This window comes from Rhinolophus sinicus, chromosome 13 (assembly GCF_057876585.1).
Source record: "Rhinolophus sinicus isolate RSI-liver-muscle chromosome 13, RSI-T2T, whole genome shotgun sequence".
Taxonomy (NCBI): Eukaryota; Metazoa; Chordata; class Mammalia; order Chiroptera; family Rhinolophidae; genus Rhinolophus; species Rhinolophus sinicus.
Genome location: NC_142513.1, coordinates 4217220 through 4343211, shown reverse-complemented (window position 1 = coordinate 4343211; position 125992 = coordinate 4217220). Strand labels below are relative to the sequence as shown.

Sequence of the window (125992 nt, the reverse complement as noted above, 5' to 3'; positions counted from 1 at the left end):
GCAGCCTCTGGGACAGGCCTTGAGGCCTCAGAAACATCCTCCTGGGGCCTGGGATTGAGGGCTCTGGACGGTGGCAAACCCAGGAGAGAGAGCTTCCAAAGAAACCCTCATTTTATGGAGAGCGTGCTGTTGCCTGCACGTGAGAGGCAGACACTAGTCACGGCAACAGTCATCACAGATGGTGATAATGACCATGAGGCAACATAGCGGTGCTGACCCCGGCAGGCCCTGTGCCAAGCGCTTTTCGGAGATGCTCTCAGTCACCCATGAGGTGAACACTATCCCCATTGACCAGATGGAGAAACAAGACACCGAGGACTGGAGCCACCATTGCCCAGGCCCCCAGGGAGAGTCGGCAGGAGGTGGCCTGATGTGGGGGTGAAGGGCATGGGCAGGCCAGCAGCGTGAGCTCAGCCCGGCCTCCAGCTCCCTGAGCCTCGCAGTGAAAGGGGCCGTGACCGTCCTGCAGGGGCGGAGACGTCATGTCCCTTCTCCACTGTGTCCCTAGCAGCCAGTGCAGTGACAGTGGGCACAGGGAGGGGGCCGAGGGAGCCACCAGCTCCTTCCTCATCTGCTTCCGTCCTGTCGTCTTTGTTCCTGTCTTTGAGCCTTGGTCTCACACACCCAGAGGGCCAGGCACACACACACACACACACGTGCACACACACATTAACGCACACTCTCCTCTCCCCACACACACACAGACACACACATAGATACACGCACACTGACACAGACATGTATGCCCAAACAGACATACACTGTCATGGAGGCACAGAGACACATGGAAACACATGCCCGCATGTATACAGTCAAAGATGCACAGGAACTCACAGATAGGCCTCTACACAGACACACACACTAATCTATCTGCTATACACGGACACTCACACCCATATGTAACAGGAACACACACAGAAACACACCCCAGGCACACAGGCACAGACACACTCAGACACACCACACACTTAATACAGGACACGCACATACACACACAGATGTATTCACCCCTAGACTCACACACACACACACACTCCCATGACACGTGCTAAGTGACAAGCCACCATGGTCTGGGCTCCACGCTACATAAGGGCCTCATGTGTCAGCGGCAGCCATAGTGTTGAAGGGGTCATAGCTCTGACGTGCTGGGGGAAGAAAGGTGGGGTGGGAGCCAGCCTGATGGGTTTAGAGGGTCTGGGTAGGGAGGAGGTGGCAGGGCTGGTGGGTGAGGGTTGGCAGGAACAGAGCTGTGAGGTGTGAAGGAGGCTGCCAGGGGCGGTTCCTGGCCAGCCTGGCCGAGAGAAGGGAGAGGGAGGTTTGCTTTGGGGGCAGAAAAGGAAGGGAGGGGAGTCGTGGGTGCCCCCATGCCTGGTCCCTTTAGCCTGGGCTTGGCCGCAGATGCAGGGCATGGCATGGTGCCTGCCCCTGTCCTCCTGGCGCCCTTGCTGGGGGAGGCACACACGGCCCCAAGGCAAAGCCCAGCAAGCAACTGAGGATAGAGGTGAGAAAACCACCTGAATTCCTGTGAAACCTCCCTGCCAGCCCTGGCTCCTACTTGTGGTTGAAGGACCCACATTTCCTGTCAAAGGAGACAATCACTTCCCGCCACCTTACTTGCTTTAGTCTCTCTCCCACCCTTGGAGCTAAGGTTGTATTCAAAGTCCCAGAACTCATGAAAACTGACATTTACTGGATACTTTCTGTGGCTTTATGTCTATTCTTTCTCTGGACTCTCCCAGCAAACTGTGGGAGGTTGTCCAAGCCCAGTTCACAGATGGGAAAACCAAGGTTGGGGCGATTCAGCTGCTTGCCCAAAGCTGGTATGTGGCAGGGCCAGGATTTGGATCCGAGAACCCTGAATTTGGAAGGCACATGCTACCCTGTCCTGAGCGCTGGGCTCTGGCCTCCCCACCCCCACCCAGTTCTCCTCCACCTCCCCCAAAGCCAGCGGGGCGTGTCCCCCCCACATCCCTAGCCTGGCTGCTGAGTCACACTTGTGTTTGTCCCCCAGAGATGTAAACACTGAATTGGGAACCCCCTGAGGTTGAGGACCATCCAGATACAGCAAGAATAACAAGGCAGCTGCCCAGCCTGCCCTGAGGCTGGGTGTCTGCCCAGGGCTCAGCATGGGTGGGCACCTGCCCCTCCAGATGCTTCCTGGGCTCCTGCTGGGGCCGATAAGTGCCTGGCTCTGCTTATCAACCCCACTCCCCCATCTGCTCTACCCCAAGCCTTGTACACACATTGGGGTGCACAGTGGCCTGGAGATCAAGGGTGGGGCGAATCCCCCCTAGGCCAGCCCATCAGACAGCTGAGCTTGGTGCATCAGGGACAACTCGAGTTCCTGGGGCCTCCTGCTGGCCTCCCTGGTCCCTGACCCTGTGATGGGGACATTTTTAGAGAAATTAAAAATAAAGGTATTTTTTTTACCTAAACGAGAAAATGAGTGTTGGGGGAAAAAATTCCAAAATTAAGGAACTGTATTAAAATAATCTCCATATGTGTATAAAAAACAAAACAATAGGTGGAAATAGAGCAGATATTAATGGTAGGAGGTCTCCAGGAGAGTTTTACTTTTTCTCTTCACACACTTCTATTGTTTTCAGTGGAGCAATACAAACTGGGAAATCACGTTTGGTGCTGGGTTGCTGTCACAGTTGTGTGCATAACCTGCAAACACTAACGGGATGGGTTACCTCTGTCCGTCAGCTTGCTCATACGGGTCTTCTGGACGTCTCCGGTGAGCCGGAGCTGGGTGGGTTCCAGTCTGTCCTTGCCACCTCCGGTCTCTTGCCTACGGTAGCCCACTCGATCTTTTAAAAAGCTAACTCAGAACATGCTGGTCCCTGGCATGGAAGCTTCTGTGGCTCCCCATTGCCCTGGAATAAAATCCCAGGTGTGTGCCGCGGCCTCACGGCTGGTGTGACTGGCTCTGCCACCTTTCCGATGCCTGTCTTCAGAGCAAGCAGTGCATCTGCCTGGTGTGTCCTCCTTGCAGACGTCCATGCCATCTGCCCATCTCCTAGCCCCGTTCCCTCACTCTGCACCCCACTAGCCTGCCTCCTTGGGAGCACCTAGTAGGGTTTGTACTTCTCAGCGAATTTATTTGTTTGCTCATGAACATGTCTCCCTTCCTGGGCCGTGAGCTGGGAGGGGCAGGAGTGTGTCAGACCCATCCTTGACGGTACCCAACTACTATGCCCAGTGCCAGGCACATAGTAGGGGGATTTATAATACTTACAATAGATGAGTTCTAAAGAATTTAAATGAAAAGATCTTCCAAGCTGAGACGTCATCTGAGGCAACGTGGGCGTGTGTCTTCATGAGAGAATGCATGGGGAGGGGGACATGGATACCCTGGCCGTGCGCTCGGGACCTGGCCGGGTGCTGACCTGGGAAAGGCACACAGGATTCCATGCCCGGGCAAAGAAGGGGCCGCCTCAACTGGGAGCGAGGGGGACGAACAGAAGTGGGTGACTGGGTGACCTGCCTCCCCACCCGGACCCTTCTGGGATCATCAGAGACGCCTGTGGGACTGTGGGATGGGCTGCCTCCCGCCGGGCTCCTCTTGGGCAGCCTGGCTCTCCTCTGAGGGCCACAGAGTTCAATTTTGACCGTATTTGTCTCAGAGCCAAGTGGCCACCCTTTGGGGCTGTGGTATAAATATCGGTTTATTTACTCTGTGTCCCAGCAAAGCATACTTCCCTGTTTGTTGGTGCACAAGTTTGGAAACATGGCCCTGGGACAGGCGACAGTCCTACGGGGCTGGGGACGGGGTTGGGGGTGGGGGTGGTTTCCAGAGGTTCTGAGTCGGCATTCTCTGGGGCCATCCTCCACAGTGCTGCACCTTCACAAAGTAAAACGAGGCAAATTCTACGTGAAGCAAGCCATTTTCCGCTGCATGAGCGAATTATGTCCAACCAACCCTTCTCCAGAAGGAAGACAACTCAGTCAAGGGTCTTTCCTTTGCAAATGGCAGAAAAACCCAGTCAGGCCGCTGTGATAGGCAGGATGTTTCTCCACTCAAGACCTTCCGGTTCTCATCTCTGGGACCTGTTGACTATGTTAAATGCCATGGCAAAAGGAGCTGCGGATGATTAAGGTAAGGTCCTTAACGTAGGGGGGGTGTCCTGGATTGGCCCGCTAGGTCAGCATGAGCCAGAGAGCTCCCTCCCCCGGAGACAGAGAGGCAGCCAAAGGGGCAGCTGGCGATTCGGACAGTGAGAGGTACCTGACCCGCTGTTGCTGACAGGGCCCACGTGGGAAACACGACAAGGAATGTGAGCAGCCTCTAGGAGCAGAGCTGCCCACCCTGTCAGTCAGCAGGGAATGGGGGCTGCAGTCCTGCAGCCACATGGAACTGACTTCAGCCAGCAATGTGAACGAGTCTGGGAGCGGATCCTTCCCCAGAGCCTCCAGGAAGGACCACCGCCCTGCACACGGATACCTGGATTTCCTTCCCCCAAGCTGAGGACCCATCTGAGTCACACCGTGTGGAGTCAGCCAATGGCCACAGAAGCCGGGCGCAAGGGGGTGGGTAGGGGGACCCATCCCTCCCCAGGCTCTGTTCTGCTCATAAGAAAAGCTCAGGGCCCTGGCTGGGGACTGTGTATCCTGGCCCACAGCCACTGCCAGCCATTTGCCTCACAAATGAGGCTCAGTGAGCTGTTGGACGCTGGCCAGCCAGCCCGGTGCTGCCCTTCCTTGGTGACTTAAGGACACAAGCCAGTATCCAGCTGTAGCAGACGCCACCCGCTCCCCAGCTGCCTAAACTGTACCCCTGGCAGTGGGTACCTGGTCAGTCCCCAGCCAGCTGGGGATCCCTGACCTGGCCAGCCCTCCCCACCAGCCGGGAAGAACAATCGTGTGGCCAATAGACTCAACTCGGGTCAAGGAGGGCTCATTGAATGTCGGGGTTCTCAGCACTGGCATTCTATCCTTTGGCTCTCACAGCAGCCCACTGTACAGAGGAGGAAACTGAGGCTCAGAGAGGGTGAGTGACATGAGTAAGGCCACTCAGCTAACACCCACAGCGCTGGGACTCGAACATGCGTCCTTCTGCTCTAGAAACTGCTGTGAACATGGGCCATCCCCTTGGGGGTCGTCTGTGTTTCTCCACCATGCAGTGGGCACCAACAGCTGTGAGCTGGATAAATAAACGACCATCTGAGCTTGAGCCTCCCTCCCCTGCAAGGTCGGGGTGAGTGGTGGGGCTGCTTCCCTTTCTAGACTCTGAGCCCTGTGAGGTCAGGGCTCTGCCCATTTCTGTCTGTGATTTGGGCACGCAGCAGGCACTCAATAAATGTTTCTGGAGTAAATAATTGAATAAATCAACACACAAACTTCTTTTGGGCCTGAGTTGTGCTTTTTCCGCTATAGATTCCTTCCCAGGCAGAGCTGGGTTGTGTCCAGCTCAGGGTCCTCAGTGCTGAGCACATGGCCTAGCCCCCCAGTGGGGGAGCTGGAAATTTCTATGAGGCTCAGCCATGACTTAGTCACCACAAGCCTTGCCCTGAGCTGGCTGGGGCGCCTGCCTCAGAGCCTGCAAGCCGGGCCTGGGGAGGCATTCAGGGCGCCCTCTAAGGAAGTCAGGTGTAGGCAGACCTCTGTCTAGCTTCCCATAGCTCCGTGGCTCGGCTCCAGGAATCCCTTCCTGCTCCAGGGCCTTTGCTCTTATTACCTTCCTGCCTGGATGTTTCCTAGTGTCTCTTCCAGGGCTGGCTGCGGGAAGGTTTGGTGTCATTGTCCTCACCTCAGGGAGCTCCCCATGGCTGCCCCATCTAGCTGGAGCCCTCAGATATTCTCTGTCCCCACCCTGTCTGTCTCTGAACCGTGAGTGTGCCTTATCGTTGCTTTTTATTTGTTTCCTTGGGTTTGCCTGTATCCCCTTTAGAACAAAAAAGGGAGAAAAACGCACACACAGGCATAGAGCAAAATCGAATGAGGAGAAAATAAAGGGAGAGTCAGATGGAGCGAGAGAGAGAGAGAGAGAGAGAGAGAGAGAGAGAGAGAGAGAGAGAGAGAGAGAGACAAAAATGCAGAAATAGAAGCCAAATGGGTGAGAAAACAGAGGGACTGAGAGGCAGAGACACAAAGAGAAACTGAAAGAAAAACAGAAATGGAGCCCCAGATCGAGAGATGGGACCCTGCGAAAGAGGGGGAACTAGACAGGATCATGGGGTGAACAGAAGGGAGAAAGGACAGGGGACTTCCTTTGGGGGTGATGGAAATGTCTGGAATTAGATCGTGGGGACGGCTGTACAACTCTGAGTACACTCAAAACTATGGAATTGTACTCTTGGAAAGTTTGCATTTTAAAATACGAGAGGAAGTCAGACAAACCCCAATTGATGTACAATCTACAAAATACCTAAGGGATACTTACAATTATGGCAACACCAGGAAAGGGAGGGACCTCCCCAGGCTGCAGGAGACGAAGGGGACAAGATGACCAAATGCCATGTGGGTCCCAGAACAGAAAAAGGACACTGGGGGGGAAATCCGAATTACGTCTGTATTTCAGTTAATGGTATTGCATCAAAGGAATTTCTTACTTTTGCTAATCGTACTGTTACGTAAAATATTGATGGTAGGGCAAACTGAGTGAAGGGGACATGGGACTCATACTCTCTTTGCACGTTTTCAGTACATCTTAAATTATTTCAAAATAAAATGTTAGACAAACAAAGGAGATGGAAATTACGAGAAAGTAGCTCTGGAGCTGCCCCAACAGCTCGCCCAGCAGGGACCAGTAAGCTCTGGGCTGCGGGGAGACTGGTGTCCTCCCCCCCATTACTGCCAAAGAGGCTGCTGGCTGCCCTGGGGAGGGGGAGAGCTCCTGCTGAGGTGCTGCCATGCCCATGGCCAGCTGCTGACCCCGGGCCTGCCAGCAGAGACTGCTGAAAATTCAGGGTGACACCTCTCATTGTTCATCTAAGGGGCTCCTTGGTGGTTGGGGCAGCCCCGGGGACTCCCCTCCGCCTAGGACTTGCCTGAGTGTACCTGCGGATGCCACCCAGACAAGACAGCCCTTGGTGCTGGCCAGGCGACTCCTGTGAGGCGCGAGCTGTCCTTCTGCAGGAGGGAAAAAAACACCTAAGAGCTGCTTTCCTATGACAATAGCAAAGCAGCAACCCCATGCCAGAGTTGGGGGGTCGCTTCAGGTTAGTCCTGGCACAGGACATGCAGGCCTGTTTTCTGTCCCCTTGCTGGACTCTGGGCTTCTGGAGGGGAACATGCTTATTTTTATTTCCCTGGAACCCAGCCCTGTGCCAGGCACTTAGCAGATGCTCAGTTAACATTGCGTTTCCGGCCCCTTACTCAAAGGACGTGAGTGAAGAACAGCTTTTTTCTAATCCAATGCTTTCAAGCGTTGTAAAGCAGTGACACTACCTTTCTAAAAATAAAAATATAGAGGAAACTTTAGAGAATAAAAGAACCCCTTATGACCACTACCCAGAATTAAGCGAAACATGAATATTTTGTCACCTTTGTTGCTGATCTTTTTTTCTTTAAGAAATAAAATGTGATCCATCCACGTAAATGCTGCTCTACCTTCCACCCAGAGCCAACTCGGTGGGAGAAGTAGTGGGGGCTGCCGTCCCCTCCCTGGTTTGCCCTATGTATTTATGGTGCCGGTCAACTGGCAGCAGTGTTTTCAGTCCCCATTTAAACAATTTGCAAGTGAACAGTCTCCTACCGTGTGCCGTGCTCTGATTGAATGTTTCCATTCGAAGAGGCACAGCCTGCCCACCCCCTCCCTCCCCTGGGCATCCGCTCACGTCACTCACAGTGGCTCGGCCAGGCAGGCACATGGGGCCCAGAAGGGCATTGTGCCAGGTTTGCTGCCCCACTGCCTCTGCGTCAACAAGGGGCCCTGAATTTTCAGTTTGAACTCCCCCACCACATCATGGAACCTTCTGACGGCATGGAACGCCTGCGGAGCCCTCGTCCCAGGCCAGGCCTCTCCGAGGACGGCCATCAACACACACACCTCAGTGAACCCTCCCAAACACTCCGAGAGGCACGCTTTTCTTCAACACGTTCCGCAGGTGGGGAAACTGAGGCTCAGCGAGCTCCAGACTCGGGCGCCCTTGGCCTGAAACAACACGTGATACCCACTTTGAAAATCGAACCTGGTCCAGCTCCCTTCCTTTTAAAACCAAGCCACAGAGAGGTTAAGGCTGGCTCAAGTGGATGTGGCTTGTGTGACCCAGAGCCAGGTTCCGGGCCATCCCCACAGCCAGGAGCCAGAGTCCCCTGTCTTGGCAGGGCCACCTCCCCTGGCAGCTGAATTCATTTTGCCACGTTTCCTCTTCCCACAGGGACTGTCTCAACGAGGGGTGAACAAACCCGAGTGTTAATCAGAGTGCCACTTCCTCCTACCCAGGAGAAGGGCCAGCCCTCTCTCAACCCGTCTTCTATAATTAGCTCCTGGCCTCGCCTTCTGAGCCTCTCGAGCTGGGTCTGCACTGCTTCCGGCCCTGGGGAGGGGTTTCCACACTGGTTCCCAAAGGCCCGGAAGAGCCTCAGGGCTGAGGGTGTGGGGTGCTCTGAGCCTGAGTCCGAGGCCCACTGAAGAGGTCTCCTCCGGCGCCCCGGGAGGCCCCCTCCTCTGCAGCCATGAAGGACAAGACCCATTTCTAGGCCCATTTCTAGGCCCATCATCTCATTTGTTCATTGGTGGAGCTCGGGTTTCCTGAGTGTCTTCCATGAGCCAAGAGGGCAAACAGGACGGACAGGGACAGACCCCTGCCCCAAGGAGCTGAGAAGGAGATAAACACATTAATAAACAAGAGCAGAAACAGGATAACTTATGAAGAGACAATGACAGTGCTAAATCGTGGGGATGGAAGGAAAGGGGGGTGGGGCCCACTCCAGGGGCGTGGTCAGAGGCACCCCTCCCTCTGCCAGCCCCCAAGGGTGTGAAGGGCCTGGAACGTGGGTGCCCACGTTGGAGATGGGGCAAGCTGGAGAGAGGGCTGGGTGAGGTCCTACAGGGCCCCTGGGGGCCACCAAGAAGGGTGTGGATTCCAAAAGTCGGGAGAAACCATGGGACACTGGACACTGGAGAAGCTTTTGCCATAATCTAGAGCAGTCGTTCTCCACTGGGGGAGATTCTGCCCCCCAGGGGACATTGGGTCATGTCTGGAGCTGTTTTTTGTTGTCACAACTGTGGTGGGATGGTCCTGGAGTCTCCAGGGTAGAGGCCAGGGACACCACCGAATGCCCTACAATGCCCAGGACGACCTCACAGCAGAATGACCTGGCCCCAAGGTCAATGGCACTGAGGTTGGAGGAAGTGGTGATGGTGGCCAGGATGAGGGTGGTGGAGAAGCAGAAGGGCTTCGGGTATATTTTAATGGTGACAGGAGCATTGTAGAGAAAGAGCATAATAGGGAACAGCCTCCAGGAGGAGAGGTGGGGGGGGGAAGTCTCTGGAAGGAGGTGACAATGAGCAGAGGCTTGAGTGACGAAGGACAGCCCTGGGCCATTCCAGCGGAGAGCTGTAGAGAGAGGGACACAGGTCCAAAGCCGGGTGGGAAAGGACTTCGAATTTGGGTGAGGAATTGAGATGAAGCTGGGGAGGTAAGTGGGGTCACATCCTACAGGGGCTCCAGTCCCCTCTCTGTCAAAATAGGGGCAATGCTACCATTGGTTCCCTCAGGGGCCTCCGTGCAGGGTCAGTGAGGTGCTGGGTGTTGGGTCCCAGGATGTTTGTAGGATGGGGAAGTGATTTGTCATTCTGCTCTGAGTGTTTAAGAGTGACCCGCGAGAGCTGTAAACTCAAGTCCTCAGTATGGGTGACCTCCAGGACCCAGACAAAGAGTTAACCAGCTTGGGGATCGCTGCGAAGTACACAGGTGTCCACAGGACTGTTTGAGATCCCATGTGGTGGCAAGAGGCCATGACAACAGTGATGTTTGTGGGGAACCCACCCCCACTGGTGGGTTGAGGACGGCTTTGGGGTCCTTGGACATTCAAGGTGAGTTAGGACCAGAGAAGGGGGTTCTGGGTGTCTTGCTAATATTGCACCTGGAAGCCTGTGTGACTCAGGAACACCCCATATTGTAATGTGGTGGAAGGGCCTAGTGTGACTTCATTCATTTGGAAGAAAAGTTTCCTGGCACCCAGGGACTCCTGGGAGAGCCGGGAGGCAGGAGGGGGATAGTCACTAGTGCCTCACTGACTGGCTTACATCTCCAAAACTTTGGTCAGTCCCACCGGTTCCTCTTTTCTTCCTCCCTCTACCTCCGTGCCTGCATTCCAGGCCCCAGGAAAGGATTCCTCAGCTGGGGACGCTCTGCAGACACTCAGGAGAAAGGAAGGCAGGCGATGCAGGGAGGGGCAGAGGCGTTTACCGCCTTCCCAAGCTGCAACCTCTTCCATCTCCCCTTCCTGCTCAGAAGTGTCCAACATGGACCTGCCATGGGACTGTGGCAGATGCCACCTGTGAAACATTCAAAGGAGGTGAACAAACCATGTATCCCTGAGGAAACATAGACAGCTGACTGCTGCATGGAAGAAGGCACAGCCTTGTAGGCAGAAAAACAGAAATGCGAACAAAAGCCCTATTACATACTGATTAAATCAGAAAACAATTACAAAATGATAAAGCCCAGTGCTGGCAGGGATGTGGGCAAAACGGGACATCAGCTTTGCTGTACACAGATTTAGATTTTGAAGCTCCCTCTGCCTGAATGAGACAAGTGCCGTGAAACTGCTCACGCCCTCTGACCCAGCATTTTGTCTTTTGGCAAAACGTTTTTGTCCTTGTCTCCAGGGACAGAAACACCCATAGTGGTGTTATTTGAAAGTGGGAGGTGGGTAAAACAAAAACCCAACAAACCCAGATGCCCTGTGCTAACACTTGTGGAGTGCTGACACTCCGAAATGCCGAACGTGTTTCCCCTCTAATCCTTGCCGTTGCTCTGTGGCGTGTGTGTTTTATGATCCCCCACCTCGCAGATGAGGACCAGGAGGCACACACTCTCCCCTCCTTCCTCCAAAGTCACTCAGGTCGTAAGTGGCCCAACTGAGGTTTGAACCCAGGCTGCCCTACCTGAAACTTAGGGACTCCCCGTTGCATGCTACTGCTCTGTAACATGAAGGCAGAACAGGAGGTGACGTGCAGCTGTGTGGGGGGGTGCTGTCACCAGGATGCGACCTGAAGACAAAAGGGCTTCTTTCTGCTTCTTCCTGGCGGTAAATACAAGCCTGTTATCCGGCAGGCATGCCCTGGCCTGTGGTTCTGGAATGCGGGAGAGCCACCATCTCTGGACACCTGCCATGGATGGCTGGTCTTGGGGCGGACAGGCCCAGCCCACAGACCCAGCTGGCACTCATGCTCTGTGTTTGCCCAAGGAACCGAGCCAACACCCTTCGTGCGGCTTTGATGGCAGTCGAGCGGTGGAATCGATGCCCCAAACCCCAGTGTTTTCTTTGGGCAGAAGTGCTGGTGGCCTCATGGTTGGAGGTGCTAGAAGGCTAGAGGACAGTTCCAGGCACCTGTGGCTTCAAGGAGGTCGTGACATTTTGGAGAGGCTCAGGGCAGGGGGCCGAGCTTGGAGACCCTCTACCTCCCAAGGAGGGCACAGGAGGGGACACGTCTCGGTGACACAGCCGAGTCTGGTGTAACTGTTGATACGCTACAAGCTCTCAGGGCACAGTGGCTCCTGTTCTTGGGGTCCCTGCTCCCCATCTCTAAAGAAGAGGGTTGGTCTACATGAGTGAGTTGGAAATGTGGGACCCAGACCTCCGTGGCCCACAGGGTGTTCTGCCTGGGGCATGCATGGGGCCCAGGGAGAAGGCCTTTCCTTTTAACCAATTTTTTTGTCCCCCGTTCAGCTTGGTACTCATGTGTCTTAATGGCCGCCTTCCCACCCCCTGCTTACCGCCGTTTCTATGAGAGGGAGGGAGGGAGGGAGGGAGGGAGGGAGGGAGGGAGGGAGGGAGGGAGGGAGGGAGGGAGGGAGGGAGGGAGAGAGAGCAGGCTTCAAGCCCAGAGCCGTGGGCAGGCAACGGTACTTAATAACATGATTAGTTGCCACTGAGCCCATTTCCACAGCGATCTTCTGGTAGTGGTGAGTGATGCTGGTTTTCTATTTAAATTGGTGATAGAGAATTTCCTTTTAAAATAAACTTAAGTAACAAAAAAGAAAATACAAGGTCAGTCATTTTAAATAAAAAGATGAAGCAAATGAGAGATCAGATGAAGATGGTCAGCATCATAAAGTTGGCCCCTGAAGGTGAAGCTTGGGACCCACAGACGAGGGCCCTCTTTGGCCCCAGACGGTATGGGTCTCGCCAGCCCCCCTCCTGGCCCCTCCTCAGTTCCCCATGTCTGCCGTGGCTAATTCTTGAGTCTCTGAGACCTTTGACCTCCCCTCCCCTTCCTACTCTCTCCCTCCTCCCATGTCAAGCGCAGGAAGTGTCCTCACAGGTCCTGTACACACCCCTGCCATCGCCATCTTGATTGGAGGGTTTCCTTATGGGCAGGGGTGGCTGTGCTGGGTGTTGGTTCTCACTTCCTCAACTCTTCCTCTTCCGCGGTTGGCCAATACACAAGTTCTTACTTTGGTTGCTCATTCGTCACTGAGAGCCTTTCACAAGATGCCCGGGTCTGATCCTGCCCCAACCAATTAAGCCAGCATTCCTGGGCCGGGTGGGGGCAATAGCGGATTTGAAAGCTCCCTGGGTGGTTCCAAGGAGCAGTGAAGTGGGAACCTGGCCTGCAGCTTCTTCCCTCAACCAATTCCCTCTGCCCAACAACTTGGCCACCCCCAATCTGCCCAGAACAGTGCCTGGCATACTTGTTGAGTTAATGACCATCCTTAAAAGGTGGGCACCATTGTTGTCCCCACTTCATAGGTGCAAAACAGGCCCAGAAATGTCCAGCAACTTGCCCGGGGTCACAGGGGTCTCCAGGTGAGGGAGCCTAGAGCTGAACCCTGGGGGGCTGGCCCCAGAGCCCTTGCACTCCACCCCTGCAGAGTCCTACCTCCCACACTGAGTGTGGGTCTGAAACAGAGGGTTCTAGACTCAAATCCTTGCTCCACAACTACTAACTGTGTGACCTGGGATGACTGTCTTACCCTCTCTGGGCTTTGCCCCTTATTTGCACGAGTAACGGCTGTGGGGGCAGAGCCCCAGAAAGTAGTTTCCAGGCTCTCGGCCTCACATAGACAGGTGCTGGCTCAGGTAGTAAATGGCCAACTGTGATTGCATGGCCATCAGCTGTGGCTAGTTGGCCGTCAGCTGTAACCAGTGAGCCATTGGCCACTAATATAATTGCTGTGGCTACGCTAGCAGAGAATGGGGGCTCGCAAGAAGATGGTGGCTGGGCTGGCAAGCGTGGATGGCGGTTTGCGGACAGTGTGGATCCAGCCTCCAGTGAGAGTATAGTGCTGCCAGAGAGAATATAGTGGTATGACTCCCCTACTTATGGCTCCGTGGGTGTTCCTTTTTGGCCTCACCATATCCTGCGTTCTTGTATGGGGAGCGGGAGCAGAGACCCCGCAGGCCTCCCTGCATGACACGGCTCTTCCTTGCATGGGTGCCCTGAGCATTCCAGAGGGAGGTGGTTGGCACAGCCCTTAACACAGAGCCTGGCATCCAGGAAACCCTTGCCTGTTGCCCGCTGTTGTTGCTCTCCCATTTTATAGATGGACAACTGAGGCCCAGAAGATGCTGCAGGTCACAGATCCTCTGGACTCAAAGGCAGGCCTGTGTGACTCTGAGTCTGCACTTGGGGACCGAGCCCTTCCCACTTGGCCAGTTTCCCGAGTTTGCTTCCCTGGCGGGCAGCCGCCATCCTCCCTTTGTTCTGCTTTTGCTGGCTGTCCAGGGGCCAGTGGCGTTGCCCTGGTGCAGAGGGAGGCTGAGGCGGGCCGTGCATAGGTTGCTATTTGCTTTCCTCTGCATAAATCCTTCCCGGCCTGGGTGGAGGTGGGCGTGGGGCCAGGTGTGCAGGTGGGGAGGATTTGGCAAGGAAGGGCACCTGGATGTCCACTCCTCTCTCCTAGCTCCTGGTGGTGCCTGGAGCCTCTGGCTGGGCCACCTGCAGTACAAGTAACCAACTGTCTTGGTCCGCCCAGGACTGGGGGTTTCCTGGGAAGCAGGAATTTCAGTGCTCAAACTGGAATGTCCCAGACACACCAGGGCCAGCTGCTCACCCACCTTGTAGGAGACTGTGTGGGTGAGCAGTGGGAGGGAGGGAGGGCAGGTGAGAAAGGGACAGGACCAGCCACCCCCAGGACGCTGAGCTGCTCCCCTCCGGCCCTGCTGCCTGTGGGGTTCTGTCCCAGGCTGGCTTTGACATCGGGCAGTGCGGGGTGACGAACCCCTGTCCTGTCCCATAGTAATGACTCAAGCAAGTCATTTCAGCTCTTGGAGCCTCAGTTTCCTCGTCTGTAAAATGGGGATAAGCTCCCACTCCCCTCCCAGGGACACTGAGGAATCACCTCAGTGATTCCTCCAGGGACACCTAGCAGAGTGTCGACGTCTGATCCAGGAGAGCATATATGACTCTATGATTAGAGCTCCCCTTAAACCCCAGCTTCCCACTGCGTTTAGAATAACTGCCCTCCACTGTGGACCCTCCCAGCTCCTGTAATCTGCCCCTGTGAGCTCGGACGGCAATTCCTCTGCTCACTGCGCTCCAGCCATGCTGGCCTCCTGCTTGGCCGAGACCCAACCAAGCCTCTCCCTGCCTCGGGGCCTTTGCATGTGCTGTTTCCTCTGCCTGCAGCACAACCCCCACCCCTCTTTCCCGGGGAAGCCTCCTTCACATCTTTGGGCCTTAGTTTAAAAGTCATCTGGACAGAGAGGCCCTCCCTGTCGCCCTAGTTTGAAGGGATGTTTGTCTTCTCGGAGAAAGGTCATTTCTTAGCTGGTTCCCTGTGGTTGCCCCAGGGCCTAGGACGATGCCTGGCCCTGAACAGAGCTCAGGACACATTGGGCAGTGGATGAATGAACAAAGCTTGGCCTACGGAGGCCCCCATTGGGTTGGAGAAAGTTCGGAGTCTTAAATCCCCTCTCTGAGCCTCAGTTTCCTCATTTGTCAGCAGGAATAAGAGGAACACGTCACTCCGTGGTGTTTGCAAGGCCTGGATGAGGTGACGAAGACTGATGAGTTCTTTCCCCACAACTGCACGTAGTAGGGCTCAGGGGCTGGTGGTGTGCCAACGGTGCACACCCGTACCCCACCCCGTGTCCTCAGGACCCCCTGCACACACTACATGCAGATCAGGACACGGGGGCCCAGAAGGGGTCATCCTGCCCGCTCACTCCGAGTGGGACAGCCCTGAGCCTGCGACCTTCTCCTGAGCATGGTTGCCCAGTGCTCCTTCCAGAAGGGGCCTGGCTGCAGATCTCCGCGGGCCAGGCAGGCAGCTGACGTGTCACATGCCCTCGGCCCCCAGGGGCGGGCTCCCCTGCAGACTCCAGCACATTGTCAAGGCTGTCAAACAATTTCCCTGCCAGGGTTTTACAAGAATCCAAGAATCACTGCCCGATGCCAAACACCCTCTTAAAACAATACCTCTGGCCCGGCCCAGTGCTGCCGCCTCTTCTCGGCCATATATAGGCAAAAGCTGGGGAATCCCTCGCCATCCCTGGGCTGGGCTCCCAGGGACGCCCTCATAGCCTCAGCCTGACCCCTGGGATCTCGCGTCTCCAAATCTGTCACTGTACAGCCAAGGGGCTGGGTGAGGAGGCAGGTGAGCCGGAGCGGGCTGCCCAGCCAGCGGGCGCTTGGCCTGTGCAGGGCCTCCTGGTGGCCCATCAGTGGCAGCCCGAGTGACAGGGCCAGCGCTGGCTCTGACCAAATAAGGCCCCTGCAGCGGGGCTGCACAGGCTCAGAGCTGCAGTCACGGCTGCCGCAGGCCTGCCATTCCACCCTTTCCTCCTCCTGCTCGGTCCTGCACCCTGAGCCAGCTGGCCCTACAAACTGTGTCCCCGCACCTCTGGGGACAGCCCACCCTAGGAAGCCCAGAGGACTGTTGAGCATCCCGGGGGAGGACCCTCCCTGTAGAACCTCTGGAATGTTCCATGTGGAGCCTTCGGAGAGCTCCACTTAGAACCTGAGAGAAGGGGTGGTGGGGAAGGGTTCCTGGATCCCCTGCTGCACACGGGAGCCCCTCCCCACAGTGCACACTCCGACACCTGCTCCCAGGCCCCCAGGGGTGTCCTGCTGCTGGCCATTATCTGTGGGTCACCGTTCACACCAGTCAGGTGGGGTGAAAGGGAAGGCTGGCCATAGGGCTAGGTAGAAAGCCAGAGGCTCCAGAGAAAACTGAGGTCCCTGGGCAGTGACTTTGTCCCCTCACTTGTGCCTGAGGTGAGGGGGTATGAGCACTGACTAAACTTGGAGGAACCCCCCCCCCCAACCAGCTGGAGCAGCACTGGGTGCGATGGCGCTGGGGGGTTGTCACGTCTTGGAGGAACCCCCCCCCAACCAGCTGGAGCAGCACTGGGTGCGATGGCGCTGGGGGGTTGTCACGTCTTGGAGGAACCCCCCCCCCAACCAGCTGGAGCAGCACTGGGTGCGATGGCGCTGGGGGGTTGTCACGTCTCAGGAGCTGCTGCGGGGCAGGGGCCTCCCAAGTCTGCCGGCCTTGGTTCCTGCAAGCAACTTCGCTTGTTAGAGCCTCAGTTTTACCACCCTGAAAAAGGGTATAATACAAACCTTACCTCAGGGAATTCAGTGGGATAAGGTGTGTGGAGAGCTGGCTGTGCAGAGAGCTATCTGAGGATTAAGTGGGATCCTGGGTAATAAACCAAGCTGGGGTCACTTCTGAGTGTGGGTGCCCGTGTGACTACCTAGGGCCTGTCCGCTCCTCTCCCTGGCAGCTTGGGTGTGTGTGACCTGGGCCAGGCCCACTGGACACTCCAGCCCGGCAGTGGTGGTAGGTTCAGCAGGAAGGGTCTGTGCAGTCTATGAAAGTGACCCCCCAATCTGAGAAGCAGCCAGAAGCCCCACGTCAGGACAAGCAGGCCCTATAAAAAGTGCTCTTCCAGCCTTTCTATTTACGCCCGGGAGAGGTTGGTTCCCACGGACCAGAGGCCAGTGATTTTGTGCGGCTCCTGTTTTAGCCAGCCTGGCAGGACACTGTGGGAGGCCGTCTGTGAGTGGACACCTACTGGGTGGCCCGATGGCTCTGCAGGCTGGACAGGCAGCCTGGGCAGAGCTGGTGAGCCCTGGAGGTGGGGGGCAGGGTGGGGGCAGGATGTCCTGAGAGCCCAGCACCTCTCCTGGCACAAGAAGAGAAGGCTGCCCCTGGGGGCTCCTGTGAGGGGCTTGGGGCTCCTCTGATGGTTGCCACCTTTGATGCTGGCCTTAGGGGTACACTCTGCTGGAAAAGTATGTTCCCCCACTTCTCCAGAAAGTTCCCTAGGCTGTGCACACACCATCCACCCAGGCACTGGAACGTGCCCATTGGGGACTCGTGGTAGTTCTGCTGGAGCCTCGGGGACTTGGCTCACGACCTTTCAGATTGGCCCCCACGGCTGAGCTCTGAGCTCCTTCAGGGAAGGAACTGGGCTTGGCTTGTTCACTGGGGTCTCCCAGAGCCTGGCACAGCGCTGGCACAGAAGGGACGAGTGGCCAGCTTCCGGTGGAGGTGGAGAAAGGCAGGGCATGTCCCAGACACTTCGATTGCAACAGGAGCTGGTGTTTGTCACAATCCTGCGCTGAGGCTGGACCATAACCGGCGTCATTCTCATCCTTCGAAATTTTATTGTAATGGAAAGCCTGGTGACTCACATTCACCCACCTATGTTATGATGCTGGGAGAAAGGTCTTCTTTCCAAGGGTCTGGGGGCTCCCCCTCACCTTTTTTGCATTTTCTGCCTTTTGCAATTTCTCCTTCTTTAAAGTGAAGAGAGAAGAAATATGTTCTCAGGGACAACCAACCAGAGAGCTTCTGGGCAGACCTCAATGCTCTAAAGTAAACTAATGAATCAGCAAAGATTTATTTGTATGGACTGCCAGCCAGAGCTGGTGTTAGATGCCGAGAGACAAGAGGGAAAATGAACTGAGGGAAATTCTGCCTGAGTGCAGCTAGGTCGATTTTCTGTTATACAAATGCAGAAACGAGGTTCAGAGAGCTGGTGTGAGTTACCTAAAGCCACACAGCGCATGCCTGACACGCTTTGGCGTGCAAGGATGCTGACTGCAGAGGTTGGCTAGACAAGATGGGAGAACGAAGTATCCTTTGGTGGTTAAGACTCGGGCTTTGGTGAAGTGAAAGTGGGTGCAAATTCCACCTCTGGGACCTTGGGTGGTAGCTTTCACCATCCTAAGCCTGGGTTCCCTCAGCCCCCGAGGGTTGTACTCTGTGACACGCCAGCCGCCCTTTTGTAGCCTCAGTTTCTCATCTGTAAAGTGAGAGCAATAAGAGTACCGCTTATTCTTTCAGTCCCTCATCGAGTATTTGTTGGGCATCTACTGTGTGCCATGGGCCATTCTAGGTATACAGCCGTGAACCAAGCAGCCCCCACGGCTTGTTGGGACAGCTGACATGGTATGTGGGCAGCGCCTGGCCCAGGCTCCCTCTGCGGGCCAGCTGTGGGGCCAGTCAGGGTAAGAGGCCTGCACTGCGCTGGAATTCGGCACAACAGGTCCCAGTGCCAAGACTGTCTCTTCTGTCCACAGCCTGCAGGGGGCCAGGGCAGAGGCCTGCAGGGAGCAGAGGGAGGATGGCGGAGGAGGGAAGGAAGGAAGGAAAGGGGGAGGAGCCTCTGCTCAGCTCTTCTGTTGCACTGTCTTGTGGGCACAGGATCACCCAGCAAGGCAGGGGCCCCATTTGACAGATGAGGAAACTGAGATTCCCGGGGTGAAGCCAGTTGCTTAAGATCACACAGCTCGTGAGGGTGGAATCCTCCACAGCCCAGTCTTTTCATTGTAGAGGTGATGGGAGAGGAGAGAAGAGGAGAGAGATGGGGAGAAGAGGGGAGAAGAGAAAGAGACTTGACCAGGGGAAGAGGAAGCCTTCTTCTGGAGGCCTTTCTGGACCCCACCTCATCTTCCTCTCCGTCCATGCCTCTCTGAGGGGCTTCGATCCTGCGACTCAGGCTCGGCTGAGCTGTCAGGCAAGCCTGTGGGCCTGGCTCTTGGGCATGTAATGGTTGTTATTCTTCCCTGAAGATGGTGCCCCCACCTTAGGGCTGGATTCTCTCCTCAGCCAGGGACCTGGCACCTCTGGCAGCCTGGAGAGGCTATTTTTAAACCTTACAGCTGGTTTTTATCGTGGCTGCTGCTATGTACATGCAGAAACTGTGGGTTCATTCTGCCAACACTCGGAATGAACTTTGCAAATAAGCAGGGTGGTACTGATCAAAGTGGAAACTCAGGGCAAGTCCAAGGCTACAGCCAGTGCTCTGTCCCCACCTGGGCCCTGGGAAGAGAACGGGGTGAACAAGCCAGAACGAGGCAGGAGTTCCCAGGTCGGAGACAGCAGGGTGTAGACGTAGACTGCAGTTCAGAGGGGAGAGCAGGAATTGTGGCAGTGCTGGGCTCTGTTATACTCATTTTCCTTCTGGGAGGTGGCAGAATATAGGGGTTGAGATCGTGGATTCTGGAGTCAAACAAACCTGCATTTGAGTCCTGACTCTTCCTTTAACAGTTGCACGATTGTGGGTGTATCAGTTAGCTACTACTGTGTAACAAATCACCCCCAAATTTAGTTGCTTAAAACAACATGATTTGGCAAGTCAACACTTTAGCCTGAATCATCAGCTAGTTGGTTCTTCTGCTCTGAGCTGCAGTGCCCCCAAGCAACTTGTGGTCATCTGCTGGGTCAGCTGGAGGCTGTTTCTGAGGAGTGACTATCATCTAGGGTGATGGACACAACTGGCGTGCAAGGCTGTTTGAGCCACAGGCTGAGATTTGGCACAACATCACTCCTAGCAATTCTGTTGGCCAAAGCAAGGCGCAAGAACAACGCAGATTCTAGAGGTGGGGAAATACACATGGCCTGTGGATTCTTGCAGCTGCAAACTCACTTTGCAAAGGGTTTTGAATACAGGGAGGGATGGAATATTGGGGGTCTTTTTTTTTTAAATCAGTGTAGCTTATACTTAGGTACCTCCCTGAGCCTCAGTTTCCTCATTTGTAACATATGAATAATATGGGTATTGTGACAATTAAATAAGGTGATGTGTGTGAAGTCACTAGCATAGGGCCGTACAGAGTAAGTGCTCAAGACTGGAGCTGTCGCGGTCCTTCGAGGGGAAGGATTACATCCTGCTCCTCCCCCACCATTTCTGTGAAACATTCCCCACAGGCTGAGCTGCTGTCTAGAGAAACACTGTTGAAAACGAGAACCTATAGTTGCAAGAAACACACCAGAGCCTTTTGGTAAATAAATCTTCCACCTCCCTGCTTCAGGGGTGGGACCCAAAAGGTCCCAGTTCAGCACAACTGAAGCTGATGAAGCATAAGGACTCACTGGTACTGTGTCTGTCCTCCAGGCCATGTAGGTGTCTTCACTCTTTCATTCAATGACTCCACCAAGCACCTACTGTGTGTCAGGTGCCATATTAGGTGTGGGGGATACAGTGCCAGCAAGTCTCTATGTGACCGTAAGCATGTTCCTTTCCACCTCTGAGTCTCAGCCTCCCAGCAACAATGACAGCCTGACACGCTCTTATCTAAGACTGGTACATGGGGGAGACCGTGACCCAGAGGAGGGAAGTAGCCTGCCAAGGTCACCCAGGCTGTAGCCAGAAGACCTGGGGTTTGAACCCAGGTCTCATCTGACTGTAAAGCCCATCCTCCTTGCTACTTTGCTACACGGCTCCCCAACCCACTTCACCTTCACAACAAGGGCACACTATCATAATCCCATTTCACAGGTGAGGAAACTGAGGCTGGGGGGAGTTCAGTAATGTCCCCAGGGCTCTGCCCTCCAGTCACACTGGTCTTCTTTCCTCCTGCCTCAGTGTCCTTGCACCTTCTGTTCCCTCGGCCTCCTGCCCTCTGCAAGTTGATGCCTGTTCATCCTGTGGGTCTCACCTCAAACTCCACTCCTTCAGGAAGCCTCTTCTGGCCCCCAAACTAGACTATACTCCCCTTTTGGTACTTTCTGTATAGCTTTTCCATTTGCTGTCATAACACATTACCACAAGTGGAGTGACCTGAACCAACACCCCGTTTTTAGCTCGCCATGTCCATGGGTCAGAAGCGTGGTGGGCTCAACTGGCTTTCTGCTCAGGGTCTCAGAAAGCCAAATACAAGAGTTTGGCTGGCCACACTTTTCCTGAAGCTCTGCGAGCCCCCCTTTTCTGCTACTTAGGCTGTTGGCAGAATTCAGTGCGTTGGCCTGTGGCCTCTCCTCCATCTTTGAGCCAGCAGTGTCCGGCCAAGGCCTCACTCTGCCATCTCTCCACATCTCTCTTCCACCTGTGTGTGTGTGTGTGTGTGTGTGTGTGTGTGTGTGTGCACGCGCGCACGCCGTATAATGGACATATAGCATTAAATATGTTATCTTCCACTTTTAAGGATCTTTGTGGTTATATTGGGCCTACTTGGATAACCCAGGATAATTTCTTCATCTCAAGGTCAGCTGTTTAGCTAATAAGCCATGGGGGTGTGAGGTGCAGCATGGGGACTACAGAACCATACTGTGGTGCATATTTGAAAGGTGCTAAAAGAGTGGATCTTAAAGTTCTCACACAAGCAAAAAAAAAAGAAAGAAAAAACTTTTGTAACTATTTAGGGTGACGGATGCTAACTAGACTTATCGTTGTGATCACGTCCAAATGTATACAGATATTAAATCATTATATTGTACACCTGAAACTACTATAATGCTATATGTCAATTATACCTTACTTGACATATAAAAAATAAAGTAAAAACTTTAAAAAAATAAAAAAATTCAAGACTTCCTCAATATAAACTGAAATGTAAAATAAAATAAGGAGTAGAAATTTAAAATTAAAAAAAAATTTTTTTAACTTGTTCCCTTAAAAGTGGGCCATTGTAATTTGCCTAGATGTTTTCACTCTATAATTTCTCAGGAATTTCTTTATCCTATTTTCTGCCACAGCTTTCAGACCTTCCAATCTATGCATATGAAATCATCACATATCCTAACTGTACCTAACATTTAAATTAAGAAAAAAACATCTAGTTTGCTATATGAAAAGAAAAGTTCAGCTGTTTAGTAACCTTGATTCTATCTGCAGCCTTAATTCCCTGTGCCATAGAACCTAAGCTGTTGACAGGTTCTGGGAGTCTTTTCCATCACACGCACTTATCGAATTTGTCATTATATATTCATTTGTGAGAGTCTCTGCTTTCTGTCTGTCTCCTTCCCAACACCATCAGCTCCGCAACTGGGGGTGGGAGGAACGGAGTAGACATTCCTGAAGAAACAGCAGGCTCAGGGTTTGAATCTGCACCTCTGAGTTGTTGTTTATCAACAAAGGGGGTTGGATGCTCAGCCTTCCCCTGCTCCCACCAGGGCTGCTGTGTCCAGTTGCACAGGTTGTGGAGCTCACAACTCCAGTGCTCCGCTCACACCTCAGGCTCTGATCCTTATACTTGGGGAGGTCCGGCCGTTAGGCTCGTGGGCCATGGCTTTGCTCCTGAACCTGGAGCCTGTGTTCTCAACCTTGGCTGCTGTTGGAGTCATCCGAAGGGCTTGTAAAATCCTGATGCCCAGCCATGACCAAGACCACTTGCCTTAGACTCTCTGGGATGGGCATGGACAGCTGCATTTTTAAGGCTCCCCAAGTGACTCCAAGGCTGGACTGAGGTGCAAGCCTCCCTCCGGCAGGTCAGAGAGACAGTTACACAACTCAGAGGGAGGGGATCCCACTCGGCTAACTTGTGTAACCCAGGCCCTGCAGCTGCCGGTGCCACACGCGCCTTCCTCCCCCACGGGCCCCCATTTCTTCACTCTGTGCGGCTGCGGCCGGCTCTCAGGTTTCCTGTGGTTCTCAGCCTCATCAGCTGGCCTGCATCGGGCAGCTGCCCTTTGGCCTTACGGCTGATTTACGACCAGCCAACATCTGGCTGTCAGTGGACGTGGATGTGGGCTGCTCTTGTCCACCAGCCCTGCTCCATCGAGGGTGGCAATTGTCTCTCCTGGATGACAAACTAGCTGCAGAGAGAGTCAGGGAGGGCTCGGGGGGCCAGGGAGAGGAAAGTGGGTTCCCGGGAGGAGTGCGTCCTCACGGCCCTTGCTTGGGAATCACTTGCCGGATCTGAGTTGTACTTGGCCGTGGTTGATTTGCTGGCACATTACTTGGTCATTTTTTTTTCTCTGAAAGCACTGAATACAGCTTCCGAGGTCTGGGCAGCTCACTTATGGGGGCAGGTGATGAAATGCACCGGGTGTGGGGCCTGGCAGCTGGGGTGAGAGTAGGCCACGTAGGCTCTCTGGGGCAATGTGCTGTCGACAGTCCTTCCAGGACACTTCCACTCTGCCCTGCGCTGGGGGAGGAAGGAGGAGGTGGCATGGAGGAGCCTGGGGGTGGAAGCCAGCAAGAGATGGGATTGCAGCTTGCACGTTTCATCATTTGTGAGAAATACTCCTGGCCTGGTCTCTGTCCTGATGTGAGGTTGTGGTCCCTTAGATATGCCCTACCCCTGAAAGGGGTGACCCCGCTGGGATGCAAGCCCAGAGATGGGCCTGGCAGATGATTCCATTTCCCCAGGGCATACCCATAGCATCCTCAGGCCTGATACCCCTCTCCTCTTGGCACTCATCTCTTCCCTCCCCAAAGGGTGTGTTTCTTTGCCTCTTGGATGGGGGCCAGGACATTCAGTCTTTGTGTTTCCTCCTCGGCGAAGCTAGTGTGGGTGTGGGGAGACTCATGGTCTGCTCAGGGCAGGAAATGGGGGGAACCATGGCTCCTCTCAGGCAACCCCCCCACCAAAGGTGACGCATCAACCTAGCAAAGCAGCTCCCTTGACAACTAACACAATCCCTCTGCCCATGGCCCTGTGACGTCATTGTGCAGAGGGTCTGTTGTGTCCCCTGGTCTGGCTTGGCTGTGTCCCAGGTGGGGCTCATCACACATGACAGCTTGCCCCAAGAGTGGGGTGCAGGGTGTTGATGGAAGACCCCCCTTCCCCATAGAACTTCTTTCCATGATAATACCTGCTAATGCTTGCTGAGTTCTTGCTGGAACCATTCTCAGCCTGGACATGCATGAGTTCATCTACCCCTCACACAGCCCTGAGAGCCAGGTCAGCTCTTGTCATACCCATTTTGTAGATAAGAAGACCAAGGCATGGGGAGGCCAGTGAACAAGTGCAGGGCTGCACAGCCTGTGGGGTCAGCGTGGGTGCTGGGACACAGCTTGACCTCCCCCGCCTCTGTGCAGAAGTCCTGCTGAGTCCTCTCTGCAGGCTCTGTGAGACAGGGTGTCACAGCCTGGCCACCGAGGTCACGGGAGTGTTTCGGCTGCTTGAGAGGAAGCGAAACTCTGGAAACCACATTCTTATCTGCTCCCCACAAGAGTTGCGACTAGGCAGCACTCATGCGCCTTTATAGTTAGATGGCTCTTCATCGCTTGCTTCATTCATTCATTCACTCACTCATTCATTTGTTCAGCCAATGTTTATGGAGTCCTTCTCATGCGCCAGGTTCTGGGCCCAGGGGCACCCACAGCCAGACAGACCAAGGCCCCTCTCCTGGAGTTCCAGGTCCAAAGCGGGGATTGGTAATGGCTCGGCAAGCACGTGGTGTATATGCTATGGCAGGTGGAAGGGCCACAAAGACCATTACAGTGGGTAAGAGATGGGAGGGTGATGGGACAGGAGCTCCAAAAAGGAAAGAAAAGAGATGGGGGTCCAGAGAAGGCCTTTGCCGCGGTGACATTTGAGCAGAGACCTCAGAGAAGAGAGGGAGTGAGCCAGGCAAACGAAAGATGCATTCATTTTTAATATTGCATAACAAGTGACGACCAATTTAGTGGCTTAAACAACACCCATTTATCATCTCAGGGTGTCCACAGGGCAGGAGTCAGAGTGTTTTAGCTGAGTCTCTGCTCAGGGTCTGACAAAACTGCAGTCAAGGTGTTGGCTGGGCTGCATTCTAATCTAGAGGTTCATCCAGGGACAGACCCCCCCCTCCTTGCTCCCTCAAATTGTTGGCGAATTCAGAGCTTGACCCCTTTGTCCCTCTAGCTGTGGGCTTGGGACTGCTCTCAGCTTTTAGAGGCCACTTGCAGGTCCTTACCACGTGACCCCCTTCTTAGACCCTCTCACACTTCCAATCTTTGATTACAGTAGGACCTTGTCCCGGCTAAGAGCTCACCTGATTTGCTCAGGCCCACCCAGGCTCATTTCTCTTTCGATGAACTCCCAGCCAACTAATAATTCACTTATGGGAGAGAGACATCACATGCAGTCCCGCCCTCGGTCAAGGGGAGGGGTTATTAGGGTGCCTGCGCCAGAGGGCAGGGCTGTGCCTCCCGGAGGGACACTGGCTCTCCTGGGCTGCAAGGGAAGATGAGACCGCTCTTCGGAAGGACACCTGGCCAAACTGGCTTAGAAAGAAAAGTCAGCGAGAGGCACAGGCCCCTTGCAAAGCCTTCCCTTGGCCAGCTTTGGGAATTTCTTCACATCCTGGGCACTGTGTTTGAGAGCCAAGTGTGGATTCTGCCCTGTGGAGCTACAACCTTCACAACAGAAGGAGACAGTCTATTGTTCTGGGCTCTTTCTATCTTAAGTGACACCAAACCTGACTCAACTGACTTAAGAAAAACAATTTGTATGTAACTGAAATGATCTGGGTCTGACTTCAGGCACAGCTGGATCCAGGGGCTCCTATGCTATCTTCAGGATTCGGTTTCTCGCCATCTCTGGCTGTCTTTCTCTCCAGTTGGCCCCTCGCAGCTCAAGGTTTACATCCTTCCACATTCCCTTCCAACAGAACGTCAGATTCTTTCTTCCCAACTCTTTCATAAAATTAACTCAGATTGTATCGATTTGGCTCATGTTCTCATCGCTGAACCAACTGCTGAGTCCTAGAGGGTGGAATACGCTGATTGGCCAGGCCTGAGTCACATGTCCACCCTTCGATTCTGGGAGTGGGCTCTCCCCACCCAAACCACTGGGATTCACGTAGCATAGGGGGTCCTGTAAGGAACTTCTAAGTGCTTTTCCAGAAGATGTGGGAATGCAGACTGGAGAGTGGGGGTGGGTGTGTGTGTGTGGCAGAGAGTGGTGGCAAAAATGACAGTTGTCTGCACATTTGGTGAGACAAAATGGTGCGGTGCAAACACCTCCCCAACCCACACCACCCAGGGGCAGGAGCCGAGCCCAGGGCAAAGTGAAAATGCAGGCCTTTGTTCAAACACTAGTAAGAATTTCAAGATGGTGACAGCAGAGCATTAAACCAAGTGCAGGCCCTTCTGAGCACGGGTTGAGTGACTACCCAGGCCACCCACCTGTGAAGCCCGCCCTGCACAGGGGAGGTCGCCCAGCAATTCCCTCCAAAATTCAAATTTCATTTGGCTTAGAAGAATCCAGTCAAGAGTACCACTGCAATGCTTATGGCCTCAACTATGATTTTAAATGAGGAAGAAAATTTGTAACTTACAATAATTTCATTTCACCCTCTATGTCTGTCTCCGTTTAGTCATCATTCCTCCAGGAAGCGTTCCTTTATCCCCCAAGAAGGGAATTGCGACCTGTACAAAAAGAAAAGAGAAAAGAGAAGAGAAGAGAAGAGAAGAGAAGAGAAGAGAAGAGAAGAGAAGAGAAGAGAAGAGAAGAGAAGAGAAGAGAAGAGAAAAAATAAAAAGATAAAATCCACACACTCTGCTCACCTGTGACAGCAGGAGACAAGCTTCTGAGCCCAAAACCTCATTTCCAAGATGGAGGAACCCGACTGTAACTCAAATCTGGGTTAAAGACGGCTTTTGCCAGGGACCCGCTGTGTGACCCCAGGGCGGTGGTTCCTCTCTCTGCAGGATGTAGCTGTTGATAGTGGCACGTCACAGAGCTGTTGCCAGGTTAGTTGAGCCCAAGTGGAGCAGCATCGGGGGTGGATGTGTGGCTGGGCTCCGTGGTTGGTCATCATGTCTGTTAGGGGGACTTCTGCTTGGCGTGGGACGTTGGTGGAGGGCACTGTCCTGTGGAATGATCCCAGAGTCTGGACACCCCGAGAATGGGGCCTGGTCTCTGTCTGGAGCCACCTCTGTGAGCCCAGTTCACCCCTCCACCATGCTCTGACACTGCTCCTGCCACCTGGCCTCCCAGCCCCCGGGGCCCTGGCTACTTCTGCGGTGTAGCCCATGCCAGGGTGCCTTCGTTTTGTTCTGAGGGGCCCATCTCCTTCCCCTCCCCTGTGTGCCCCCATCTGAAGGCCCTAGTGGTCCCTTGTTCTCGGCAGGAGCTTTCCCCAGTGTATATTCCTGAGTCTGCAGGCTCAGGGCCCGTTCTCCTGGATGCCATTGACCGAGGCGTCACAGGACATCCTAGGAAGGTGTCCCAATGCCAGGCTCCATCCTGCACTGTGCCTCGGGCGAGTGTAGAAAGCTCAAAGTGCCCGCCCACTGCCTGGAGCAGAGCAGATGTCTCCTGTGTGTGAGCTGATTTTCTTCCAGGACCCCGGGAACCAGAGAAGTGCCATTTCTGGTATCATGGCAAATGCTGGCAGCTTGCTGGCTGTCGGCCATTGATTGGCTTATCTCCTACAGCTGCCTGGTGACAATTTGACTGTTCCCAGAGCCCCCTCACCTCCTCCCACTGCCCAACTCAATAATAGTGTAGGCCACTCTGACCTCTAAATCGATTTGCACTTTGACCAACAGGGAGCCATTGGGGGAGGTTGGAGGGGCCAGGCTGCTTGGGTGAAGGCATCTTTTAATAGTGGTCTCTGATTTCAGTCTGTGAAGGCAGAGAGGCCTCTGAGCAAGGCTGGCATATGGCCCTGAACTCTATAGGACCCCATGCTTGGTTTAATAGCCTGCTGTCACTGTCTTGAAATTCTCAATACTTTTTGAACAAGAACCCCACATTTTCATTTCTCACTGGGCCCTTGGATTATGGATACGGCCCCAGGCCTAATATTGTTGCTGCTGTGGCAAGAGTACTTGTTTTCCACAAACATTCAGGAATGTCTGCTTTCTCCTGAGTGGTGTCTCCATGATGTGGCCCCTTGGGGACAGTTCATTCATTCTGGTTCAGGGGCTCCCTCAGAGCTGCCTTTCAACGCATCTCGGGGCTCTGCCACGCCCCGTTTTTGGTCCTCCAGCTTTTTCCTCAGTTTTCGACCTTTCTCTGGCTAGCACTCACTGAGTCTGAGCAGGGAGCCAGGCTGACCTGCCACTGTAGCATATCACTTAGTGTTCATGCTACCTCACGCAGAAAGAATAGGGCCGCGGGGAGGAAAGGAAGAAGGTGTGAGAGGAGAGAGAGGAGGTGAGATCATTCTTAAGGAAAGGTGCAGCGATAGCCGATTGTAATGGATTATAATCCTATCAGCATTGCGGGCAGAGAAAATCTCCGCCCCTGTGTCATTGTGTCACCATGACAGTTCCCACAAGGGCCAAGTAAGAACGAGGGAATCCCACCTCCTGATGGGAAGGAGTAGTCCGTGAGGAAAGCATACTGCCCTGGGAACGCCTATATCCCACCCCTACATCTTGACTATTTCGTGATCTCATTCGAATAAAACCCTAAGCTTCTTTGTTCTTCCAAGCCATTACCCACCTCCTGGCCTGCCCACTCCCACTATTGGGGGAGTGTATTCTCTTCCTGTCCTTTAATAAATCACTGCTTGCTTGGCTTTATTTGCGTGGCTTACGTCGGTGCGCCCTTGAATTCCTTCCTGTACCGATACCGATACCTTTCTCCAGTAACACTCCGGACACCCCTGTGCAGTGGACGTCATGGTGAGCGCCATGTCACAGCTGGGGAGGTTGAGGCTGGCAGACAGGTGCAGCCGCTCACCAGGGCCACACAGGCTGTGGGTGGCTCGGATGGTCCGGAATCGAGATCCTTACCAGAAGCTTCCTGACCGAAAGGGGCAGGGGTGATGCCGTAGATGTGGGAGGAGAGAAGAGCGTGTCCTGCGTCCACATCTTCCTCCTGTGTGCAGTCTCCCTTCCCCAGCGCCTGCTCTGTGCGGGAGACGGTGGAAGTCTCCGAACTGCTTGGGGTCTGTGGCTGCATCCCTGGGGTCAGGGGTCGGGGACTCACAGGACCCCTTGGTGGGGACACAGTGGAAACACGTGTGGTTAGTCCCTGAAGCCAGCCTCTGCATACATCCTCTCCTGGCCTCGCTTGGGCTGCCAGAGTGGCCTCCCTGGGGACATGAGGAACTTGCTGTGCCACGGTTCCCAGGGCTGGTTCTAAGGAAGTTTTTAAAAGCCATTTTCTGGGCTCCAAAGAGGAAGATGCCAGTTAAGTGGCTGGCAGAAGCGTGAGACCCAAATGTCCTTGAGCCCAGCCATGGAGCCTCCTCTAGTTCCTGTCCTGGCACAGGGACCTGTCATCGGTGTCCCTTTTCTCATGGCTAGGGGAGCGGTCTAAGCAGACTTCTCAGGCTGTATGTGCTCATCAGTGCCCAGGAGCTCCTGATAATTCATGTTCTGACCCAGCAAGTCTGGACCCCAGGCATTTTAGCCGGTTCCCAGGAGGCACAGCTGCCGCTGGTCCTGGAGGAGGAAAGGGGAAGGCGAGGAGGCAGGGGAGGGGAAGGGGGGCATGGCCCTTAGTGGAAGAGAGGCCCCAGAAGGTGCTGCTGTGTGGTGGTGACTGGCACAGGCTTGGCCACTGGGGTCCTAGGCCTGAATCCCAGCTCCATCACCTCTGGCTGGGACTCAGGGCCTCAGTTTGCTCCTCTTGAAAATAAGGCTAATGTCAGTTCTTGCTGGGTGGGGCGATATGAGGAGGCAGAGGACCTGGTGCCTTGCGGAAGCTCAGGCCATGTGGGTTTTGTTATTTGAAATATGACCAAGTGTATATCTTTCCAAAAGACACCCCCCGCCCCCGATTTAGGACTTCTTCACAAGGAGAGGTAATCTGGCATTGGAAAGTTCTTGTAAAAAAAAAAAGAGAAAGAAAGAAAAGAACCTACACATCAGGTTTTAGGTACTAGGGAGTAGATTTGGGGCAGAAGGTCTGGAAAGGAAATTTCAGTTTTTGCTTTGCACACTTCTGTATATGTCAGCTCCCTGGGGCTCCTTTGTGCACTTCAAGGGGTACCCTTGAATTCTGAGGAAAAGTTGCAAAGGCAGTACAGAGAGTTCTCATAGATCCCGTACTCAGTTGGAATTTCCCGCCATGTTGTCTTGTCACATGACCAGGGTTTGGCCAAACTCAGAGACCAGCACTGGTATGTTTGTAGTCACTGCATTCGAGACTTCATTTAGAGTTCACCAGTTTCCCGCGCTGTCTTTTCCTGCTCCGGGATCCCATCCACATGCCATGGCATTGAGTCCTCATGTCTCCTTAGCCCTCTGGGGGGTGACAGTTTCTCCATCAGTCCTTGTTTTGATGATCTGGGCCATTTTGGGGACACAGTTCGGGGGTTTGGTGAAATGTTCCTCAGTCTGGGTCTGTGTAATGTTTTTCTCATGCTTAGACCACAGTCATGGGTTTTAGAAAAAGACCACAGAGGTCAAGTTCCCTTCCTATCACATCCTATCAGGGGCTACATGATCTCCACATGGCATTGTTTTTACTTTTAAGCCACTCTGGAAAAAGAACAATACTGTGTATTTCCTATGGGAGAATAGATAGATAGATAGATAGATAGATAGATAGATAGATAGATAGATAGATTAGAAGATAGATGGGTAGATAGATAGATAGATAATTATTTTTTTTTAATGCAAAGAGTGGTGGTGTGATATCTACCTCTCAGACCCATGGAGGTCTCCACACCAAAGAGCTCTCTGAAGTTCATTTTGGGGAGGGCCATGGGGACCAGTAACGGGGGCGGTCAACAGGGACTTGAACCCTATCTGTCACATTTTCATTTTTACAAGGGATTCACTTTTCCCACTAGACAGTCATTGAAAATGTGACTAGCCCCCTGTGATTCCAGGAGAGCGCGTGCGCTCAGAAGACCCCAGCACGCAGCTACCTGACCCCGTTGCATCTCAGGGATTCAGTCAGGGAATAACCCTGTTCCAGTTGCCAACACAAAGCAGTTGTCCTGTGGGCTGGAGTGGGTGGGGTTCAAGGAGAGGTGACTGTCTCCTTGGTCGCAGAGCCTCCCAGAAACAGAGCAGAAACCAGGGAAGACCCACCTGGGTCAGCCCAATGGAATGTATGTTAGCTGTGCACCCTTTCCTTCCACATAAAATATCTCAAAAGGGTAGTGGATGTGCCACTTGTAACTCCCTCCCTCCCTCGCTCCCACCCTCTCACTTGGTGACAAATGAAATCCCAGGGAACCGCAGCCACAAACCACCACCAAAGGAGATGCAGCTTTGCAGCCAACTCACAGTTCCTGGTCATCGGAAACTCAGGTTTTCATCCCCAAAAAAGCACATGCAAATGAGACTGCTCCAAAAGACCTCCCTGGCTCACTCAGCGTCTGGCAGCAGTGGGTACAGTAGCTGGTTGGATGGTGGCCCCCAAGATATGTCCACTTGGAACCTGTGAATGGGACCTTATTTGGGAAGAGGGTCTTTGCAGATGTGATTAAGGATCTAGGAATGAGATCATCCTGGATCAGGGTGGGCCCCAAATCCACTGAGAGAAATCCTTAGAAAAGAGAAGGGGAGAGGACTGGCAACAGAGGACCATGTGATGACGGACGCAGATATGAGGGACTCTGCCACAAGCTCAGGACGCTTGCGGCCACCAGAAGCTGTAAGGAACAGGAACAGATTCTCCCCTGGAGCCATCAGAGGGAGCACCGCCCTGCCGGCACCTTGACTTTGGACTTCTGCCTCCAGAACTGGGAGAGAATGAATTTCTGTTGTTTTAAGGCACCTATGCGTGGTGCTTTGTTATAGTGGACACTGGAAGCTAATATAAGATGCCATAAATGGCTGTGATTATAGTAATTATTCCACCTTGTCATTCAACTAAATTTCACATCCTCATCTCAGCTGAGGGCAGGGCCTGGGGGTTGTGTGCACATTTCCCCGCAGCTGTAGATGGGAGGTTGAACATCTTGCATTTATGGTTGGGCCTCTGGGCAGCCGGGCCACTCCCTGGAGGGTGTAACGCCCTCCTCTCACCTCCTTTGCTTCATGAGTTTTGAGGAAACTTCTCTGACATCCCGCAATCTCACTTGGCCAATTTCCTTGCTGAAATCAGACCTCCTCACAACACTGAACCCCCATGAGCCTGACTTCCTGGAGGCAGCCCCTCGCCCTCCCCTCCCCAAGCTCTTTGGAAAGACAACAGGTTCAGGTGGATGGACAGACAGCAGAAGGCTCAGGTGTGTGGTCCTGGAGGAAGCAAGTTCTCCAATGCCAAGAGACAGCAGGAGAAACCGGAAGGTGCAGGAGAATATTCAGCGTCATTTGAGAGGCTTTTGGCTGGAAATGAGTCCTCAGAGGAAGATGCCGGTGGGGAAAAAGCATTTGTTCTGGAACAGGACAGAGCTGGGTGTGAAACCCCCACACACACACCGAGTACTAGGTGTTGACCAATGTGCAAGTTACACCACCTCTCTGAGCCTGGCTCCTCTCACCTGCACAAGGGGATACTGACAGCCCAGATCAAGGAGACAAGGCTGTGTGTTGGTGCCCCCGGCTGGTACAACCATCCCCGGGGACACAAAGGGGACGCACCCTAAGATGGTGTATCCCGAGATTCGCCAACCCTATGTGACTGGTTACACAGGGTCCTGGACAAGCAGGGAGGGACTGATTCAACACAGGGTTCCCTGTGGTTCTGGAAACTCAACCCGAAATTTCCCAGGTTGGCCATCGCTGCTTCCTTGGCTCCCTGACACCCACCGCCAAATATTCTGCTTTGTATTTTCTAAGGTTTCCAGCATCCAGGCCAGCCTCGTCGGTATCTCCCTCCCTCCAGGCCTGGACCATCGGAAGCCCAGGTTCTGACCTCCTACATGACGCATAGTGTCAGTTGCAAAGGAAACTGTGCTGGGACAGTGCCTCCCTGCTCGCTTGGCATCTGGCATGTGGGGAGGTTGCTACTGGCAGGGTGACTGCTCTCCATTGCTGTCGGTGCCAGGCTGGGACTTCCCCTCCCGCCCAGTCACAGTGCGAAGGCCTCTGGTGCCTGTGTGTGGACACACGGAGCTCTCCAGCCAGGGTTTCCGAGCTGTCCCGCTGTCCCCTGCACGTGGCTGTCTGGGTCCTGCCCGCCTGGAGAATTCCTTTCTCCAAGCCTTGTCCAGATGTCTCCTGGGGTTTTCTCAGCCCACTCTTATCCTTCCAGACCCATTTGAAGATTCACTGGTGATGACCAGCTCAGCTCCTTGCAGGTTTTCCCTCAATCTTTTTGGCCTCCACACCATGAATTTGAACTTGACTTTGTTATCTAGTTGACAATAACTAGTATTTTTCAGCCCTCCAGAAAGCTTCTGTGTATAATATCTCATTTAATTTCCACACTATCCCTGCCAGGTGGTGGTGTGAGGGTCACTGGCTCCATTTCACAGGGAAACTGAGGCCACCAGAGCTTAGGCCGCCGCCCAAAGCCACATAGCCAGTAGGGGACAGAAGTGAGGTTTATAAGCAGGGCAGAGTCATTTCTGAGCCTGTGTTTGTTCCATGCAGCTGCCTGGAAACCTTCTGGAACCCTTCAAGCAGGGTTGGGCTAAGGTAAGGCAAGTGAGGCATTTCCATTGGGCACAGAAAACGCTGTCATCAAGATAAATACTATTTTAATGAACATTTTTTTAATCAAAACCAATGCAAAAAAAGTCCACAATGTACAAAATATGAAAATGTTCAACAAAGACCGCAGCCCTGCACTGGCTCACTCTCCTGGCCCTGGCACCGGCCCTGGTGCCAATGAACATTATTTACCAAAATGGATGGGGGCTGGTGGGCTGGAGTTTACCTATTTGAATTGCCAAATCTAAAGCTTCCAGTATTGCTGCTTGCCACCCCACCAAGTTTTTATTGTGTAAACCTTACAGCATGCAGGGAAGGTGAAAGGATTTCATACCGTATGAAGCCCGTGGTGCAGGCCCTGTTTTTTCTGGGACTGCAAGCACCTCAAGGGTATGGGCAGGACATGGGGGCGCCCGTGACTATGCTCCCCCATCAGAATCTGCACTTCACCGAGACCCCCAGGGCGTCGTGGGCACAGTGAGGCTTAGAAGCTCCCGCCTGACGCAGGCTTTTGTTCACTCTGGTAATCCAGCCTGCACAGAGGAGGTGCCTAGTACACATTTGGGGAATGAAGGGACACCAGCCCCCTCCCCTCCACTGGGTTCAGTGCTCTCCTGGACAATGCCCATCAGGGGTTAACCTGAGGGCTCAGAGCTTGGATTTGCATGCATTTTGACTGAGGACCTGGGCAACTGCCACGCAAATGTCAAGGAAATGGGCCCTTAGGTCTGGGAGAGGCACAGATGGAGCTTGTGGAGCAGGGTCTAGCTTTACTCCCTGCAGCCTCTCCCACCTGTGCACACCGTCCTATTTATAGCCAATGGGTGCCCTGCCCCGACTCTCCCCAGACAATCGCCAGGAGGAACGTTCTGGGCTTCTTGAATTCCCCCCGGCACCCCCTGTCCCACAGCTCAGTGCTAGATGATAAAGGAAAGCCAAGCCAGCACTGACCTGGCCCGGCTCTCAGACCTTTGCTACCAGTCCTGTAAAAATAGCCTGCTTCCAGCTATTTTGAGTCATGGAAAGCCTCGGGGAGACACACTGTTCTCAGGAGGACCGAGAGGAAACCCAGAGCAGCTCACCCACAGGGGACATGGACGCCTGCAGCAAATCCAGCCGCAGACCCCCATTTTCCAGCAAATGGAAATGTTCCTAAAAGCTGCAAATGAGTGGCCAGTATGTAAGAACAATGGGGAATGTTCACATGAAAATGAGGTCCCTTCTTCTCTCTACTGGCCTGACCCAGGAGGCCTTTGAGCTTGTGGCCCTTGGATGACTTGATCCCTGGGGGCGGGGGTACTTGCTGGGGGAGGGTCTTTGCATGAATACTGGTCACAAACTAGCTAGGTGGATAGGGCTGCCAGAGTTCTCACGGGTAAGATGAGAAGGTGCAGCTGCGGTGTGAGGTCCCTTTAAAAATCCCACCCCATCCCAGCTGAAATGTTTTCTCTTCTGTGTAAATACCTCTCCCTTCAAATGAACGCAGTCTCTCAAAGTCCCTCTCTTTTTCCATTAAAAAAATGTTCATAGAAAATTTAAGGACATTTTTATAAAGGTGAGGGAGGGGTCACTGTAACCCCACCACCATGGCTCAGCCGGGTTCCGTTTTGCACCAGAGTTCAACAGCAGGTGCTGCGCCTTAAAAGGATCAGGACAAAAACGGGGGCTGTTAATGCTTGTGCCAGTTAGCTGCTGGTGCTGCCCTGCGATGCCCAGGTGGACAGCAGCAGTTTTCCGGGGATTCTTAGCTCCGTTGACAAGGTGTGCAGAGGTATTGGTGGCCTGGGTTCGCCAGCTTCTTTCTCCTACTAGGGAGCCTCAGTTTCCCCATCTGTAAAATGGGGGTGGTGACCTACCTCACAGGTGGTTGTGTAGACTCAGTGGATTCCCGCGGAGGGTTTAGTCCACGTTGCCTCCTTCCGTAGCTTGGCTCCCCTACTGCTCACTATTTCCGTTGTTTTAATACTATTTTGCTATCCCGAAGAGCAATACGATCCAACACCCACAATCTTCCTCTCTTTCCTTCCTTGCCCTGCCCTCTCTCCCTCCTTCTTCTCTTGTGACCTTAGGTTAGGTTCTTGGAAGCAAAGTGGCATGACTTTTTTTGGCAGATCTGGCTTCAAGGTCAAGCAGCCTGTTCAGCGCCAGGCTGAGTGTGAGGACAACCAGCTCAGCCAGGGTGGTGATTTCTGGGGGAGGGGGGAGCTGAAGATCTCTGAGCCCCCACCCCCACCAGACCTTGGCCTGACCTCCCCTCTGGACAAGGAGCCCCTTTGCATATGCAAAGGGGCGGCTCTGCCTCCCAGGCCTCATGGGGCCCCATTCTGCCACCTTCTCTGGAAAGGGAGGCTAAAGCCACTGGGTGGGGGTGGGGGTACACGTCCATCGAGTTAGGGATCCCCCATCACGGACTGGAGAGGAGCCTGCATCCCCTGGGGGGGTGGAGAGACACAAATGGCTTTCACTTCCTCCTTCCCGCCTTCCCTTTTCCTCCTCTCTTTCCCCTCTCACTTCCCTTTCCTTCTGGCTCTCCCTCCCTCCTTCTATTCTTTCTCGTTTATCTTCTTCGCCCCTCCCCCCTCCCCTCCCTTCCGGTTCTCACCCATCCCCCTCATGTCCAGGACAGTCATAGCTGGCCCGGTGCCCAACAGGGGTTTGGAGTGGGTGTCATTTATCTCTTCTGACCCTGGAGTATGCCCTGCAGGTGGGGTGGAGCCAGTCACAGGGACCCCCATTTCTGGGCCGACCTCACTCTCCATCTGCTTTTACAGATGAGTCAGGGGTAGCAGGGCCTGCCAGTGAGATGAGGCTGGGGGTCCTGCTGTCCCTCTTGCTCCTGAGTCGCCAGGACCTTCTCCCGAGTGATGCTCAAGTGGGAGCGAGCGGTAGGAGGGTGGGCCCGGGGCGTTTTCATGCCTCCCCACTAGTGCCAGCCGTGCAGGGCTCTGAGGCCGGCAGGGAGCAGCCCCCCGCCCTGCCCCCAGTGAGTCAGAGGCCCTGGCCAGGTGTCCCTTTCCCAAGCAGCCCACAGAGGTGGCACCCGCTTCCAGGATCATGAAGACACCTGGCTGGAGGGGGGGGGGGGGGTCCTGGAATGGGAGATGGTTCCTGAGGGTCCATGTTGCATCTTATGCTCTCCTCTCCCCCACCCTGTGTGGTGGCGTCTGAGGCCAGGTGGGGTCTTGGAGGCCACCCAAACTGCACCCCAATAGTTGGGATCCCCCTCCACCTGAGGGCTCACAGGAGGCAATGGCAGAGGAGAGGCTTTTCACTGTGGGAGGCTCACCTGTTCCCCAGCAGTTCTGACCGAGTAATAAGGGAGACCTTTGGGCCTCTTCATCTATGACATTGGTGATCATTCTACCCACCTCAGGTGCCACTGCGATGGGGCCGCCACAGGCATCTCCACTCCCACCTCCCGGCCTTTGCACACACTACTCCCCTGCTTGGTGTCTCTCTCTCATGATTCAGCACCTTTGTTCAAATGTCAAATTCTTGGACCACCTTTTGAGAAACCATATGAAACCCCTGCTCCCCCCCTAGTGCTCCCTAAACCCCGCCCCCCCCCTTTATTTTCCTCCACAGCATGGCCCACCATCTGCCCCACCAGCTTTTCACTTATTTCTGTTTGGTCTGTTTCTGCCATTAGACTGTAAGCTCTGCCAAGGTCGAGGGTCTCAGGGTGTTTTGTCCCCAGCACCTAGAGTAGGACCCTGCACACAAGAGGTGCGCTGTGAATATCTGTGGACTCGAACAATACATTTAATAAATGGTTTGGCTTCTTTCTCATCACTAGTGACAAGACCACGCTTTGATCTTGCTCCTGAGTCGCCAGGACCTTCAGATATGGGTGCCTCCCCACAGAAGGAAGGAGCAGCAGAAGGAGAAGGACGGGAACCACTCAGAGCAGCCAGGAGGGGGCTCCAGAGGCGGCAGCAGCCCAGCCTTGTGCGAATAGAGGAAGCGAAAGAGTCCGGAGTCGGCCCTGCATTGGTCTAAGGACCCACACTGTCGCCATGAAGGATTGCCTGAGTGCTGGAAGCTTCCAGAAGTGTCCAGGTAACCCCTCAGGTATGTGCGGCAGGAAGTGGACGTGTGGGCAGCAAAGGCCCATTATTACAGTCCTGTGCGTTTTGCATTTTGTTATTGCCTCACAATCCTCTCGGTGTGGGGACCGCTGGGGATGGACGTCAGCTCCACGGCCCTAGGCTTCAGACCTCCATCTCTCTTCTCTCTTCTCTCTTCTCTCTTCTCTCTTCTCTCTTCTCTCTTCTCTCTTCTCTCTTCTCTCTTCTCTCTTCTCTCTTCTCTCTTCTCTCTTCTCTCTTCTCTCTTCTCTCTTCTCTCTTCTCTCTTCTCTCTTCTCTCTTCTCTCTTCTCTCTTCTCTCTTCTCTCTTCTCTCTTCTCTCTTCTCTCTTCTCTCTTCTCTCTTCTCTCTTCTCTCTTCTCTCTTCTCTCTTCTCTCTTCTCTCTTCTCTCTTCTCTCTTCTCTCTTCTCTCTTCTCTCTTCTCTCTTCTCTCTTCTCTCTTCTCTCTTCTCTCTTCTCTCTCTCTCTCTCGGCCCTGAGGAGATCTGACTCTCAGTGAGTGTCTGAAAATGCCCTGGCTTGGGGCCCTGGCTGCTGGCCAGACTTCCACCCCCGAGGGTCTGGTGTTACTGGTCTCGGTACAGCTTGCACACTAAGAGCTGTTAAAGTTCCCTGCGGAATTCGAATGCACAACCCAACTTGAAGATCACTGTGTGAATGGATTTTTGTGAATTGAAATAATGTTAGCTGTCCTTTACTAAGCATCTTCTGTATACTGGATATTTGTTAGCAAATGTCACAAACTGAGCTCCCTCCAGGGACTAGGCGGGCCATGTAATTAAAAGAAGCAAACTGAGTGAGTGCAATAGGGACTGGTGGGGACTGTGTGAGCTGGGGAACCATGGTCTGCCCTAAAGGGGCAGCCACAACTCCGTGTGGTGTTGGTCGTCACATCAACAACTAATTCTGATTTTTAAAGGGGCGGGTAGGGATGGGAGAGGACCGATCCTGCCCTTTGTTTGGCTGTATCAGCAGGTGGCTAGTTCGAGGTCTGGGCTTCGGGCCCATTCTCTTTTTTCCTCACTGCCTATCCATGGAAGTTAGACATTATCACTCTTTTTAGAGATGAGGAAACAGAGGTGAAGTGGTTCACTCATGGGTGCTGTTGTTGGCAGATTAACGACCCCTCAAAGAGGCCCCCGCCTTCATCCCTATAACCTGTGATATGTCACGCGGCAAGGGCAATTAAGGTTGTGGATATAATTAAGGTAGCTAATCAGCTGACTTTCAGATGGGGACATTATCCTGGGTTATCCCGATGGGCCCATTGCAAGGATCCTTTAAACGTGGAAGAAGGCGGTGAGGAGTCAGTGTCAGAATGAGAAAGACCGGCCTTTCTTGACTTTGATGACTGAAGAAGAGGCCACAAGCCAGGGAGTGCAGGTGGCCTCTACACACCAGAAAAGGCAGCGAGTCTCCCCTGGAGCCTCCAGGAGGAAGACAGCCCAACCAACACCTTAATTTTAGCGCAGTGACACCCATTTCTGACCTCCAGAACTGTAAGGGGACAAATGTGTGATGTTTCAAGCCACTAAACTGTGGCTCCCGCTGTGGGCTCAGTGTGCGTCCTGTGTAAGCCGTGGGCTCCGTTTGGGCCACATGTGTGTGTGACTGGCCATGGGGGGTGGCAGGTGGGGGCAAGGAAGGAGGCACTGGTTTCTCCCAGGTGTGCACTTACTGTGGAGAAAAGTTTGGAAAAGTAGTAACTTTTACCCTTTTACAGTCCATCTGAGATGGCTTTGACCTTGGACTTCACCACCCCCTCACATGGAGGATGCTTTGTTCACAGTTCAGCCCAGTGTTATTCCATGTGATATTTAAACCACTTGCAGCCACGACGGGATTATCCCCAGTCTATAGATGAAATAATGATAATAATTGAAAACATTCCCTCAGCACTCACTAAGTACCAGGGTCTGTGCCAAGCAGAGTTTCCTGTATTATCTCATTTCACGATCTTAAGAGTCCAAGAGATGGGCAGTCTTACAGACGGGGAAACTAAGGCACTGAGAGGTTCAGTACCCCATCTCTCAGATGAGGAAATGCAGCTCAGAGGCAGGAACTAGTTTGGCACCCCTGGGAGGCAGTTGCTGGAATCCGAGGCCAGGTTGGTTTTCCCCAGTCTATGCTCTTTCTTCTGTCATCTGATTAAACAATAATTCCAGATTTTAATTTCCCCCCAAACACCACCTTCCTCACTGCCAGCGTGCTGAGCACATGGAAGTGGGAGAAGTGAGGAAAAACTCAGCTTCTCCTGGTGGAGGCTGGTTACTCTGGTAGGTGTCCTCGCAAGTCCACATTGCTTTGCAGAGAGGGACTTCAGGGGTGAAAGATGGCTGTTTTGCGTCTAAATCAGATTTAGAAAGCCTCACGCTGTGAGTTGTGCTACTTAGAAATGCTGCACATTATTAGGTTGCTTTTGCCATTTGGTAAAGAATTTAAATCCCCCATCAAGTAAATGAAGTGCTATTAGTTTAAAGGAATGGTCTTGAATATCCACTTCTTTCTAAATAAAGCCTCAGGAGGACAAAAGGGACATGTGGAAGTTACAGGTTAATTTTCGTGTGTGCTTGTAAAATTCCAGGACGTATGCAAATGAGGACAAACACTGAAGTATGGATATTTACTTAAACTTGCTGCGAGGCTGCCACTTTTTAACTCATTTGAAAAGTCAAATACATTTAAGAAAAACACTGCTATGGCAAGTGGAAAACACTATCACTTGCCAAACACCGTAATAAAATCACCATTATTGTCAGTGACATTTTGAGCATTTCCTCTGTGGCGGGCACTGCTGGAATGCTTTCCAAACGGTGGTGTCATTTTGCGAAGCTGGTACCATTATTCCCATCTTGCAGATGTGGAAACAGGTGAAATCCTTCTTTCAGATTGTTAACAATAGGGGTGTCCACTGAAGACATGAAATTTACTTTAATCCATCGTTTTGATGTGCCTGAATCGCCACCTTCTCCTCCCTTCTTCCCTTATTTCACTTAGCTCCTGTTCATCCTTCAAAATTCAGAAACTTGGTCCAGCATCACGGCTCCCCACCCCCCCAGCCTTGGCTGGTGAATGCACTCTCCTTTCCCCACCATGGTCTGAAGCACCTACCACAGGCCTGTCAATGCACCCTTCTCCACTAGGAGACAGAGCGTCTCCTGGGAGGGGCAGAATCCCACCCCCTCCCCCTCTCCAGTGCCTTGCACACAGTAGGTGCTCAGCAAACACATGTTGAAGAAACAGATGAGCGAATGAATGAAGCAAATGCAGAAAGCAAATTCAGATTCAAAGTCCAGCATAGCAGAGTCTCCCCACCTCGAGAGCCGATAGAGATAGTCCGTGTCTTTCTTCTTAGTAGTGATGTGTCTATTTTAAGGTGCCGCTGTTCTGAGCCTCTTTCTGCATCTACAAAATGGGGATACTGGTAGAAAGGGTGCACGCTGCACCTGCCTCCGGGGGTGTTTCCAGGATTAAGTGAGTTGACATTGTGGAGTATGAGAATCGTACTGGGCACAGAGCAGTGTTGATAACAATAAGATTCTGTATCATCGTGACCTATATTATCGATTTCTCCATATATCATTACTATTTATGACAAGTGCTGTAAAGTTTTATTTAAAAATCAGCATATTTGGTTATATTAATATAGTGAGTTGAAAATAAGTCAGTGTCTGCCCGGGGGGGTATCCAGGTATGGTCCAAATCCTGAGGTGGTTTTGAACGATGGGGTAACACGACCATGGGGGGAAAGTAACTCAATTTGGGGCAGCTTCTGTAACCATTCCTGGTCACCTGGGGACAGGCACCACTGCCTCCCTTGTGACCTGGGCTGTGGGTGTCGTGTTAGAGGCACAGGCTCCCTGCAGGAGACCTGAATAGGCTTTGTCAAGGACCCCGGATGCAGATGTGCTGCCATCCGGGCTTTCCCACCTTGCCTGCTCTGAGTATGCAGCCTCCACCCCAGACGCGGGCTGGTATTTTTAGCACAGACGCACCCTGCACCGCCTCCTACACTCTGACCAAATTTAGAAATCTCAAGAGGTCTTTGCACTTCCATGCCCCCAGTAGGAGCAATGAATGGAAAGGCCCCCAAGCTGCCAGCGCAGCCTGAGCCAACCCTGACGTTTGCGGGACTCTGTCTACTGACTGGTAGAGAAGACCAAGATTTATCGCACAGTGAGAAAAAGCGAGTTGCAGAATCACGTGTGTGGTCCGAGTCTACTTCCGCAAAAGCAACCCTTGCCCCCTCCCCCGCATGTGTATCTGAGACCTCACAGCCCGGAGAGGGTGTGGGAAGAGCCTTGCTAGGCGGCTAACAATGGCAATGCGGGGTGGGGGTGGGAGGGCCCAGGGGGTGGTGTTGGAGGCTGGAGAGATGAGTAACTCTGCCTTTATGCAAAGGTGTATATTTACTGTTTAAAACAGGTGTGTATGACTTCTTAAATTTGAAAATCTTGAACACCAGAAAGTTTATATCCTGAGATTGAAAAGCCTCAAACCCCATTGCTCATACGGGATTCCACAGTTAACCAGGGGCTTCTGAAGCTGTGTGTGGTGGCCCCTCACTGTTTCTGAGAATTGGACATCCACCCTCTCCCTTCCCTAATGTCACTCAGATGTTCCAAGAACATTGTTGCTCCCCACTGGGTGCTGACTCCACCCCGCAGCCGAGAGGGGCGTGGCCAGGGATGGCCAATGAGAGCACCGTACGCCCCCCTCCCTCACTTGCAGGCTGATGGCTGAATTGTCAGGAAATTTGCATGTCAGTTGTGAAACATGGCCAGTATTAAAATTTAGGTAGATACACTTATAATTAAATGAATTATATTAAAAACCAAGGTAATAAGTACTCAGAACTTATCACCCTCTAGTTACTTTGCTACACTTTACAGCTATCCATGCCCTTGGGGGTGTGTACTTCTTCTGTTACTGTACAGTGGAAATGCTGTGTAACCGTGTGCCCTTGTGTATCGCCTCCCAACTCCACACCGTGAACCACCCTGGTGATTTGAAACCCTGCCACGGTGGGAATAGTTACACCACAGAAACTGGCAAACGCTACAGATAGGGCTCTCCCACCCAAAGCTGTTATTAAACATTTACTAGTAAGCCTTTGAATGCAGGCCTGATAACATGTCCGGGGTCTGGTCTGCTCTTCAGGAATCCCAAGTACCATGTTTCCCTGAAAAGAAGATGTAGCTGGACAATCAGCTCTAATGCGTCTTTTGGAGCAAAAATTAATGTAAGACCTGGGGTTGTTTTAATATAATATAAGACTGGGTATAATATAATATAATATAATATAATATAATATAATATAATATAATATAATATAATACTGGATCTTATATTTTGCTCCAAAAGACACATTAGAGCTGGGTGTCCGGCTAGGTCTTATTTTTGGGGGAAACACGGTAATAGAAAGGAGAGATTGTAAGCATCTGTGGGGCAAGAGCCATACTTTATTTCTCATGGTTTCCCCCGCATCTAGCAAGGGCATTTGATTTATGTATGCTGAATTACTTGAGGAAATCAGGGTCCAGGAAGTCAAGTAGTGGGGTAGAAACCTGAGCACAGCTTTTATTTTGCTCCAGATTCCACTTAAGAAAGAATAGATAACCAGAATAAGCCCATATTTATTAAAGAAATGGAATTCGCAGTTAAAACTTTCTAACAAAGAAAACACCAGACCAGGTGGCTTCACTGGTAAACACTAACATGCAAGGAAGAAATAATCCTAATTCTATACAAACTCTTCTAGAAAATAGAAGAACAGGGAATACTTCCCGACTCATTTTGTGAGGCTAGCATTACCCTAATGCCAAAGATATTACAAGAAAAGAAAACTGTAGACCAATATTGTTTGTGACTGTAAATGAAAGAATCCTCAACAAAATATTATCAAATTCAAACCCAGCAAAATATAAAAAGAATAATACATCACGACCAAGTAAATTTTATCCTGGAATTCAAGACTGGTTCAACAATTAGAAAATCAGTCATTGTAATGACTATAGAAAAAGCATAGAATCATCTTAATGCAGAAAAAGCATTTGACAAAATTCAACATCCATTCGTGAAGAATTTTCAGCAAACTGGTAATAAAAAGAAATTTCCTCAACCCAATAAAGGGCATGTACAAAAAACCTGCAGCGAACATCAGACTTAATGGCAAAAACTCAGTGTTCTTTCTCTAAATTGGGAACAAGGCAAAGATGTCCATTCTTACCACTCCTATTCAACATCATACTGGAGGTCCTCACTAGTGCAATATGGCAAGAAAATAAAAACACATAGATTGGAGAGGGAAAAATAAAATTGTCTCTATTTGCAGATTGCATGATTACCTCTATAGAAAACACCAAGGAATCTATGAACTACCAGAACTGATGACAAGTGAGTTTAGCAAGATTGCAGGACACAAGATCAATATACAAAACTCAACTGTATTACTCCATATTAGCAATGAACAATGAGAAATAAAAAATCTAAAAATAGTACTATTTACAAATAGTACACACCCGGGGGAAAAAAAAAACATGAAACACTTTGATATAAACCCAACATCTGTACATGACCTGTATGCTGAAAATTACGAAACAAGGATGAAAGAAATCAAAGAAGACCTAAATAAATAGAGAGCTATACTGTATACTGTGTTCACAGATTGGAAGATTCAATGTTGTTAAACCGTTAAATTCTTCCCAAACAATCTATAAATTCTTCCCTCCTCCAAACCCAGCAACATTTTCTTGTACAAGTCAACAGGTGTATTTGAAAGTTTATATAGAAAGGTAAAAGATCTAGAAAAACCAAAACAATTTTGGAAAGGAAGAACAAAGTTGGAGGACTCATATTTTCTGATTTTGATGCTAAAGCTACAGTAATCAAGACAGTGTGGCTGATGAAAGCCTGGATCAGTGCAACAGAATGGTATCCAGAAATAGATCCCCACACGTGTGGCCAATTTACTTTCAGCGCAGCTTCAAAGGGAATTAGATGGACAAAGAATGTTTTCTCAATAAATGGCACTGGAACAATTGTCATCCACATGCAAAAAAATGAACCTCAACCCACACCTTGATCATAAACAAAATTTGACTCAAAATGGATCACAGACTTAAAAGCAAAACATAAAATCATAAAACTTCTAGAAGCAGACCTAGGAAAATATCTTTGTGATTTGAGTTATGCAAAGATTTCTTATATATGACACGAAAACTAATGATTCATTGATGGGGAAAAAAAAAGGATAAATAAATAAACTTTAAAAAAACCTGCTCTTTGAAAAGCACTGTTAAGAGAAGGAAAAGAAAAGACATACTGGGAGAAAATATTTGCAAAACATGTGTCTGATAAGGAACTTGTGTTTGTGGGCGAAGAGGGACAAGGGATTAAGAAGTACCAATTGGTAGTTACAAAATAGTCATGGGGATGTAAAGTACAGCACAGGGAATATAGTCAATGATAGGGTAATAACTATGTAGGGTGTTAGATGGGTACTTGATTTATCAGAATGATAACTTTGTAAGTTACATAGATGTCTAATCACTGTGTTATACACCTGAAATGAATATAAAATTGTACGTCAACTGTAATTGGAAAATAAAAAAATAATAAAAAAGAACTTGTGTCCAGAATCTGTAATAACTTTCAAATAACCCAATTTTAAAAATGGTTAAAAGATTTGACCAGACATTTCACCAAAGAAGATATGCAGATGGCAAACAAGCCCGTGGAAAAATTTTCATAGTCCCTAGTTATTAGTAAAATGGAAATTAAAATCACAATGAGATATCAGTACACACCTACTAGGACAGCTGAAAACAAAACAAATGCAACAAAACACACCCTGACAATTCCACGTGTAGTGGGTACGTGGGGCAGCTGGCGAACAGAATGGTTCAAGCACTCTGGGGACAGGTTTGGCAGTTTCTTATAAAGTTAAACATACATCTACTCTATGACCCAGAAATCTCACCTCAAGAGAAATGAAAATATAGGTTTGCACAAAGCCTGTACACACCTGTTTATGACAGGTTTACTCATAATCCTCCCCGAGTGGGGACAACTCAAATGTCCTTGAACTGGTGCATGGATAAACAAGCTGTGGAGTGTCTGTCCGTCCATACAATGGGATATTACTCTGCAATAAAATGAGCAAGTGAGCCACGCAACAGCAGGACGAAACCTCAAAGTCAATATGTTGAGTGAAAGAAACCAGACTCAAATACATAGTGTATGATTCCTTCTAGATGTTCTGGAAATGACAACTATAGGGACGTAAAGAAACCAGTGGTTGCTAGGGCCTGGGAGTAGGAGCCCAGTGGGATTTTGGGGTGATGGAGACACGCTGTCTTGATTGTGGTGATGGGTGCATGAGCCTTCATTTATCAGAACTTGTAGAATTGTACACTTAAAAGGGAGGATTTTACTGTATGTAAGTTATACCTCAAAAAATTTAAAAAATGTTTAAGAAAAAGAAAAAAGATGCACTGTTGGAAGATAGCACTACGAAGAATTGCAATATCCATTTCACGTAAATAAGAAGTTATGGTAAGTAAACTAATTTTCATTTGGCCAACATTCGAAGGCCCCACCTTCCCATGACTCATTTCTGATTCTTCATGGGATTAAAAAAAAAAAAAAAAAAGAGCAAGCATCTATCTGTACACATCCAACCATCCATCCAACCATCCCTGCCGAGATTATCCCGTCACAATAAATGGTAAGAATAATGTTTAAGAAGCACCAGCTGTGCTTGCTCTGAGCTGGACTGTATACTCAAAGCGGAATGTTCCTCAGACCTAGGACACAAGTATGCAAAGTCAGACACATGCATTTTCAAACGGTCCGTACTCGGCCTGACACAGCTACTGTCAGCCTGGAATAGGAACTCCTCTGCTGTCAGCAGATCCTGAGTCTTCTCGCTGTTTCTTCGCCTTGTCACGGGTTGTGCTCTGCCACTGTAACACAGCTGTCACGTTCGCACCCAGGGCACCTGAGTGTGTGATCTTGGTGCCAAACCATGGAGGAGGCCTGGCAAATTCCCCAGCATGGGTCCTATGTCACTTCCAAAGGCTCTGTCTTCTTCCATTCCCTCTGGAACAAACACCAGTAGACAGGCCGGCAGAGGGAGGCTGAGTCACTGTTTTGGGTAGAACTATCCAGAGTGAAATGCTGAGGGCTGGTTACTGAAAGCATCTTTAGTTTTTCCAACAAATGTGAAAGCAGGGAAGAAAGCATCCTGGAGAGCACGTGGTCCCCAGAGCTGGCTTTGCCACAAAACTGGAAAATGCTGGTTCTGTGAAATATGCTGATTGTTGGGTGCTACCCCCAAAATTCTAACTCCATGGGCCTGGGGGTCCAGGAGCCTGTATTTTTTCACATGGTCCCTAGGTAATCCGAACACCCTGAGAGAACTACGAACCATGGTTGTCGGGGGTCTCCAAGAAGAGGGAATTTCCCCCAAGAGTATGGGATCAGAAGATGGCCGGTGTGTTGGGTGGTGGGGCGACTCAGGAGGAGGAACCCCGCTGGCCCAGGCAGATGGAGTGACCAGGTGACCAGCCAGCGCAGGGAGCAGTGCTCAGCCAACGACAGGTCTCACTGCCCTGAGCAAGACCCAGCACTCTGCACAGGCTGCCACTGGAGCAGGAGGAACCCTAGAGGACGGGGTGTTGCCTGTAGACAACACGACTGACACTGATTGATTTAAAATAAAGTAATTCATTGTCTAGCACAGTATTTCCCATGATTACTTTACTGATCCTGCTACTTCAGGCCTTGGGCGGTAATTATAATAATTATCAGGAGGAGTCTTTTAATCAGCGACCTTTGGACTCATATACAAACTGTCATACTCCATTAACAGGAATGACAGCAGCATGCCTTTCCGCTCCTTTGGCTGCTCCTAAGAGGAACATGTCACCAGGAGTGCTATTTGCGGCCTTCCTACACAGCCCCTGTGGCCGGCTTCCAGCCGTCGCGGTTCAGTTAAGAGGTTTTTCAACTGCAGTTTTTGTCTCAACAAGCGTGGTGAGCGTCCTGTATGGTATTCTATCTTCAACTGCGGAGAAAACAATAAGCATATGTGTCTTTGAAATCCTAAATGGTGCATTCCATCAAAGACAGTGATTTAAAGTCATGAGACTCATAGTCAGTCATGTTTTTGGAAATGATACAAAAGCTACTCAAGTAGCATCGGAAACTGGGCTGCACGTAAAATCTGTTTTATCTGATACCCTCAATTAAAAATAATCGGCAATAAAAATTTGATCAGGAAAAGTGTAGAAATAGTTGACTAGGGAAGCCAAATGTCCTTAGGCTGTAATCGAACATATTAAGTATGAATAACACTGCCCATTAATGACTGATAGTCATACATCCACAGGGGCTATTCAGTAAGATTATCGACGGTTATCAAAAAATATAACATTTATACTGAAAATGACACCTGGAAATGCTTGCCATTTTCCAAAGGTAGGCTGTCGAACTTTGTAACATACACTGCTTCTGTTTGTCAGGACTGACCCCTGGGGTAGCTAATTCTTTCCGCGAGGGATCCCAACAATAGAGGCATCGCCAAGTCTTAGGTTTGTTTAAAAAGCATCCTTTATACAGTGAAACTGTTGTCAAACAACGTTGTGATTTAAACACCCTCCCCCAAAAAACAGAGATGTTCACTCGTGCAAGAGGTGTACCTTCCAGAATGATTTCCTGCTGGATCTCAAAATGATTTTAAGCTGAAGGCTTGCAAAGGTGGCTTACCCCCCCCCCCCCCCCCCCCCGCCCCCAAGCATTCTGAAACTCGGAGCCACAGAAGTGTCAGTTCCAGGTTTTATCCAGGCCCCTTTCTCAGCGTCAAGTGCAAGAAATCCTCCTGCTACTATTAAAGACAGACCGCTTTGTATTTATCTTTCTGTGTGGTGCAAAACTGAGCAAACAGCTAGAGACTGTTAAACTCGGCATTCCTGTCCTCTGTCTCCACGTCCTGGGGGGTGGGGGTGGGGGGGAAACAACTGCCCTCTTGTGGGGACTATTGTCATTGCTTCTGTCACAAATCCAAGGCATTAATAATGCACTTTAGGAACAAATGAGTTTCTCCAGGTATCTAGTGGGAGTCTGGACACATAACTGAATTGAAGCCGATCACCTGAATTGCATTCTCATCCAGATGTTATACATGCAAAACACCACCCATTTCCTACAGAAGACTGTTTATCAGGAGGTTTTGATGGTGTTTAGACACGAAGTGGACTTGCATTTTCAAACATGTTTCTTATATATCTGTTCTTTTAAAATTAAAACAATTTTAGTTATAGTAAATATGAAATTGTACCATCTTAATAATTTTTAAGTGTACAGTTCAGTCGTGCTAAGTATATTCACAGATTTGCGCAACCAGCATCCATCTCCAGAACTCTTTCATCCGTCCCCATGAAACAACTCCCCATTCCCTGCTCCCTCAGCCCCTGGTAACCATCCTTCTATTTTCTGTTTCTGTGAATTTGACTGCTTTAGGTCCCTCATACAAGTGGAATCATATAGCATTTGTTTTTTTGTGACTGGCCGATTTCAAGGAGCACAGTGTGCTCAGGGTTCACCCAGGTTGTAGTGTGTACGAGTATTTCCTCCCTTTTAAGAATGAAGAACATTCCATTGTCTGCACAGCCCACATTTTGTTTACCCATTCAGCCATTCATGCACATGTGAGTTGTGTCCACCTTTTGGCTGTCGTGAATAAGGCTGCTATGAATGGGTGTGCAAGCATCTCTTCAAAACCCTGCTGTCAATTCTTTTGGGTATGAGATTGTTGGGTCATATGGTAGCTCCAGTTTTAATTTTTTGAAGAACCATCCTACTGTTTTCCAGAGGGGCTGCACCACTTTACATTCCCAACAGTGTATGAGGGCTCCAATCTCACCACATCCTCACCAGGCAAAGAAGACATTTTTAAGAATCACTATTCACCTATAACAAAGATAATTTTAAGTCATTTTATTGAGTCATGCAAAACATCTTTAAACAACAGTCAAAGAATAAGAAACCATTACAAAAGTTCAAAAAGTCACAATGACAGCATATAACAGACCATGGACCTGAAGTCTCACTACGTGAATTCAATTATTTGCTGCCATGAAAAGAATATAATGCCCTTCCTGCTGGGAAATTGCTTCCACATGTTTGCCTTATCCAGGGCTTCTGGGTTTGCGGTATTTTTAATAACAGTTCAGCGTTTTAAGAATCTGAATTTAGTTAACTCAATGGGAGAAATTCTTTCTCAATGTAGACGTATGTCAAATCACCATGATGTACACTTTAATATCTTACAATTTTATGTGTCAATTATACCTCAATAAAGCTTAAAAAAATAATTTGAATTTAGGACCTATTCTTGATTTTAAAATGGGGGGGAAAAGTTCACAGTGAAAGCAAGTGTTGAGCTAGAAAGAGGAATATGGCTCATTATAAAGATAGGTACTAGTCAATTTTAAGTACTAAAGAGACTTAAGTACTTAAAGTTAAGTACTTAAGTACTTTAAATTAAGTACTTAAAGTTAAGTACTTAATTAAGTACTTAATGCTGTTCTAAGGTGGAAAAAGTCTTCAATTGGTACAGAGAGAAATACTAGTGATAGGCTGTTGCAAAAAAGTACTAATTCTTTACAAGTACACATTTTCATTATCAGATTTTTATGTTTCTTCTCACCCTGCCAATTATTTTTAAAAACATAAACAAAGTTGTTTTAGCAAAACAAAAGGGTGATGAACTGCTATTCTCATAAGCAATAATGGAATGCAACCGGGGGGTTTCCTACCTGCCAAAGAACATAATTAAGAAAGAATACAAAACCTAAAAGTAAACTTTACTCATATACCAAAGGAAAATATGTTAAACATCATTTTCTTGTCCAACCTAGAGTTTTTCATCTTCTACTCAGTTGTTGTTGTTGTTCGTGGTATAACTTACGGTCTTTTGCATTGAATTTCAGAACTAATTAAAAGTATTTTGATGGCTTTAGATTTTATGGAAAATTCATTTGTGTAAAAGAGGATATAAAATTAGTATTTTATGTTTAAAAATCATATTAGAAATATCAGGGGTGTGTACAATTCAACATAAGATTTCCCAGCTTTGACTGTTTGCCAAAGGACTAAATAGCCTGTACTGCGATCAAAATAAGTGTCATCCCCAAATCACTGCTGATTCATTGTGGGGCCGCCTTGCCAGGATCGAGTGAATGAATTCATAGGTTTGAGGGGTTTATCCTCCAATTCAAGATGTGGGGCCCTTTACATAATACCTGCAATGTTTTTTTTGAAATAACCACTCCAAAATAGGCAAACAATTCTAGGCACTCCCTGAAGCTTTTGATAAAATTGTGACCATCCATTGTCATGAACTTAATTGTTTCAAAGCAGATGCTAAGAGTTTCTAACTTGCTTTAAGAATTATGTGCTCCAAGCATGAAACCTGAACCTCTCTCACTTATCCAACATGTTGAGAATCATTTCACAGGTCACGTCTTCCTCGATGTCCTCGCTTCCCACCATGGTTTCTCCACAGCCGACAGGAACCACCTCTCCTGGGTACCGCTTTCCATTCACCAGGACTGCCTCCTCGGCAGCGGCGTCTTGGGGAAAAAGCACAGCGTTGGCACATTTAAAATACAGCCAAGAAATCAGTGCCAATTTCTTTTGGAAACAATCGCTGAATTTTTAACTTAGCAGCAGACAGTTTAGAAAACAATCTTTCCAGGGATAGCTCAGGACAAATGTTCCCATCTCCATTCTGCTGGATGTCAGGGTTTCTCAACCTCAGCTCTACAGACAGTTAGGGATGGGTCCGGAGCTTTGCTTAAAAAAAACAAAACAAAACAAAAACACCCCAACACCCATTTAGGTGTCAAGAGGGGGCCTTTAAGTGCCTCATTAGCTGATAAGTCACACATTTACAATGATGTTTCAGGATTTGTCCCACTTACAGCATGTGGTCCAGGTGACCTGGCCTTGGGCTAGGAGTGGGTTTCACCTGTTTGTCTTCTCCAGGGGTGTCCAAACTGCAGCCCGCAATCCATTTTTAATTGGCCCGCAGCAAATTCCAAAAATATATTTAGTTTACTTAAACTGGGTGAGGCAATACGTACTTCACCTCGAGTGAGTGGCCTGGTTGTTTGTGTATTTTACCACATATGGCCCTTGGTGAAAACCGTTGAAAAAAGTTTGGACGCTCCTGGTCTTCTCCAATAAATGACAGTGACTGTAGTGGGCTGAACCCGAAAAAGACATGTCCACATCTTAACCCCCCAGACTTGTGAGTGTGACCTGATGTGAAATAAGGGTCTTGGAAGATATAATTAAGGATCTCGAGATGACTTTATAAGCCAGACACAGAGGAGAGGCCACGTGAAGACAGAGGCAGAGGCCGGGGTGATGTAGCCACAAGCCAAGGGCCACAAAAATGTCCCCCTAGGAGCCCATGTGGTGGGCGGGTGTGGACACCGCTTAGGGCTCCCAACTCACTTTCCCACTTGGTCCTCACTGCAGTCCTGAGCACGTAACCAAACCCACTTTACCAATAACCAAAAGGGGCGAAATGAAGTTCAAAACCTGCCCCAAGTGGGAGGAAGCAGCCAGAGAGCTGAGCTTGGGGCAGAGGGCATTTTGGGGTCTAACACTTAAGGTTTCTGGGAGTGTCCCTTGCATAGGAACACTTAGCACCCAGGAAAGTTTATAACTAGAAAAATCACTGTCAAATTAAAACCCAGTTCGTTTGAAATGAGATACCGTCTCTCTTTACTGCCTCTTTCAGGATGGCTGGCTTCCTCTTTTTCATTCTTTTTCCTTTTCCTGAAGTGGTGGACTTTTCTTGGCCAGAGTTGCACTTCTTTGAGTGTCTCTGCATATTATTCTGTCGGAGAAATGACACAGAATACAGAATGAAAGTCATCATCACTGAAGGAATGTCATTTAAAAGCGCAGAGTTAAAGACATAGGCTGGGGAAAACTGGGGGTAACATGTACCTTTCATAATCTTGTACAAAAAAGATGAGTTTTTAGAGGTGATCCTTCCGTCATGTTTCGGTCTAGCCAAGAGCTAGCTTATTTTAAATATTTCTTTATTACAGACATCAGCAAGAAGATAAAACTTATTTTTCTAGAATGCATCTCCTCTCCAAAGTGAGGCTTGACGTTAAATCAGAAATTCAATATACCAGTCGATTTTATGAAAATCAATAATATATCAAGAGATTTTACTGCCCTGCCACTTTCTCTCCTGACCTGCTAGGAAGTCATGAAAACTATGTACGACATTCGGAATTAAAATGGGAAGCCACAGATTTCCTAGCCACGCCTAGCGACATATTTGTATCCATGAACACTTAGGAAGATTTCAAACAAGTTAGAAAATTTTCACTATTTGAAAAGTCCATATGCTAACATAGGACAGTGGTGACAAGTCATTAGAGTAGCTGATTATATAAAACATCCCACCTAACTTCCATCTGACTTCAGTCTCGGCCTCGGCCGGCCTGGATTCACATATAAGCGGAGGGGGAATGTTACCAGTTATTTACACTTCTTCCATTTTATGCTTATCCATAGGGGTTGGCAAACTACGGCCTAGGGGTCAAGTCTGCCCACTGTTTTTATAAAGCACGTGTTTTGGAACAAGCCGCGTTCCTTCATTTATGACTTGTCACCTATGGCTGCATTTGTGCTACAACCCCCGGCGTGAGTAGCTGGGGCAGAAACAGTGTGGCCTGAGCAGCTGAGAACGTTCACTATCTGGCCCTTTACAGACCAAGTGTGCCAGCACCTGGTTTCCATGATGGTTATGTACAAACAAAGCCTGTGGGGGTCAAGAATGCCTCTGAGGATTTAAGAGCAATGTTCCCTTCCCCAGAAAAGTGCACGTACATCAGCACACCCACAATCTCCCTACAGTTCATGAAGTTCATGGTTAAGAACTTCTGATGTCAGTTTTGAATTCACCAACAAAACCAAAAACAGAGCCAATTTTTAAAACACAAGTGGAGTAAATGTGTACTTTGGGGTCGTATCTGAAAAGTCATTGCCATCCCCGAGGTCATCTACATTTTTTCCTATGTTATCTTCCAAGGAGTTTTATAGTTTTGTGTTTTATGTTTAGGTCTGTGGTCCATTTTCAGTTCACTTTCGTGAAGGGTGTAAGATCTGTGTCTAGATTTATTGAGGTGACTGTCCAGTTGTTCCAGCTCCAGCTGTTGAAAAAACTATCTTCTCCCCATCGTGCTGCCTTGGTTCCTCTGTCAAACACCAGATGACTCTGATTATGGGGGGTCAACTTCTGGGCACCGTTCCGTTCCATGGTCTGTTCCCTTTGCGGCTGGTATGATTCATGCCGCTTTGAATACTGGTGTGCAAAGTTCTGTGTGGTCACACGTTTTCAGTTCTTTTGGGTATGTGCCTAGGAGAACTGCTTTATGTTCTCACACGGTAGCTTTATGTTTAACTATTTGAGAAACTGCCAGGCTGTCTCCCAAGGTGGCTTCACCCTTTTAAAATCCCACCAGCAACCCCTGAGGGCTCCAATTTTTCCACATCTTTTATTATCTGGTTCCCTTCATTGTGGCTGCCCCAATGGCTGGTTCTAGGGGTGTCTCATTGTGATTTTGATTTGCCTAGTGACTAAGGATTTCAGGCATCTCTCATGAGCTTATTAGCCATTTGTGTAGCTTCTTTGGAGAAGTGTCCATTTAGATCATCCGCCTGCTTTGCACTGGGTGTTTGTCTTTTTATGACTGGGTTACAAGAGTGCTTTATATATTCCAGATGGAAGTCCAAGTGTGCTTTCTTGTTTTTCACACTGAAGGGCAGCTTCTTTACAATGTTAACTCTTTACAGTTTTAACTCAGCATGAAGGCTACTGGAGCATCGCCACCACTTTTATTTGACATTTTGAACGAATAGCACTAACACTCCCGAGGTGGTCAGCCCACTATGCTACCCCAAACCACAACCACCCTCCCATTTTAAGAGAAAAGAGGAAGTCTTCCCTCACAGAAACAGTCAGGTTCAGGTAATTCAAAACTTTTATAAAGTTAGACTGGAGCATACATTGTGTCACGATCTAGCTACTCATTTGTGGTGGTTGTAAAATGTCCACAAATTCTTTGATACTTCTCCTTTCTAAAGGGACTTCATGTTTCACCCCTTGAGTGGGGTGGGCTGGACTTAGTGATTTGTTCCGAATGAACAGAAGTAATGTTGTCGCTTTTAAGAATAGGTGACAAAGGGCACTGTGGCTTCCTCCTTGCACACTCGAGCGGCCCAACGGAGAAGTCCACTTGCTGAGGAACTGAGGCCTCCTGCCAAAAGCCATGGAGGGCGCCATCGTGGAAGTGGCCCCACCAGCCATCAGGTGGTGCAGCCCCAGCCAACATCCCAATGGAACCTCAGGAAGGAACTGGAGCCAGAACCCCCCAACCAAGCTCCTCCCAAACTCCTGACCCACATGACATGTGAGATGATAAATGTTTGTCATGTGAATCCATAAGTTTCAAGGTAATTTGTTATGCAGCAATAGGTAACTAATACAACACCTAAAAAGACTAAAGCTAAAGAGTAAATGCTTTTCTTAGCAGAGTATCCACAACACTCTACTAAGGACAACTGCGAAACATTTTGAAAATTGCTTTCTCTCTGTGTAGTAGCCTAAATCTAATTCACAGGAACAATTTAAAAATGTTACGCTGAAATCAAGGGTTCTCTTGTCTGTAGACTTTAGGGGGAGTCTGAGAACTCCCTAAAACTATTTGCAAGGTGTTTGTAGGATTGTCTTCTTTCACAAGAAGGGGAGACCACACTTTTATAAGATTTTCAAGAGTTTTGTGATGCCAAGAAACTAATAACCATTTCCCTAAGGCATGAGATGATATATTAATTCCTGGCAAGTTTCTATAATCGGGTTTAAACTCCCCTAGTGTGGCACTGAGCCTGTGAGATACAGGGACCTTTTCAAGGAGGCTTTGTGATGACTTAAGTAAGCTTACCCAGCAGGAAAAGGCTCTGCCACACTTGGGGCACTCGTCCACAGTTGGGATGAAATTTGTATTATGGTGTTTCTTGACGTGAACATTTAGAAGTTGCTTCTGTCGGAAGCATTTATTGCAGGAGTGGCAGACAAATGGTTTCTCTCCAGTGTGGGTACGGATGTGAACTGTCATATGACGTTTCTAAGAGGAACGGGAAGAAAACAAACAGCTTAGCTATATACAGGGATTTTATTTTGTCTCATACATTATGCATCATGTACCCTTTCTTTTCCTTCCCAAAGATGAGCTCAGTATTAAGAAAAATCACAGCAAACACATTCTCAACACAGAACCCTTATGGGAGGAGCACCAACTAGCCGTCTATGAAACATAGTCCCAGCCATGAGGTTACAAAATTCTCACAATTCCCAGCTGGTCCCACAGTCCCACAGGGGATGTGGGAGAATATACTCTGGGGACTGAAACAATCATTTTTCCTTCCAAAAGAGCTCATGATTTGGAGGCTTTGTTTTAAATTATTTGCAATGACCTGCGTTTACAAAGGGCAGATGGAACCTGCAAATTTAAAAATTGAATCTCAGAGTTTAAATTCAGTGGACATTTGGGGCTGGAAATACATGAAGCAAACGTTTCCCCTTCCACTTCCGGACAGCGTGATAACACATCTTAACATTGACTTCAAAGCATAATGGTGGAAATAATTGTTCTTAGCAAAGAAATAACCAGAAATTTAAACTACGATTTAGATGCGTAAGTAATCTGGGGAATCAGAACAAAACTATATATAATGTTAAGTTATATACATACGCATATATGTATGTATGTGTGTATATATATGTACATATATACATACACAGTCAAGCACATTTTCTTTCATTTAAAAGCGATGATTATTCAAATGAACTACACGACCACGTCTGCATTACTGTTAATAACCTGATTGACAGCCTTTCTCCTAGTCTTCCTCTCATGAACACCCTCTTCCCCATACACCCCTCCTCTCACCCCTCCTCGCCTCACCCCTCCTCGCCCCCCTCCCCGCAGGAGCACTGCCTGGTCTCCCTGCTGGGAATCAGGTCCAACCTGGGAGCCCAGCAATTTGGAAGCAAAGTGTTCAGAGTGCCCAGCAGCGCCCAGGCTCATCTCTGGCCTCAAGGTGCCTGGTCTGCTCTCTGCTCCCCTCACTGGGGTTTACCCTCCCTGGGATCCCCTCCTCCTCTCCAAGTCTTGTCCATCTTCCAGGAAGCTCTCCTGGTTCATCTGAACAAACGTGAGCCTGGGACTCAGAAACTTCCAATGCTCAAAGTCTATTGGGAAAACTCTCTTTTCCTTATTCAAAGCATTTACTATTTATAGCCCACACTGAGAAACACAATAAGCACCGACTCCCACCTTTGGTAACTGGGCAGAACATCCAATGCTTCAAGACGACAGTTCTCGAGCTTTTGGTCTTAGGACCCTTTACACTCTTAAAAATTAACACCCCAAGGAACTTTTGTTTATGGGGTGGTATCTATTAATACTGACTGTATTAGAAATCAAAACTGAGAAGTTAAAAAATATGAACAATACCTATTCGTTTAAAAATAACGACAAACCAACTACATGTTAACGTATTTCTATAAATACATTATTATGTATTTTTCAAAACAAAAACATTTATATCTTGCCTAACAGGTAAGGCTGCTAGTTAAAATATAGGCTGCACTATCTGCAACATACTTCTATACAATGGTAGTTGTTTATCTGAAATTCAAATTTAAGTGGTCATCCCATATGTTTATTTCTAAGACTGGCAGCCTTATGAAAAGAAGGCGGCCTGACTGTCAGCCCCGCCTGTGCCTTCAGTCTGCTGGGGTGTGTGGTTGTACTTGAGACAGAGGAAGAAAAGCTCCTCTGACAGATACGCAGCCGGAAAAAGGAGCAGGATTGTAGCTTTTTCAACTAATGTGGACATTCTTCTCTGATACCACAGCAAAACTCAACAAGTGGTGAAAATGTGGCACCTAAAATGATTATGCCAGTGTTTTTTTTGTACTCTGTTACATTACAATCTGTTGATCTGTTTTATACTTTGAACGGATCTTTTACCCACGTGTGCTTTTCTAAAATAATGGATTGGTCATTTGCAAAACAGTTTGCTGAGTTACAGAGAGCTTCTGAATGTGGACACATTTCCTTATACTATATAAAAAACTGCTTTCTTCAAGTCACTCCAATCTCATTAGAAAAGTCTTTAAGTATTAGAAAGATGTCAAGCTCATGGTGGTGGATATATTTTCCAAAATTCTAATTCCAATTTCCCCTTGAAAGCTGAAAGTGTATCCGTGGGAACATGTGTTTTCCTGAAAGTGATGAGTTCACTTTATTTACTTTCAAGAAAAAGGTCTTGGCTACCGCCAGGTGTCCCACAACGGAATAAGCAGAGTTTGTCACTTTTCTTTCAAGTGAAAATAGTGGTTCGTGAAAAAGTGGCTAGTTGAGCAAGCAACTCAAACAACCCCACAGGCGCTTTCCTCCCAACAACCATCCTGCCGCAGAAGACAGCAAAGGTGCTTTACACCAACTTCCTGGAATGTGGAAAAGGTGGGTACTCAGGGTCAAGACTGAGTCAAGTTCATAACTTTTACTGCTCCATCAAGGACTTCCTTAAGTAAAACTGCCCTTTATTTTTGCTGCCAGTGCACGGAGGTGAAGAAGAGCACAGTGGTGACCAGTCCTGCCTGGGGTCACTGCTTGGATGCATATTAAGGCACTTCCATTGCTTTTGCAGCATCAGTGCCGATGTCAACACAGCAAAAAGGGCAAAGAATGTGCTGGCATTCATTAATTCATGACAATAATTTTGATCGTATGGCCCTGATTGGTTTCGAGGACCTCTAGGGTCTATGAACTGTTAAGCACTGTTGCTTTAATTTATCGGCTCATAGCTGCCTTCTGGTTATTCTGAATAGTTGTTCCTAAAGCAAAACTTCGTTCAATATTCAAAGGGATAGAAAATCCCACTCCAGCCCTCCCTTCTTCCATATTCCACTGCCTCCCGCCACCTCCCCAAGGTGACTGAAACATGGTACCTGCTTGCAGGCATAGCTGCAGTATTCACACTTGAACTTTTTCTCGTTTTTATGAGTTTTCTGGTGCTGAATGAGGTCATAGCGTTCGTGGAAGACAGCAGAACAGTAGCGGCATTTCACCCCTGCATCTCTGTAACTATGCAGGTTGCTCAAATGGACCCCTAAAATAGTTACAGGACATTATATACGGGAAGAGTATTATTTTCTATTAGGCTGATCTCCCCCTACCCTCTAAACCAGGGTTTCCCACTCTCAGCACTATTAGCATTTGGGGCTGGCTGATTCCTTCTTGGGTGGGCCGTCCTGGGCACTGCAGGATGTTTAGCAGCATTCCTGGCTTCTATCCACTAGATGCCAGCAGCATGCTTTCTTCCCCAGTTGTGACAACCAAATGCTACGAAGCTGCACGTATGCAATCCAACCACCAGGTGGCACCATAGGACTCCCAGAAGAAAACTTCTGGGCTGCCTCCCAGGAGTCAGGCCCAAGGCTCCCAAAGTTTCCCTGTAGCAGGAAGTTCATTCATGCACTCACGTAGGTCGCTCTTCCTTGCAATGACTGCAGTGCAATGTGGACACTGGTACTTGGGGACGTTCTCGCTGTGTTTCTGCAGAATGTGTATTTTCATGGTTCCACTCTGGGTGAAGCGCACGTGGCAGACGTGGCATTCGTAGGGCTTCTCACCTGTGACACGGTGACAAAGAGGACCCCATGCAGAGTAGCTTCACCCACAGGCCCCAACCCTCACCAAAGGACACCCAGAGCTGAAAGCTTGTCTTTTGTTCTCTGAGTTCTATCTTCAACCCCTTTCTCATCTGTTTATCCCCTAAATTGAGCCCCGACAATGTTACATCAAGCACACCTGTGGACAATGGCCCGAAGGGCAACTCTTGTACCACCTGGTGGCTACTCCTCCATTAGACAGATCCCTAGGTCCTATTCTTGGTTTAAAGACCTAAGAAATACACGCGAACACATTCTTTATACAACATAATATAAAGGGTAAGTGCACTATGAAACCAGTATACTTTGCTGCACGTTTTGCCTTCAAGTTGAAGGGTGAGTTAAGGAGGCCACTTTTAAATCCTAAAAATCCTAGGGAAGCAAATCCTTGATGGCATCTTCCTTGTTACAGTGGGGTGACAGCGCAGCGTTTATGGGGGCTCCCTGGACCCTAAATCAACACGAAGGTACAGATCAGACTCCCCATGCCAAAAGGACATGGAGAAAGTCACTTTGACACTTGGATTTTAATTTGGCCACTGAAGAGTAAGTTTTTACAAACTCACTTTTGAAAACGAAACTGTACTTTAGGTACTTGGCCTTCAGCTTGAGGGACTTGTACCTGAGTGCGTCCTCATGTGTCGTTTCAGTTTGTAGGTGTCTTTGCTGGCATAGCTGCACAGACAGCACTGAAAGGGACGCTCGCCCGTGTGTGACCGGATGTGACGCTTCAGCTTACTTGCCTAATAAACACACGGAAGGTATTTATCACCAGAGAAACCTGAGAGCTGTAGATCCAATTAACCAGCATTATAACGAAGTAGTTAAGTTAGTCCGATATTAATGCCAGAACACATTTCCCACACTGAAACACATAGAAAGCCATTTCTTTTTATTTTCTATAGCGGATGATGTTTTTCATTTGATGTGTGTGCATAAGATCCTTTGAGAATAATCAGTCGTTTCAAGAGACTCTCACATTCAACTTCACTTTACACAGAGAAAATGGAAATCTTGCTTTTCAGTGCCACCCATAATTTTATTTTCATTTCTAAGGCAACTTACGCTCAATACGGCTGTGAAGTTTAGACCACGCCGTAGAAGCACCGAGGCCAGAACGTTTTTGTTTGCATAAATGGAGTGAGAATCTTGAAACATTAGCGCTTTAACTCCGACATCCACCTGAGGCACTTCAGAGTTCCAAGTTCTACGGGCCTTGCTGGTACGTGAATGGAGGAAGGCCTCACTTGCTATGAAAGACAAGCCTCTATTGTTCCTAGTTTCTTTGTAATAAGTAACTTTTAAGTAGAAGAACAGAAATTCTAATTTGATTAATTACATATCCCAGACAATTAGGTGAAAGGGAAAGAACGTATTACCTCCCATTTGAGCATTTGTTGCCTGACTGTTCCGTTGCCGTCCAGAACTGTCCTTATTCTGGGCTCACTACCTGTAGGCCGTTATCTATCTCCCCTCAGCTGAACAGAGGGCTTCCACTGCACTTGGGCTACAGATGTTAGAGAGCCCACAGCAGCCCTGCTGTGATCTCAGGATGGCTACGCTTGGTCTGGTCCCCCAACATGTGACAAGCGCATAAGCCCGAAGAACATTCAAGAATAAAAGACTTAGAATGGCAACCAAGATCCAAATGGGAAAATTTAGATTTTTAGAAGAAAAGTGGATATCTTCGAGTAGATCAGAGAGCAAAACGAAAATAATTTTTAAAATTATAGCGTGAAAGTTTTGATGAGTGATAAGAAGGCCGTGTGTAAACCTTCCCTGGACGGCTTTGCGAGGGAAGATGAGGGGAGGAAGGGAGTTCTCAAACTTTCACAAGCCTGTGTTATCTGTACCACAGCTCCGATGTGTTCCTACTAGCATATGTATAAAGAAATGGTGTGGGGGTGCCAGGAACTTAGGCTGTCCCCCTTTAAAGCAGACTAGCATGGCAGCACTTGGAAACTGCAAAAAGGGGGGTGGTGTCATGGCAGCCGTGGAGGGTCCATATGCTGAGGTCAAACAGTCCACTGGCTGCATGCGGACTGCTGACCCTGGAGGAGGGTCTCAGTGGACCTCGGAAGTTTACTCCGCAAGCTGGCAGGACACCAACAAAAAGCCCACTTCGAGCTTAGGCGTCTGAGATGGCTTTGCCCCTTGAAACCTTCATTTTCTGTTTTCAAACTACACCCACCACCTTTAACTCAGATGAGAAATACTTTTTAAAAATAGTGAAGAGCAGAAAAGAATTCTTGGAATCAGATTCTAACCCAGTCCATGAAATGTCCTCGTTTATGAAATGCGGTTGCATCATTACTGTATTTAAACTTGAGTCTGTGTGCCCTTTAGCTTAATTCCGCTTGAGTGTATTATCCTGTCCCAACTGGTTTCAGAATCAGGGCCCAGCAAACATCCTGACAGACAGTGGAGACCTCAAAAATAACTGTCGAAAACTGACACTAACAGTAATTGTAATGTTCTGTTCTTTCACTTAGAGCTGCTAAAGCTGCTAGAAGGGCTAAGGAAAACAATCTAGTTGAAATGACCAGGACACATACCTGAAGTCTGAAAAAGGTGGTTTCTCTGTAAGAAGAACACAAATGACTATCGTGTTTCTCTGAAAATAAGACCTAGTCTGACCATCGGCTCTAATAAAGACACATTAGAGCCGATTGTCCAGCTAGGTCTTATTTTCGGGGAAACACGGTATGTCTAAATCTTCAAGCAAGTTGCTTTGTATCTCATCGAGTGCCACTGAGGTAAGCTAATTCAGACTGGGTCTGTGTTCCATGCTAGAGTAAATACATTTTGATTCTGTGGAACAAAGCGCCACATAAAAGGCTGGGTAGAACTCTGAACACAATTGGAGAATTATTTCACAAGTACCCATGTGGTTTCCTTTGTAATTTGTACACCCTTACCTATTGCTTTCACTAGACGGTAATCAAAGAAAAAAAATCCAATTTCTATTTTCAATTTAGAAAACAGAATGAGTCTTATTTCCTGCATAGATTTTGTATGAATAACATCTTTAATAAAACCTATTTTGTAAGAGATTCTACTGTGAATTTGACTTCACATAACTTTTACTGCAATTTCTTAGTAAGACGCCACGAAGCTTTATGTACAAGAGTTGGACTTACTTCTACGCTCGCATACTTGCACATGGAACATTTAAAGGGTTTCTCATGAGTGTGTTTATAACGTCTGTGTCGGACAAGCTCTCCACTGGTAACAAACGCCATGTCGCAATCAGCACACTTGTAGGGCCTGGTTCCTGTAAAATCACAGTTTATCTTTTTAAACAAGAATTAACTACAAATTTCCCTAAAAACGTTTAATTTTATAAATTACACTCAGTCTCAAAATGCTTTAAAAATGGAGAAGAGGCTCTTTAAAGCATAACTGCCCCTGGTAAAGGTGAGAAAAATCTTTGTAAGAGTCAATGTTTTTAACTGAAAGGGAAGAAGACAAAACTAAAGTCTGAAACAATAACGTAGACGTAGTTGGATTATTCACATTCTTAAAGTCTGGACACACATCATTCAAGGAAACCGCCTTCGCAGTGGATTTACCTGTGTGGGTATTGAGGTGGTTCCTGAGAAGAGTAACAGTGCGGAAAGCTTTCAGACAAAGGTGACACATGTGGGGCTTTTCAGTGCTGTGTGTTTTCATATGACGATTTAAACTTGAAATTCTGGAAGAGGTGAACATGCACACATCACAGTGGAAACTTCGTTTTCCTGCAGGAAGGAGATACAGAGTTTATTCATAAAAACCTTTCTTTAAATGTTCGAATTCCATTTGGGGGGTGATGAAAACCTTCTGGAATGGTTGCACAAACTTGTGAATATATTAAAAACCTGGAAATGAGCTAGGAATTGGGGATTTGGGGGTATAATCTCTCGTTTTAAATATATGAGAAACTACTGCATAGCAAGGGTTTCAAACTCAACCACCTATTGTAGCCAGAGGCAATACCCTAAATGAACGGCTTTGACCACATGTAAGAAGGGACAGTGGGAGCAGTGTGACTTTCTAAACTGAGTCCCTTCCCAGCCCGGGCCACCCGTTGCTGGAAGGAGGAAACAGAGCCAAGTGTTGCCAGACACGGCTTTTTAAAAAAGAGCTAGAAACTGAGATGGGTGTGTGTGTGTGTGTGTGTGTGTGTGTGTGTGAACTCTCTTGATTTAAACAAGTGAGAAACTTTTTTTTTTTTTTAAAGCCGAACAAATAATTTGAGGGTCAAATTCATCTTGTGGGCTGCCGACATTTAATCTAAATTGTAACATGGCTTTAATATAACTTCAAGGTCCTTCTTTAATCTGGCCTGAGGTCCCTCTTTGAACACCCAGCCATGTGGTTCTCACAACACATTGGTGCCGTCACCCTCATTAGGAAGCTACACCCACAGGACACGTCCTGCTGCCTGGGACTGTGATCGCCCCTCTTACTGGTTTCTGAGTCCTATTTCCTGGCCTACACGTCCCTTCCTTCTTGTCCTGAAGAATTTGCTCTTGTCCCCAATCCTTCACCCCCCATCAAAAAAAAAAAATGGGGCTGCCAACTAGGAAGATCAGGGCCCAACCTTCTTTACAAGCACAGTGCTTTGCAGGAACATTTTTACTATATTTTCAAAACATGTGTGTGCAAAATGCAAAACTCTTTTGGATTTGCTTCACAACACAGAACACGGTTTAAAATATCTCCCGTGGTCTGGTATTTCAAAAGCAACTAAAAGTCAACCACTTAAAACTGTAGTGACCATTTCCTGCCCTTAAACATATGCACCCGCCCCATTCCGGGCACGGTATCTCACCCAAAATAAACTGGCCTACCCTGGGTCTTATTTTGAATTTTTGCAGAGTTGTCTTTTCCCACATGTGGTTGACTGGATGCAGGTTTGTCTTCTGGTTCTTCAATGTTTAAGTTTGAAATTGTCAGGACGATCTCATTTCTTCTTTCATCTCCCGGCTTTGCTTCCACTAGGAAGAATTGCTTTCCATCACCTCGTCCTTCAGCCAGCGGCTGGATTTCCTCCTGGCCTCTCTCAAACTAATAAACAAAAACGAGTATTCAAACAAACACAACACTATGAATTACAATCTGATTCTACTCTTGGCCTGGATGAAACTGACGAACACAGAAAGAACAAAAAAGTTCAAGTAGCCCAGAAGATTGTCCACTGTACCTGATACGTGTAAACCGTAATTATTAAGCATCAATGGTTTTAGTGGTGAAAAGCACTATTTAAAAAAAAGACCAAAACACCCACAATGCACCTTATAGTATGTCTTCTAATTAGCGTAACTTGTTAAACTCTTTAAAAAAGAACATGAGGTCCCCCAGGATTTTCCTGGGAATTATTTTAACGGTGTTTAACTTTAAACTGCTTGTCCATATATTATATCGCATTGAGGGCAACTTAAAAGGAAAATCACTTTCCGTTTGTTTTTGTTTTTTTCCCCATGGAAGAGGTCCATTTTTAAAAACCAGCAGTACCTTCTTCAATCCCATGCCTTCGTCGGGGCTCGCTGCAGATTTACCGTCCTCACCGGCCACAGCCACGTGCTCCTCCAGAACATGAAACTCCATCAGCTCCATCTCCTGCAGCGAGTACATCTCATCGTGCAGGTTAATGGCCACGCACTGGTGCAGGCTCTGCTGGGACCCGTCCCCAAGCCACAGCAGCGACTGCAGCCCACTGCTGGTCTGCGGCATCACAGCCTGCACCCCTTCTTGGTGCTGTGGCGGCAGCCAGCCCACCTCCTGCAACCCCACATCCTCGGAACTGAGGTGCACTGCCTGCAGGGCCAGCACGTGCTTCTCACCGTCCTCCGTGGTGGCGAGCACCAGCCCCTGCCCTCCCTCCGGGATCCCAGTCTGCAGGGCCCCATGGGTGCATCCGGCCTCCACCTCTCCAGGGCTTGGGTGTTCCTTCACTCTGCACACTCCGTCCTTTTCCTTCTCTTCCTCCTCCTCAGGGGCTTTTTCTGGCGTGATCTCCAGTTCTTTGATTTTGGTGAACTGCTTCAAAGGATCAGAGACCTCTGTCCCTGCCATTCTGACTTGCCCTGTTTGAGAAAGAAGCAAGCGGTCTTGACAAGGGCACTGTGGGGTTTGGGCCTACCAGGCTTTGGGGCTGATCAAGGTCTGAAGAGGTTCTGGTCTCAGCAGGCTTTAGGCCTCGTAGGGGTGAAGGCTAAGTTGATTCACTGAGAGGGGCTGAGCTTAAGCAGGATTTAGGCTAAAGCAGGTGGTTCAGAAGATTCTGGAACCAACAGATTTGGGCTTGGGCATGCTTTCCACACGCGCACATTCTAGGCCTAGCAGCAAGGTGGGGCCCGAGCAAGCTTTCCACCACTGCACAATTCCAGACTGAGCGCCGTTTGAGCCACGCAGGCTTCGGAACTAGAACCTCTAGCCCAGGATCACTTGCCTGAGCAACTCCGAGGCCAGGCACGTGCACTTTTCAAGCTTGGGGCGAACCTCACTCCCAGCCCCTCCCTGGCCCGGCCCCTCTGCGTAGCCGATTTGGCCTTTCCCGCCATCCCTCCCACCCACCCACACACGCAGACCGGAGGCTTGCCCCCTGCAGCGCCCTTCACCTGGGAGGCGTGGCCTTGGTGCCTGACCCACCCTGTCCTGGTAGGTTCGGTCTCTAGCTGCGTGCAGCAGGCCACTGCCCGCCAGAGGCCCCCTGAGCACGAGGATCCAGGACGGCTGTGCGCAGGCGCAGGGCGGAAAAAGGGGGGTGGGGTGGCGTGCAAGGGGCGGAGCCATGTGGGGGAGGGGGTTGACGGACGATGGGGGATGTACCTTCAGGGCGTACTGAGAGCTGGGGGTGGGGAATGGATGAGGAGGGGCAATAGAAGAGGACCTGAAGGGGGCGCTGAGAAACCTGGCTTGGGGGGGGGGTGCGGGGCGGGGCGATGGATGAGGTTGCAAGTGGAGGGGGACCAGCAGGAGGCGCTGAGACCTGGGGGAAGAAGGATGAGGTTGCAAGTGGAGAGGAGACCAGCAGGAGGCGCTGTGACATGAGGGCAGGAGGATGAGGATGGAAGTGGAAGGGGAAGGAGGGACCCTCAGGGCCCGCCCCCAGAGACTTGGAGTGGGAAGATGGGCAAGGTGGGGGAGTGAAGGGAGGAGCACTAAACGGAGTTTGGAAATATGGGGCAGGGTGGATGGATAGAGCAGGCGGGCGTGGATGGACAGGGGAAGGGGAGGAGGGAATCTGTAGGAAGCTCCAGAGAGGATTGGGGGGTGGGGGGGTAGAGACAGGGAGGGAGGAGAGGAAGATGGGGGTCCTGATGGAGAACAGGAGGGAACCCAAGACATAGGGGGATGGAAGTCAATGGAATGAGAGAAGTTGAGGGGTAAAAGTGCATTATGGAGGAGACACGGGGAAGCAAGGGGGAGGAAAGGAGTGTGGGGACGTCCAGCAGAGAAGGGGTGGGGAGATGGGAGCAGAGAGGGCCAAGGAAGGCCTGAGGCAGAAGGCCAGAGGGGGCTGGACGCCCGTGGTGGCTTAAGTCTTTCCCAGCTCTTTAGACTTGATTGAATTCTGTCCAGAACACCTCTAAGGCAGATGGGACGGTGAGGGCAAGTGAAGTCGAGTGGAGAAGGAGGGGAGAGGCAGCACGCAGACACTTAAAAACTCAAAGGAGCCACAGGATGTGAAACCACCACGTGCCACCGAACTGTTCACTCTAAAGGGGTTGCTCTCCTGTGAACTTCACCTTAAATTCTTTTTAATGGCGATTAATCATTCTGATGGTCTCCAGAGAAGCCTGGTTCGTTTCTCCAGCTAGGTACAAAATAAGTACAAGTTTGGAGCCAAGGAAGGATTTAAATCGTTTGCAGTGCGCTGGTGTTTTTTCAAAGCACAATTTACAACATTCCAGGAAACCATTCTATTTTGTTTTCACTTTTCAATTTGTTTTCAGGATTTTCGTAAAATTATAATGGAATTTTCTTGTTTGCTGATTGTGAATAAATATATTTGGGTGCTGGGGGAACAACCCAAACAACTCCGAGGAAAAGCAGAAACTTGAGGAAGAGGTTGGGACGGGCCCCCAAAACCTCATGGAGAAAGGGCTTTCATCTGGTCTGCTTTTATTTGAGCATATCAACAAATAATTTTTCTCCCATCCACAGTCAGAGAACTCTATATCCATAAAAGGGCTTTCTATGTGTCTGTCCATTTATTCTCCAACAGCCCCTTCTTGTGGATGTTTGAATTTTATTTCACATTCTTATGCATGGTATGTTCTCAAATATATATTAAATATATATTTTTTTCATTTTTGATACAAAGGATGGAACTGAATTCACTTTTAAAAGAAACTTATGTACCAACAGTAATGCACTTGTTGGTTAGATGTTTGGCTCGCTGGTTTTGACATTGTGTCTGGGTGTCTATTACAGTATGTAGACTGTACAGAGAAGATAAATATTTGAAGGTCACTAGGAAAACAGTGTCTTGTTATAACTTCTTTTAAATCACTTAAATGAGTTTCTCTGCTTGAGCAGTCACCACTTACTTAGTGCCTTCTCAGGTAATTTTGCATTCTTGCTCTAACACTCAGGCAGCTAGAAAGTTTTGCCAGTAGTTACATTATAAATTCGTGTATAGAAATTGCAGCTACCGATTAAAAACACAATTTTGAAAGGAGGGATAAGGCCAGTGGGAGGAGGGATGTGGAAGGGGGAAACTGAGGGAGCCTTGGAGGGGAAACCTTAGGGGCTTCCAGAGAAAGACATGGGAGGGGAGGGGCCTTGAAGAGGAGGGAAAGGTGACATGGGGGAAGGGAACCAGAAGGTGATAAAGCAGGGAAGACAAATCAGCAATTTTCTAAGCTTTTCTCCTAAAGTGGGAAGTCACATCGAAGATCTATTGCTTTTCTTTGCTCTTGTCAAACATTCCTGGGAGTCACTGAGGGGAACCGGCTGAGGAACCTGCCACTGAAGAGTGTGTCACTCTGGAGCCCCTGAGGGAACCCTTTTTCAGAAGCTGGAGGTGGGGGGCGTACAACATTAGGAGGGCGTAGTATGGTAATCCCCCTTTCACCATGAAAGAATTGGGAAGGTTCAGAAACTTGCTCAAGTGCTGGGGACTGAGCACCTCTGTGTTAAACAGCATAATTTGCTATTTATTATGCTTTTTGTTTATTGACACCTGAGGGAACACACTATCTATGATAAGAAAGTTCAAAGGCCCTGGGACAGAGAGGGCCCTCAACATCTGTCTGGAACAGTTGAATGTTGGAGTCCGTCGCCCTTGACCATTCTTTTTTACTGTCTCCTTAGCATACAGGAAGCGTGACCTTGATTTTTATATCTTGGAGTCTTACATAAAGAAATGTCACGGTAGTTTTCTCTTGTTTTTCCTCAGTGATATTTACCTGAACAATTGAATGACATCTCTGACCTCTTTGTTTTAAGAAACCCTTTTGAGACTTTTTACTTTATTCAACCTTTATTCCTTCATGCAGTAGGTATTTATAATGCACTCAGGTAGCTCCATTGTTGGGAAATGGGGTGCTCAGAGGGCCTTCTGAAAGGTAATCTGGCACCTAGAATTTCCAACTGTCACATGGGTTGTGCTGTCTCCCAAGATGGGCTATGGGCCTGCCTAAGGTAAAGAGAAGTTAACATGTAATAGGCTAGGAGGTACCCCGAGTGCTACGGTAATCATCTCGATTCTAAGGAGAAAAAGCCAGAAAGTTATCGACGGCTTTGTCGAATATTAGAATGAGAGAGTTGACACCGAGTTTTTCTTCTGCGTGGTTGGTTGTTTCTGCATTTATTTGTTTATATTACTCTGAAGCCTGACTAGCAACTGGTACGTAAACTATTATTTAATCCAGTCTTATGTGATTAGTGTCAAGAAGATAACTTGTACCCAAAAAGTACATAAACAGCCTAGGTCTTCTGCCTAAAGTGATATTGCTATCACTCTGATTTCAGCCAATGGGTTGCAAAGGGGTGTCCATTTTTGAACATTCCAGGTAACCTGTGCGGCAAACGTTGTTGGATCGTTACACTTTGAACTTTGGTATGAACACAGAGAGAATGTGCTTTTATTTAATGAGCAATTCAGCGCTGTTTGTGGGCGTGGCCATAGGGGTGGGGAGGTTGGGGACAAATGAGGCCCAGGAGAGAATTCTTCAAACCACTTGGAAAGTTTACGAGAGGGGAAGAGGCCGAGTGCAAGCATGGGAATCGGACTGTTATGTAAAAGTGTACTAGGTGTTCTAGAACTCTCCAGAACGTGATCATTAGAAACTCTACCTTGTCCTGTTTATACATGAAGAAACATTGGTTACATAAATAGATAAATACATAATAAAAGCTTATGACACTTAGTCTGATTAAATGTAATCTGAAAACAAGCTTCTTGGGGCAAAAAGCTGGAAATGTGTACTTCGACCCATTCACGGTAGTTAATTTGGGGGCTGGGGGCTGAAGGGGCCAGCGTGAAGGACTCTGCATAATTCCTTTAAACAGTAGACATAGCTAGTGCAGAAGAAAAGGTGATCTACTTTTTTGTTGTTGGGAAAAAAATATTGGAGGATCAGAAATCTAAAGTAAATTCTGAGGAGCTATGAACTGTGTCCCTTTTGTATCTGCATCCTGAGCTTCTAGCTGTCATTTAGCACCTGGAGGCAGCATGCCATCGCAGTAATAGTGGCACACAGCTTCCTCGCTGTGTGGCCTTCAACAGGTTACTCACCCTCTCTGAGTCTCTATTTCCTCATCTATAACTTGAGCCTAATAATAGAACCTCCTCATTTTATTATTGTGAAGAATCAATGAAATAATCTGTGTCAAATGCTTAAAAATAACAGTGCTTGGGAGACAGTAGCTGGAAAATAAATGCTAGCTATTTTGCTATTATTTTCACTCACTTAGGCTAACAGTTGCTATTTATAATAAAATTATTTAATGTCGCTGGCATTCTGCAAGTCTTTTTGCAGTTCACTTTTTAGATTTCTTTTGCTAGTTCTAAAATTAAATCTGCTTTTTAAAAAATGACATCCCTATATCAGAGAATGGATAAAAAGATATTATTTTACGGTTTTATATTTCTCAAGTAAGTTTAGCATTAAAAAAAAAGGGCTAAATTCGGTGGCATGGTTAGATCATACCTAATTAGATGCTAATTAGAGGCTGACAATTTTACTCTAAAAACCTAAGAGGAGTGATGTTCGGTATTGTCCAGGACTGAGAACACTTTGGAGGTGCTGCTTTTTGCAGAAGCTACTCCTTTCTTGTTCTCATCAAGGTCAATGGTAACCCCACGTTGATGGCTTCATGTTCAGTTCTCAGTACTCTTCTTATTCGACCTTACAGGGACGTTTGATGCTGTTGGTCACTCACTCCTCTTTCATATACTTTCTTCACCTGTGTGGTGGGCAGAATAGTGTCCCTTTCCCTCTTCTCCCTCCCAGCTCCCCTGTCAAATAAGTCTCCATCTTACTCCTTGGAACCTGTGACTATGTTAGGTTACATGGCAAAAGGTTACATTGCAGATGTGACTAAGGTAAGGATGCTGAGATGGGGAGATTTTCCTGCGTTATCTGGGTGAACCCAATGTAATCACAAGGGTCCTTATAAGAGAGAGTCAGAAAGGGACAATGATATGATGGAAGCAGAAAAAGAGATTGGAAAATGCCACGCTGCCGGCTTTGACGATGGAGGAAAGGGCCACGAGCCAAGGCGTGCAGCAACCTCCGGAAGCTGGAAACGGCCAGATTCTCCCTGCAGTCCCCAGAAGGAACATAGCCCAGCTGACCCATTTGAGGCCTCTGGCCTCCAGAACTGACAGAGGATAAATACATGTTGCGTTAAGCCACCCAGTTGAGGCAATTTGTTACAACAGCAACAAGAAACTAACAGGACTTGCCCGCTGGAGCCCCACACCTCTGGCCTCTCCTTCCTCATGCTGCTGCTGCTCCCTCCTCCTCCCCTATCCTTTAGTGAGAGTCAGGGGTCCCAGGGCACAGTCCTTAGACCTTCCTTCTCCCTCCAGCCTATCCTTTTTATTTTTAAAATTGTGTTTGTTTTTGAAGGAGTGGGGCTAGGAAGGCCCAGAGTGGAGAGGGAAGGGCGGGAAAGAAATGGCCAAACAATACTGCAGCAAAGGGCTGAAATATTGCTGATAGATATACCTTGTCATCTCACGTTTCTGGAGAAGCCAGGATCGGGGTGTATTAGTAAATTTTCCTGAGTTTTAAACAGTGGCAACTAATTAAAAAAAATGTTTAAGTCTTCTTGTGAACTAAACAACTTAGAAGGAAAAGCTGGCGATGTTGGGCCTGCAGTGTTGACATTGAGGAGTTATTTCAACTTCTTGCAGGACTTTCATATGGAATGTACACTATCATTTTAACCGTTTCAGAACCTAACCCCCTCTGTCCCCTGTAGAAATTTTTTCTCACCACTCTTAAACACACCTCAGCTGCAGGGGAGGCAAGCCGCTGTCTGTAGCTGGGCTTCTGAGGAAGCCATAATTATTTTCTCACAACTGTGAAGTTCACAGACATGGCCCAGCTCACCCTCATCTCTCGCCCTTGAATGACACACACATTACGGCTGCTGAAACCTTTTCCTCCTCAGGTTACTGTTTGTTCATGGTGACGCTCACTTGGAGGCCTGTTTTGTCGTTATTGTTTTAAACAGCCTGGGCTGAAGCATAAGGACATTAGTTGTCTGTTTGTTGACCCTGAAAATGTGATCTAGAAGGGGGCGCAGGTGTGGGTTCCTTCGTTTCAGATTGGAACACTTTACCCGGTTTGCAGTAGCTATCCACGCCAGCCCCTGTCAGCAGTTTCTCCTCCCTCCTGCCCCCACTGTCCCACACGCCAGCCTGCCTCATAAATGCCAAACACATAGGGGTCTCTTCAGGGATCTCCTCCCTCAGACGTAACCCGTACTTTCTCCCATTAACTACTATCTAGAGTACTCTCCGCCCCGACACATGATTTCTATTGCAATCTCCTGTTTTCTTATCTCTTTCCTCTGACTCCTTGTTAAATGTTTGCCTGTATGTTGTCAGTTTCCTCTGAGGACGTAAGTCCAGGACAGCAGGGCTCTCTGGTTCTCCTCTGCCCTCAGAGCCTTGAGCATGTTCTGGCATTTCTCTGCTGGATGAACCTGAAGACTCCAAATGTCGATGCACTTGTAACTCTTGCAGCAAACTCAGCAGACCGAACTCCCCAAGCTCAGTCTCTTCGGTCATTATCCCTGTGCAAGCATTTAGTTCTTGCGCACCGACTCTCTAGGACAGGGAGTAGTTCTGAGAATCAAGGTGGAGGGGTCCAGTGTCTTTAATGTGTATCAATGCACCTTTCCTCCTCCCGTTGGCTTTAGCACCGTGTGCCTGCTTTCTTCCTGAGAATTTTCTCTGGCCTCTTTCCAGCAATCTGCCAGGAACTTATAGACTAAGCACTCTTCAGCAATTAGAGTGGACTTCAGCTGTTTTTTTTTTGGAAGATGAATTTAGAGGCAATTTTCCAATTACCAGCCGTCGTCAAATAAACCAAGACAAAAGACTGCTGCCGCTTTGCCTTGGCATGAACGGGCCTTTGCTCAGTCAGGAGCTGGTGGTTGTAGCTTAGTGATGGATGTCGGGACTCAGCAGCTGAGAAACCAATTCGTTTTCTGCTTCTTCTGCTAATGTGAGGCTAGTGTTGGGCAGAGTTTGGCTGTGAGAGAATGGAGTTCAAACAGGGCTGGCCGTGGAAGTCAAGCCAGCAGAACTGATGAAAGGACCTGCTTCAAGGACGTCTGTGTTCTTAGCAATATCGGAATGTTCATCTCTATTTGATGGAACACTCCTGAGTCTGAATTGTTAGTACAAACGGTAAGGATGTAATAGCGAGCGATGCCTGTTCTAGATAATAATGCCTAAAGATATCACCGGGCATTTTTCATAAGTCCTTTCATCTGCGCGTGGAAGTTTCTCTGTACAGCTGCTATCTGCAAAAATGTCAGACTAATACACACTAATACGGATAAGGTGGCATTTGTGTTTTTTCTGCAATTGTTAGTGTGACATTTTGTTAATTGCTGCATTTTGTCATGGGTTGATGGCACAGGGGGACCAATGTTCCTGAAGATGTGGGGGTTGGTTGCCTTGGAGCTGTTGCACGGCCTCCGGGCCTGATTTACAGCCTTGAAGGCCCAGAAATTTGATTCTGTTAGAACTCCACAGGAGAACTAACCAGACTCAGAAGGCACTGCCCTATCAACCAGGGTGCCAATTTCTTAATTTACAGCCCAAACACTACCTTTCTAGGGAAACAGACCCTGACTCTGTCATCCAGGGTACCCCATTCCCAGCAGCTACCGTGATGAAAGACAACCATGACAGCGTGGAAAGACAGACCTAGTACTGGATCCCAGCTCCCTGAATGACCTCAGACAAGCCCGAAACTTTCTAAGCCTCAGTTTCCTCATTTGTAAGATAGCCATCCTGCCTCCTACTCTCAGGGTAGTTGTGAAGAGTAAAGAATACACATGTAAACTGCTGGGTCCAAGAAGAAGCTCCGAATGATTTTAATGACACAGCCAAATGCAATGGAGTCGGTGCACGGATTCTGACCCTGGCTGCGGTCATCTGAAACAAGTCGCTTCATTTTGCTGAGATTTCATGTCCCCATCTACAAACTGGGATCAGAACGTTGTCTAACTCATAGACGTGTTGTCGTATTGAGTGAGATATCATATTAGAAAGCAGGTAGCGCGGTGATCGTGGTACCTGGATGTCGTGAGGGCTCAAATGAATGGAAGCTGCCCTTGTTACTCGGAATATGAGTGGTTGTGGTGGCAGAAATAGTTGCACCTATGGTGGCATGACCAGCAACAAAAGCAAAACACCCAGGAGGTGACGGTCGTTTAGCGAGCAGGAAATTGAATGAAGGGGTGGCCTGTCTAGTACAGAACTGCTCAACCCTGGTCCTGCTGCTTCTTAGGGCTGAATGATTCTCTCGTGGGACTGTCCTTTTCACTGGAAGGTGCTTAGCAGTATCTCCGGCCCACACCCATTAGATGCCAATACACCACCCATCTGTGACAACGAAAGATATCTCTGGACAGTGCCAAATGTCCCCAGGGCAGGGGGTGGACTCCCCCACTTGAGAAGCTCTGGTGTAGCAGACCATGTCACCCGGACCACGGAGAAGCCTTTGCAAACTCCCACTGGCCCAACATTTTGCTTTGGTTCTCCCTTTGCTAGACTTATTCTATGCTCTCTTTTCTCCATTTGATGACATATACCAAGTGGCTATTAGGAGCCGAGTGTCTGGGGGGATAATCTACTGGAGAACAAGCCTTGGCCTCTGCCCTCAGAGACAACCCCCTAGCCTTCGACTTCCGCCTCTGCCTGTCATCCTTTCCTCGTTCACAGGCGTCACACTGCCATTGATTGAGTAAATCACAGCTTCCTGAACCTCAGTGCAGCCTGGAGCAGGACACTTCTTGGCCCTGCAGGGACAAACCTTTTCTGCATGGAATTGCTTCTTTCGAGGGCTCATCTTTTTCCTTGGGCAGACGCCCCTGATATTCGCTAGCATTATAACTTTGGGGACATGTATTAACCACACTGGATCACAGAATCCTCTGCAAAATGGAGACTGATATATTCCCCAAGTGGTGCTTGCAAGCAGATTAACTGAGATTCTGCAGGTTCTTTCCTCGTCTCTCTCCTTTCCCATGACAACATTGTTCCAAATTACAGACGCACCTCACCCGGCCTCTTGAAGTTTACCACAAAGTAGTTTTTAAGGACAGAGCTTAACTTAATGTCCCTGAGCTTCCGTTTTCTGGTCCATGATCCCAACGCCTATATTTGTCTGCATTACTGTCCAATTTAAAATGTTCCTCGCCAGCGGAACTCAGCGGTTTGTAAATCTCTATATCATGACCAGAATCGTTTGTCCCATTGTAATTTGGACCAATGTCTTGGAAGGCCTGGCTGAATGAGTAAAAGTTCAAATTATTTTCCAATTAAAAAAAGATATTGTATTGCTTTCAAGGTGAGCAAGAACCGGGCTAGGGAAACTATGACTTAATAAACTTCTTTAGGGAAATATTAAGTGAACAGATGAGAATGACTCGGAACTTCATTTTGTGAGCTCTCTATTGGTTACTCATTTTAGGTCCATCTCCAAGCCCCACTGAGAGGTAAGCACATACACAAGCGCTGCTCTGCTTAATGTGTTTGAAAATAGCTTGTGTTCTTCCGTAGTTTCAACAGTCACCAGAAATCTTATTGACGCTGTCTGTTTACTTAGCAAAGGCATCCTTCAAATATCTTAAAAGATAAACTCGAATCCAGCCTTTGTCAGAATTCCTATTAGACGTATAGAATGGACGAGGTTTGCTTAGCTCACTTCCTTTTGTCGTACTTACTAGAGCAATCGTTCTACATTTCTCAGATATGTAATGTCCACAGCATGGCACTTTTTATAGATGCACCATATAATTTAATTTGGGGTACCCAATTTTAACTGTCCTGTTTTACCTGTTTGTTTTTTTCTAATTGGAAAATAAATCATTGTAACAGGAAATCTGAATTCGTGTTCACATGCACTAACTGCCTGTGTTTTTCTAGTAAGTCGAAACATTGCCATGTGGTCTACTAGAAAGCTCGCAGGACTAGACACCACCAGACCTGGGCCAGATTCAGTTTCTGGCTTTAACAAGCTATGTTAATTTCTTCAATGTCCAGTTTCATTATTTTTCAACAATTTTTCGTTTTCCTACCTATCACAGTTACAAAGATTGAATTTGAGAGGCATGGTGGGGGTGTCTAAAGACTGAAAGCAGAAATGTTTCATACAAAAAACTATCAACAGGGTCTCTTAGGTCTGCAAAATGAAAATGGATGGGTTGGCATATCAGAGTTCTGAAAAGGTCTTTAAGAGACTGTACAGAAAGGGAGCTGTGTAGGAAAGCGGAAATGTCACGAGGGACATTTCACAAAACATGTTGCCATTTAGAGATAATGTCAAGTTTAAGGCAGGAGATGCAGTGTCTGTTGAGCAGGATAGGGTCGGCCCAGCGATGTTTGGTGTCTGGTTACACCACGTCTGAGGGCAGACAGGCAAAATTAGGAGATGGGAAGTAGATTGGTGGTTGCCAAGGGGAAGGTGGGAATAGAAAGTGACTGCTAAGGGGTAAGTGGTTTCTTTTGGGGTTGATGAAATGTTCTAAAAGTGATTGGGTGTTGGTTGCACAAATCTGTGAATATGTTGCAAACTGCTGAATTGTATACTTTGAAAGGGTGAATTTTAGGCTGCGTGAATTGTATCTCAACAAAGCTGTTATGGAGGGGGAGAGAGAGGAAGAGAGTGAGTGCATAGGAGGTCATGATCATAAAAACCTGGGACAGGATTTTTAAAAAATCATTATTTCTTTTAACACAAACTCTACTTCCAGATGCTGAGTTGCTGGAAAGAGTTTGGGTTTCAGAGTTGAGACCTGGCGCTAGTCCTTGGGCAAGTCTCTCAACCTCTCCCAGGGCCTCAGTTTCCTCATCTAAATATTAGGGAGTTCGGTAAAATGACTCGTGTGTTCCTTTCCAGTTCTAAAGACCTTACGATTTCCAAGGTTCTCCTGCTGTCTGCTTTCTTTCCAAGCATCACCCCAGGAAATTCCACTCTGACATCTCCTTGCCAGTACTTACATGAAGAGAACGTTTGTGTTATATGACTTTGGATGTTTCATACATTGGGTTTCCTTGGAATGTGGTATCCTTAAAACAAGAAGCTCCTAATTCTTCTTAAACTGTCCCATACGCGTCTAAAAATACTTGACCCCCCATGCATGGATCATCAGAATTGTGACCATTGACCTATTTTATGTAACCTCTGGTTACACAATCACCAAGTTCAGGTTAAAAGAGGAGTGTCTTGACTTTTGTCTTGGGTCCAATATCTGCCTGTGGGACCAAAATATCACTTTATTTCCCGTCTTGATTCCTGTTTATCTCTCCTGCTCATATGTGAAGGGATTTGAAAACATCAACTACAGCACTTCATTTGATTAAACTGATTGCTCTGAGTGAAAAACAAGACTGTCAGTGTGGAGGTGCAGATAAGACTGTTTTCCAGGGCGATGACGACACCAGGCTCTAACTGAAACTGACATCTGAAAGTTAAAGGTTGAGGAGGCTGGTGAGGAGGAAAGAAAGAAGGCAAAGGAGTTGTGTTACAGTCAGTAAAGGTTAGAAATGAATCACAAGATCAGGGTAGGAAACCAAGTAATAAAATAAGTACATAATAGTGGGTTGCCAGGCAGACAGTGGGCTAATAGTGAGGTGACAATCGAATACAGCAGGGGGCTGAACAGCGGAGAAGAGTGGGCGAGATGGAAAAATAAAGGAAGAAATAATAAAAAGCCAACACAGAGGGGAGAACAGAGGAGTCTGTCACTTTGTCTTAGGAGAAATTAAGAAGCCAGACAAATGATAAGTGTGCTTTCATCTGGAAATACAATCAGACGGTCTGAGATTGGCGCTCCTGGGGGTGGCACTGGAGGGTTTTGTGGGTTGCCCTCTCTGAGGGGGATAGTTGGGACTTGCCAAAGTTTGCAGCTGTCAATGGAGTGCAGGGCCAGGGTGGTGTTGGGGTTTTGCTGGATGCCCTTGATTTTCCTGTTCAGAAAGGGAATAGTAGATAAAGACAGCTAACGTGAGTGAGGGGCTCTGAGCACCCAGCTGTGGGCTGCCATGGAGGATCTGATTTGATTTTCACATGGCACTAGGTAGTAGGTACTGTTCTTATTCCTCCATGTCAGAAGGGCCACGGAGGCAGCCTGCTTGAGCACACACAGCCAGGACGCTATGCTCGGACCTCCCCGTGTCTCCCTCTCTGGGCACGTTCTTCTGAAGCCACTGCATAAATGGCTAAACGTGCCTCTCCCAGGGAGGGCCGGAGGGTGGCCCAGACACAGGGAAAGGTTTTCGGGGACCACCTAGACAACTTGGATGACACTGATATCATTTGTCCTATCACCAGAAAGGAAACAGACGGGGCCACTCTGAACATTCTGTCTTCTTTGGCATTCGGTGGCCTTTCTCTTCTCTCCGCTGGCAATGGCTTTATCAGGCTCTCAGTCAAAACAATATCTTAAAAAGCGTGCCTTCGTGTGTCTTGGGAACAAACTCAGGAAGTTTGTTCCTGCCCCACTCAAACACCGGAAATGCCTAACCAGATGGGTTCACAGAGCAGCTCAGCCCTGGTGTCTTGGCAAGAGGGATCTGGAGAGACAAGGCTCCTTTCTCAGCGCGCACGCCCAGTCGTGCCGCTGTGCTCGGCCACTGTGACCTCTACAGGTTGAGGACGGATTCAGTCTCTTTCCAGAAGGCCCTCAAATGTCATGACCAGATGAAGAAAGGAATGTCGACGTCGAAACCGATGCCCGCTTCTCAGCCAGCATACTCCGAGCGGGCCTGTGCACTTCCTGTGTAAGAACCAGCTCAGACCCCAACATTTGTCTTTCTGTCTGTCCTGGGGCAGGACCTTGGGCAAAGCCTGTGGACAAGCAGTTTCTGGGCAGATCCTCACTAAAAGAAACACACGACAAAACAAAGGAAGTTTCTAGTGGACCGCCCAGCCCTAGCTAATGTTTCATGAGGATCAAAGGAGGCATAATTTGTTTTCGGAGTGTTATTTTGTTATATCTTAATGCAACAAAAGGTAAGATAGATTCCCTATTATTTTATAATAACCCTATCAATTTTATAATACCATACTAGTATAATAACCATTTTACTGAAAGTGACGAATAGTTCATTTCCTTTCCTATATATTATTAGCATATTATAATTTACCACCACAAACTTTGCTCTTTTCGTCCCTTAATTTTTATACTTTCACTATTGAAAAACTTTTAAATATTTTCTAACGTGGCTCATTCATGCTTATATTGTAGATCTTCTGCAACAAACCTATATTTCTGCCATCATCTCTCTTTTCAGACAGTAAATTACCCTGAAAGTTTTAATGAACAAATGAACAAATGTATTAATAATGACCAGAGAAAGGTCCCAGTAAGCAGTGTGAGTTTGGGGGTTCTTGTCTGACATTTGGTGACTAGTGAGTGACTGTCCCATGATAAAAGATGAACTTAAGTTCCCCCCGCCAACTCTCTCCTTCCTGACTCATAAGAGTTTTCACTGCATGGTTATATAAATGAGCAGAGCAGGAGGGAAATTATTGTTTAATTTCAAAAACATAAATGAATCACTAATATAAAGTGTACCTTTGCTTCACGCTTTTCTATCTCCAATGACTCACGGCACAGTACTGAGATTTCAAAGCCATGGGGCTTGGAACAAGTTGGCATGCCTGACGGAAGACATCACCTTCCTCTATGAGCCATGCGGACGCAGAATGCCTACACGTGCCAGAGGGGTGCACCCTCAGTGACCCCCTCCCGAACTGTAGGCGTTGGGGCTGGACAAGCATGTAGCCCTGTCCGGCACTTTGCACAACACAGAGTGCCCCTGGCTCCCACCCACTAAATGCCTGTCATGCTTCCCTATTGCTATGAGAACCCCCCCAAACTCCACACATTTCCGAAGGCAGCCCCGGGGCAAGTAGTGGTGAACACGTTCTGCCCTTGGTGGAGAATGTGTTCAAGAAAGTCCGATTCTGCCAAGCTCTCAGAGAAGCTGTGTGCATATGTAGCTGGATGCCCATGTGTGTCTCTCATAGCGGTCACCCGGCTAACTTACAATGAGTCGAATTTTAGTGCTGTTGTTGTTTATTCCTGGCAAGACACTTGTTTTCAAATTTTGTTTTCTAAAAGAATTATCGTATGAATAGGCTCTGGGGTCTCAGAAAAGGAGAGAGGTAAAGTATATCCCATATAAATAAAACCTGGGAACTTCCTGATGATTTGTTAGAATTCCAAACAAGGTATAAGAGGGGCAGGGGAGACAGCCTGGGGCAAGGTCCCAGGGCTGCCCCCCAGATTCATCGAGGGGGCCATTTCCTCCCGGCTGAGTTTTCCATACCCCAGTGTTATGACCCCAAGCTTCCATCCTTAAACCCAACACTGTGAGCAACCGGAAGTACATGGTTCCCAGAGGTGGGCTCCTCTTACCCACACGTGAGGCTGATCTCTAGAGTAAGAAAGCCAGTGTGCTAATCTGTAGGGAACCAGAGCTGGGCTGGGACCCCATGGCCTTCTGAAAGCAAATTAGAACCTCACAGCTCAAGACTAGGGAATTCAAGCAAAGGGGTTGATTAGGTAAACTGAATCCACTATTACTGAGCACTTACTATGGCTGGGGCTGGGGCAGTGAAAGACTGACAAAGTGTTTGTCTAGCACAGAGCTCACATTTGAGTCATGGACAACAGGATTTAAAACGCAGACAAATAAAGATGCTAGTATCAAATAAGAATAAATGTCAGGAAGGAAACACAAGAGGGGACGATGGGTTGGTGGGTGCCAAGAAATGCTGAGTGACAAGAAGGCTGGCCCATGCACAAACCAGGAGTGCTCCAGGCAGACAGCAGAGCACGTGCAAAGGCCCTGAGGCAGGAATGAAGGTGACGGAGTTTAACTCACAAAAGGCAGCTGATTTTGGTGTTCTGAGGAGATCCTTGGAGCTCCCAAGGGCTGACCACAATCTGATACGGAGGGTGAAGTTAGCAGATGGAATAAGTTATAAAACAACGGGCTGAATTTTCAGGACTCTTCTGGTTGCTCTCCGTACCTTCCCACTGCCGTCTCACCCCTCAGAGCATTAGCACAGTGTCTGGCCTATGGATTGCACTCAGACACGCGTTCATAAGTGTCCCAGGCATGGCAGAAAGTGCACTGGAGCAGCAGGGGGCAAACGTGCAACAAATAAATGCCTTTTTGTTAAAATGCAAGTGCCTGCAGCCAGAGATGACGACGTCCCCATGCGGCTGGTCATGCTCCATGCAGGCCTCGATTTCCCTTGGAAAGTTTGATTTCATCTCTGACTTAGACTTTTTTTTTTTTTAAAGGATCAATGTATGTCACGTGAAACTTTTTTTTTGACATGGCAATACCTGGAATAATTAGATACATAAAGAACAATGAGGAGCTAAGCATTTCTAAGTATATTTTGAGTAGTTATTATCTACCATCAGTGCCTTTCAAATGTCACTTGTGGAGTGTTCCTCTGTTTGTAGAGAAGCACAAAACTTTTTTCACTGTTCTTCTCCAAAGCAGTTGACAGCACTCTAAATCTCTGTGTTGAACTATAGCAAGTCGCTCCGAAATTAAAGTGCTCAAAACCTTTATTTTGAAAAACCCAAACGGCGCCCATTAAAGCAGCACACAATATTCCCTTTGCAGAACTTACCGAGCAGGCTCCTCTGGAAATGTCAGCTGTGCGCTCATTTAGCTAATGTGACAGCTCGCAGGAAGATGTCTGATGAGCACCACATTTGATTGTTAAAAGTACAACAAAGAAAGTCCAAAAAGTTTCTTTTGTTTCCCAAAGAATTTATCCTCAATAATTCACGAGCTCCTTTATATGTGGTCGTTTACTGAATGCAATTACTGAATCTCTCTCTCTCTCTCTCTCTCTCTCTCTCTCTCTCTCTCTCTCTCTCTCTCTCTTTGTTTCTCTCTCTCTGCAAATGTGAAAACTCATTTTAACATAAAGGACACCGGGGATTTTCACCTGAAAGAAAAAAACACAAACCAAAAAACAAAGCCTTAAGTCTGCTCATATAGGCTTCACGCATTCAGCCTGTATGCAGAGGCGTCTGAAATGCACAAGTGTTAAAAACATGCTTTGACCCCCCAAACCCCTGAACATTTTATCTACCACCACAGGGCAGCTCACTGAAAATCCAACCACGCTGGTCTATGGTCTAGCACAGAAGTTTTTAAAGAAGTGCTCGGCGTTCAGAACGCTTGTGCAGTTCTCTTTAAATGTTTATCCTGAAAATTGTAGTTTGCTGAGTAGAAATAAACAGGAACCCCCAAAGGACCGGTCTGTGGCCGGCCATCTAGTTCCCAAGATGCTGCTGGTCCAGTGGGGACAAATGTCGGGCTTTGGGTTTGCAGCGTTCAGGTTGGGTTCATGTAGCAGCTCTGTGGGAAAGGTACGCGGGACTCGAGGGAGAAGAGCCTGCTCCAGAGCTCGCCCTTTCCCTGGACTCATTTTTCTCTTCCTTTGCCCACACGCTTGGGTGAAAACACAGTGGCCTGCCTCGCAGGAAGAGCCCACGGAGCCATAACTCGGTGCCACGCGAATTCTTGAGACAGGGCAGCTCACCCTGGCCCAGGGACCAGCCCGGGCAGCCACATCATCAGCAGCCTGCAGCCATCCCAATGCTTCTGGGGAACAAGATGAGGTGTCAGGAAACAATTAAGAAACCTTTGCTAGCACAGGGAACAGCCCTCTGAAGGAGCAAGTGTCCTCTGTCACAGCAAGTTGAGTCTGGCCAGCCCGAGTCACTGGGCAGATCTGTGATGCAACCAGAGCCATAGAACTCATTGGGGAGGGGACATGCCATGAGCTGCCATGTTTCAATTAATTTTTTCATATGTACCCATTAGCTAACAATGATTGATAGAGGGAAGATATTATTAATAAAAATTAGGTACCCGGCCCGGGGATGGGCTTTTGTTCGTGACTCAGCACTTAGCAAAGGGCGAGTGTAAAAAGGGTATTTTCAGCAGCTTGTGATTGGGACGCGTGGGGCCAGGTGGAAAAGGAACCTGACCGTTCATCAGAGCTGTCACGACGCATCTCCCACTAGAGGTGTTTACCAGTATTCGGATCAGCAAAGACATTTTTGTTCTGAGTTGTGACTTTACAGGGAGTGGGGAAGTTGCACACTTACCAGGCACGCAAGGGAGGGGAGTGTCAGTTCCCGAGCCATTACTGTTGTTTCCAATAGAATTAATGGCACCACAAAGTGGACCCATTTTCTTGCTGAAAAATAAGCCCACTGGTTGTTTTTGTGGTAACGATGCAGGTTCCTTTTGCCCTGTGTGTGCCTGGGGCTGCTATCTTGTTTGTATGTGTGTTTGGAACAGTATTTGGTGGCAAATCCAGGCTCACTCTGTTTGCCTCAAACTCCCTCAGAAAATGGACTTGCTCACTCTGGAGCACTTAAAATCCAGGGCGCCTCACATTGGAAGGGCCGTCTCAGTGTAGAGATGAGGATGCTGAGACCATAGAGGACAAGTGACCCATCCGAGGACATTCAGCGCCAGGCAGTCTGCCATTCTTCGGTTGGTCATAGAAAATGTGTAGACCACAGGTGACACCGCACTCTCAGCCCCGCCGTACAGCCAGTGCCCTCAACACGGAAAGTCACAGGCAAGCAGAGGGGCATGGTGGAACACTGGTGATTTGGGCTAGAAGCTGGGTATGCTATCTACCCCACCAACCTAAAGAAGGTTTATAAAATTAGGGCAAACGCGAGGTTTTTTATCTTGTTTTATCCTGATTTGCGGTCCCTTTCCACCCAGTGTAGTTGTACTCTGAAGTCACCTTCCCCTTCAACATGCACGTGTCGCATGGAAACCGGGACGTCCCAGCCCAACAAGAAGAAAAGCTCAGCAAACACAGTGTCACCAGTCATCCACAGTAGGTGACAGGGAAATCAGACCAAAACCAAACCCACCGTGACCTTCAAATCCCCACGGCAGTGAGCGTGTCGAGGACTGCACGGAGGGAAACACGGCACGCATCTCATCCACTTTCACCCTGCAGAGGTGAGGCACGTGACACAAGTTTCTGGGGGACCTGGGACCGGAACCCACTGGTTCCGGGGTATGGCACCTTGTAGTTAGGATGCTTTGGGCAGCAAACCACAGGTCACCCAACTCAAAATGGTTTAGACGATTCTCCCACCATCGCCCTGTATCACAGCCTCCATATAAGCTAATGGTCGGCATCCCCCAGCAGTGGTACTGGTCTCTGAAGGGCACAGTCATTCACCGGACGGATGCGTGCGACGTTCCACTCCAACACGTGCACCCCTTCCGTCATGCAGGGCCGCCGTTCCTTCATGCCTCTCCATCAGTCCGATGAAGAAATCTTCGAAGAAAATTAATAAGACCCTATGGATTCGCTGTTTCCATGGGTCATTAGTGATTGTAACAGGAGATAGCCAGCCCTCTAGAAAGGTTCTAACACCTTGGCTGTCAGGATTCATTTAACAGTTTCTGTGTACATCTTGGCAGCAAAAATCATACTTGATTAACACGCATGAAGCGAAGTGGTTTACTTCTAGGTTCGTTTTGATTTCTTCATTGTGGAAAGAATATGCAAACAAACAAAATCGTGCCCCTCCTGGGGGAAGATTCCCTAATGATAGAAATTGTCTTCTCTGCTGGGTGAGAGTACATTCAGCCCAACATTAATGTCTTAAAACATTAAGAGGCTATTGAGAGAAGTGGAAAGAGGCGGGATCGGGGCGGGGGCGGGGGGAGCGCTGCAGACCTGCCAGCATCCTGGAGTGGGCTGTGGAAAAGCCCCCTCCACAACATTCCTGCCTCCACACTTTGTCATTTTCCCCTCACCTTCAAAATAACACACTGGACCTCATAGTCTCTTTTCCTTTTCAATTGAGATAAAACTCACATAACATAAAATTAACCATTTTACAGTGTATAACTCAGTGGCTTTGAGCACATTCGTGGTATTAGGCAACCACCCCCTCTATCTACTTCCAAAACAGTTTATCACCCCCGAAGGAGACCTCCCTACCATTAAGCTAGATGAACGCACTCTTTTAAGGACCCCTTCCGTCATATAATTCTGTGGCTCCACAGCAGGAAATCAACACGTTCAATTCTGTACAAATACCCTCCAGACTGTAAAGGCATTAAAGATTACCCCATACATGTAGAACATCTAAATATTTGTCCCTGGCAAACACAAGGGGGTGGATGAGCAGAACTGCCAGGACGGGTGATTCCATGGCCGGTCACTGCACAGTCAGGAGCGTTGGAAACTTCCATGGCCGGGCCAGTCGGGCTCCCCTGGAGTCACCTCCCTGGCAGTGGAGACTCAGAGTTGATTTGATTTGCGCACATGCCTTTGGCTCCTGGACCAGATGTGGCATTTACATTGTTACTTTCTTATCACCTTCTAGAAAACACTGTCCCTTTTCTCTTTACTGGGAAAAGGTTATGCTTTCTTATGAATTCAGATTCCTGAACGGAGGGGCATTTTTGTGGTCGCTCCCTGGGTGGAATGAGCCTATCCCATCACCCTTATCCTTAGTGGGGTGGGGTGGGGGTAAGGGGTCATGAGCTTACAGTTAAGAGCCTTAGCTTGGGGAAATGGCCTATTGGCTCTGTCTGGGTCTCAGCTATGTCACTTCTCCAATGGAAGAGTTGGCTGTGATTGGTGGATTTCCAGCTTTTTCAGGCTGTGAAATCCCTTGTTCAAAGATCCAATATACACCACAAGTAAAGTCAGACGTGCTGTGGGTGAGGCGGGCTCGGAGCACGTCTCACTCAGCCTTCCCCCCTCCTCCGTGAGGAGGCTCATTGGGGTCCCCCAGGCCCTAGGCCACAGTGTGGAAACCACCGATCTAAACTCTACAGGAACTCCAAGCACTGGTGTTGATGGTCTTTGACCCTTCTGTTCACCATCTGTGAATTTCTGCTTTTTTAATTGGCTTTCAGGAACCCAAGAAATGTTCATGTGTGTCACCATCAAACTGTCCTCAGAATCCTCTGTGAGACACCTTCCAGGTTCATGGCTTTGTTTCCCACTGCTCACCTGGAGGGCAGCTGTTCCCCACCTCTTCGCCTCACCTGCTGGCACCTTTTGAGTCTCGGCAGGCCCCACCCATGTTTCCAGGCTGCTGTCCTGACTGCTCCATTCTGCACGGTAATTAGAAGATGACATGAAGGGCGGTGGTGACTCGCAGTGCCTACGTTTTAATTGAACTAGTTGTTTCTGTCCTGGAGGACTCAGAACAGAAACACCTTGAATTGATGGGTAATGTTTAGAACTGCAAAACATTTCTCATTTTTGTTTTCTACCTATGTGCTCTCCGAGGGAATCAAACCTATTGCAGTTTTATCAGCAAAACAGGCATCTCTACCTGTTTGGCGAGATGAGCCACGCTCGTGTAAATGTGTGTCTTGCATCTTTATGGTCGTGCATTGGAATGGCTCATTTCACTGACATCAGATGCTAAGAAAGTCCCTCAGTACCTAAGCATTACATCGTGGTGAATTCAGACGGGACACGAACTTGTGTGTGGCTGACAATGCCACTAATAATGAATTCTAGTGCCCTAAATGGGAGATAATTTTAAACTAAACAAAACATCTGTATTTATACTGAAAGCTTCAATTGGCTGAATAAAAACCTGAATAAATGAAACATAGCAGTGTGTTGATAGTTTTGCTGCAAGTTGGTGACGTGTACACCTAACGTAACATTGCAATTGGAAAGAAGCTCTGCAGGACAGTCCTCTAAATACTCTTGGCCTGAGGTTGCCATTCCTAATGTCTACTACTTGCCTCAGCTCCTTACAGACATAGTCACAGAATTACATCAGCACACATCCCATGGGGGAGCTGGGCAAGTCCCCAACCGGCTTCATTGGAGGGAGGGGGCTCCCCCTGAGCCATCTGGCTGGCTGTTGAAGTCGGGGCCTGGCCCCCTTCTCCTGACTTCTCACCCGGTGTTCTCAATGCACCAGTAATAGCTCCATGGTTCATTAACTTGGACTGAAGCTCTGATGGCTTGCAAAGCAAATTCTTTTTTTTTTTTTTTTTTAGCGCTGTTATAAAGGTCTCATTGCTCAAGTGTAATCTAGCAAAACCGCCAAGCCCCCTCTATTCCCCAGATGCTCAGACTTGCAAGGGCAACAAAAAGGGATAGTCGATTCTAGGAGTAACTGCACCCAGACAGAACTACTTGGAGAATACATGGAAGGTTCCAGAAAAGGCACTGGCACCTCACAAGGGGCAGTCTGGTGTGGTGCTCCAGAGCCCAGCGCACTCATACTCTGATCTTCCCTCTGCTGCCCACCACCCAGGGAGCTGGGAGTAGCTACTCAGCTTCTCCATGCCTCAGTTTCCTTGTCTGTGCATAGGATTGTACATGGGCTCCACCTCAGAAGGTGGTAATGAGTTAGGTGATAGAAAGCACTTAGAACAATGCTCGCCATTTACTCATTCAGTACCTATTATGTGCCAGGAACTGTACCTACAAAAGTAAGCAAAATAGGCAGAAATTCCATCCCTCATAATTGGGGTGGGAGGGAGTGGGGACACACAGTGGACACTCAATAAGGTTATTAGCTCCCAGTTAGGTCAGACCTTTGTCAATAAGTCACCTGTTCGCCAGCATTTGGGCACATTCTTCCCATGGGCCTTTGACACTTCGAGGTGACACTTCACCACCATAGCGTCCTGCCAACCAGCAGCCATCAGTAAACACAGTGTGCTGCCAACAACCCTTGTCCAGGAGGTCGTCCCATCAGCCTGTGCGCGATCCCTCCCGCCTGTCAACGGAAGGGCCACGTGTTTTGTATCAGCAGTGAACTGGGTCAAAGTTTAGTCAATCAAAAGTTGTGTGAGGACTCCCAGAATTTACCCACAACTAGCTGTTCAATGATTATCTCCCTGGAGTTTATTGTGGTGAGCTGGCCCAAAGTATAACTGACTGTGGCTGTGAGCCAAAGACCTGCCCCTGACGTCAGAGACGAGCCTCCTGGGTGGGGCCAGGGGCAGGACCTTTCTCATCCATGGCATTTAAAGGCAGGAGGTTCTGCCACCAAACACCAGGCACAGCCTTCCCACTGGGAAAAGACGCTCACCAGAGGGAAGAGTCTGAAACGAAGGCTTGGATCGCTCACCGAGAGCATCCAGAGGGAAGAACGGTAGGTAGAGCTTTGCAATTTGCCTTTCGAACAATGACAGAGATCACACAAACTCACTTTCTTTTTCTCCTTAGAGCCACAACTGCCTGGGGGTGTGCCACCCAAACAAAGCACATCGAGTTTCTTGGCGGGCATCTGTTGTTTTTGTTCAGGAAGCCTGTGCTTTCTGTTTCAGGGAACCTTGGATCCTCAATACCACCCGACAGAAATGCCTCCTCAGCTGCACAACGGCCTCAACTTCTCCGCCAAAGTCGTCCAGGGAACCCTGGATAGCCTGCCCGCGGCAGTGAGAGAGTTTGTCGAGCACAATGTCAAGTTGTGCCAGCCCGACCACATCCACATCTGCGATGGGTCCGAGAAGGAGAACCGGCAGCTGCTGGACCAAATGGAGAAAGAGGGGACCATCAAGAGGCTGAAGAAATATGACAACTGGTGAGTGCAGCCTCCAACCCCAGCTTCCGTGCCTCCCCTTTGCCAACACGGTGTTGGTGGAAAGAGGTGGTGAAGACCTCTCAGGGGTGGGGGCTTGCAGACTCTTGAAAACCTTAATAAAATGGCCAGAGCCATATAGACTTTAATTTAATGACATTCGTAGAGCCCAAGTCTTCACTGAGGGCCACAACAAACAAACGCTCTTTGCAAACTAGACCCCTGATAAGAATGAAAGTCAGACAATCCCTGTCCTCAAAGACTAGCTCACCGTCTAGTGAATGTCTCCCCGACTGTGTCCCAGCTGGTGTGGCTGTCCACACCTATAGAACGTCACCAGTGCGCTCAGCACCTGCGAAGTGTGGGAAGGACGTGATAAAGAACGAACCGGTCCACTCCTAAATGATGCTTAGCGGAGCGACAGACCCAGGACACAGATGCCACACACAGTCACAGCACTTCCCTCTCCAATCCCACCTGTGTGTCTTTGATTTTTACAGCTGGTTGGCTCTCACGGACCCCAGGGATGTGGCCAGAATTGAAAGCAAGACGGTCATCGTTACCCAAGAGCAAAGAGATACGGTGCCCATCCCCAAAAGTGGCCAAAGCCAACTGGGTCGCTGGATGTCTGAGGAGGACTTCGAGAAAGCATTCAATGCCCGGTTTCCAGGGTGCATGAAAGGTAAATAAAACATGTATTTGGTTGGGCAAAAGATCAACAAGCCTTCTATGATGGTGTCTAGCCTGATGGTAATTGTAACAGTAATGGGAACTCTCATGCCCTCAGAGATCTTTAAATTCCGTATGTGAAGTTGGCAATGTATTGGAAATGTACATCTCGGTTTGGGTTTTACAGATTGTCTTAGAGGAACATGAAAACTATTTCTACACATGTGTATATAAGACAGATTGGTGGAACCCAATTGCACATTTCTGAAAACCCCTTCATTTTGGGGTTCTGTTCCCTTTCCAATGGACTCTTGTAAATCAGGGGGCTGGTGGCAAGGAGAGCATGATGTCGTTAGAGGGGCCCATGAGAATGGGTCCACCTGGGAAAACAATGTTGGTCGTTTGTGAGTCCAAGGTCGTTTCTCACCAGTTCCCCCCCCCCCCCGCTGACCCCACAGGTCGCACCATGTACGTCATCCCATTCAGCATGGGACCCCTGGGCTCACCTCTGTCCAAGATTGGCATTGAGCTGTCAGATTCGCCCTACGTGGTGGCCAGCATGCGTATCATGACGCGAATGGGCACACCGGTCCTGGAAGCTCTGGGGGACGGGGAATTCATCAAGTGCCTCCATTCCGTGGGGTGCCCTCTGCCTTTAAAAAGTAAGTACATTATTTCCAAAATCGAAAGCAAGAAGTTTTCAAAGTAAGCTTAGGCTTAAATCCCGGGCATGCCCGGCAGGGGTTGGACCACACTAACGTGCGATGTGTCCTTCTGTGCAGAGCCTTTGGTTAATAACTGGGCCTGTAACCCAGAGCTGACGCTCATCGCCCACCTGCCTGACCGCAGAGAAATCATCTCCTTCGGGAGTGGGTACGGCGGGAACTCGCTCCTCGGGAAGAAGTGCTTTGCCCTCAGGATTGCCAGCCGGCTGGCCAAGGAGGAGGGGTGGCTGGCAGAGCACATGCTGGTAAGACTCAGGAATTCGGAGTGTGCGCGGTGGAGGGCTGCAGGCTGGGGCGGAGTGCTGGCAAATACAGACCGCATTACAGTTCGCCTTAGGCAAGACCCAACATGCCCCCAGGACAGACTTGGAAATGCCATCAATAATTATTAGCATGCTCTGGATGCCCCATCTCAAGGATTTCAAACACAGCCAGACTGATAGAGAGCCTTTGGATGTTAGCCTTCAAAATATTTGTTTTGATACCCGAAGAAATAGATGTGGGGGACCCAACTTTTGGGGGCTTCCAGGAACACTTCTAGGCTGAAGTCCTGACCACTGGGAAAGAAAGGCAGGAAGAGTTTAAGGAGGAATCTTGTGTCCTACAGATTCTGGGCATCACCAACCCCGAGGGCCAGAAGAAATACTTTGCGGCAGCGTTCCCCAGCGCCTGCGGGAAGACCAACCTGGCTATGATGAACCCCACCCTCCCGGGGTGGAAGATAGAGTGTGTGGGGGACGACATCGCCTGGATGAAATTTGACCAACAAGGTGACTCTTTTAGGCCCAACTGTTGCTGATAATCACGGGATCTACATGAACTTCCTGCTTTCAAAACATGCCCAATTCTCCCAGATCCACACTGTCGGGATTTTTAATCCCGTCATTTCAGATCTTGCAAAGTCTAAGAAATACGTCTTCTATATAATAAGCATTCTTTCATTTCATATCAAATCTGGACTGAAACGGGGCCCTGTGTGGCTGGCTGTTTGTTTACCCAATAAATTTGTTCGAGTAGTGTTGGTGGGAAACTGGCGAGGAAGAAAGAGCTGTAAATAGAATCGTGGGAAGAGAAAGAGGAGAGAAAAAAACCCAATAAGATGTGAGAATTTGGGACCACAGTGAGCCTGGCAAGATATCAGAGTATATGTTATGCTTTGCTCAGTGTTCACATCTGGTTCTTTGGCTGAAACTTTTCCAGGTAACTTAAGGGCTATCAACCCAGAAAATGGATTTTTTGGCGTCGCCCCGGGCACCTCGGTGAAGACAAACCCCAATGCCATCAAGACCATCCAGAAGAATACCATCTTCACCAACGTGGCTGAGACCAGTGACGGGGGCGTTTACTGGGAAGGCATTGACCAGCCACTGGCCTCGGGCGTCAAGCTCACTTCATGGAAGAACAAGGAGTGGACCCCCGAGGATGGTAAGCCCCCTCTGAGGGCCGCGGTCCTCCAGCTGGTGGGGGCTACATGTCTGGGCCAGACGCTAAGGGGCCTCTCCTCTCTTGCTGTTTGCAGGGGAACCTTGTGCCCACCCCAACTCGCGGTTCTGCACTCCTGCCAGCCAGTGCCCCATCATGGACCCTGCCTGGGAGGCCCCCGAGGGGGTGCCCATTGAAGGCATCATCTTCGGAGGGCGCCGACCTGCTGGTGAGGCTCCCCTTCATCCAGGCGGGGGGGCCGGGGGCATGAAATCACTTCTTTTCTGTGATCTCATCAGAGGTTGCTAAAGAGCCCAAGCCTCCTTTCCAAGCATCCAGGATAATTAGCTCAAATGTAGGGCCGCCTCGAGCCTCTGTGGGCCCTGGATCTAACAATGCTTTATCCATTTTCCTTTTGGCTGTGCGGCCTCGGTGGTGGAACCTTGACAGTCTTCTGCCCTGTAGCTTTGGGAATGAAAAATTAGCGGAATGAGAACGATGCTGTTCTGCCATGTCTTTCCATTTCTGTGAGATGACATCACCAGCCAAAGGGTCTGAGTGTCAAAGCTTTTAAGGAATATTTCTTTTTTCCTGCTACAGGTGTCCCTCTCGTCTATGAAGCGCTCAGCTGGCAGCATGGAGTGTTTGTGGGGGCGGCCATGAGATCGGAGGCCACCGCGGCTGCCGAATACAAAGGTAAATTAAAGTCTCGATCTGAAACCACAGGAAGGGTGATCGGTGCTCTCTGTCACTCTGTCTCTGTGCCTCTCTCTGTCTCTCCTATCTCTGTCTCTCTATCTCTCTGTCATTCTCTCCGTCTGTCTCTGTCTCTCTATCTCTCTCTGTGTGGAGAGAAAGAGGAAACCCAGCAGGCTTATGTCAGCACTAACTGCACCAATGGTGTCCTGTGAGAGCATCATTTACCAACGGAGTCCCCCTCCCCCCTCTGTTAACAGGCAAAGTCATCATGCATGACCCCTTTGCCATGCGGCCATTCTTTGGCTACAACTTCGGCAAATACCTGGCCCACTGGCTCAGCATGGCCCAGCGCCCAGCAGCCAAGCTGCCCAAGATCTTCCATGTCAACTGGTTCCGGAAGGACAAGGAAGGCAAATTCCTGTGGCCCGGGTTTGGAGAGAACTCCCGGGTGCTGGAGTGGATGTTCAACCGGGTCAATGGGAAAGGCGGCGCCAAGCTCACGGCCATCGGCTACGTCCCTGAGGAGGGGGCCCTGAATCTGAAAGGCCTGGGGCACATCAACATGAAGGAGCTCTTTGATATCTCCAAGGAGTTCTGGGAAAAGGAGGTGGAAGACATCCAGACGTACCTGGAAGAGCAAGTGAACTCCGACCTCCCCTATGAAATCGAGAGAGAGGTCTTGGCTCTGAAGCAGAGAGTCAGCCAGATGTAATCAGGCCCGGAGCTCACCCTTAAAATCACCCCCTTTCTGATCTGTGTCGATGTACTTACTGGGAGCAAGAGAGAGTAGAAGTTTCCTGAACTGACACCACTTGCAGCCCCACGACGACCACACCCTTGAGCAGATCTGAACGACACACTTTAATTGTTAGATAAGACCCCAGAATACAGGCTAGTAACTAACACGATTAGGAGGGGAAATCGCAGTATGTCTCCAAAATTCACGATCCAGTGCACATGTATTCAATCTTAAGGACACTCAGGCATTTAGTCTTTTTGTTTTTTTCACTTTAGCTATATCAGTTAGCTGGAATGCACAGAAAAAGTACTTGAGCTGTATATATGAGTGTGTGTGTGTGTGTCTGTGTGTGTCTGTGTGTGGTGTATTTGTGCACGTGTGTTTATGTACTATTATCTAAAATATATTTAATAGCTTCGGAAAAATCTTGGGCAAGATTACTTACTAGTTATTGCTAGAAAGAAACGTTGCGTTATTATTAATATGTGTGTTTAAATTATTTTTGTATACCACTGTTCCTCACCTTTACATAATTTCAATTTTTTCCCCTTAACACTTCTTGTAAAATTACAAAATAAACTTTTATAGAAAAGATGGGTTTGTTTGCTTTTCTTTTTTTTTTTTATCCACCAAGAAGAGACCTTTGATGAAACACGTTGTGATTCAAATGCCATACGAAGCATGTGGGAACATCAGGATGACCCTTAAGGAGGTGTGATTTGGGGGGTGGAGAAGGTAGAAAGGAGTCTGACCGGGAGGAGTGAGCAGAGAATGTTACCAAGAGGTGACGAGGCGTCACACTGTGGGTTTTCTGAATTAACCACTAGTGGGCGTATAGAAGTCTCCAGTTAGTGTTCTATAATAATTCTACAAACCTTTAAAGGTGGGTCTTCTATAACTGGAACAGGAGAGTTGAAAGTGTGCTTTTTGACAGCAATTTGGGTCTGGGGGCTTGGCCTTCCGTTAGAATGATATTGTAGTCAGTTTCACAGGCTTTTGTCAATAACCTCTTTTTCGAGCAATGCTTTTCTCAATGTCATCCACAGGGGAGGAGAGTAGAGAGAAAAGTACCCTTTGGAAGGAACAGCCGAGGGGATCTCCATGGCCTGAGCATTAACTGGGTGTCTTCTGCATGTCACTGCAGGTCTGTGGGCAGCTCCTGGTATCGGCCTCAAGCCCTCACCTGGTCCCTCAGCTCCCAGCATTTATCGGGTGTTGGGAAACAATCCAGAGAAGCCATAAACTTGACGGGGGCACATTCATTCTGTAGATAAGCATGAATTCCTCAGGTGGTTTTCTTTTCTGGGCTAAGGCCATTCAAATGGCTCCACCCCTCACCACAGGCCAGCTGGAGACCTGTTCTCACATTCATCATGACACCTCAGCTTTTCTTTCACAACTGCTCATCCCCCTAAACTCCTCTGCACCCTTCAACTAAAAGATGATGCTGAGATCACTCCACTCTTATCAATGGGGAAACTGAGGCCAGGAGTGCCTGACGGGGCTGGGAAATAGCAGCCAGAATTTTCTTTCCCTTTAAGGAACTGAGAGCTGCCCTGGCTCTCCTCACAAAGTGTCCTGTTCTAATAGCAAGACCGCTGAGCTGGAAAAGCTGTTGAATGGAATTCAGTGCTATCGGCTGTGTTCATTTAAATCAGTGGCTTTCAAACTGGTTCCTTCTTTTCTCCGCAGAACACTTGGTTGGCATGGACTCTGACTCAGAAACTGAATGTCTGAGGGAGACAAATCAGGAGGCCGCCAGCCTGAGGCTGGGTGGGGGCAGTGGGGGGCCGGGGCCAGCTGGCTTCCGTTTCTCCATACCCTGGTGGCCTTAGAGGCAGTTCCTTGGAGCCCTGAGAGAGGCTTCCAGGACAGAGTTTAGGCACCATTTTTAAAATGCATGCTCCGGGCCTGGTGTCCTAGTCTAGGTCCTCAGCAGGTTTTGTCCCTTTGCAGGCAAAGCTGGCCATCTCGGAATTCCTTACACTCCTGCACAGCAGCTCCCTCCCACCCAGTAGGCTTGCAACTGACCATGTTGCCACCAGACCCTGGAAGCCTGGAGGACAGCCTTGAGGAGGTGCCTTAAACAGAATAAGGGTTTTCAGGGGACCGAAAGGACTCAACACTTGCCATTGGCTCCTGCCTCAGTTTCCCCAAACTGTGCCAGCTGAGTGTTCTCTCCACCTCCAAGTACAGGTTTCTGTTCTGGGACCTGTGGCTGTAATAATCAGGACTCCACCACGTTCTCTTGTGGTGCTGGTTTGCAGGAAGCCACACTGAGGCCCTCGGAGGGTGAGTGACTCGTTGTTTGGGAAGTGCAAACCCAGTGTGCTGATTCCCGGTCGTCCCTGCTCATGTGGCCCCAAACCAACACTGGGACTGACGTCTTTGATTAGAATCCAACGTAGGAGCTGCCCCTGACCTCCGTGCTGGCATCTGGGTTAAAGACCAGAACACAGTAGGTACACAACAAATATTGAACCTGTCAACATCCCTGTCCCTATGCTCACGGGAGATGGCAGGGGAGTTGGGGGGAGCATGGCGGGCGGGCGGGCGGGGCAGGGCTGGGATGGTGGGCCCTGAACTTGGGAGTCAGGGGTTGCAGGGTCCTCTCCCTCCCTTCTGTCCCTCACTCCTCAGGCCCACCCTAACCCAGTGCCACATGGGTGTTCCTTCCAGAGCCTTAAGACCACAGGGCATGGGCCTGCTCCCCTGCAGAGGGCCCTGAGCCAGAGCCGTGACCTCTGCTTTGCCATTGTTGTTAGCAGTCGCAGTAACAGGGCACCAGGTAAGGTCATCTGTGGCAAAGGGCTAGCATGTGCTTCCTCTCTCCTGCCCCTTCCTTTCCCAGGGGGTAGTAAACACTGGCAACCTTGGACACATTCCAGCTCTGCCTCTGGCCAGCAGTGTCACCTGAATTGACACTCTCATCTGTGCCAGGGGGTAATACTAGCCCTGCTGGGGTCCAAGATGAAATTAAATAGCCCAGCTCAGCATACACCCTGGGGTTCAGAGGGTCTGGATGTGAACCACCACCCTTCTTCTTCCTAGCAGTGGTGAATCCTTAGGCGATTGCATAAACTCTGAGCCTCAGTTTCCCCAGCTGTAAGATGGGCATAATAACCATACCTTCTCAGGAGGGCTGTTGAAAAGATCAAGGGAGATGAAGCAGGTAAGGGACCGGGTGCTCAGCAGGGCCAGTGAGGGCAGCTTTTCTCATTTGCTTTATTCCGGGCTTCAGTGTAGCTGTGCTGGTGTAACATCGGGGGCAGGGACCCCTCCGCTTCCCACAGTGACCAACCCTGACTCAGGAGGGGAAATCTGCCTTGTGCAGCCTCCCCTGAGTCCCATTCCCACTGCCAACTTCAGGAAAAAGCTGGAGAGCAAAGTCAATTGGTAACATCAGGAGCGTTTTTCTCCTCGTGTAGCAAGAGGCCCCTCCCCCAGGGGTGGCCACCTTCCCTCTCCTCAAACATCTTAACAAAATTCTTAGCAATAGGCCCAGTAATTTTCCCTTTAGGAAATGTGTCCTGAGGGAAAACCATGGAAGCACACACAGATTTAGCTGCAAGGATGCTCATTAGGGGTTGTTGTTTATCATGGCTCCAAAATAGGAACCAACCCAAGTGCCCAACAATAGGGGATTGCTTAAAGGAACTGCCATCCCTCTCAGAATGGACCACTGGCCGCCACTTGGAATGACTCTGAGAAGATACTTTATTGACAGGCCACCTGCCATCCTGTGAAAAGGCTGATAATGAGAGTGTATTGAGTATTTTTATATCTATGCCTAGGAAATGCTCTGAAAAGATACACCATAAAACGGTAACAGCTGGGATTTCTGGAAGTACAGGTCATTTAAAAAAGTCTCCTTTCGGCTTGTCCATATTTCTCAATTTTTCTACAATGAATTGTGTGTTGTTTGTGCAGCAAGAACACAAAATGGGTAAAACTGATCATTTTTTAGTGCTTGCATTTTCCTCTGCCGTCTTGCTCAGGGCTCCATGTGGACACAGCGGGGCTCGGGGGGCTGCACCAGAGGGAGGGTGGGCAGTTTGACATGGGCCAAAGCTCTCGTGGGCATATTGACTGCCCCCTGCATGGGCACATCAGTGGACAAAGGTGGAATCTTTCTGAGAGGCTGGAGGCTGGCTTGGGTTGGGGGAGGCATTGCCATCATCTGTATTTTCACCACTTTGTTTAGACCCACAAATACGACCCTCCCAGGGGCCATTCCATGCCAGGTCTGATGGTAGACAGAAGGGAGCGAGCCAGGCCCTGTTCCAAAGCCCTGTCAGTGGTGGGATGGGGCGGCAGCTCTGCACACAGCCCTCCAAGACCGGGCAGACCCTGAGCAAGGTCACTGGCAATTTGGTGGATGCCTCATATGTGTCCAGCACACGGCAGGCCCTCCACGTACCTGATGGAAAGCCATCCTCCCAGAAGAACATGAAACGGTGAAGTCACTCCCATTGTACTGAGGAGGCTGGGCCCAGAGAGGTCACGCTGCCTACGTGAGTTCACCAGCCAGAAGCACGGGAAGCAGGGTGAGGTCTCGGGCCCGACCCTGAGCCCTGGCCCCTCCCAAGTGTCACCTTGGCCCTCTCCAGCGGTGGCCAGACCAAGAGCTGAAGAGAGAGGGGGCAGGGTGGGATGCCCAGAGTATCTCTGAGAAGGCCTGTGTCCCTGTCAGGTGGAGCCCTGGAAGGGGCAGGACAGCCTTGCCTGTTTGGATGGGAAATGGGGACCCTTTCCAGGGGAAGCTAAGCCTCATCGTCCCTCTGCTGTGTGCGGGGAAAGGAGAAACTGTGGCATGACATGTCCGGACTGAGAAGATGTGAGACAGGGCCGCCAAGACCTCTGGGATCCAGAGTGGCACTGGAGAGAGTGCTATTCCTGGGAGGGGTACAAAGTAGCTGGGGGAGGGGGCAGAGCACACATTGACTGGAACAGACCTCACCTGAGGACAGGGCACATGGTCACCCAGAGCAAGGGTGGAGGAGAGGGGACCAGCCCTCAATTCCACTCAGGGCTGACATTCAGTGTGGCAGGGCTGGAGGGGAGAAGCTGAAATCACCCCTGTCTGGCCGCTGGAGAGCCACTGCCCCAGCCCCCTGACGGTTCTTATTCATCCATCCCAGGTCCTCTCCCGGGACCCCCAGACTTTCCACACAGCTGAGGGGCTCCCAAAGCCAGCTCTGGGTCATCTCCAAGTGGTCACTGCCCCAACGTTGTTAAATATTTTGAATGTCACTCCTATCCTCCCCCCAGCCTGATGCCTTGATACTACACAACCCCCCAACCCCAAAACTTTGCTGCAAACTGGGGAGAAGTTGCCCTCAAACTGAGAAGACCCAGAGTCAACTGACCTCACCCCAAGGGACTACGATCGAGTTCCCTCCATGGGGTGAAATGGGGGCTTGAGACAGAGACGAGGGAGTAAAAGAAAGAATGTGACTTTCTTCAGCTTTTCTCAAGTTTTGCCTTGATTTTTCCTGCCCCAGCTCGCACAGGAAGCTGAACACAGTGGGGCCCTCGGGAGACATTCCACCCACGCTCTTGTTAAGGACCAGCTCCGGGACGCAGCACAGATGACAGACAGGAAGAGCGGCCGGCCCACGATCCACACGGTCCTGACGATCACAGAGCTGCTCCCCCCACAATGTTCTCTGCCATCTGGGCCCCCCAGCACCAGGGCAGAGCCCAGAGGTTCCTTTGATGCCGCAGAGCCAGGATTTAGGGCTGCCGCAGAGGAACAACGGACGTCATCAGTCCACAGCAGCACCGCGGCGGGAACAAGAACACGTTTGCCTGGCTGACACCTGCCACGTCTCTGCACTGACGCTGGTTCCTGGGGGCTCGCTTGTCTGCCACCTGCTGGCAGTTTGGCCCCCTGGTAATGGGGTATGCAAATGTGTGAATGTGAGCCAGGCACGCCAGCCTGAATGGCAGAACCTTTCTCCAGGCGAAGCAATTTGCAGCAAAATATGCTGTAAATATTTGTTCAGCCCAGGAAAATGACTTTAATTGCATAATTAAACTCGGCGATGCTGCTTCCGGACAAAAAATGACTGGGGAGAAGCTGGAACCACAGCTGCCCCTCTGAGTTTGTTGACTAGAGGGATGAACTGTTTGTTTGCAAAGACTTAGCTGTGCCCCCCATCTTTCCTCCATGCAGTGAGGTTTGGAGAATAGTCAGGGAGGATGGAGGAAGGGGCTTGGTGGCTCCTGGAGAGAGGAGGGGGAGGAAAGCTTCCCAAACCAGAGAATCACTAGCAAAGGACCCCCAGGCCCCCGAACAGAATTTGCCGTGTTTTCCAAATATCCTCGTGCACATTCCACCTTCTGTGGATAACTGGTAACTTGAGCAAATAATCAATTCACTGAAGTAGGAAAAAAATCAGTAGATTGAAAGAAATTTGCTTTAGGAGAAAACACTGCATCCCAACCATTCAGTAAAAAACCAGCATCCCTGGATAAGATAACCACATACATACAACACTAACGCAGGTGCAAAAGGCCACGTTATATGTGTGTGATTTTTTTTTTATATGAAATGTCCAGAGCAGGCAAATCCACAGAGATAGAAAGTAAATTCTTGGTTGCCAGGGTTCAGGGGGAGGTGGCATTGGGGAGTGACTGCTAAAGGGGACAGAGTTTCTTTTGGGGTGATGAAAACGTTCTAAAATTAGACCGTGGAAAGGCTTACACAGTGCTGTGACTATATGAAAAGCCACTGAGTTGCACATTACAAGTGGGTGCAATTTCTTTTTTTTTAAGGAGGGTGCAGCTCACAGTGGCCAGTGCAGGGATCGAACTGGCACCCTCGGTGCTATCAGCACTACGCTCTAACCCACTGAGCCAACCGGCCACGCCAAGTGGGTGGGTTTTGTAGTATGTGAATTAGACCTCCACAAAGAGGTTTAAACACAGAATAAAGACAGTGGAAACAAAATTGTCTCTTAACTCGCATTAGAAACCAGTTGTTTACCAAAGGCTCCGAGTTGGACGCCTGTGTCCACTTTGTCCAAAAGAAGATGACCACGGAAGAGGAAGGCATAGGAGCCCGCTGAGCTTCTCTCCCGGACAGAACTAGGAGGACTCAGAGGAAAGGAACTGCGTTTCTCCTGATGGGATTTAATGTCACTTAATGCCAGGTCCTGAATCTCTCCAAATGATGGTGAACACCTTAAAACCCAACCATCGGAGGAGAAACAGGCCAGGGCAGAAGCCTGTAAAAGTCATGTGAGGCCAGCAGGTGGCAGAGCTGGGATCACCAGGAGCCTCCAATTCCAAGCTGACACTGGCATTGAGTCCCTGCCATGACCTGAACTGGGGCTCAGCAGAGGGAAGAACCCCAGAATCAGGAGGCCAGAAAGCTCACCCCAGCTCTGACAGTGGAGCAGGAAACTCACATAAACTGGCTTGACCACAGAAGGGAGGGTTTGGCTCATGTCAGTGTGTCGGGGACGTCTAGACACGGGTACCCTGGGCCCAGGGGTGCCGGCCGTGCAGGGGATCCGCTCTCCTTCTCTCCCATCTCCGGCGGCTGAAGCTTATGGAACGGATTCTGGGCTAGGAAAGAAGGACTCGCTGCAGCCACTAGTACCCGGTGTGGCCTGGGGACAGGCCCTTTTTCTCTGAGCCTCAGAGTCCCCTGCTTTGCCCCCTAGAAGTCCCTTCCACCTCCAACTGGTCATGAAGTCGGAGTGACGCGGCTGTTCAGTGGGGCCCTTAGAATGAGGATTTAGTGACCCCGGATCCCTGTGCGGGGAGAACGTGGGCTGACTTCGGGACCATGAGCCTCGTCCACTCCCCAAGTAGTTCACTTGCAGCTCATCAGCATGGCTGCCATCTCACCCCGGAAGCCCTCCACTCCCTCGTTGTCCCACTGGGGTGTCACTGTCTGCCCCTCACATACAGCTGACTTCTTCCAATGCCAGGACCCAGGGGAATGGGAGGCTCAAACTCGCAGAAGCCCCAGGTCCCCTCAGCTGCCGTCAAGGCCCAAAGCCTGGTTCCCCTGCGGCCACAGAGAAGAGATGGACACTCCCACCCTGCTGCTGGTCTCCAGGGGCAAAGGGGAGTTCAGACAACGGCTGTTCGGCTGGCTTTGAGAAGTCCTTAGTGTCTCCTGGGGAGGCAGAGGGGACCTGCTCTGTGGCCCAGGAGCAGCTCAGGGACCATATCAGCCACAGGGGAGCCAGCACATTGGCTGCCATTCGAGGGCCAGTCCCTGGAGAGTCTGGGTGAAGACAGCTCCCTGCACCCAGTGGGAGCCCTGGTTTGTGATGAAATTCTCTGTCGGGAACAAGACTCCTGAATCTGGGTGAGGGGACACAGGAGCCTGGGCTGCCCCACACTGCCCCAGAGACCGGTCTGAACCAGCTGGAACCTCCTGGGCTGAGCGCAGCCCCTGGGGTTGCCATTAACCCCCAGCCCATCGTTTCCCGGTTAATAGAAAACTCTGCCTTCAGAGGTGAACTGAGGTCCGGCCTCGGTGGGCACGGAGTCTGTGGTTCTCTGTCTGAAGCCTCGGCCAGAACTTCATCACCATTAAGAGCAGAGTCCGGGGAGCTGGAGGCTGGGATGACTCACACCACAGCTGCTCCCCGTTATGTGAAGCGGAGCTCAGAGCCATTAGTCCACAGGAGATGAAATTTACATTTTGAATTAAGTCGGATCATCGGGACGCTTCCTCTCGACCCAGGGAAATTAAACACAAAGTTGGAGGGAGCTGTGGGCTGGAGAGATAGAGGCTCAGCCAAGCACGCCAGACTGGCTTTCTCTTTTTCTTTTTTTTCAACAGGCTGCAGGCAAAAGGGGATGAGAGGACACTGCCGCAAAGTCAGCCTGGGAGAGGGAGGGAGATGGAAAGTTGAGATACTTTCTTTCTTTTTCCCTGAGTAGAAACACAATAAATCTGCGCGGCAGAGGCAGAATTAAATTCTGATCTGTCTGATTTCCTCCCCTAATAATGGTTATTTATTGAGTGCTCATTATGTACCTGGCGCTTAGCTAAACCCTTTAGAGATAAGGCAAAGTAAGTTTGTCTTTATTTCCCCCCAAGGCTCAGTGAGTTATGTTAGGAAGTTTTGTGTGTCTTTCCCCACACGGGGGGACCAGATGCCTGCAACCTCACCACCCACAATGAAGCATTAAACCCACCGCCCCTTCCACACCGTCTGTGTGAAGGGCGCCCCCTGGGGTTGTGCAGTGCACACCTTCTCCCAGCCACCCAGGTGAGAGACTGCATGGCCACGTCAGGACAGACCTTGCAGGCTGGCATGGAGGCTCAGAGGGCAAGTTCTACGTGTTTGCACCTTCCTGTGGCCTCTGAGTGTGTCTGCAATCAGCATCTAGTGAGATTTATCCTTCCTGGAAAGGGACAATGTCCGATGGCCTTCTAAATTTGTGCAGAAGAGGCGTGTTGACGCTCAACACCCAATGCATCCACAGGATGGGTCTTCTATCTACGGAGTCTCCCTGGTTTCACGAATGAATTGACTCCCGGGAACGGAGGTATAACTCAGGTTGCCTTGAGTTGACCTTATCTGGCCTCATGTCCTTCACATGTCCTTCCAGATGGGTCACAGGAAGCCAAACCTCCTTGTACCAGGGGTGTTAGTTCCAGGAAGGAGGCAAGTGCCCCAGGGCTCCTCTGACATGTGGGTGACACTCAGTGCACAAACGTGGGGAGCAACTGCTGAAGACTGGCATCTGGGCTGGCTGGTTAGTTAGCAGGGTCAGGTTTTCCTGTTGCTGAGTCAGAGAGAATATGCTCTGATGAGTGAAATGCTTGTGCTGCCCCAGCCGGCCGTGCCGCCCTAGAATGGCCGGTCTCCAAGATCAATCCATCACTTTCCAATGACTAGTTATTGAATGCCCTCTGACTGCCTGGCACTTCGAGTCGGCCTAAGGGCTTAGATGAGCTGGTCAGGACTATCCTCCCTAATGAATTGGTCCTACAGGGGGCGCAGGCCTTTCCCCAGGCTCACTGAAAAACTTTAGGCCTCAAGTTATCAGGAGCAATATTTCCTGTGGGTAAGCACCCACAGGTTCCCTTTTGGCCCCATTCAGAATTTCAGGGTGGTCAGCCTCCTGGTCCAGGCCCAGACTTTATAATTCTTCCTGGGTCCCAAAGTGCATTTGCATTTCATCTTTTCCCTTCCTTCCTTCCTTCCTTCCTTCCTTCCTTCCTTCCTTCCTTCCTTCCTTCCATCAATCCGGCCCTTTACCCCTCCATTTCGTTATCCATTCTTCTATCCTCCGACCACCTGTGCATCGCACACACCTTCCACACCTGCGCACATCTATCCAATGGACCCTCCAACCTGCACTCAGGAGCTTGTTTAAGTTCCGTAGGCTCGATCAGTGCAACCTCTGCATCCATGCTTGATCCACCCTTCCGTCTTCTCACCAAGGTCACGCAGCCAAGAAGCTTTGAGAGTCAGAATTTGGAAGAGCTATGCCTGACTTTTTCCCACTATACCACGTACTCCCAAGACAAGATAACTGCTCAGCCGGACAGAGCAGAGAAGCTGGGTGCTCTCAGAGGTGGAGACAGATTGCTACAAAGGTTCAGAGGCCAGAAAGGGGGTCAGGAAGGGTTTTTTGGAGGAAGTGGCGTTTGAGCAGTGCTCATAAAATGACATCACATTTGGAGCGCCAAGCTCTACGGGGCAAAGTGTAAGAATTCCAGGTGGGTTACAGGCTGTAAGTGAGAAGCAGAGGGGGTTGAGCGTGAAGTGTGTTGAAAGAGGGGATGGAAGGTAAAGAAAGGGTAGATGCTGTGTAGATGGTTGAAGGTTGGATGGATGGAGGTGTGGCTTAGTCAGAGTAAAGGGTGTGGATGATGGGGAAAGGAGAAAGGTAGAGAGGGTACCCCCAGGCTGGCGCAGTTATGACGAGCTGGGCCATGTAACTCAGCTATGACTCATTCTGTTGGCACAGGGAGGTGGGAAGCTTGTTGGTGATGGGACGTACCCAGTGAGAAAAACCTCGACCAAGAGTTGACCCCGATATCGTATGCCCTCTGCGTTGGGGGTGCTGGTGGGCACTGTCCTCAACGTGGGGAGATGGGCCCAGAGCTGTCGGTGGGTCCAGGCCCAGACACGGCTGTCCCAGGGGCTCAGGGCAGAACCCCACCAGCAGGGACCTTGAACAACGCCCGTCCAGAGAATAGGCTGGTGTCAGGAGCTTGACGGAAAACGTCACTCTCCGTGGTCATTTCACAAAGGTCATCGCAGTCCCGGCTGATCCGCCGGGAACAAAGTGGCAGAGGAAACCAAACAGCTTCCCAGGGTCTTGCGTCTGGCTGGGGAGAAATCTAAGTCTTTTATGGTTTCAGACATAAGTGCTAGCCTGCTGCTATGCTAAAAATTTCAGCATCTGAAAAGTTCTGAGCTAATTTTCAGGGGGGAAATTAGATGAAAAGTGGCTTTTAAACCCCAAAGAATCTTGTGTTTAAAAACTTGGTTGCCAGGGAAACGCTCCAATACTTCCTTACCACCACATTATCAGTGAAATCCCCTCAGTGAAAGGTAATGAAGGTAATTGGTGGCAGTGCTGCAGAGAGAGAATGTGGCAAGGCAGCTGGGGTGGGGAGGCCCTGACTTTTCAGGGCACACCGCCCCTTAGCCCTGGAGAACCCAGGCCCATTACTGTACATGGGGGTCTTGAAGGAGAACACAAGCCAGCGAGCAGCTGCGTGCCGTGTCCCGTGAAAGGCCAAGCAAGGGATTGCTGAGAGGAAATCTTAAATGTCACACTGCTACCCTGTTGATTTCAAATAGGTGAACAGCTCTGTGAGTCAGTTAATGAGCAGCTTGCGAAGGCTGCAGTGTTCCGGCCCCTGCGGCCCTGTTAGTGCATGGGGGGCCAGGCAGGAGCCGAAGCAATTGTTATCTGCCACCTTCGGGAAGGAGGCAGCTTAACATTTAGTTTGTGGTCCCAGCCACCTAGCAATCCATCCGTCCATTCATTTAATTGTCCATTATAACATCCATCCTCCCGTCATCTATCCACCCATTAATTTATTCAGCGACCCATCCATCTATCGGTCTAACGGACTATCCCACTCTCCATCCACCTAGCCACGCATGTGTGCACACACAGAGGTGGATGGATGAAGGATGGATGGATGATGGATGGATGGATGGATGATGGATGGATGGATGGATGGATGGATGGATGGATGCATGAGTGGGTGGACGGACGAATGGATGCTGGATGAGTACACATTCACTAGTCATCTATCCATCGACCTCCATTTACCCATCTAGGTATCCACTCACTAATATATTCATCCATCCACCAGTGTTTCAGCCTGTAGAGCAAGAGGTGAAGGAGGATGAGGACAGAGAGCAAGGAGAAAGTACCAGGAGGGAACCTACATCTGAGACTCCAGGGGCCAGGCTGCCTTGGTGCTGACCTCCTGCCCCAGTGTGCATGAGTGCACGTGTACATGCATACACACACACGCACATGCAAACACACACGCACACACTCACACATGTACACACCATACATCTGACCCCTTCCCGCTGGGGAAACACTGCCAGCGTGGTCAGGGAGCTGCTGCCAAGGTGAAAAGTCCAAGGGTTAGAACCCTAGCAGCAGAGGCTAAGCTCCTGGAAAGTTCTGTTCCCAGAAGCCGAGACTTTTCCCCCAGTGAGCGTTGGCCTACTCCCTCCGCCCCTTTTCAGGGAGGGCCCAGTAGGCAAACTGGTGCCCCCAGCTTTGGCTTCTGCCTCCCACTTCACTTCCTTCCAAGGCACCCCCTCCCTCCAGAGCTGGGCTAGTGGTTGGTGGACATCTCAACCCCCAATTTCTGACCCAAAGGGTGTCTGGGTTCATGCCAGAGCAGGGGGAAGGGCGGGGGGGGGCAGGCTTATTGAGCAGTCCCCATGGCCCAGTGCTGTGCTCCGGGCTCTAGGCACCTCTTCATACTCAGTCCAGCCATCCCCAGCTGGGGGTTGGGCACTGTTCTTGTTTTGCAGAGGAGGAGACTGAGGTCAGAGCGGCGAGGTGACTCCCCAGGTCATCCAGGTCATTTCCAAGGAGGGGAGTCTCGTCTTGAACCCTGACACCACCATGGACACTCGTGGGGGGAGCAGTAGCTGGAACTGGGATGCAGTAGGCAGGGAGGGTCAGAGTGAGAGTGTGGGTTCTGGTGTCAAACAGCCACTTCTGAGCTGAGCTGTGTGACATTGAGTGAGTCACTTCACCTCTCTGTGCCTCAGCTCCGTCTTTTGTTCAAGGGGATAATAACAAAAGCTGCCTCTTAGTGAGGGTGCAAAGAAGGGGTGCAAGGCAGGTGTTCCGAATGCACGTGGCACACAGGGGTGTTCCTGGTGATAACTGCCTCTTGTGTCCTAGAGCTCTGCATGGCAGAGTTGGTCAGACAAGGGGGCCCTGCCTTGACCACTGGGGCTGGGGTGCTCAGCCCTCCCATAGGGGGGCCCAGCCAAGAGCCCAGCTGAGGAGCAGCACCCTGGAGAGGCGAGGTCCAGGAAGGGTGCCCTGAAGCCTCTGCGTGCAGGAGAGGCTGCCACGTTGCACAGACAGGAACCGGGACTTGGGGGTGGGGCACCGCTCTGCGTGTCCTTGGGGACAGGTATTATGAGCTGTTTGTGATCTGAAGGGACTAAGGATCATATGTTGAGGAGCAGGACTGACTATTCCCAACCCCAGCGCCCAGCATGGCGCCCGGTGCCCAGTGGACAATCAGTAAAACTATGGAGCTGCCGTTCCTGAGGACTCCACGTGCCAGAGAAGAACTTAAAACAGGCAGCCTCCCTGAACTCCCAGTCTACCCTCCAAAGCAGGTGTGACCCCAACGTCCAGCTTACGGGGTCCGGGGGTAAGTGCCTTGCTAAGGTCACTGGGTGCTAAGGGGCAGAGTGGGATTTGAACCCCAGTGTGTCTGAGCCCAGTGGGTTGCATGCACCAGTCTGCCTCCCAGCCACCTGCTGACCAGAGAGGGCAGCCCCTCCTGAGGCTTCTGCACATGTTAGCAATGTCTGATGAAGCTCTGATCAACCCTGGGGCCATGTGCTGAGTGCTGTCCCCATGGCAGTCTCGGGGCGTGGCGGGGGGCTCATGGGAAGCCAGACGCGGCCCAGGCTTGGGGCAACAGTGTTTCATCCAGGGACCCCTGCCCAAGAGTGGGCTCTGCACATACTTTGGAGCTGCTTCCAAGCCCAGAGCTAAGCCTGTGACATTTGTTCCTTCCTGGATAAAAATCATACCATCTGCTCCCTGTCGGGGGCTGGCCAGGTGCTGGGCATCCCTCCCTGAGTCCCCCCAAAAGCCCTCAAGGGAAATGCTGCCTTCATCCCCATCTGGTGTATGAGAAAAGCGAGGGGCTTGGCTGGGAGTGTCACCATCTTTCTCATTTCTGCAAACGTCTCCAGCTCTAATGCTAGGAAGAGTCCTGCACTCACCCCGGCTCACGCGTCCATCCTGCCTCAGCCCCCCCCCCCACCCAGGGAACAGACACAGGTGCTGCCGCGGGGTCTACAGCCAGGGAAACTGAGGCTCAGAGCTGGGAAGGGGCAGAGCTGAGTTTCTCTTCCTTGCTGCAGACAGCCTGAGAGAGTCATCCAAGGTCACCAGAGCTGTTGCTGTGGCAAGATGGTAACAGTGTTTTGACTTCTGGTCAGGTCCTGCTTCCATCACCACGCACCGTGTAAGGCGGGGAGGGCAGGCGTGGGGGCCACCGGGGCCTCTTTAATTCATGAGTTACTGGCAGAAGCACAATCTCGGGGGAAGATTGATGACCGTGCTGCAGGTATTGGTGGGTGGATTCATAAAGCTGTCGGCAGCGGGCCGTAAATCAGATGAATATTCAAGATTCCGCCTCGGGAGCAATTCCCCAGCTCTGGCAATAACAAGATGGATGCACCACAGGAAGGCAGGCACGGTGGCCTCAGGAGCCCCCACATCCGGAACCAGCCTCTCTCCACTTGCACAGAACTTCTGCTTCTGCCTGGAAAACTTGGGAAGCTCCAAAGAGAGTGGAGAGGAGATCGTGGACCCCAAACCCACCTGCACAACCTATTTTAAAGATACTTTTATTGAGGCATAACTGACATGCAGTAACACACACAGGTCTTAAGTGGAAAGTGGGATGGGTTTGGATACCTGTGTATCACCACCCAGATCAAGGTCTACAACATTCCATCGTCACCCCAGAAAGTTCCCTTCTGCCCTTCTCTATTAATGCCCACCCCCCCACCCCCAGGCTACCCCTAGAGATAGGTGTCACCTTATCCATGGGACACAGAACCTGTGACAGATGGGGATTCACCCTCTATGTGCAATTTTGGGCTCTGCTTGATTTGCTGAGCGTCCTTTCGCACTGTGCAGCCCCCACCGTAAGTGTCACCGCTGTCGGTGGAACCAGTCCCCTATTCGTGACCCCCTTGTTTGTTTCCAGTTCTGCTCGTTTGGGATAAGCCTGCTGTGAATGCCTGTAGTGGTCTTTCCAGGCACGTCTCTTGGGTAAATACCCCACACATGGCACTGCTGGATCTTAGGGCTGCTGAGGCCCACGCTCAGATGTGCCCTTTACAAAACCTTCCGGTGGCTGCCCCTGGCACTCAGGAGACAATGCAAACTCCTCCTGCTCGTGGCCACAGCCCCTGCGTGATCCGATCTTGGTTGCCTCTGTCCTTGCCTCAGGCCACAGTCCCACCTGCTACCCAGGCTCCTGCCTACTGGCTGAGGTCAGACCCTACCCCAGGGCCTTTGCACTGGCTTCTCCTTGTTCCTGGAGGGTGGTAGAGTTGAGGGGCCTCACTTGGAGATGTCTGTGTGTTCTCCTCCCTCACCCCTGCATCCTCTGTAGCTGTCCCATCCTGGGGTCCCACAGGCTCACTCGGGGGAGACCCTGAGGATGCAAAGACTGCAGAGGGGCCCCTGCTGCCCTCCCATCCGCCAGTCCCATCTGTCAGTAGACGTGGGTCCCGTGGGAAGAATCACCACTGCCTTTTGCAGTGGGAAGCTTGCTTGCTGTGGCGAGGTGCTGGCTGCAATCACCAAGGGTGGTCCCATCATGACTCTCATCTGACAGACCAGGAAACTGAGGGCCCCTCAGTCTCTGGCATGTAGGGTGGGCCTCTCCATGGAGGGGAAGCCCTGAGCTGTCTGGTGTCTTGCCTGGTAAGGGAGCACTACGCTGTCTTCTGGCGGAGGCTGGACTCAATAAACTGCTCTTTCTTGGGAGCTGCATGCCCCCAGGAGGGCAAAAGGAGTGCTGTGCGCTTGCTGTCTTCAGGAAAACATCCCCTCCTACCCCACCCATGGCCCCACTCTCACACGGTCAGTTCTCTCCTAATTCTGGCTCTGTCACTGCATCAGTGCCAGCCAGCACCACAGGCAAATGTCCCTTGGGCTTGGAAACCTGTAGAAGTGAATACATGAAAGACCCTCCCCCTACCCCTGGGTCTCCCCATGTGTCTGGGACCCCCTCTCTGTCCTGGTACAAGCCAGCCCCAGGACTTAGCAACATCCCCGAGGTCAAAGCCCCCCAGGGTGGGCAAGCCAAAAGCAAACTCTGTCCACAGGAACTGCACAGGCTCTGCACCCCATTTCCTCCTGGGGGGGGGGCGTGTTGACAGAGGACATGTTCCCCCACCTCCCCTGCCCCTCTCCCTAGAGCTGACAGCGCTGGCAGCCCTGGTCCTGGGAGAAAGGGAATTGTCCCAGGTTCTCTCTCAGCAGGTCCTGCCAGCAGCCCTGATTTCTTCTTACGGATATTGGTGCCATCCACTGACCCCTCAAATCGACTCCCCAAAAGTCAGTCACCCCACATTTTCCCCTGTTGAGTTAAAAGTTTCTTGTCCTAGACTTCCAAAGTTCATGAAACAGCCTTAGCAACACAGGCACGTCTGAGGGCAGACAAGTGCGTCATGGAAACCTTGGAGGCTGGCGATTGGGCTGCCTTTGCTGCAGTCAGGTCCCCAAACGCTTGAAAAACAACATAATGTATTCCTGTCTGCAGCTCTGAGCAAAAGCTCATTTCGTGTCTTGTGTTTCCATTTCCTGAGGATTAATAAGTGTGGAGGGGAACTCAGGCTTCGTGCCGAATATTTATTTAGTCAATATACACATCAATTTAGCAAATTAGAGATTGCGAGCCATTTCTAAGCAATGCTGTAAAAATAATAGCTGTACTTTAAACTTGTAATGGATTTTGGTGTGGGGGTGGCAGCTACGTGCCTGGCACTTTATAAGCACAAAGTTTAGCTCTCTTTAAACTTCAGTGAATGTCTGAGTCATTGCAGGAGTTTGTGAAGACAGCAGACATCTAAACCCCATCATCCAGGGTACACGGAAGGGGTCTGGGGTGGGGATTCTGGAAAACATTTGCAGAAGACAAACAGTGGGCTTTGGGGCAGTGAGCCTGCATTTAGACCTGGGCTCTGCTCCTTCTCCATGGATGATGGCGCAGGACAGGGCTTCTCACATTTAGAGCTGCATTGTGGGGGACTGTTTGTAGGATGTTTCCAGCAGCATCCCTGGTCTCCAGCCACTAGATGTCATTAGTAGCAGCCCCCTCCCCAGTTATGACAACCAGGAATGTCTCCAGACAATGACACCTGTCTCCAGGGCTGGGGGGACAAAATCCAACCCCTCTCTCCCCACCGTGAACCACTGATGTTGAACAAGGTTCTCGGTCTCTCTCTGAGCCTCAATTTCTTCATGGAGACCCCTGTCCTGTGAACAAGATTTACCCCTTCTCCCCTCCACAACCTACTGAGAGAGCGGTGACCGCTCACATTCGATTGGTGAGAAAACAGGCTCAGAGGGGAACAGGGACTTGCGGGGGGTGGGGGCCACACCGTGGCTGAGCTGGGGAGTGAAAGCCACTTCCTCAGTCTTGGAAAGGTCAACGGCTCCTTCTCATCCCTCAGGCCTCTGTCCAAATATCACCTCTTCAGAAAGGCCCCCTCTGTTTCATTTGGGGCAGGTTTTAACCCCTCTCCCCGCTGCTCTTTTCATCGTGTCATGCTCTTCCCAGGGCTTGGCCCAGTGGGCACCTGGACTGTGTGTGTGTTGTCCCGTTCTTGTCTGTCTGGAATGTGTCAGTTGTCACTCAGGGCTTTCTCCATCTTGTCCCCTGCTTTTGCCCCAGGGCCTGGCACAAAGTAGGTGAACAAAAGAATAATAGTGCTTCCAGCTGCCCCATACCATCCATTCTCCCCATATCCTTCAGCAACGAAGCCCCCAATTTTTAGCTGCAGGGCACATGGATGTGCCACCAAGTGCTGGCCAATGAGATGTAAGTGGAAGTCTTACGTGTGGCCTTCTAGGAAGTGTCCTTATAGCGAGAGAGCAAGCCCGTGTGCACCCCTTTCTTTCCTGATGGCTGGAATGGGGACATGATGGCTGGAGCACAAGCAGCCACCTTGGACTATGAAGTAGAAGGTCTGTGTTGAGGATAGAGGGGCAACAAGGTAGAAGGGACCTGGGCTTTCGTGACTTCCAGTCTTACCCTGGTTTCTCTACTCCATGCACCACACTGAATCCTAACCAGTGCTCTAGGCTTTGGGGCGTCCCCAGGGTGGAAGAGGGAACAGATGTTTTTTATTCTGTCCAGGCTGTTCCCAGATCAATGGGTTCCTCAAGAACCTTCAGCTAGAAGGAGCTCCCACCTATACTGTTAAGGTCAACTCCTCCAGCTCCCAAGGTCAAAGGGCATTAGTGGCCCCCAGGAGGGGGAGAAGCACGAGAGTCAGGAGGAATGAGCCAGGATCCAAGCCTTGTAATATCAACTCAGGAACCAGTGTTCCTGAGATGACATTGTTGCTTCTCTGACTTTCACTCAAGTACTTCATTCATTCATTCATTCATTCATTCATTCATTCATTCATTCAATAAATGCCACTCTATGTTGGCTAGAGTCTGGGGACCAGATGACAACACTACAGCTTCTAGAATCTTCAGATAAAACAGACTAGTTGAGGGAGACAGACCATAAACCAGTTCACAGGGACACACATGTGGTGATGGAGAGTAGACATGCTCGGCTGGGAGTGAAGGGAGAGAGGGAATTGAGAGTCACTTAGTGCAGTGGTTTAGTCTATCTATCTATCTATCTATCTATCTATCTATCTATCTATCTATCTATCTATATCTATCTATCTAATTTTTTGTGTATCAAAAACAGCTGCATCTAAATTTATGAGCCTGCAGGTAGTTTTAGATGGGAGACAGGAAAGCGCTCTCTGAGCAGGGGAGGCAGTGCGGGTGAGGCCTGTGGAGGGCTGGGAACGGTGCGGGGGCAGAGGGAACAGACAGTGCGAAGGCTCTTGAAACTCGGCCTGTGAGGGGAGCAGGAGGATGACCAGGGGTCTGGAGCGGAGGGCCAGCCTTGAAGGCGATTTGGTTAGGGGCTCAGGGCCTGGGGCCCTCGTCAGGGACTTCGAATGGGAGCTGGAACGACACCAGTCTCCCCCAGGCTTTGCCAGCATTCTCCCAGCGGTGACCAGCAAACCCCCATGAGGCTGGGGGCTGGAGGGCTTTCTGGGGCCCTGGAGCTGCTCTTCCCTCCTGTGGGCAGCTGCTCACACCCCACATTCCCCATCACCCACGGCTGCCTGGGGGGTGTGACATCTCCCGGCTGGAGAGACATCTCAAGGTGATGGGTGGTGTGCCTCGCACTGGCTCCCAGAGCTCCAGCTGCCCGCACAGGTAACCTGGCCTGCTGCGAGGCTTCCCTCCCCGCCTCCCCTCTCCACCGCTCCCATAGCATTTCCTGGGTCACTCGGATCTGCTGCTGGGAGAACCCAGCCTGAAACAGTAGTAGCTCATTTAGTCCTCACAGCAACCCCAGAAAAGAGACACTATTATTGCTTCCACTTTACAGGGAAGAAAACTGAATTGAAGCACAGAGAAGTAAAGTGAATTGACGAAGGACACACAGGAAGTGGCAGAGCCGGGACTTGACTCCAGGCGGTCCGCTTCTTGAGTCTGTGAGTTAACACCCTGCCCCGTGGCAGGGTTGAAGTTTGGATCTGATTCTGGCATGCAGGCAGCACAGGCTTGGGGCAGACCAGGTTCTGCAGCTGTGGTCCCTCACTGCAGCCGCTGTGCTCAGGGATTTTATACAAAGGCTGAGTGTGTGACCCCACTCCAGACCCACTGAATCAAAAACTCAGGGTGGGGCCCAGGACTGTCCCCCACAAGACTCTTGCACACACTCAAATTTGAGAGCCTCTGGTGGAGATGAGGGTGTGGACCTGACCTGACCTAGTTTTGAAAGGTTCCCTCTGGCTGCCGTGCAGAGATGGGTGGGAGGCACAGAATGGGTCTCCATCCCAGGGAAGAGGGGTTTCAGGGCAGAGATGGGGGCCATAGGGGTGGAATAAAGGCGTCAGATTCAGCCCAAATTTGGGGGTTGAGCTGACAGACTTGGAGATGGCTAGGACGTTGGTGGTGAGACCAAGAAGAACCAAAGATGACACGTCAGTTTTTGGCTTCAACCAGCAAAGGGGGTACATGTACTGGAGTGAAGAACAACGGGGGAGAAGCCAGTACGTGGGCTGGGACTGGGGTCCACATAATAAGGAGGACTGGGGCACATCTGCGGGAGACGGCTACCTTGCAGCCAACCTATGTCTTCCAGACGCAAGAGTCTCTCTGGGGACCTGGCCTCCCTCACAGGACAAAGCTGAATCGTGCGACCTTGGCAGGATGGCAGGAAGCTACAGCTGTGCTGGTGGCTCCCTCTCCCAAGTCCAGTCCCGGGGCCTAGGACAGGAGCAGAGATTGTGGCACTGGAGATGAAGAATGTGCACCTGACCTGCCCAGAGACGCTCGGCTTCCAGTGTGCTGGGTTGAGATCCAGCAGGAAGGGCCAGGCAGAGGCTGGACCACCCCACACCCCCGCTAGGGAAGGACCTTGGTCCTGATATCCTAACTGCAAAGCACCGGGGCTCAGGACAAAACATCAGCGGCTGTGTTCGGCTGTGTTCCGCGATTGCATGCAAAGCTTTACAACAATGACTGCTCACTGCCCCGCCCTGCCCTTAGGCTGCTGGGGGAAAGCAGTGGGGTGCCCCGCTTGGCACCCAGTAGGCCATGCCAACCCTGACCCTGCATGGCGCACATTCTCGGATAGGGCTGCTTTCTGACGGGGGCCTGGCTCTGGGGCCAGAGCTGCAGCTCAGAGGAGTGCTGTCCGGGCCAGCCGAGCTAAGGGAGCTCCCTCCACGATTTCCTGCCCACTGGGCTCCAGCCTGTGAGCTAGCAGCCCCCTCCCCAGGGAGGCACCCAGGTTCAAAACCAGCCAAGAAGCAAAGACAAAACGGTGCTGTGTCGTAGTGCACTTGAGAAAAACACTAGCCCCCACCCCACCCCCACCCTTGGGTGCCACCCGGCTTTGGGGAGTTTTGCTGTCTTGGTAGGTGTGTGTGTGGGTGTGTGGGGGTGTCCACCCAGGATCCTCTGTACTAGCCCCCTCCTGCTCAGACAGGACTTTGCAGGCCGTGTTTTGCTTGACCGAAGTCCTGAGCAGTGGGGATAGAGCCAGGACAGGTGGGGCTACCCCAGCTAACCCAAAGCTAGTGTCTCTGAGAGCTCGGAAGGTTCCAGCAAGAGATGCGGCCTGAGCCAGCTCATTAATCATTGCCTGGGATCCGGACTCTGCTTGGATGACTTTTCCAGGCCGCAGGAGGGCTCGGCCCAGCATGAAGTCCAGCCGTGATCATTCTAGTGGGTGTGTTTTGGGACCTGCCAGAGGGAAAGGGAGGTTAGAGGTCAGTGGGAAAGGGGTGATCTCCAGGCGCTGGGGTCGCACCTCCCTCCTCGTGCTCCCTCCCAGGGCCAAGGTGGAGTGGGACGAGATTAGATGAGAAACAGAAGCTGGAGCAACCCCAGAAGTCCCCAGCCACCTAGAAGGAGGGCCGGGGTCTCCTCAGAGCGCTGGGTGCTGGTCCTCCAAACATCGACTGAGCACCTGGCAGGGGGAGGCACGCCAGGTGCAAACGTGAATAAGGAGACAGGTACGGTAGAAGGGTGTGTTTTTAAAACATGCTCGTGGTTATCGAGCGTGCCACACGTCAGGCACCATCCCGAGCCCTCAACATCTGCCCGTCTAACACTGGCCCCCCCTGAGCAGTACAATCAGTTATCTCCACTTCAGGGTGAGGGGCACTGAGGCTCCTTGGGGTCAGCTCCTGGCCCAGGACCGCAGGCCGCAAATGGCAGAGTAAGTCTGAACCGGGCCTCCGGTTCTAGTGCCTGGGCCCGAAGCCCCTCAGCCACCTCTGAGCCAGGTATGGGACAGCCTGGGTTGGAGATGGAGATGGACCCCAGGCCCGTGGCCAGTTCCCCATGACATATTACATGGGGTGGGTGGGGCATCTCGGGGACGTGCAGACCCTACTGGGTCGCCCCTGGCACAGGCTCGAGACCCACTAACAACAGCTGCAGTGGACGGGAGTTTTGCTGGGAGGGCGCCCGAGAAGCAGGTGGAGTGTGTCCTCACGGGCGCAAGACAGGGAGCTGGCCCACCCACTCTGCTCTGTCCCGGGGACACCCACAGCCTCTGTCACCCCAGGCCCACATTGGCCCAACACAGCTATCCCCAAGAGAAATTACCAGGCAGCTGAGGGTCAATTCCAGGGCCATACGCAGCCCCGAGATGGCACCTCTGTGGAGGCCGGGGTGACTCTCAGAGGAGAGGGAGGCATGAGCCTCCTGCCTGGAAGAGGGACACCTAAACGGAGGCCTGTAGCCACATGAAAAAGCGGGAAGGGCGTCCACGAGAGGGAACAGCATTACGCGGGGGCCCAGAGGCCCGGCTGGAGCTGGATGTGGTCGTCGTGTCTGGTGTGCAGAGCTGGGGGGCAGGGGCAGGGAGATGGTGGGGGATTGGATGTGTGGGTCCAGCTAGCCTGAGGGATGAATTCAGGGGGTAATGGGGAGCCACTGAGGGTTGCAGAGGGGGTGTGTGGCAGGACTGGAGCTGCATTTCCAAGTCCTCTGGATTCTGAGTGGAGAATGGAGGGGGTCAGCAGGGAGGCTGCTGCAGTGTCTGGAGAAAGATGGTGGTGGCTGGACCAGAGGTGGCAGGGCCAGGGGGATCGGGGGGGGGGGGTGCTTGAGGGCACTAACAAGTGAGTGTTGTCAGGAGAATCTTCTAGAGAGAAGAGCTGCCTGGGTCCTGGGAGCCACCCAGCTGGGCCCTTCCCTGCTCCTGGGGCACTGGAAGGAGACAAGACCCAGAAGGCCTGATTCTTACCCAGGAGGAGGCAGGACCACCTCATAGCAGTGAGAAGGGCCAGGGGGACATGGCTTAGCCCTGGCCCTGCCCCACCCCTCACCAAGGGAGGGCAGGCTGGAGGGGGACCGGGTAGGCAAAGGGTGGGGGCACACGGGACACACAGGCGGAGGGGCTGGGGTTGAGGTTCAGGGCTGAGGACAGAGGGGAGGTTTGGTCTGAGCCCTGAATGTCAGCAAAGGAGAGGGCGGGAGGGTCAGGAGGTGGGGGGGCAGCCCCCCCACCAGGCAGAAAACCTCTGGCCATCAATGCCATGTCCAGCCTCTGGCAGATCCCTTAGATGTCCCCTGCTGGAAGCCAGAATCAGCCAGAAAAATCAATGCTTAACCCATCAACTCCAGTGGAACACGGGCCAGGACGTCAGCACTTGGACAGAGACCTGGGGCTTTGTCAACAGCCAGCAGGAGTGAAGTTCCTGTAGATTCAAGGCCACGTGCTTGACTCTGTGTGGGGGCACCTGGCAGCTCAGGCCAAAGGGAAGTGGAGGAGGATACTGTGGGGTTCACCGCGCACCCTAGTCTTCCTGGGGTCCCCAGGAATCTGAGATGCAAGCCCACTGTGATGGCTTCATCAGAGGGACTGCAAAGGAAGGAGGAGATAGGGCCATATAGACTGGACACAGGGATGGAAGGGATAGGGGTGGCGACCTGGGGCCCCGAATGAGGGTCTGAAGGTGAGGGCACAGCCACTGTCCTTAGGAACCCACGGTTTGGTGGAAGGAACAGGCCACAAGCTAAGTCTCTCACTTCTGCCCAAGTGTGAGTGTGGTGCAGACCAGAAACCAGGCCCCACAGCCTGGGGGGTTTGCTCTGCTGAGGCAGTTCTGGGGCACAGACCTGCCCTCCGGACAAGGTGGATGCGGAGGCCTCGATTTACCCTGCAGCCCTTGGTCCTGCAAAGGGTCAAAGTCAGGAACTGCTCCTTCTCGGTTCTGGGCCTCCGGACTTCACAGGCACCGGGCTCAGTTAGAGGTGTGTCACTGAGTTCAGCCATTCACAGCCTGTGTCTGCCCCTGGCAAGGCAGCAGTGGAATGCTGATTCCTGGGCCATACCTGCCCTCCAGGTACAGCACGTCCGGGCGTTGCTGGCGTTGCTATGGAGTCCACCCTGGGTTGTGAGGGTCACCTGGCCAAGCCCAGGCCCCAGGGGAGTGCTGATACTTGAGAACATAGCAAGGGCCTTGAGCTAGACCCCAAGGGACCCATCGGTGTGAGGTGGAGTTTGTAGGACAGAAAGATAAATATTGACTCAGGGAAGGGCCCAGGAAGGCTTCATGGTGGAGTTGAATGTTGGGTGGAGCTCCAGGGGCAGAGGTGAGACGAAAGGGCATGTAGGTGGAGGGCACTGCACAAGCAGAGGCCAGAGGCTGGAAAGGGGTGTTCCTGTGCTGTATGTTTCATATACGTTGCGCCAGACTCTCCCCTCCTGAGAATGCTCTGTGGTTAGCTCACTGCTCGAAACCACTCCTAACGTGGTGTGCAGGACTGGCCTAACCCCGCTGGCCCCTCAGGCTTCGTCCCCTGATCTCTTTCTGTCGCCTCACCAGCCTTGAATGCACTCACGTCTTCCTGCTCCAGGACCTTTGCACACTCTCTCCCTGTGGCTTTGTTTCTCCTCTCGCTGACTTTTTGGCTGACTCATCTTTGGGGTCTCATTTCAAATGTTCCTCTCTTCAGAGAAGCCCTTCTTGTCACCTCAGACACTCCATGTCACACCTCTTAGCTATTTCCTCCTGAGCACACAGGGTAATTTATTTCCTTGTTCTTCTAACTAGTCTCTCTTCCCGGAGGACACGCTCAGCTCCAACAACAGCTGGAGTGGAGTGGAGGGGCTTTAATGGGTGTTTAGAACTTTGCTGGACAAAAGATGTCATCCTGTAGGGGGCAGGGGGTGTTGAAAGGGAGAGAGACAGACAGAGACAGAGAAAGAAAATTAGACAGAAAGAGGCAAGAGAGACAGGCAGCAAGAGACAAAGTTGTCAGGATTCCAGGCGCTGACCAGGGGGAGGGGGTGGGAGGTGTGACCGGCAGGAGCCCTACGGGAAAGGGGGGTGTCAGAGAGGGCTGGGAGGGGCCAGGACAGATGAATCCTGAAAGCCCCTCCAGGGACTGGATACAGAGGTCACTTGGAGGACTCACACACATTTGGGTGGAGCGGGTAGATGTGCAGGAATGGCCAAATTAGGGATTGGGGGGTCCACAGAAATGGCGTAGGGGTAGGGGGCGTCTTAGAATCCAAAGATCCAGCTCTGGGAAGGACCTCGGGAACCAACCCCTCCCCCCCCAGGGTCCTGGGCTGAGTTCAGCTCCACGTGGAGGCCAAGAACTGACCCCCTGTCCAACTGCCCCCTTAAGTGCAAGCATGGGCTCAGTTTGCAAAAAAAGATGAGGGGTGCCACCTGGTGGTCAGAGCCATGGCGGATGCCCAGGTCAGGGCCCACAGTGTCCAGGGCACAGGAAGACGGTCCCTATACGTCTCCTGTGTTCTGGCATGTCTGTAGCCACCCAGTTACTATACGTGTCCTGCAGATAAAGCAGAAGAGCCAGAGACAGATGAAAGAAACCGACCACCTGTAATTTTGCAGCCAGAGTGAGCCTTTCTTTACATGTGTACTGACTTCCTTCCAGACTTCTCTCTACGCACGCAGATATATTTTCATCCCAAAAGTGAGTCGTAGCCCACAGAGAGTTCTGTGCCATACTGGGGGTGTGCCCCACACAGCACTAGATGGTGGAACTCTTTCTGTATCGGTGATTGTTCTTTTACTAGATAATTCGAGCAGCTGCGCACGCACTTTGGGTGTGCCCAGGGGGTGACTCAGGCAGACTCAGAGCCGCAGGTCAGATTTGCAGGAACAAAGTGAGTTTTCCAGAGGTTTTTTTGTTTGTTTCTGTTTCTGCTTCCCTTGAGGAAGACAAATTACAAAGCCCTTGATGGCGCCGTGATGGGAAGGGGTGCTGACAAATCCATGCTCAGAGACAATCATCATGGCACCCCAAGTGGCTGCACCATAGTGGCCACTGACCCGCCTCAGTTTCCTCATCTGGTAAATAGACAAAAATCCCAGTCTGTCCATTTCATAGGGCCGTTTGAGGGTTAAACAGTGACTCTGTAAAGCACTTCCTATGGGGACCAGTGTGCCGCCAGCTCTTGGTAAATATCAGCTTTCCTCACTATTCTCATCACCTGCAGAAGGGGTCGGGATACCTCCTACGAGCTCATGGAGGGAGTCCCAGGTACAGGATGTCGTTAAATTACGCCAAGATAGATCTACGTTTTGCTATAGGTGTGGCCGGGGCTGTGCGGGGAACCATGAGCAGTGATGACAGCAGCCCCTCAGCCCTCACTGCATGTCAGGCACTGCTTTAGGGCTTGCTGTGGATTATCTCACTTAACCCCTGGTTTGCAGATGGGGAAACTGAGACTCAAGGAGATCGAATAACATTTCCCAGGGCAAGCATCTGATAAGTGGCTGACCCCCGATGGGGCTCAGGCCTGGCAGCCCTATGGAGAAGTATTGTTAGGGTGGAGTGGGGTGGGGGCGTTCTCTCCTCTGGGCTGGCGGGAGGAGGCGACGCCTGGCAGTGTGGGGGTAGTACCATGCCTGTGGGACGGTGGGAGGGGTGCCTTGTTGGGAGGTCCTGCTTAGCCCTGGTTGCTGAGCTGTGTGTACATTGGGGGTCAGCGTGCTGAGGTCCAAGGTGGCAGGTCACTCAGGGCATGTCACAGCCCAGAGGGTGAAGTCACTGCCCCCCAGGCCTGGACCAGAGAGAAGTAGAGGTGCTGTGGCTTCTGACTCCATCCTATGTGAGCCGATTGTTAGATTTGAAGCCCAGACGACCCCAGGAGTCAGAGGAGGAAGAGGGGACCTGGGAGGGCAGGATGCAGAGGAGTGGGCGGCCCCTGCGATGGGGGCAGCTCAGGATGCAGGGGACACAGTTAGCCACAGCACTGCTACAGAGACTTCTGCGAGCTGACACGGACCCATTTCATCCTGAAAGTCATCTTGAGAGGGATGATGATCCCATTTACACACGAGGTGGCCACATGAGGACATGCAGGCTGACTGTGCTCACATGGGGTTGTCACACTTCGGGTCCTGCACCACGTGTCAGTGGTGGCCCCCAACCACACGTCCCCACCTCCCAGACTGGCAGTGTTTCCCAAGCATGATGTGGGCTTTCCACGCATAAAAGATTTCTTTTACCCCCACGTGGGTTGTCTTCACCCACTTTGTTCCCTGGGTTTTATCCTGGCTGTGTGATCTTGGGCAAGAGATTAACCTCTCTGTGCCTCAGTATTTTCACCGTGTGAAATGGGGTAAGTCTCCCTTGCAAGCAGGAGTCCCATAAACGTCAGCTACTCTCAGGGCTCAGGGCTGTGATGCTGCCGGAAAGGTTGCAGATAAGGTCTTTGAGGCTCCTGCAAGAGCTGGGCTGGGGATTTCTGGGGGTCCTAGCTTAGAGGAAAGAAAATCAGCCCTTGCAGACCACTGCTTTTTATTTGAGGGCACTGGTATCAGCAGAAAGGTAGCCCCCCTAGAGTTGGAAGTGCAGGAACTTAACCTGGGGTCTGTGGACAGTCTTCAGATGTGTGCATCTCTCAAAACCATGAAGAAATGTCGTGTGTCTGGCCACTTTGGGGAGACCCTGGAGGTAAGTTCAGAAGCTCAGCCAGTGCTGCAGCCGGCCAGCGGCCTGACAGCTTATGGCCAGCAGAGGGCGCTCGGCCCAAGGCTGTGAAAGGCTGAGAGCCCGCTCAGCTGGCGGCTGGGCTGCAAGAAGCTGGCTGGGGGCTGGGTCCCATCTGGAATATGGCTGGCACCTGCCTGGGGCTCCTCGTCCCTCAGAAGCCCTCCTGCTACAGAGACCAGCCAGTTGGTGGTGCTGGGGGGAGGGGATTGCTCCTACCCGTGGGGCTGCTGGGGTCACCACTATGTGGTGGTCTGTCTGTGTGCCCAGCTGGGGGTTCCTTGAGGTAACAGGGGGAGTTTTTAAAAATACCCCTGCCCAGGCCTCATCCCCACAGATTGTCCTCAATCGGTTGGGGTTGGGTCCGGACAGATGTGCCCAGGGCTAAGAATCACTGTGCACGATCTCCTTGAACCCTCCCGGTGAACTCGTGGGGAGGCGCTGTCTTTATTTCTGCCTGTTTTACAGAGCAGGAGCCGAGGCTCAGGTGATGGGACTTACCTGAGGTCACGCTCAGGTTACAGCCAGGGCTGCGGCGATGTCACGCCCTGCGATTCTTTACTTTTATGATATCAGTAATGACGACATCGCCTTTGGCAGGCTTTCTCACATCTGGGGCTTGGTGATTCTTGGTGGTGGGGGCTGTCCTGCTTAGCTGTGTGATGGGTGGGGGGGTTAATGCGTGCCCCACCCCCAATGAGGTTCGTGTCCTACTCCCCAGTTCTGTGAATATGTGACCTTATATGGAGAAATAGACTTTGCGGATGTGATTAGGGACTTGAGATGAGGGGTTATCCTGGATTGTCAGGGTGGGCCCCAAATAATCACTGGGGTACTCATATGAGGCAGGGAGGGAGGGAGAGATAGAAGGAGGAAGATGGGAAGATGGGAAGCTCCTGGATTTGAGGATAGAGGAGGAAGGGCCCACAGCTGAGGGCTGTGGGCTGCTCTAGAAGCTGGAAAAGGCAAGGTAGCGGATTCAGCCCTGGAACCTCCAGAAGGAACCAGCTCTGCTGACGCCTTGACTCCAGCTCAGTGAGGCCCATGTGGAGCTTCTCACCTCCAGGCTGTAAGGTAGTAATTTTGTGTTGTTTTAAACTTCTTCATTTGTGGCAATTTGTTACAGCAGCAATGAGACATTACCCCCTGCCCCTATCTATCCTGTGACAATAAAAAATGTCTCCTGACATGTCACAAGTCCCCTGAGAGGGCAGGATGTGGGTAAAATGGGCCCCAGGGGGAACCACTGAACTAAAGTTATTTTTTTTTAATTGCTTTTTTTTTTTAGTTACAGTTGACATTCAGTATTATTTTATATTAGTTTCAAGTGTCCAGCACAGTGGTTAGACATTTATATAATTTATGCAGTGGTCCCCCCATTAGTCTAGTACCCACCTGGCACTATACATAGTTGTTGCAACATTATTGATTATATCCCCTTTGCTGCACTTTACATCCCTGAAACTATTTCGTAACTACCAATTTGTATTTCTTAATCTCTTCTCCTTTTTCACCCAGCTCCCCAACCCCCCTCCAGATTGTTTACTGAGTTCTTACCACATGTAGCCTGGCCAGCTGTGGCCCCAATCATCTCATGTAACCCTCTCAAAACCCTGAACCATGTGCACGTAATGTCCCAGGAAGGATTCTGACTGGTCGAGCATAGGTCACATGCTGCTCTGTGAACCAATCAGGGAGAATGGAGTGATCGACTGAGGCTTTCATGGTCACTGTGCCAAGTATTAGGAGGACTTTTCCATCTAGAAATTCATGATATTTAATCTGGGAACATTTTTGTTGGTGGTTCTCAGGGTTTTTTTGTTGTTAATTCATGCCTCCCGCTTTATCTATCCACACTCTCCACTTAACGAAATACAGGGCTTACTCAACCTTATAAATTTCTTACCTCTCTCATTGTCCATTTTATAAACAAAAAAATTTTTTAAAGATTTTATTGGGGAAGGGGAACAGGACTTTATTGGGGAACAGTGTATACTTCCAGGAATTTTTTTTTTTTTCCAAGTCAAATTGTTTTCCTTTCAATCTTAGTTGTGGAGGGTGCCGTTCAGCTTCAAGTTGTTGTCCTTTCAGTCTTAGTTGTGGAGGGCGCAGCTCAGCTCCAGGTCCAGTTGCTGTTGCTAGTTGCAGGGGGCACAGCCCACCATCCCTTGCGGGAGTCGAACCGGCAACCTTGTGGTTGAGAGGACGCGCTCCAACCAACTGAGCCATCCAGGAGCTCAGCGGCAGCTCAGCTCAAGGTGCCGTGTTCAATCTTAGTTGCAGGGGACAGAGCCCACTATCCCTTGCGGGACTCGAGGAATTGAACTGGTAACCTTGTGGTTGAGAGCCCACTGGCCCATGTGGGAATCGAACCGGCAGCCTTCGGAGTTAGGAGCATGGAGCTCTAACCACCTGAGCCAACGGGCCGGCCCCTGGGAAATTTTTTCTCAACATTTTCTTCCAACTCTTCTATTGTTTGTAATTTTTCTTCAGCTTTCATACTTAAAATGTGAAGGAGCTTGCCCTCATTCTCCTAAACTAAAGTCCTTCCTTCCTTCCTTCCTTCCTTCCTTCCTTCCTTCCTTCCTTCCTTCCTTCCTTCCTTCCTTTCTTTCTTTTTTTTGTTTTTTGAGCAAACCATTCTTGTTTTCTGGTTGTGATACCCTCTCCTCTCTTGGAGAGTGGTAATGATAGAGCATTGAAGTTCTCTTCTGTTCACTGCATTTTCTCTAGTTCCTCATAATTCCTCCTATGTTTGTTTGCATTTTGTCTGATTTCCATATTGGAAGCTTTTCTCAAATGTCTTGTGAAATACCTTTTTAAATAAAAAATCCCGTTTGAGTAGGATTTTCTGTGGTTTACGGTGACTAATGACCCCCACACCTGCCCACCATGCATACTCCCCAATTTAAAACCACATGTGCCCACTGATTGCACCTTGTTCCCCAAATATTCTATGAAAGAGGCAGAAGAGGAATTCTTGGTATTGTGCAAAGTAGGAACAGAGGGCACAAAGAGGGTTAAATGATTGGGTGTCTACACCAATATCCAGAGTGACCCCACTCCATGATTGTTCCTCAAATGAAATGCTTTCTTTTTCCTTCAATACAGAAAGCCCTTCCATATTTGGGGAACTCTGGGAAGAAGCACCCACACCTCCTTTCTGAAGTGGATGCCTGATATTTTCCAGCGCAGAACCCTTCCCTCTCCTTCCTGGGGAGCAGGTCCCTGTGGATGACCTCACTTTCCCCACCATATCTGTCAATCACAGTACTCCATTCTCCCTGATTGGTTCAAGAATCAGCATGTGACCCATGCTTGACCAATCAGAATCCTTCCTGGGACATTCTACCAGCAGTATTTGCTTTGAAGAATTCTCTTTCTGCTTGTTTGCTAAGTTGGCAGGCCATAGCCTTGGGTGACTGGTGACCACATAGAGTCAGAGAGATAGAGAAAGTCAGAGAGACAGAAAGAAAGGCATGTAAAAGTAATACTTGAGTCCCTGGATCCAGCCATTCCCGAAGCTAGGTATCCCTTGATTTCCCAATTACATGAGCAAATAGAGTCCCTTTTTAAAGCCTAGGTGATCCAGGTTTCTGTCACTTGCAGCCCAAATGCTCCTGAATTACTTCATAGACTCTTTTTTCTTGCTCAGAGCCTCTAATGTTGTCTGTCTGCTATAACCCCAGAGGTGAGGACTCCATCTGGACTCCCCTGAGATGAGTAGGGAACCCGGGATGAGAAAATAGAATTGCCTTTGTGAGCAGGTCGTGGATGTTTTGGAAAATCACTTCTAACTCATGGAGCAAATTCCTCCTCCCCACCCGCTACCCCCATCCATCTTTGGGGGCTGCAAGTTCTGTGTGCATATATCATCACAGAAGAGAGGGTGGCGGGTAGATGAGCTAGTGACAGCCAAGGGCTGGGGGATGGACGGACTTAATCATCTTCTTCTGCTTTTAATGGTAGCTAGTTAATTTCCTTCCTGAAGAGACCAGCGTTGACCTTCACCTCCAGTCTCCATTAACTGCTGGCAATGCTTTGTCAGCATGTTTATGACAAATTAATTATACAGAGAAGGGAAATCTTGCTGGAGAAAAATGAGTGTTCGGTTTGGGCTGGCAGTGGGAGCTGAGGCTGTTCTGAGATGCTTTCGGACCATCTGCTGAGATGAGCCTGGTTAACCACAGACCTTGGGCACACTTTGAGTCAAGTGGTTGGTTTTCATCTCACCGCGGAAAAAAGACAATGCCAAAAGCAATGAGCCAAAACTGATTTCAAGCCCCTTATCCCTGGTGGCGAGTTTGCAAACCAGATATCCCAGGCAGGCACGATTTGGGGGGCCCAGGTCACCATGGTGGCTGAGATAAATTGGCCCCAGGAGGCCGGGCAAGTCCAGCCCATGGGATTCCAGCCCATGAATCCAGCTTCCCTGTGGCGTGGACCTGCCCAGTTCTCCCTGGGATACGTGTGAAGGTGGGGCTATGCGTGTTTAGAGCCCAGTATCAATTGCTTCCCATTCCAGCCAACCTCCCACTTCTACTTCCTTTGCTATGTGTTTCCCAGCAACACCCAAAGGGCTGTGCTGCTCTGAATAAATCCGTCCTGTTCTGACCTTCGTACCTTTGCTGGGCGTGCCCCTGCCTAGAACCCCATTCCCACCCTACCTGACCTCCTGTCTCTGCCAGGTGTTGAAGAAGGTGCTCTCAGCGTTTCCTCCTCTCTCGGGAAGCCTCCAAGATGCTCCAGGCAGTGTCTGGGCCCCTGGCCCTCCCTCCCTGAGTTCCTGGGGATTAT

At 50.1% G+C, this 125992-nt stretch overlaps 2 protein-coding genes and 3 long non-coding RNA genes across 6 annotated transcripts; 4 read left to right on the top strand and 1 right to left on the bottom strand.

Moving 5' to 3' along the window:
- Positions 1–34789: 34789 nt before the first annotated feature.
- Positions 34790–46314, top strand: LOC148756008 (uncharacterized). Its single transcript, XR_016018144.1, has 3 exons — positions 34790–34914; positions 37535–37809; positions 44162–46314. It is a non-coding gene; the product is annotated as an uncharacterized LOC148756008 (long non-coding RNA).
- A 3036-nt stretch (positions 46315–49350) lies between these two features.
- On the bottom strand, positions 49351–67322 carry CTCFL (CCCTC-binding factor like). The gene is made up of 11 exons (XM_074317768.2): positions 66271–67322; positions 65165–65736; positions 64501–64717; positions 63238–63405; positions 62806–62939; positions 60288–60408; positions 59477–59626; positions 58943–59103; positions 55866–56048; positions 52618–52741; positions 49351–51464 (listed from the first exon to the last, which is right to left on the bottom strand). The coding sequence occupies exons 1-11, from the start codon at positions 66998–67000 to the stop codon at positions 51316–51318; spliced, it is 2709 nt and encodes a 902-aa protein (XP_074173869.2). The 5' UTR covers positions 67001–67322; the 3' UTR covers positions 49351–51315.
- A 10959-nt stretch (positions 67323–78281) lies between these two features.
- On the top strand, positions 78282–87006 carry LOC141568228 (uncharacterized). Its single transcript, XR_012491296.2, has 3 exons — positions 78282–79368; positions 84144–84389; positions 86313–87006. It is a non-coding gene; the product is annotated as an uncharacterized LOC141568228 (long non-coding RNA).
- A 1364-nt stretch (positions 87007–88370) lies between these two features.
- On the top strand, positions 88371–93805 carry PCK1 (phosphoenolpyruvate carboxykinase 1). The gene is made up of 10 exons (XM_019748578.3): positions 88371–88528; positions 88704–88960; positions 89458–89639; positions 90085–90288; positions 90409–90596; positions 90959–91121; positions 91552–91776; positions 91871–92002; positions 92374–92469; positions 92730–93805. The coding sequence occupies exons 1-10, from the start codon at positions 88394–88396 to the stop codon at positions 93182–93184; spliced, it is 2037 nt and encodes a 678-aa protein (XP_019604137.2). The 5' UTR covers positions 88371–88393; the 3' UTR covers positions 93185–93805.
- Positions 93806–106151: 12346 nt separating this feature from the next.
- Positions 106152–119968, top strand: LOC141568301 (uncharacterized). 2 transcript variants are annotated; one of them, XR_016018143.1, is made up of 4 exons: positions 106152–107075; positions 113088–113193; positions 113847–115224; positions 119914–119968. It is a non-coding gene; the product is annotated as an uncharacterized LOC141568301 (long non-coding RNA). The 2 variants fall into 2 exon arrangements; XR_016018142.1 differs by lacking the exon at positions 119914–119968 and having other exon boundaries at positions 106161–107075; positions 113847–116537.
- Positions 119969–125992: the final 6024 nt, after the last annotated feature.

Coding starts and splice junctions, on each gene's coding strand:
- CTCFL (XM_074317768.2), bottom strand. CDS start 67,000: ATGTCTTGGGTTCCCTCCTGTTCTCCATCAGGACCCCCATCTTCCTCT. Junction 64,718..65,164: donor AAGGCATGGGATTGAAGAAG/GTACTGCTGGTT, acceptor TTTGTTTATTAG/TTTGAGAGAGGCCAGGAGGA. Junction 52,742..55,865: donor GCAGAGCCTTTTCCTGCTGG/GTAAGCTTACTT, acceptor TTTCTCCGACAG/AATAATATGCAGAGACACTC.
- PCK1 (XM_019748578.3), top strand. CDS start 88,394: ATGGCATTTAAAGGCAGGAGGTTCTGCCACCAAACACCAGGCACAGCC. Junction 91,122..91,551: donor GATGAAATTTGACCAACAAG/GTGACTCTTTTA, acceptor AAACTTTTCCAG/GTAACTTAAGGGCTATCAAC. Junction 92,470..92,729: donor CGCGGCTGCCGAATACAAAG/GTAAATTAAAGT, acceptor CTCTGTTAACAG/GCAAAGTCATCATGCATGAC.